The 143,724-nt window shown below is 49.6% G+C and overlaps 1 protein-coding gene across 1 annotated transcript; it reads left to right on the top strand.

The window, feature by feature from the left end:
* The first annotated feature begins 39,908 nt into the window (after positions 1-39,908).
* Positions 39,909-112,295, top strand: SYNDIG1 (synapse differentiation inducing 1). The gene is made up of 3 exons (XM_040981225.1): positions 39,909-40,388; positions 64,042-64,179; positions 112,137-112,295. The coding sequence occupies exons 1-3, from the start codon at positions 39,909-39,911 to the stop codon at positions 112,293-112,295; spliced, it is 777 nt and encodes a 258-aa protein (XP_040837159.1).
* Positions 112,296-143,724: the final 31,429 nt, after the last annotated feature.

Here is a 143,724-nt window from a genome sequence, read left to right as displayed (position 1 = left end):
GCTTAAGGACTTGGCCCTTAATTCTCATGCTTAAGCAGAGAATGGCTCGAGGACTTGGGCCCCTCTTTCAGTGTGGGAACATTGAATACCTGGAGAAAGCTCCTGGCTCCTGGCTTTGGATTGGTTCAGCTCCAGCTGTTGCGGCCATTTAGGGAGTAGATCAGCTGATGGAAGATCTCTCTCTCTCTGTCTCTCCTTCTCTCTGACTTTGCCCTTAAAATAGAAATAAATAAATCTTTAAAAACAATAGTGGATGGCTCTGGCATCAGGTCACATAACACCACCCTACAACAGCAAACGGATGAATAGAAAATACACAAGTAGGAAGCATTGAATACACACAGCCTATGGCTTAATACTTCCTTGATATTTACCAAAAATAAGCAGATTGCACAAGACAAACTAAACGTGCTTTTACCCATCCTGTGTTACTAACTCAGCCAAGTTCAAAGTATGTTCCGGAGAGTCAAACCCCCGCCCCTAACACCCCCCACAAGTTCATGGCTTTTCTTCTATGTTTATGCCACCCACAGTTGACCATGGTTTGAAAATATTACGGGGAAGATTTCAGAAGGAAGCGATGCATGCATTTCTTCTTGGACTCTGAGATGTAGCGTGCAAACTCCAAACTCCAGCCGCATGCTGGCTGAATCATGCATTCATCCAACATGTCCATGCCGTCTGCATTGCCTTCCCATTAGTCGCTCAGCAGCCAGATGTGGTATCTGGTCTACCATTGTCTGTGTTCAACATGCTTGTTTCACTCACTGCTGATCACGGAGAGCTGGTGTGGTGATGCCGGCAGCTCAGCTGTGCCACAGAGGAGCTGCACGGAGCTTCCTATAACTGGGATGCTGAATTCCAGACTCCACAAGAAGGAAGCACAGCCAGCTCTTTTGAGACAGAACATTCACCTGTGTTCTATTGCAATTACTTACTGTCATTTTAGTAATACTTATTGTTATTCTCACTCTATTTGACTTACACTTTCTTTCTTTTTTTTTTTTTAAAGATTTATTTATTTTTATTACAAAGTCAGATATACAGAGAGGAGGAGAGGCAGAGAGGAAGATCTTCTGTCTGATGATTCACTCCCCAAGTGAGTGCAACAGCCAGTGCTGTGCCGATCCGAAGCCAGGAGCCAGGAACTTCTTCCAGGTCTCCCACACAGGTGCAGGGTCCCAAAGCTTTGGGCCGTCCTCGACTGCTTTCCCAGGCCACAAGCAGGGAGCTGGATGGGAAGTGGAGCTTCTGGGATTAGAACTGGCGCCCATATGGGATCCTGGTGCGTTCAAGGTGAGGACTTTAGCCACTAGGCCACGCCTCCGGGCCCTTGACTTACACTTTCAACTTGAACTTGCAGGGTAAACATGTAGGGTATATGTGGTTTGATTCAGCCTAGGTTCTCCAACATCTCAAGGACATTGCAGGATACACTCCAACAGAGGAAGGGAAATTGCTGTCCTAAGTCAGAAGCAAACATTGAGAGGAATAAACCAGTGCTGAAGGAGCCCCACAGGGCAAACAGTAGCCAAGATGCAAAGGACCCTGTTAAATGCTGAGCCTATATTGTGAAGAAGAGTGTGGAGGAGAAGTTAAATGGACAGACAGATAGATGCATGAGAAAGTGTGTGTGTGAGAGAGAGAGAGAGAGAGAGAGAGAGAGAAAGAGAGAGAAAACGCACGCTAAAGGCAGGAGGACCCACATCCCCAGTCTGAGTTATTGCTGTTGGAATTGGGACAGTGCTGGGAGGGTTTGCTCACCTTGTCTTGAAAGTTCCAGTGGAATCTCCACCTATATCCTCCTTGACCTCATTACTGAATCACCAAAATGTGACTCTAATTAATTAATTTGAAAGCCAGGGTTACAGAAAGAGAGACAGAGAAAGAGAGCTGTAAGAGATCTGCTGATTCCCTTCCCACAATGACTAGGGTAGGCCCAGGTGGAAGCCACAAGCCGGCATCTTCTAGGACTCTCACATGGGTGTAGGGACCCAAACACTTGGGGTGTCCTATGCTGCTGCCCCAGGCATATAAGCAGGGAGCTGGATCAGAAGTAGAGCAGCCAGGACTTGAGCTAGTGCTCATGTGGGATGCTGGTGTCGCAGGCTGGGTCTTAACACCCTATGCTGCAGTGCAAGACCCGCCAAGAAGCAATTGTAACATGAATACAAGGAGTGTGCGTCTTGCCTTAAAGGGATGAAATTTCAGAACAGAATGAGATGCTTCCTTGAGGGAATGGTGAAATATGATCAACTCCTAATGGAGTTTGTAAAATAATGGCTAGAGTGACCCTCTGGTCCATTGGCCAAGGCCAGGTTGAAGCCAGAAGCCTGGAACTCCATCTGGGTCTCCCATGTGGCCATCCTCTGCTGCTTTCCTGATTACATTGGCAGGGAGCTGGACTGAAAGTGGAGCATGCAAGGCATGAGCCAGCACCCATAGGGTAGACTTTAACCTGCTGCACCACAACGGGGACCCTGGGACTGAAGCTTTGGGTGCTGGGCTGTGGCCCACACTTTGAGTAGCTCAGGTCCAAAGTGGCTCCTCACCATGCCACCTGAGATACACTGGTGGGTAGTGAATACTTGGTTTGTGCACAAGTAATGTGAAGAATATAAATTGACGTGCGCCTCTCACAGTCAGAAGCATCTGAGGCAGTTCTGCTTATAGCAACATCTGGAAAAGCAGCATCCTCAAGCTCCTGGGCACACACCCAGTGCCTGGCGCTGGCAGACACAGGCTCTGGCTCCAGTCCTGGGAGTCTATTCTGAGCAGGTGCCAGGTGGTGATGGTGCTGCTGGCCCACAGGTTGGGAAGCCAGGGGTTAAAAGACAGCGGTAGAGGGAGGGATAGGTTGCCTTTAGTTGAGTCAGGCTGGGTAGGAACTTAAAGCCAGAGATGCTGACAGCCTGCAAGCTGTCACATGTCGTCTCACTTGCTTTAAGTCAACTCACACAACCTGCGTTGAAGCAAAGAAATAGATCATGTTTTAAGTTTATGTTCTGCAGCAATTTAGTGAAAACGAAATCTTCCCATCCACTTCTACACTCAGAAGTAGGAAGTAAAGCCAGGACTGGCAAGTTTTTGGGGGGTTAAGTGTGGCACACTGGGGCTCCGATGGGGCTCTGTCCCTCCGCAGGCCCGAGCACACACTACTTACTCTGACTTGGGCTTATTTCCGAAGCGGGGGAGGGGAGCACAGGGACCCCGGGTCCTCCACATGGAACTGATTCCTGTATAGACAGCAGGCATTGCCTGTGGACCTTCAAGGATACAATTTGCTTATGCCTGGGAAGAGGGAAGTTAAGTTAAAGCATGGAGCGGATCCCTGAGCTGGAAGAGAGTGTGGTGCGGGAGGAGAGGTGTTAGAGGCAGAACCTCCCCAGCAGGTTCAAATCCAAGGTCCATCCTCGTCCTCTGGTGATGATCCTACCTCCTCATGCCTGCGTTTCTACTCTGATGTTGTCATGGCGATTATGAGGCATGATGGTGGCTAAGAGGTATGAAGGATGCAGGCAGCCCTTGCCTGATGGATGGGCCCCAGGCAGGGTTCTAGAGTCTGTCTTCAGGGCTGGTTTCCAGACGGGGTTTGGGACTTGGCTTAGCCGACTCCTGTCTAAGGCAGATGAAAATTGCCTGGGAACCCCAGTAGCAGCTGGTTCTAGGTGGGTTCAGAGCTGGGGACACGGGTGCTGAGTCAGCAAGCCAAGATCCTTGTTCTAGAGCTGGGACTCGTCTGAGACAGGGTCCAGGGAGAATTCAGCCATTGGGTAGCTGAATGACTGGTAGATAGGGTGATGAGGTGCGAGGGGCCTGTTGGTGGGCCTGAGTGATGTGGTGGGTCAAGGCTGCCATAGTGACCCAGTGCCAGCAGAGCCCAACCCACACAGGGATCCAGGCCTCGACCTTCCACCTGTCACGCCAGCCTCAGCAGTGCAGGACAGGATGGGCCAGGGCTCACACAACTCCCATCATGAAGTTCTCAGGCCCACAAACACATGTAAGCGTGTGCACACACACGCTCCACGTACAGTCTAGTGCAACGGAGTGGTTACTGGGGGCTGAGATGACCGCACCCACAGCACAGTACGTTGTAGCAAGCTGAATGCACACTATCCAAGCAGGCCCGCTGACCCCCTGGCACCAGGGAGTGTGAGAGAAGCAGCCATATGTCTGGAACTTTCTGGGAGGCACAGGTGGTTCCTGGTGGAGTATTAATCAGAGCAGAGCATGGGACAGCCCAGGGCAGCTGAAGTCTTCAAGCCTGAAGAAGCCAGGGTGAACGTGTTGTCTCTATACAGAGTGAAGCACGTCACAGCCAGGCGGTCTCTCTCTCAAGCGCTGGGCAGGTGCAATGGATTCAAGATGCTCTTAGCTCCTGATTCCAATGGAGGTGCAGACTAGCATTCCAGGGGCTGCTCTGTGGGCAGAGCCAGATGCAGGGCTGGTGTGGCTGTCGTAGGTGGGGGGTGCTTGATTATCACTTGTTCACTGTCCAGCAGTGACAGGCTTGGTGTATGAAGCTGATAATCATGCAGGTGGACTGCTGACTGATGGCCGATAGCTAAAGTTTATTAATAGCATCATAGTTTTAAAGATTGAAGGTCATTGAGGCACAAGGGAGGAGGGTTTGAGAAATTTACATATCCACAGTTGATTTGAGGCTGTGGGAGTTTCAGCACCTCTGCCTTGTTCTTGTATCTAAACCTGAGGATTGAGGAGTTCCTGGCCTGAGTATTTCCATATCAGCCACTCTTGGAACATTCTGATAGGATTGTCATGGGCCATGGCTTCACCCTAGCAAGACTTACCAATATCCTCTCTTACTCAGTTATCTTCCTACAGATCTAATGCATTGTCCTCCTGCAATCGTGCCCATGGCAGACCCAGCAGAAGCCACCTGCACATGTCTAGGTGGCTTCTGGGAGCCCAGCTGACAGTAGCTTTGATCTCAGGAGCTAAATGATGGAACAGAGAACCCCATCCCAATATGGCAGAGGATATCATCTGGGCAGGACTTGAGCAACGAAAGAAAGTGTGAAGGATGGTGACCGAGTCAAGGCTGCTGGCCTGCTGTGCACTGTATGCACTGTGCTTTCGGGAATCACAAACAGGACTGAGAGCTTGCTTCACCGTGGGGACTCCTGGGAGCAACAGCCAAAGCATCAAAACAGCGGATCAGGAAATGCAGAGACAGGGAGACAAACAGGGCACACGAAACGGCTCCAGGATCCCTCTAGACCAAGGGTGGAATGGAGAAGGGCCTGCTACTGGGCTCAGCAGGGAAACCGAGGGAGCAGCCCCGTCCTCGGGGCTGACGTTCTTGTCTGTGCTCCCACCTGTAAGCCTGGAGCTCTAGGAAAAGGCGGGAATGCGAGGTGCTGCTATGGATGACCCTGGGGTGTGGCTTTCTGTGGGGTTGAAGTGAGCATCCTGTTCCTGAAGTGCATGGGCAGGTAGGAGTGAGGAGAGCGAGGCGGTGCACAGGGTGGGCTGGCTTGGATGAGAAACGGAGGCAATATTGTGGCCAAGGATGGTGGCTTTCGGAGCTAAGACCTTAGGACGGGGAGGACCCCACCTTGCCAAGGTCTGCAGAGGGTCCAGGTGAGGGACACAAAGGCAGCTTGGGTCTCAGGAGCAGAGTAAAAGAGAGAAGCAGAGAGTGGCCACTGGGCATGCACTTGGAGAGCTGCATGTCAACAGTGAGCTCAAGGTGGCTGAGGCTGCTGATGCCCTGGGACCCAGCCAGGCTGATTGCCTGGGACTTTTTTTTTTAAAAAGATTTATTTATTTATTGGAAAGTCAGATATACAGAGAGGAAGATCTTCCGTCCAATGATTCACTCCCCAAGTGAGCACAACGGCCAATGCTATGCCGATCCGAAGCCAGGAGCCAGAACTTCTTCCAGGTCTCCCACACGGGTGCAGGTCTCCCAAAGCTTTGGGCCATCCTTGACTGCCCTCCCAGGCCACAAGCAGAGAGCTGGTTGGGAAGTGGAGCTTCTGGGATTAGAACTGGTGCCCATATGGGATCCTGGGAGTATTCAAGGCAAGGACGTTAGCCACTAGGCCATGCCGCTGGGCCGCCTGCCTGGGACTTTTTATCTGTGCAGGAAGACAACCCTGGCAGGCTGTCAGGAAGTGGACTGTGTAAACTCCTCGCATGGCCTTGTATTGTGGGAGTGTTCTGCATGGGAGGCATGAACGAAGAGGAAGGGCGAGAGAGGTGAATGAGAGGGAGGTGAGAAGTGGCTACTAGCCCAGGCAAGTCAGAAGTGGGGTTGCTGAGGAGGTGGACAGGAGGTGTCAGGCTGCTGAGATCCACAGCAGAGGGAGGTGCCTGCGGGGGCGGGGATGGTGGTGCATGGATGGAGAGGTTGAGTTGTACATTTTTCTGATTTGCTCACTCCTCAAGCCTGGGTCTGAACCTGGAAGGGGCCTGAATGCCCAAGTGGTGTTGGGTGGATGATAACGGATGGGTGGTGGAAGGAGGCTGAGTTCCCACTGACAGGTGCTCTGAGGCAAACAGCCAATCCAACGCCAGGAATCCCAGCTCCAGTTATTGTCCAACAGCAGAGGATCCTGTGCTGAGAGAAGTAAAGCAGGACTTCTTTTTTTTTTTTTAAAGATTTATTTTTATTATTTGTTTTTTATTGGAAAGGCGGATATACAGAGAAGAGAGACAGAGAGGAAGATCTTCCATCCGATGATTCACTCCCCAAGTGAGCGCAACGGCTGATGCTATGCCGATCCGATCCGAAGCCAGGAGCCTCTTCCGGGTCTCCCACGCGGGTGCAGGGTCCCAAAGCCCTGGGCCGTCCTCGTCTGGTTTCCTGGGCCACAGGCAGGCAGCTGGATGGGAAGCGGGGCTGCCGGGATTAGAACCGGCGCCCATATGGGATCCCGGGCGTGCAAGGCGAGGACCTTAACCACTTGCGCCACCGCGCCGGGCCTGAAGCTGGACTTTTAGGAACTGTGAAGGGGGCTTCAGAATCCGCTTGCTGGGGTTGGCAAATGCTCATCTCTGCCTGGGCGTGTTGGTATGACACACACGCACTCAACACGATGCTCAGAAATATTGGGTGTAATTCCCTTCTTTCTCAGGTCAACCCTAAAGTCCTTATTTGCCCATATGACTTTAAGATTTGTTTTATTTTTTATTGAAGATGCAGATATACAGAGAGGAGATAGAGAGAAAAAAAAAATCTTCTATTTGCTGGTTCACCTCCATGTGGCCGGAGCAGAACCAATCTGAAGCCAGGAGCTTCCTCCAGGTTTCCCACACAGGTGCAGGGTTCCAAAGATTTGGGCCATCCTCGACTGCTTTCCCAGGGAGCTGAATGGGAAGTGAAGCAGCTAGGACCAGAATCGGTGCCTATATTGGATCCCGGCGGGTGCAAGGCAAGGACTTTTAGCCACTAGGCTACGGCAGTGGGCCCTCTAATTCTTGATGTCTGTACTCTGCCCGTATCACAAGAAACAAAGCTCCTAGTATCCTGAAGCTTTGCAACAAAGCAACATGCTTCCTTCATTCACACAAGTCTTGGCCTGTTTTATAAGGATGTTTGTGACGCATCCGAGATGATGAGTGTCACCAAGCATGTTGGCGCCTTTTCAGAAAAGAAGTGTTTCCGTCATGATTTTGATTCTTGGGTTGCAGAGGGTGGATGGGGTCTGGCTTCCTGGCCAGGAAGAGGCAGGTCACATGTGTCCCATGTTGTGTGCCCTATACCGCACACACACACACACACACACACCCCAAGATCACAGTCTGACTGGGTTTGAGTTCTGTGATCCTGGACGTTTCCGAGGTGGACCATCTGGGGAGCTTTCTCTCTCTCTCTCTCTTTTCTCTCTCTCTCTTTTTTTGCCACTCAATCAGTTTTCAAAAAATCAGGAATGGAAATGAGGACTCGGAGTTAGTGAAGCTTAACAGTGGAGGCTGTTGTTTTTTCTGTAGAACCCGATGTGGGCCCTTCGGCCAACATCTGCCTGCTGTCCCCTCCCCCAGTGACTTGCAAGCCTCCCACTGCCCGCTTCCTCTGTGTTCTTGCTGTCTGTGGATTGTGCTACCGTGGCTATGGGATGGCAGGTGTTTCTTCCACATCCTGATGGAGTTTCCTATGAAGAAACGCCTGCACGCGACAGTCCCAGGATTCATGCTTTGATAATTCCTCAAGGCACCCCGTGCTCTCTGCCCCATGGCTGCGCTGCCTGTAGAGGGGATGTCCAGCCGGTGTGAGTGTAAGTTGAGAAGAAGAATGGGGAAAAGAGGCTTCCATTTTCTCCTTATGATCCGTGGGTGTTGACGAGTAATTGGTTTGTGTTTACCACCACCCAACTCTACTGCAGTCAGGGCATTGGCTGCATATGGGTGAGGTAGAGGGCGGGGGTGGGGTTGGGGGAGGATTTGCATGGTGGGGTCTCCCAAGGGTTAACTCCACAGCTCAGCTCGTTTCTCAAAGGTGTAACAGGAAGGGCAATCTTGGCCTGATACATTTAGCCCCTGGCTTGACTCCAAGTTCCCTCCTTCCTGCTTCCCCTTTTTTGCATGCCCTCGGGGGGAGCTTAGGTGTTGCTTAAGCATGGGGAAAATGCTGGGAGGGGCCAAGCAGACTATATAAGAACAGTTCGACTTTGAATAAAGGGCCTTCTCTTCACAAGAATCAGCCATGGTGTGTTGTGTTGTCTGTTTTGTCTGTCTCATAACCTTAGTTTCTCTGCTCGGCTCAGGGTATACCGTGACGCAGGCGTTGCCAACAGGGATTGTCCTTAAGGCCCGGAGAAGGGGAAGGAAGGGAAACCATGAGCAGCCAGCCAGCTAGGCACTGGTCGTAGATTTTTCTGCCAAAGACTCAGGAATTGGACCCTGCGCATGTGGGCAGAGGGAAGCAGCGGGCGTGACAACATCCCCGGTCCTTTAAGTTTTGACTGATTTGCTCATTTGCAGCCCACACTTGGCATTTAAAGTGATGCCAGATGGGGGCTCAGGTTTCTTTAAAAGTGAAGAAATATGTTTGGGAAACTCCACGATGGAAGATGAATTGTCTGCTGTACTGGAGGGGGAACAAGGAGCCCCTTCGTCCCGTGAATCTTATCCAGGCGTCTACCGAGTGTTGCTCATGCTGCTTAGATATTTCTGTATCAATGTTCATCATGTTTCGGCCTTTGCCTTACCTTCATTCAAGTGATGCCTGCCACTGTGGCTACATCAAGTGAAGTCCAAACACGCAGCCTGTGTTGAGCAACACCCATCACACGTCACTCACTCCCATGTCTGACCCAAAGTGTGCTTCAGCGTGCAGCTCAGCTTTTAGCTGCTGCTCAGTCAGTCTGTGGGAGTGGCCCCCCACCAGCTCATCCCCACCTGGCTGAGGACAGTGACAGAATGCCGATTTCATCCTGGGAAACTTGTGTTGGGCATGTTGCATTTCCCACTAAGTGATAACAGCTGGAGCCATGGTGGTGTGGTAGTGGGGTACACCCCCCTCCAGGGTACCCCTCCTCCCAGGGAGCGTTTGACAATCAGTGGAGAAAAGGGGAAACTGTGTGGGAGGTGGTTTATCAACGCAGTCACATAAAGATGAGACGATGGTGAGATTTCCTGGAGTTGGCTAGCATGGCTAAAGAAAGCCAAACTTTCAGGAGAGGGAACCTGTCCATCTTGCTCTCATCGGACGCGGTATCCGTGCATGTTGCGTGGATCTCTGTAGCGAGAGCAAAAGCGTATTTTATACTGCGTGTCAGGAGCATGAGCTCTGCTTGCGACATTTCCTCCTCTGTAAGATGCATTAACAATCCACAATAGCAAAGACACGGAAACAATCCAGATGTGCGTCCAAAGAAGAGTGCTTAAAGAAACTGTGGTACTTCTACTCCATGGAATATTATTCAGCTATTAAGAAGAATGAAATGATGCTATTATGCTCAGTGAAATGAGTCAATCACAAAAGAGCAAATATATGTTCTCTTTTATATAAGGAAACCAGCATGGAAAGTGTAACTTCAATAATCTAATCCATACTGTTTTTGTTTTATTTTATTTTGTTTTGTTTTGGCTGCATCGCATGTGTTTTGATGTTTTTACTTCAGTTTTACTTATTCCAAATACTCTCTTTTCTCTGGTCGAATTCATGGATTATGCCGTGGCATCATTTTTCCCAAGAGACCTTTCTGTCTCTTTTTTTTGTCACTCATGCATTGGTTACTCAGTGGCGTGTTTTTTCATGGAGCTGTAATTTGTTGTTGTTGCTGTTGTCGTTGTTGTTGAGGCTGTTGTTCTTGGTTCATGGTTTCTCAATTTATGGAAATGTATAGTGATGGAGTACTGGGGTCTACCATATCCAGATGTGGGGTATAATGCAACATGCATCCCTGCTTCCTGATGAAGGATGGATTCCCAATAAAACTGTTGGACACGTGTAGATAATGGGATGCTGGACTGTCTGACACTGTCTGTACCAGTAATGTCGGGGTACACTTAAATAAGAGACTGATGGAATTATGATTCCTTATGAAGGATTATACCACTGTAATAAGATGGGGAAAATCTGACGGGGGTGGGAGTTTGGGGGTAAGTCCCAATCTGTAGGAAATTGTAGCACATAATTCAAAAATTCAAAATAAAAGTGTAATATATATAAACCCTGCGAACAACATCTATTTCCTTGGGGCCTGGAGAGACCAAGTCTGCAGTTTCACAGCATCACCCACGGTGGGTACTGCCTGGAGAATGGCCACAAGATTTTATGTTGCTTCTGGGTCAATGAAGACTCTTTCCCCAGGGATGAATTCCACTTATTATCCTGCCGTTTTACCCCAGGCCCAGGGCTCTGCAGTGCACGGGTCTCGTGTGTGGCCAGTTACACTGCTACTGAGAGGCAGCGTGGAGCCAGGAGTGGGGCCGGCGATGGGAAGTCTGACTGGCTGGGTTGGCATAGCTATTTGGCCATTAGCAGCCTGCTCTCTCCATACGGTAACAACGATCCCAGTGGCTGCTTTGCAGGCTGGCTGCAATGAGCTGGTTGGGGTGCTGCATCCACATGCTTCTGATACTGTCCTGTCACTCAGCCACTGCATCTCATGGAGCTAAAGAAGAATCCACATGCTCTGTCTCATTCAGGAGAGTTTGAGGCTCTGGGTGTACCTGTACAGGCCATGAGACCTGCGACGCTCCACCTGGGGGAACTGCTCAGGTCCCACCAGCAGCCCTGGCCTGCAATGAACAGGGGGGTAGTGCATAAACCATGCCTGGGGGCGAGCTCACCCTGAGTGCTGCTCTGCACAGTTTCCCAGGCTCCCCTGAAGGACTGAACCCCATCTGCCTGTAGTGGAAAGAAGCTTTCCAGGGCACACATTCTTAGCCTCTGTCTCTGCCCCCTGGCTGGCCACGCTGCCTGCCCTGTGCCATCTGAAATCGCCTCCGTGAGTTCTGCGGCTGCGCATTGAACCAACCACAGCTGGATGGAGAATACTCAGGAAGCAAATTGCCATGCAGCTGAACACATAGGGCCTTGTTTCCTTAAACAGTGCTGCCTAATAACTATTTACACGGCGTTCACATCACGTTAGGCATAATGTAAAGATGATGTAAAATGAAGAGAGGATGTGCTTAGGGTTTATGCAAATCCTATGGCATTCTACATGAAGGACTTCAGTGTCTGTCCAGGGCTGGGTGGGTGGAGGTGTCCATTGTCTGTGGATTCTGAGGAGCAGTCATATGTATCCTTAAGTCCCCTCTCAGAGCTTCTGGGAAGTCTTGGGCACTGCTGTGGACTTGGGGTGCATCATTCGTTGGCATGCAGAGCTGCTCTGGTCACTTGCTGCCCTCCCAGCTCACCAAGTGAGTCCTGTGCCAGGACTGTGCAGAGGAGGGGTGCAGGATCCCGCCAGGGTGCAGAGTCACTTAGGAAGTGGCTGCATGCCTGCATGACACTGTTGTGACTCTGAGTCAATGAGCAGATTGTCCTCAGCAGGATAAATCATGTCCTGGCTGCTCCCTGGGTGCTCCCCGGGAACTCTGCTGCACTCTTTCGGGGAGAGCATGCCTCTCATTCCCATCCAGCAGCTCCTTCAGTGACATGGATGGGGAGGTGTCATTGCACGAGGTCTCGCCCGACTCCCACTTCATGCATCTTGCCAATTTGGTTTCCCAGGGCAGGTGCGTATCCACCAGCACATGACCCCTTGCTGTGAAGGTTCAGTAAGAGAAATAAGATATAGCTGTGTTACAGAATCCATCAGCTGTTATCTGGAGGGAGTTTTGCTTACATTCAAATTTACTCGATGAAATAAATATTTCATTACATTTTATTTTTTTTGTATTTATGTATAACTCTGACTAGCTAAGACCTTCGACAGCATCATATTTGTCTCAGGTGTCAATAGCACTAAACCTGCCATACTTGTTCTCCAAGTGCCAGGTGCCCTGCATTCTCCGTGGAGGCTGGAGAGCAGACACGACCCTCCTCCTAAGTCCTCAGCTACTATTGCTGTGGAGGGCCATGGAGGAAACTGGCTTCTCTGGCTGAGGGCTTGCTGGGACGAGGGGAAGGAGTCTGGCTGCCTGCTTGTGCCTGGCATCCATCATCCAGACAGTGGCTGTGCCATAGGGTGGGTGGATCAAATGATGAACCACATGGGCAGTGTTTATGGAGGAGAGAGGGGAGGTTGGGTATGAGACATCACAAACATGGATTTTGGTGCCCTGAGTTGGCTGCCAGCCTGGCGGAGAGAGACTAAGCCAGATCATGACTCAGAGCACCCACTAAAAACAGGCCAGGGTTCTGGAGAAGCTCATCGGCTCTGCTCCCAGAGGTGCAAGGTTTTGCTACAGAAGCAATGCGCATCATTCCAGTCCCACTAGCCCTCGTGTCTCCCTCTCCCAGTGCTCTGCTTGGCACAGCTGCCAGTGCCCTTACAAAAGTCCCCAGGCTAATCCCCAGCACTGAGAATGGTGCCCAGCACAAGGGGACAGCTCGGTGTTTCCGGGTGACCTTTCCATCTCTGTGATAGCACCACAGGATCTTGTGCTCCAGGGCTTTTCTAGACAACTCAGAAAGGTTTGCTGCACAGTCCCCATGTCCGTGACAGTCACACCAAGGCGCACATCAAAGACAGAGGGATTGCATCAATAAGAGAAATGGAAGGCACAGAGAATGGATACTGATGCAAGCCAGACTGCGCCACCTGCAGCAACCCATGGGTTGGCTCTCCAAACCTTGGTTCCAGGTCTCTGTCTACACCTGGGAGACTACCAGGAGGGCTGTGTTCCTCAGCTTTTTGCTACCACGGCTGAAATACTGTGTGAAGGAAGAAGTTGAATTTTGGCTTGTGGTTGAGAAGGTTCACGGTCCAAGATAGGATGAGGCCCGTGAGGGTAACAGATGGTGGGCCACATGCTGAGCTGAAAAGCAGAGCAAACATCTGGACCCGAATCCCCTCCCAGGAAAGCTGCCAGTGACCAAAGGACTCCCGGCAGGCACCATACCTGGATGAGGTCTTGTCCTGTTAGAGCCATCGCCCGGGACTTTGGGACTAAACTGTGTGTGTGAGCGGGAAGTATGTTCATAGCAGATGCTCCATCTTATAGCTGTACATCTCTTTTGCAAAAGACTTTATTTTATTTGTTTGAAAGGCAGTTCAAGAAGGAGAGAGAGAGAAAGAATGAGAGGGAGAGAAAGAGAGAGAGAGAGAGAATCTTCTTTCTATTGATTCACTCACCAAGTGACTGCAGTGAACAGGGTTTATCAGACCAAAGCCAGGAGCTTCGTCCACATCTCCAATGTGAGTGCAGGGGCCCAGGCACTTGGGCTGCATTCCAGCTGCTTTCCCAGGTGCATTAGCAGAGAAGCACCCGCGTGTTGTTTTTGTTTGTTTTTTTTAATGACCTGAGCCTAGTTTAACTAACATGCAAAGTGCATGTGATTCTGGGTGACTGCACCCACGTGAGCTGTTTCTAAGTTGACGTCACTGACTTGAGGTTTGGGCAGGGGGTGAGGGGGTTGTTTTTACTGACTCGGTGCTTGCGGTCTTTTTCCTGGGGAGACCACGTTTCTGGCTGCAAGGTTCATTAGAGTGGAGCTTATGTGGAGACAAGAGAAATCCAAAGATAGGAAGTGGGCAGCTAGACTGCCCTCAGACCACTGAATGCAAAGCTTCTGCCATCTCTGCAGATAGGGGCACATCTCATCTTCCCATCTGCCCAGGGCCTGTGGTCTACTGGAGATCAGAGGCAGTCTATACAGTGTGCTTAACGGAAATGTGTATTGCCCCTCATCCGTGATACATAGTCCCCAGGTCAGCAGAAAATCAAACAGGAGCTCTGAGGTCCTCCTTCAAACCTCAGCTCTCATACCGTCAAGCCCCCCAAGTGTTCCACCAGAATCCCCTCCTGGAGAGACCTTCCTTTTAGGTAGAGGTAGCCATCACTAAGAGCCAATCTTCCCCAGGTCAGGGTCTACCTGCCCAGAAGTCCATGGCCTCAGCCAAGTAGAAAACAAAGAACCAGTGGAACCACACAATGTTAAGCCTCTGCATGTAACACAAAGTATGTCCAGGCAGCAAACTGCCCCATGACAGAAGGGGAGAGGTATCATCGCCACAGCTCACCCAAGACCACGGTCAGGAAACCCAGCCAAGGTAGGAGGGACATGCCCAGCCCCAGGAGTTGGTGGGTGTGAGTTTTGCGTGGCTCCTGTTCTGCTATGTTGGTCTTGTTTTCTTTTTTTTTTTAAATCCTCATGGATGTTGGCAAAATAAGATGTTAAATCGTAAAACCTAGAACTCGAGACTCTTGAAGTCATGTTGAGAAGGACCCAGGATGGCTCTTTCTGAACACCTCAGCCTGACACGTGCTGGCAAGGAAGTCACAGCCCCCTGCAGGTGCAATCTGGAAGCTTCCACTCCTGACCCACAAGTGCCTGTTGATTTCATGTTAATTTGTTTAAAGTCAACCAGTGCTGCTGACTTCCAGGACAGGGAGTCCATCCAGCACCTGTCGAGCCAGGTTAGCATGATCTGAAACAGACCACACCAGTCCTCAGAATCGGTAGGGCTGAGATCCTGAGGACTCTGCTGGCGATGGGAGCAGGTTCAAGTTCAGCCAGATAAAGGGGAGGTGTTGGCAGTGGACAAGATGGTGGGCAGCTGGCTGCTCCAACAGGTAGGGGGGAATATCAGTGTCAAGGGGGCGTATGCTCAGAGCAGCAGGAATATCCCCTGATCTCCAGGGGCTCCTGAGATAAGGATCTGGGCGCATGTGGCCATGGTGGTGGATGGGAAGGGTGGGACCCAGGACAGGACTCATCGTGACTTTAGGCACGTACCGTAGGCAACCAAGGCTCAGTTCTGCTGGATGGCAGTGGTGGGGGTGTTACAGCAGTTAAAGCAAACGTCTCCTGAACCACCTTAATCGCCAGAGCCCCCAGGTTGCTGGCAGGCCCTTCCCTAGCACTACCCTATACAGGACTGTGCTCTGAGCTCTCCGTAGGTGTCTGTTCCAGAGACCTCAGAGCTGGGACACACAGCCCAGGGACCTAGGAAAGCCTGGACTTTCTCTGATCCATCTTTGTTACTCCAAGCGGGGAAGCACATGTCAGTTGAGGTTTGGCAGCTGAGAGCACATGGGTGTCCCTCCTTGCTCCCAGCCCCATTGCTTTGCACCATAGTCAGGTCTCTAGGAGGATAGAGCCAGGAGTGTGGCCTGTTGCCGGCAGGTCAAGGCAGGAGGCTGGCAGAGGGAAGAGCTCTTTCCCATCCCTATGTTGCACGTGAGGATGGAAACTGCTGGTTACCAGCAGTCCTGCTCCTTATTGGAGAAAAAGGTGAATGAATGAGCAAAAAAAAAAAAAAAAAAAAAAAACAACAACAAAAAAAACCCAACTGATTTATGAGGGGACTTACAACGTTCTTGGAAAATTTGAGTTGTCTTTTAATTCCATTTTTCCTACAGGATAGGCCCTTCAGGGCTATGGGTTGTACAGCTTCAACCAAGCTCACGTTGGAAAAAGTTGGGGGAATAATTGCGTCTGTTTTGGACATAGGGAGGTTTGCCTTGTTTATCACTAAGTGATACTGTGTGGTGATTGCTTGAATAGGGTTTTGGTTGTGTTCTGGTGAGTCTGCAGCGTATGGGACGCTGCGAGTAGGTTATGCACAAAGAGTGTGTTATCTGTTGGAAGAATTTGAGCCTTTGTAGATTTCAGTATTGTGGGCAAAAGGGCAGGAACAGATCCTGGTACCAATGCCCTGTGCATGCCAAGCAAGGGACAGTGATTGTAGGATAGGCAATATTTTCCAGCCATCAAAAACAGAAATCCTGCCATTTGCCACCACATAGATGAGCCTGGAGGACATTAGGCTAAGCAGAGTAAGGAAGACCCAGGAAGACAAACGCTGTTGGTCTCAAAAACTTGCTGTGGAATCCACACTAAAGGAAGAGGATCCAGTGTGGATTCCCAGGATTGGCAGGGACAGGGAGGGAATCGGGAGCTGTAGGTGAAAGGATACGAAGTCCAGATGTGCCGATGAACACGTGGGAAGCTGTAACACATGATTTACTCATCGTGCATCATATTCAGAAGTCTCGCCGAGTGAATGGGTTGTAACTGCACTCACTTTAGGGAGTGGCAACTGGGTCACTGTGAGGTGGTATTGAGTTGTAGCTGTGGTAGCCCCCTTACCGTGTGCGTGTGTTACAGCATCATGTGGTGTACCTTGAAGCCATACAATGAAATCCATGTTAAGGAGAGGAGGTATGCAGCAGGGAGCAAGATCCCCAAGATCCCACTTGGGAGAGGCGGCCCAGCATAGGCTGCTTGCTGCCCTCCTGTCCAGGTCACGATGTGGCCACCGCCTGCCTAGATCCATGTGTGCCACTCAAGGGGCTCCTCCATGAGAAGGGCTGTTGTCCAAACCCAGGCACACCGATATTATGGGAACAGAGAGACTGCTCCACCAACAGGTACAGCCATGGTCTGTTCAAAGTACCTAGGACATGCCTGCTTCTTTCCATGTCTGCAGACAGAACCACAGAGAAGCATATACCTTCCATGGTACATGTTGTGGTCATAAAGAGAAAACCAGTAAAAATGAACAAACAGCCCACAGACAGAGGTAGGAAAGGTCGGAAGGTTGAGAAACAAACATAGCAAAGCGAAGGGTGGAGACAACTTGAGGGCAGGGGTAATATTTAAATGTCACATGGTGTGAATGCTGCAGTGCCATGGAAAGCAGTTGAAATAAAAAATGATTTAGAACAAACATTCAGCTGAACAGAACACCCAGAACCAACACAGTGAAGGGGAAAGCCTAGAAGTTCGAGATTGTCTTTTGAAGTAAAAATAAAAAGCAAATGAGCATGCAAAAGTTAAAAACAGGACGAGAAACCGCGAGCAAAATAAATATAGTTCCTCCAAATGATAAAAAAGATGAGATGGCTGCAGCTCCCACCCCCGCCTCGCCAGGGCACATGTTGCCGTCATCATGAGAACCGGAGGCAGAAGCACAGCGTCTACAGGCAGAACGGTGACTTACAACCAGGTCCGTGAGAGGCAAGCCAGAGACAGAACGCATTCACACCGAATAAAGATGCAACAGGGAGGAAAATGGCCAGAAATAAACAGTCAGCACTGCTCGGGCTGATGCGTCAACCTCGGCGAGGTGAGCCTCAGTTTACTCTGCGATGACCTTGAGCCCGGGGCTTTTTTGCAGCTACCTCACTCTTGGAGTCTACAAGCTGAAAAGCTGGGAGTTGAGTTTGTTTAGTTCCCAGAGACTCAGGACACACACACACGCACGCACACACACACACACGCATGCACGCATGCAGGTGCGAGCTCGCTCTCTGGATTGCTTTCTGAAATGACAAAGTAAAATGTAAAATGAACGTTGAGGCCAATATGTAAAAATCTACTCATTTCTGTTTCAAAAATAACATCCTATGACCTTGTTGATGATCCCTCCATAGCCAAGGATTTTCAGACTTTTTGTAGGGATAGAAATTTGTCCCTGCTTGCAACAACTGAGCGTCATGTGAGAGTGCGTGGGTTCATGTCCCCCTTGCTCTTCCTTTCCTGGCTTCCCCTGATGGGCGCTCAGAGAGGCAGCGGTCATGGTTCAAGGAGCTGGATCCCTGCCACGCGCAGAAAGACCATGATTGAATTCGAAGCTTCTGGCTCTGTTCTGACCCAGCCCTTGGCGCTCTGAGTGCTTAGGGAATGAGCAGGCAGACGGCTCTCTTTCTCTCTCTGTCTTCATGGTCTTTCTCTGCCATTCAAATAAATAACTAAATATTTTTTAAAAAAACTGCATCACAATTAGCTCATCTGCTTATTGTACTTCCCATGGATTCTTGAGGTAACCTCTCTGTGTATGAAATACGTATACATATATATGTATCAATTGTTTATATTATAAAACAATTTTAGAGCCCCAATTTCTCTTGCACTGTTTTTTTTCTCCCTCTACTTAATTAGAAGTTACTAAGTTTTTTTTTTTTTATTTCAAAGGCAGAGTTACGAGGAAGAAAGAGAGAGAAAGAGAGAGAGAGAGATCTTCCATCCAGTGGTCCACTCCCCAAATGGCTGCAACAGCTGGAGCTGGACCAATATAAAGCCAGGAACCAGGAACTTCTTCCAGTTCTCCCACATGAGTGCAGAGGCCCAAGGGCTTGAGTTATCTTTTGCAGGAAGCTAGACTGGAAGTGGAGCATATTGAATTGGTATCCATAAGGGATGCCAGCGCTGCATGTGGAGGTTTAAGCTGTGGCACCAGCCCTTCTCTTTAACTTTGTGTGTGCATGCTTTAACGTGCGAATTCTGGGGTTCACACCATCTTCATCCTTCTGCTTACACAAATCCCAGAATTCCTTCTTTTCCTACATCACTGTCAGTATTGCAGTTCTCGCAGCCGCAGACCTCGTCATGATCACCGCCTTGGTTGTAGTTTTCTTTCCTGAGGGCTGGTGAGCAATTAATCATGAATTCCATCTGCTTTCCGTCACACATCGCATCTTTGCGTTCTCTAATCAACTCCTTTTGTCTGGAGAGCATCCTTGAGTAGCCCTTGTAATGAATGTCTCTCCTGGACCATTCCCTCGATTTTCAGACAAAGGCTGTTGTTGGTGAAGGATTGCTTAACTGGCTATAGAATTCTAAGTTGAAAGTACCTTTCTTTGAAAAAAAAAATCTTATTTGTGTCTGTTACTGTAGTCCCTTCCTGATTTCCTACAGAAAAGCTGGGGTTTCCTCTCTGGATTTTGCACAGCGGCTAGGCAGAGTAGTTCCTTTGTCTGTGTCATGTGTACCTGAATCAGCAAAGCCTTGTCTTGGATTAAGTCTCAAGCCTCTTCAGATGTTCCTCACGCTCACTGCTCTCCCTTGTGGAATTGGTCGTTTCCAGGATTTCTGTTCATCAATGGATTGGCATTCTCCTTTTCATCTCCCTGTCATTCAATATGTCTCTGATACAGTGTTGGATGTTGGGTGATGTCCTTGGCTTTGTACTTCAGAACATTCATTTCTTTAAAAAAATATTTTTATTGTAAAATCAGATATACAGAGAGGAGAGACAGAGAGGAAGATCTTCCGTCTGCTGATTCACTCCGCAAATGAACGCAATGGCCGGTGCTGTGCTGATCTGAAACCAGGAGCCAGGAACTTTCTCCAGGTCTCCCACACAGGTGCAGGGTCACAAGGCTTTGGCTCTCCTCGACTGCTTTCCCAGGCCACAAAGGGAAGCTGGATGGGAAGTGGAGCCACTGGGACCAGAACCGATGCCCATATGAGATCCCGGCACATTCAAGGCGAGGACCCTAGCCGCTAGGCCATCGCACAAGGCCCAAGTATTCATTTTTGTACCTTTTGTCTCCAGTTTGCTATGTAACGTGTCACCACCCTGCATGCGCAAGGTTTGTCCTTGATCCAGGAGCCTGTACCATGTGCCTGGACGAGGCACTTTCCCCTCTGAAGATCTGGTCCTTCCCCACGTGCTTCAAGTCCCTAGAGTCCCGCTGAGCTTGTCCTCTTGCGGAAGTTCTCGGAAGGCTGTCCCGTTGCTAGCTCAGGCTCAGGGCAGTTTCTCTTGGTGAGCTCTAACGGTGGCGTGCCTTTGAGGAGTTCTTAGATGAGGGGTTATCGGAGAGATGCCCTGGGAATCCCTGACTGGAGGCTTCTTGACCACTTTCTCCACTCTGTGAGAGCGCCGAGATCTTGAACTCCAGAGCCATAGGATGTGGGGTTTCTGGAACGCTCTATAGTGTCAGGCCAAAGTGGACAGAGCCCAGGCAGCATTTTTAGGGCATTCATTATTCCTTGAGGTTCCCATATTCATGAGGGGCTTCCTGTTTCCTCCTTGGGAAGCTCAAGGCCCTGTCTTCCCTTTCCCATGTGGTCACCGCAGCCGCATCCTTGTTCTCCCTGAGTGTTCAGGTCCATCAGCTTGATTTCCTGCTCCGTGCCTCCCTCCTGTCCTGCGTTTCAGCTCTCAAAGAGTCCCCTCACTTTCTCATGGCTCCTTTGAAGAAATCTCAGCTATATCGTACAACACATTTCCAGACATCTTTGCAAGTGAGAGATCTTGGAACTGCTGGTCCACTGCCCAGATGGCTGCAAAGGGTAGGCCATGTTGAAACCAGGAGCTTCATCCAGGCCTCCCACATGGTGGGTACAGGGACCCAAGCACTTGGGCCATTCTGTGCTGCTTTCCCAACTGCATTGGGAGGGAACTGGATTGGAGGTGGAGCAACCAGAGCGCCAATACGGGATGGCAGCATCGCAAAGCAGTGGCTTAACCTGTTTGCTCCTGCAGGAGGCTTTCAAATATTACAGCCTGGTGTGGTGATAGTCTCCTGAAATCAGGCGCATGTTCAGCAATGAGGAAATAGGCAGGAAGCTTGAGGGGAGAGGGATCATGCTCCATCCAGCCCACTGCATCGCCTGTGACACATTCTCACCTGTGGCCCAGCATCATGCAGTGCCTGTATCCACAGACCTTGAGGTTCATTTCAGCTGCCCAAGACTGAGGGGAGCACACCTAAGGGAAGGGGCAACAGCAGCCACATTGCAGCCAGAACATGAACTGCGTGCAGGAAGCAGAGCAGACCAGTGGCTCAGAAGCAGGGCAGGGGGCAGACACTGCAGATGCAGAATCATGGCGCGCGTGTCATTCGTGTCCACTGCATCAAGCCTCATCACCCGTGTTGTCAGTGGGCTTCACCTCTGAGCTTGCAGGGAGTGGTGAAGCTCAGCATAGAAGGTGATTTCTGAACCCTGCCTCCTCCCAGCTCTGGCCGCCAGCCCAGCTCTGAGTCACAGAGCCTCAAGCCGGCCCGGATGACTCATCCGTGTCTCTGCTGGGGCCACCTCTCCCTCTCAGTGAGCACCATCCACAGAGGAAGACACCCCTTCCTGTCTGCTCTGTGCCATACAGCCTTTCCCTTTTGCACAGCCCTCCTCGGGGGAACAAGGACAGAGGATAGCCCTTCAGGCTGCCTGTGTGTGGGCTTTAATGCAGTTTGTGTTCCACGCCCTTTGGCAGATGTGGGAAGCTCACAGAAGGCTGGCCGTGGGGGTAGCTGCTAAGCCTGTGGCTGCAGGAGTTCACCTCACTTCTGGCACGGGTGGTTGGATTGGAATGGGATTCATTTGTGTACACCAGCCATACTCGGGTGGACTAATGTCAGCAACCAATACTCTTAGATTCCACCAGTGGTTCTCGCCGGACGGTCAGGAAGCAACCTGGGGATGGATCAAGTTTAGTGAGCAGGAGGTGGCTGAGCTCATCTTTGTAATAAAATATGTTCGCCTGGGAGATGCGTTGAATGATGGGAGGAAAGTTGAAGCAATTACATGTACCGTCTGGTGCTTTGGGTTTCTTGGGGGCAAGTGCGAGCTTCGTGGAAATGCGCGGTGCGGAGACAAACATATCTACTTGCTTTTTTTTTTCTGCCATGGTTGTTTGCGATCTCATGCTGCACACTGAGTATCTTACGCTGCTAGGTTTACCATGGGAACTCTGAGCTGGCCTGGGCCTCACCTCAGGATCCATTTCTGAGCCTGGGGAGCTAAGAAGCACATGCTGCTGGCAGCTTTGCTCATCCCACTCTTCCCTGGAGGGGCTCCTAGCAACAGCCAATCCACATTCCAGGTTCTGGCTGTCTTTCACTCTGATGCAGGGAGAGCAGCTCTGCGGGCCCCCTTTGATCCCTGGGTCATTTGAATTCCTCTTGCCACCGTGGGGCTGTGGAAACCTTTGCTGCTGTGGATTCTTTTTTGTCGCTGCACTCCACTGCCAGCACTAACACGGAGGGGTGCTCACGGCAGAGGCACCCTGTTTGTCGCTGATCCAAGGAGTGTTACAGCCCAGTGCCCTTTGCTTTCTCTGTAAATGAGACGGCGTCTCTCTGGTACTAACATGTTCACATGCCAGAGCTTGTAGGATTGGGGTACATCTTACAGTCAGTGGATTGAACCGTGAGCAGGTGCTTATGTATGTGGGCAAGTCTGGGTGACCACTGCTTACAGAAAATGATTGGACCAAAGTATGGTTGGGTTTAAACATGTTGAGTATAGAGCTTCATATGCTTTTCTACCTTAAGTAGTACTTTATATTTACAAGAGAACGTAGATGTTTAGAGAAATATCTATTATGAAAATACTGTGCTTGGATTTCAGATTTAAAACAATTTTTAAATTCAATTTTTGTGAACTTTTGGAAGTACCCTCGTGATATTTGTAATATTGGAGAAACACTAAGTTGGGGAATTTTAACAATATGTGTAAAATTCTTGCATTTTTCCAGAAAGCAGTAAGAAAACGAAATGATACTAAATTCCTACAGGTTCAGAAATACTGTATTTATCAGGCTGATCTGCAAATCCCGTTACCTTTCAGGATGGGGCAGGTGCTAATTCATGAGGCACAGGTGACCTGGTTGACTGTTTCTGCCGTGTTCTCATGCCCTGTTCAGTGGCAGCAAGGATGGTTTGCAGCCACCAGCATTCTGCATCTCACCTCCACAGTTGCCGTCATCCTGCACTGGAACTTTGGGCACATGAGGCAGTATCTCCTCGTTGCCCCACCCCTGGCAGCCTCTGTTCTACTTTCTGTCCCCATGATTCGGACTGTGCTAGGCAGAAGAACATCTTTGCTGCGTGACGTCTCTCTTCCTCTCCAGCCCTCTGCCCTGTAAATGCCACCTTTCGTGTTGTTGCTTCTCTGCCAGTGGGTATGTGGCTGTCTCCTCCTCTGGCCTGATATGAACCAAGCACTGTGCACTTGACCCTGTGTCTGTAGGAACCCCTGCTCTCCTTCCCCCCATGCACACGTTCATGTGGCACTGCTAAGCATTAGGGATAGTCCGTGCAACATTTTCACGAAGAGTGGCTGTTCCCCTATGCTTGCTGCTCCGTGGAACAACCTCAGCAGCTGTGCACAAGAGCCCAAGCTTCTCTACAACAAAGCAAATTTTGTATTTTTATTAGGAAAATAGAGGCAGATTAGGAATGCAACTCATAGAGAATCAAGATGGCAGAATAGGGTAAGGATAAAAAGTCTCTGTATATCTGATCTGACTTTTATTTTTTACTAAATCTTGATAAATGGCTACTTGATAAATCTTGATGTTGGCTTATTAGTTCTTAAATAAACATATAAATGTAGCGGACATTTGCTCGCCAGCGTTCCCTATCATAGGGTACAGGCTCAAGTCCTACCTTATTCCAGTTCTGATCCAGTGACCTGCTAATGCGCATTTCTAAGTGCTAGAAGTGACCCAAGTAATAGGGCTTCTTCCGTTAACATGGAAGCAGATGGAACCCCTGGCTGCTGCCTTCTGCCTGGACCAACTCTGACCATTGTGGCTATTTGGGGAATGAAGCAGTTGCTAGACTTTTCTCTCTCTCTCTCTCTCTCATTCTGTTATTCTGCTCACAGATAAATGCATCTTTTAAAATAGTTTTAAAATAAATGCATACGTCCCTCCCTCTGAAAGTGGCATCGCATATCCCACTGGGTTTTGATATGTATTTTTTCAGAGTGCTAATCTGTGTGCCTTTGCATTTGTTTCTCTTTGATCCACGAGTTATGAAAGAACCATTCTTCTTCATTTGTGAGTGTCATTTTTACTAAGCGTATTAACTTCTATATTAATTGTGTTGCAGTTAGAGAAATCAGTTTCTGAGATGACAAGCATCTGAAATATCTTGATATTTACTTCAAAGCCCAGTTACCTGAGTCCATGTTAGGGAGAAGTGAGGGAGCAAGGCAGGAGGGTAGACACTTGTGCCTAGGAGAATCTTTCCCGTAATAGTGGCACGTCAAGTTTTGTACATGTTTATTTGATTGACCCTGTTTGTTTCACAGCACAACGGAGTGCTTTGAGTCTCCTGTCCCTGGGAGCCTGCAACGTATTCTTTGGCATGCGATACGAATTACGTATGTAGAAACGAGGACTGTCTTGCCCACCTGGAGAACTGGACCTCTCGTGTGCTTACAGGGTTACGAAGCAATGACACTTTCTACTTGTCTGTGTCCTTTACATTTGTTAGACTGGGCCAGATTCCTCATCATCTGTTTAGGATTTACTGTCCTTGTACTTTCAGGGCCCCTTTGTCTCAAAACTTCGTGTGTGACTGTTATAAATGACATCTGCCTGGATGTTATTTCAAATCCCAACTAATAATTATGTTGTCAGTGCTAATCTGTTTTCAATATTGATCTATTTGGACTTGCTACTCTTTTAATTCAAAATTATTATTTTGTTCTGTTCTTTGTTTTTCAATTGATTTTGTGTGTGTGTGTGTGTGTGTGTGTGTGTGTGTGTGTGTGCTGATTTTTTTCCCCCTCTGCTGAACTGGAGTTTGTATAACTATTTCTATTCGTTTGGCAGTTATCTTTGAAATGTACTTATGCATGCTTAACTAAATCTAAAGCTAAATATTTGAGCACACTTGTGAAACATTAAAAGGACCATAGAATCACTCACATCCTTAGTAATGTACTCCTGCTTTTCAATATTTGGTTATAAAACATGGAGCTCACCGTTCAGATGTCTTTTCTGGAGGTTGTGTATTTTTGGATTTGCACCTGCTCAGAATCCCTGCATCTTTAGAACATCACCTGTGATGACTGTTCTCCTTGCTGAGCTGTGTTCTGTGCCATTCCATTCTCCATTCTCACATCTCTTTGTATCTTTCTGTTGATCATTAAATGACTTGCTTACTCTGTACATTTTAATTAAATGCAGTTCACTTCTCTCGATGAATTGAGATATGAGTTCATTGCTCGTTGCCTTCCATCATGGCCCGCGATGTCTGCTGTCACTGTAGTCTGTGTTCTGTGTTTTCCTCTGTGATTTTCAGCTTTCGTCTCCAGCAGTTTTGCTGTGACTCGTCAATGTGGTACTTCCTAGGTCAATGGATTTTTGTTTCTCATCAGTTAACGGCAATGTCATAGGTGAAATCCCACCAGGGGCCAGTTCTCTGCTCCCCAATCTCTTGCGTCTCTTTTTCTGGAACTCTGATTAGAAGGAGGTTGACTTTGTGGATCTCTCCTGTCCCACTTCACCACCCTTCTATTTTGTGTATTTCTCTATTATGCAGCATTCTGAAAATTCTCAGATTTATTTTTCAGTTAACATTGCTTTCCTACGTCTGTTTATTCTGCTGCCTAAGTTTTCCTCTCATGTTTGTTATTTCTGCAGATTTCGTTATGTTTGGAATTGGCACTATTTTTGTTTTCTGCTTATTTCTGGTCGCCTCTTGTTGCCTTCTAATTTTTTGTTGTATTTTGTATAAATATGTTATAAATAATTGTTCTCTGTCTGTTCTTACTCCAGCATGTCTAAAATCCTTGAAAGTCCAAAGGTAGGGTTTTCTGTCCTGCCACCTGTATTTCTTTGTACACCGTGATCGCTGATTGCTGCCCCTTGCTTAACCCCTCCTGTGGCTGCATTTGGAAGGCTTTTCATTTAGAGAAGTTTGATTCTGTCCCTGCTGATGGCCAGGGGTTGTGATGTACTTGACACTGTGCTAGCCTCTGCAGGGCAGGTCAGAGAACTTCCTGGGTCCTTCTTCACACAGAGAACTCTAGAACTTACCAATCTTCTTTAATAAGACCTCCTGGTGATGAGAATGCATGCTTAAACGTGGGAGGCAACCCTCCCATAATGACGGGAAGTTGAGTTTAGTTCTGTCTCAGCATCCCCCTCTCACCATGGCTGAGGAATAGTGGCTGTTCCTGCCAGTCTTCCAAGTCAGTGAAGCTTTGGTGGGACATGGCTGATTGTTGACTATCTTCCCTCAAAGCGATAAGTGCACTTGAACCCAATTAAGTCTACTTTTGCAGAAGACAATCACTCAGCATTTAGAAAACTTGAGTGCTAGGAGTGAACTGTCGAGTTCTGAATTTCACCAGTGTCATTTCTGAAAGTTCTAAGTCTTTCATTTTTTTTTTTTACATGTCAAGTATGGGAATTATGTTCTTGACCTGATGATATGATATCAAACTCCTGGGCCTGCCTTGCGGTGTTTCTGTGCACCCTTGCTGGTTACGACTTGGTTTTCTCATACGTGTGTCCTTGGTGATCTCACAAAACACCACAAACTGGGAAGTTTATACACAGAGATTTGGGAAGCAGAGAAGTTCATGACGAGGCCCCAGCCACTTGGCTGTCAGGGCTCATTTGCTTCTGAGATAGAACCTTGCTGCCGCCGTGGCTTCGGGAGGGTCTGATACTGCATTCACCAACTAGCAGAAGGGACACGAGGGGCTTGGACGCTCCCTGTATATATATCCTAGGGACAAGGATCCCACCCTTTGCACTGTCACTGAGGGGTTCAATTCCCACACATGAGACATGGAGGGAGTTTCATGCAAAACATGAACAATAGCAGGACTTGTGTCCCCACCTTCCACGGAGAACACGGCTTCCTTTGCATGTTTTCTCTGTGTATTTTCTGAGGTCTTTCACTTGTACTCTTCTCAAGGATGCTGATATTCATTTCTTCCAAGAGGTCGGGAGAGTGGAGATCTCAGGTGCCAATTGCTCTCAAGCATGGGCTCAGCTGAGCTGTCTAGGGAAACACCAGGAGGTGGGAGTGTGGGTTAGGATTAGAAATTCTCAGAGCTGATGCTCACATGAGTATCCTTCAGAAACAGACACAGAACAACAAGCACAGCAGAGTGCGTCTGAGGCGTTCTGTCTCTTTCCCTCAGTGGGTGTCTGTGCCTTCATGGACACGCCAGGGTAAGCCATGCATCAGATCACTGTGGGATGTCACCGTTGTGTGGTGCTGAGGGGGGAATGGTGGCATTGCTTGTACTGCCAGCTTTGTGTCACATGCCACAACTGGTGGCGTTTGTGACACAGTGGTGCATGTGGAGATGTCGGTGGTGGCAGTAGTGGTGGTGTTGTAAGTGTGGTCATCAGAATCTTTATAGTTGTTCCTAAAGACCTGATAAGAACCATTAGTGGCTGACCTCTGCCCTTGGAGTGAAAAAGTAGCCACTGACACATGAAAGCAAAAGGCTGCAGGCAAAGTCTGCTAGTGCTGTCCTTGCCGACACCGGTATGTGAATTTCATATTGTTTTCATGTGGCAGGAAATAAGTCTCCTCTCCTTCACCACCCGATATACAGAGTTATTTATAGCTTGTGGGCTGAACAAAGGTAGGTATTGGGCATGATTGTTTGGTGGCTTACCACATCTTGGTGGTGGCTTACCACATCTTGGTGGTGGCTATAGGGGTAGAGGCCCTGGCAGTGAGGTTAGGTGGTAAAGATGCTGGTGGTGCTACTGATGAGAGCTGTGACATTGCTGCTGGCTGTAATGGTGACACTTGTTGTGGTACGGTTGACATCCTGAAGGTGAAGGTCATGGTGGTGATGGTGAGAAAGGTGCCAACATTGGTGATTCTGAGAGTGGTGATGGTCGTGACGGGGCTGCTGTGCTGCAGGTCAAGGCAGTCACTGTGGAAGTGCTGATGCTTGATATCCTGAAGGTGATGGGATGGTGATGGGATGGTGATGGTGGTGGTGATGGTGGTGGTGATGGTGATGGTGATGGTGATGGTGATGGTGATGGGATGGTGATGGTGATGGTGATGGGATGGTGATGGTGATGGTGATGGGATGGTGATGGGATGGTGATGGGATGGTGATGGTGATGGTGATGGTGATGGGATGGTGATGGGATGGTGATGGTGATGGGATGGTGATGGGATGTGATGGTGATGGTGATGGTGATGGGATGGGGATGGTGATGGTGATGGTGATGGTGATGGGATGGTGATGGTGATGGGATGGTGATGGGATGGTGATGGTGATGGTGATGGTGATGGGATGGTGATGGTGATGGTGATGGGATGGTGATGGGATGGTGATGGTGATGGTGATGGGATGGTGATGGTGATGGTGATGGTGATGGTGATGGGATGGTGATGGTGATGGTGATGGGATGGTGATGGTGATGGTGATGGGATGGTGATGGTGATGGTGATGGTGATGGGATGGTGATGGTGATGGTGATGGGATGGTGATGGGATGGTGATGGTGATGGTGATGGGATGGTGATGGTGATGGTGATGGGATGGTGATGGTGATGGTGATGGGATGGTGATGGTGATGGTGATGGGATGGTGATGGTGATGGGATGGTGATGGTGATGGTGATGGGATGGTGATGGTGATGGTGATGGGATGGTGATGGTGATGGGATGGTGATGGGATGGTGATGGTGATGGGATGGTGATGGTGATGGGATGGTGATGGGATGGTGATGGTGATGGGATGGTGATGGTGATGGTGATGGTGATGGGATGGTGATGGTGATGGGATGGTGATGGGATGGTGATGGTGATGGGAAACCTGGGAGAAGGTCCTGATTCCTTGTTTCTGTCTGGCCTACTCCTGGCTGTTGCAGCCATCTGGGTACTGAACCAGCAGATGGAAGATCTCTGTGTGTTTCCTCCTTTGTGATTCTCACTCTCTCTCTCTCTTAAGATTTGCTTATTTTTATTAGAAAGGCAGGTGTACAGAGAGGAGGAGAGACAGAAAGGAAGATCTTGCATCTGATGATTCACTCTCCAAGCGGCTGCAACAGCTAGAGCTGAGCCAATCTGAAGCCAGGAGCCCGGAGCCTCTTCTGGGAGCAAGGAGCTGGATGAGAAGCAGAGCTGCCAGGATTAGAACCCATTTGGGATCCCAGCAAGTGCAAGGCAAGGACTTTAGCCTCTAGACCATCGCACCAGGCTCAACTTTCCAGTAAAAACATACATACGTAAATCTTTAAAATAAAGTGTATTGGTGATTCACTGAACTGAGGGGGAACTGGCACAGCCTTGAGACACAGCAGTGATCTACCTGGCAAATGTTTGCAGATTCACATCCCCTCTGGTGTACTTCTCTTATCACTAGCCAATCTGTTTCAGTGGGGCTAACATCCAGTTTGATGCACCAGCCAGTGGCAGGAGCCACTCTCAGAGCAGGAAGTCCCAGGCCACCAAAAGGGGATACAAGTGATGAGGTGGCATTTTTGCACTCACAGTATTCCATCTAAGTGCTAAATAATAATAATAACTGATCTGGTTCTGAATGCTTCGTTAAGTTTTTCCATTGCCAAATCACAGGCTTTTGTATGTGTTTGTACTGAAGACAAATCTTAATTCATTTAATGAGGATTTGCAAGCAGCTCCTTTCAACATTTGGGCATTGGCAATTCTACACATCTCATTTGCTTAGCAGGAGGGAATGTCTGCTATTTACACAAAAGACTTCTCACAGGCTCAGGGTTTGGGGGAAGACACAGCCTCTGGTGCCCTCCTAATGTTTTGCTTGATTAAGCTGTGTCAGAGGGAATTAAAAGTGTCAGCAGTATCCCCAGGTCTCCCTCACATCCTCGAGCGCCCTGGTTCCACAAATGTGCAATTGGTTGAGTCTTCCTCTACAGCTGCGTCATCTGCTGCATCCAGTTTCTAATTGGAGAGGCTTGTGCGTGTGTTATCTGCGATGGTCACTGCACCAAATCTGGCTCAGAGGGCTCCCAGTCCGAGCAGATTGTGTGAGCCTCACACTCTTCCTTTGCACCACGCTTTCCACCCCATTCGGGGCAGAAGACCAGATTGTTCTGCCAAAGGCCTTTGGGGCTGGGGACCCTTGTTCTTCCTAAAGCTATACAGAATTTTCATCTGCAGTTGCCTTGGCAGGAACAGACTAAACAATCTCGTGGGCTTCGTATAAGCCGTGAACCACATGTTCACCACCCCTGCTGTGTATAAGCACCCACAACCCCAGCCACGCAGATCTTTAAGTGAAAGAAATATGAGGGCTTGAGCACAGGGCGGCAGGCATGTTCGGAGAGCCAGATCATGGCTTGAATCTGGAATTAGGGAGCAATGCTGTGGTTCAATGAGTCAAGCCGCTGCTTGAGATGCTGACATTCTGTGTGAACACTTGATCTGAGTCTTGGTTGCTCCGTTTGCAATCCAGCTTCCAGGCCCAGGTGTTTGGGCCCTTGCCACCCACAGAGGAGACCCGAATGGAGTTGCACTCAGCCTTCCTTCCTGGCTTTGGCTTGGCCCGGTCTTGACCCTTGTGGACATCTGGGTGGGGGTGATCCAACACAAGGAAGGTCCTCTCTTCTCTCTCTTTCTGTTTTTCCCTCTCTGTCGGTAGCTTTGCCTTTAAAATAAATGAGTGAATCTTTAAAAAAAAAAAATAGAATTGTTTGCAAGCCCTTGAAAAAGAAACACCAACTTGAGAAAGTCTTAGTCTTTCAGTTTATCCTTCCTTCTTTCTCCACATATCTGTTTGAAGGCAATTGTTCTTTGCAACCCTGGCTCCCCAAACTCATTTACTCATTTATCTTTTTTTTTTTTTTTTAATTGGTGATTTCCTAAGAGTAGAAACAGCTAGTAAACATTAGAGAGAAGTTGGAAGTAAAGTACGGCCGGGGACATGTAATCTCAGCTTACACATGGATGTGCCTACATGTGATCCTGTCTTGGCCACCATCGGTGAATTCCTGCTGGACCAAGAGAGGGTTCCAGATAAAGCTGCATGCTGGGCTGGTTGCAAGGAGACATGGTAGAAAAATGCTGAGATCCAGGAACCGCCTTTGGCCTGATGTTCCGATCGTCTAGAACCGGTTTCCATTGGGTGCCTGAGGGTTTTTAGCCCCTGGCAGTGTTTTATCCCCTCCTGGAGGAGCAGAGGGTCAGAGGGTGGGGATTGACTGGGCCAGCATGCATAGATTTCCAGTCACTCCTTCTGCCTGCTGAAATCCCCTCTTCTGGTCTACCCCCAGAAATACTATCCACGGGTGCTCCGGAACTGCTTCATTTTGTTTACAAAGCAGTTTCAGCTGTGCTGTCTCCCAGCACTGTCCTTAGCCTAGCGTTCTTCAGGAGCCCAGTCACTGCCACCACTTCCTCCTGCAGATGACAGCAGCCAGCACAATGCAGCACAACTGTGTGGTGCAGTACTGTTCAGCCACGATCAGACCACAGACTCATGCCACAGCATGGAGGAAGCCTGAAGGCTAGGCAGTGAGCGCAGGAAGACACTCACGCAAGGCTAATGGTGGATCTCCTGTGCACAAAACATTCTAAATGGACAGATTCATAAGACAACAAAAACAAAGGCTGGTGGGGTGGAAGGAGGGAGGCTGCTGAGGATTCCAGGGTGACAGGGATATTCTGAGATTTAGCAGTGACGAGGACCTCACAGCCTCTGGAAAAACAGTGCAAACTAGTGACAGCAGGATGACCCTAAGGGCTGTGACTTGTCTCACAATAGCTTATCACCCTTTATATGCACCCAGCTCCCCAAGTCCTTGGCTGGTCAGGCTGCAAGTCAAGACAGTGTTCTCACTCCCAGGATGTTGGGAGCCAGGCATCAGGGCATGGCACCCGTATATCCTGCTTGCCTCTCCCTAAGCCATAAGCACAGGTGTCCCTTCTTCACATGCTGGAGAAGCGCAGCCTCGTGGTTACCCCCTCCATGGACCCCTCTGCCCTGCCTGTTCCACGCCCAGCGTCCTTGGCCTTGATGTGTATTTCTTAATTCCAGAACACGTCCCCCTTGGCCTTAACCTAGCTCCACCCTCTGGGTTTTAGCACAGATGGCTTCTCCGTGAGAGGCTTGTCCTATATCCCCACCCTAGATTTCTGTGCCTTGCTTGTACTCCCCTGAGTCCTACTTGTCCTTGTCATACTTCAGTGTATTTGTTCACCATCTTTCTGGGGCAGGCAGGTCCAGCCTAGCATCTGGGACACCAGTGTCTCATGTTGTACTCCCTGGGTTCAAGACCCAGGCTCTGGCTCCAGACTCCCAACTCCCTTGCCTGTGTGAGGCAACAGGGATGAGTAACAGGGTAACGTGAATAATGTGGGAGGTTTGTCCTACCCCTCTGAGCATCAATTGAGTGAGCCAGTTGATGGGAGAGCTCCTTCTCTTTGCCTCTCAAATAGACAGATAGCCCTGTCCAGTGGCTATCTTGGGCTGGTTGACTGTTGGTACCCATGAAATGTTTGTCAGGTGGATGCACCTGCTTTGCACTCATCACATCCTGGGTAATTGCTGTGCCCTAGCTCCTGCTGCACCTGCTGTTGAGGGAGTTGGGATCCCCTGCTTTGCAGCTGTCACAGGTGACCCTACTTGGAATGCAGAGGCCTCCTCTGCTCTGAGAATCAATTCTGGTCCACCGGAAGCCATTTGTCTCCAACCTGGTGGCACAGAACTGTGCTTTCTCCTTGGTGGGGGCGACCTAGAGCAGGGAGTTGCTGAAAGTGTCAGACTAAGACAACAGCTCACCTGTCACCTGTAAATCTCATTGTGTTTCTTCCATCAGGAGTTCCTGAGGACTCATAGCATTTCAGGTAGGATCTCTGGGGTTCAATAAACCCTTTGGGATCAGAGCAGATAAGGCAGCTTCTTTGTCAAAGGAATACTGTAGTTTGATCAGCATCTAACCATTTATTGCTAAAAGCACCATACTTCCTCCTAAACAGCATAGCATTTCCAGGGAGTGTCACTTTGTCTAAATCAAAGGCCTCCATACATCCTGTAGGGAACGCTACTGGCATGCCCCAGTGTTGTCTAAGACAGATGGGACTCTGAATCCCACATTTCCACAGCAGCAGCCGCGAGGAGAGGTTGTCCGCGTAAGTGGGAAGTTGTGTTTGGTTTGTCCTAGGAAGCTCCTAATGAATATCCTGGGGTCTGAAGCCTCCATCCTCCCACACTCCGACCCTCAGCACCTCCTGTTCAGGCCCCAGTCCCTGACTCGTGCTGTGCACCTGCTGCCTGAACCGTCTCTAACACATCTCCGCATGCCTCTGTGAAAGGACCTCTGGATTATAGAAAACTTGAGACCTCCATGAAAGCAGAGAATTATGGGGTGGGCCCCGTGTGGGCCCCTTGGTTGTCACGCAGAGCCACTCCTGTTTTCTCTGTATGCCGCCCGCTCCTCCTTCCCATACGCTGATAGTTAAGCAAGTCCCAGACCTCATGTCGCCCACTGCAGCAGCAAACATTTGAGTGGCACTTCCATATTCGTTTTTATTTTATGTTATGCTACTTTTTTTTTTTGTTTTTAGAAGATTTATTTATTTGAAGGGCAGAAAGAGGGACGGGGAGAGAGAGAGAGAATATTCCATCTGCTGTTTATTTGCCCACATGACATTCCACCAACTGGGGCTGAACCAGGCCAAAGCCAGAAGCTCGAAACTCCCTCTGGGTCTCACAAGGGCCCAAGCGCGAGGACGATTTTCTGCCATTTCCAAGGCATATTATCAGGGAGCTGCCGCTAAGATTTGAACCACACTCATGGGATGTTGACGCAGTAGGCAGCAGGTTAACCAGCTGTGCGCCAACACTGGCCACACCTTTTTCCTAATTTCTTATTAACATAAAAAGTATTGTTTTCACCAACGGAAGTGTCCACTTGGATAATCTTAAATTCATTATGTCCAACCACTGCCACCACCTACCTCTCCAGCTCTTATCATCCTATAAACTGAAACCCCATGCCCATGAAGCAGCAGAGTCCCAGGGCCTGTCAATCACCGTTCTATTGCCTGTCCACCTGCCTCCTCTGCGTTGCCTTGTACCGGTGGACCCAGACACTGAGTCCACGGGTGTTGTGCTCAGAGTCCATGGGTGCTGTGGCGTACGTCAGGAGTCCTTTTTCAGAGAAGCTTAGTAACTCATGGCGTGTGTGCTCACAGTTGGCTTACTCGCTCAGCTGCACACAGGCCCTGGGATGCCTCTGAATGCCGGCTACTGTGAGCATGAGCACCCAAGTATCTCTCCAAGACCTTGTCTTGCATTTCTCCGAGGATGTGCCCCCGAGGTGCAGTTGTTGTGATGTAATGTAAGGTCATTCAGCGTTCTACTGTGCCATGCCACCCCACAGCCCACACTTCCTTGTTCTTCTCCACTTCCGGGCGAGGGACTACCCCTGTCTGTGCATGACCCTAAGGACTGATGGCAGCTGGTTTCGTGCTTGTTGGCCATTTGCATATGTTTTTTAAAGACATGTCTATTCAAGTCCTGTGACCTTGGTTAATTTCAAAATTTATTTAAAACGAAGAGACTGACAGACACAAATCTCCTGCCTTGTCCACCATACAAATGCCCACAGCAGTCGAGGTTGAGACAGGCTGAATCCAGGAGTCCAGTGCTCAGTGTATGTATCCCACATGGATGGTAGGCACTCAGCTAGCAGAGCCATCACCACTGCCTTTCAGAGTGTACTTAACATGGAGCTGAATCAGGAGTGGACCCCGATCCCAAACCAGGCACCTCCCAGCTAGCTGAATCAGGAGTGGACCCCGATCCCAAACCAGGCGCGTCCCAGCTAGCTGAATCAGGAGTGGACCCCGATCCCAAACCAGGCCTGTCCCAGCTAGCATCCTAAGTGCTGCATTCAATGCTCACTCTGTCACATTCAAATCGAGTTCTTTGGGAGTTTGAGGGGTTGTAGTTGTTGGATTTTTGGAGTTCCCTGAATTCCAAACGTGAATACCTTACCAGATAGAGTCATTTCCCCCCTTGCAGGAATCATTGGCTTTTTCTGTTAATGTTGTCTTTTGAGGCACAGTATTTTTTTTTGCCCCTGTTCTTCTGTGCCTTTGGTGTCATACCCAAGAAAGCATTGCTAGTTCAGTGTCACAAAGCTTTTGTCTGGTGGTTTCTTCCATACTTTTGGGGTCCTCAGTCATCCTTTTCTTGGATACTTAGACCATTGTGCCTGTTTGCATGTTAGATAAGGGTCAAACTTCGTTCTCTTACATGTGGACTTCCAGCTTCCCCGACTCCATTTGTTGAAAAGGCTGTCCTTTCTCCTTTGAATGCTCTTGGAAATCAGTACTCACTGATTTGAGCACATAATCTGTGGCTGATTTCTGAGCCATTAGTTTTAGTGCATTGCGCTATGTATCATATGCCAGCTACCACACTGTTTTGATTACTGTAGCTTTATAGACATTTTGAAGGCAGAGGGTGTGTGTTCTTCTACTTTGTCCTTCTTATCTTTTCGGAGCTCCGAGAGATTCTGTGAAAGGATTAGAGTGACTTTTTAAAATTTCTGCGGAAAACACCATTGGGATTGTGCTGGCTGATACTGACATTGAGTCTTGCAATCCATGAGCCTGGCTGTCTTTCCGTTTATTTGTGCCTTTGATTTCTTTCAGCAATGTGTTATAACTTTCTTTGCAGTCTTCCTCATTCTCAGTAAATTGCTAAGTATTTTAGTTTTGTTGGTGCTATTATAAATGGAATTGCGTTTGAAATTTTTTTCAGATTGTTCATCGTTAGTATGTAGAAAGTCAACTGATTTTTGTGTGTCACTTTATATCCTGCTGTTTTGTTAGATGCATTTATTTTGTGTGTGTGTGTAAGATCTTTAGTGTTTGTACATCTGAGACTATCATCTGGGAACAAAAAATTGACTTCCACTTCTCTGATTTCGGTCATTTTATTTTGTTCTCTTAATTAACTGCCCTGGTTAAAACTTCTAGGACAGCATTGTTTAAAATAGCAAAAGGATAGCACACTCTGCTGTTTTTGATCTTAAAGGAGTTTGAAGCTGGTGTCACTGTGGACCCTTCACATGAATGCTCCTATCACGGAGGACTGCTGAGTTGGTTAGAGGCTTTGTCTGCACTGATTGAAATGAAGATCTTCTTCCTGTCCTCTATTCACATGCTGAATCAGGGTGGTCGGTTTCCATGCATTAAATCAAGCTTATTTTCCAGCAGTAAGTTCCATTTGGGCACCATGTGCAGTCTTGATGGGCTGCTGTGTTCTGTTGTTTGCATTTTGCGGAGGACTTTCTCTGCTTCCGTGTTTCTAATACAGGTCTGTAGTTCTCACACAGGATCTTCACTGGGCTTCACTGGGCAGGATCTTCCGGGCATTGCTAACTTCATAGCAGAATTTGGGAAGGGTTTGGCACTGGCATCTGGCAGAATTCACAGTAAAGCCATTTTGTGGAAAAGTCGCATATACTGTGTCAAACTCCAAGACTCTTGAGTCAAAACATGCAAGTCATGGAATTACAGGAACTTAGATCTTCTCTTGCTTTCAAATAAAACTAAATAAATCTTTTAAAAGAAAAAAAAAAACAATATAAGCTTAGCTCTGTAGGTTGAGTATCCCTTAGCTGATGTGCTGGGACCAAAAGTATTTCAAATTTCAGATTTGTGAGTTTTTTGTTTTGTTATTAAAATTTGCTTATAGATCATGAGATTCCTGAGAATTAGAACACAAGTCTAGCCACGAAATTAGTTCACGTTTTCCATTTACTCGATAAACATATGGTATGAAGTAACTTTTATTCAGCACTTCTAATGCAGCTGAATTTTTAATAGGTTTTTTTTTTTTTTTTTTTTTGAAACACACAGAGAGAGAGGGAAAGAGAAAAGGACAGGCAGAGGTTTTCCATCTGCTGGTTCACATCCCAGATGGCGCTGGCCAGTGCTGGCCCAGGCCGGTCCATCTGATCTCCCAAGTCCTTGGACCCTCCTCTGTTACTTTCCCAGGCACATCAGCAGGGAGCCAAATTGGAAGTTAGAGCAGCCAGCTGGATCCCCGATAATAAGATGCTGGCCTCAGTTCTTGCCTCACAAGGATAGACTTGTACCTGCCCCCTGCAGGCGTGACATCACATTAATGTTAAAAAATTTTGAGATTTTGGAGTTTCAGATGATGGATACGTGACTGGCACATACTAACATACTTCTAGGAACTGGTAATCAGAGGCTGGTGCCGTGGCTTATAAGGCTAAGCCTCTATCTACAGCACTAGCATATGGCACTAGCATCCTGGCTGCTCTACTCCTGATCCAGCTCCCTGCTTGTCACCTGGGAAAGCAGTAGAAGATGATGGCCCAAAGCTGTGGGATCCTGCAGCCATACGGGAGACGCGGAAGAGGCTCCTGGCTTCAGATGGGCCCAGCTCCTGCCATTGCGGTCATCTGGAGAGTGAAGCAGCAGATAGAAAATCTCTCTCTCTATTTGTGTGTATGTCTCCTCTCTGTATCTTTGCCTATCAAATAAGAATAAAATTATTTTTTAAAAAAGAAAGGAAACATGGTGATCAGATATGAGCTCAAGGGACTCTCCACACATACTAGTGTCCTCGAGCTTGGGTATGCAGATGAATGGGCCAGTTCTGATCCTGGAGATGCAGCTGATGAGTCAAGACAGCAGATGCAGCACGCTCCAGCTGGTGCTGATGTTGCTGGTTCCAGCTACACATTGATGCCTCACAGACCGGGCTGTGCCCACCTCATAATGCCCTAACATCTGATACACATTGAGAACACCAGAAGATCTTAATAAAGCAGGGGTCGTTCCAATCACATAGGATGGAGACTGCTCATTTCCACAAGTGTTCACCAACACTGCTGCACACAAGGTGTAAGGAAGGAGCAAGGTAACCCAGAGATCCTCTCAGGGCTTAGGGACACAAAGGAGATGTGCCCCGCACGAGCTGGTGTGCTGGCTGGGAAGGCACCAGGAAAAGATGACGAGGACACACTGGGCCAGGGCATGCAACTTCACGAAGGCAGGATGTAAGAACAAGCCTTCAGCTCTCTTCTGAAGCTATCCATGGCTGATCTACATGGATCTATCCATGGCTACATCTGGGAAGCTGAATGGAACATCAAGGTTATCTGGTCTTGCCTGTCCCTCCAATAAGAGCAAAAGTTGCCAGAGTTGTCTGATGTTGAGAACACGCAAGGGCGTTCTCTGGGGAAGGAAGAAGGTCGGGGAGGAGCCGAGAACCTGGGTCAGACCATCTCGTCAAGCACATTGGGATGTTTTGAAAGCTTGTCCTTGGGGTGTGGCAGGTGCCCCAGAAATCTTGATTCAAGCAGTGCAATGAACAACTTCTGTTCTGAGTGTGATCAACACTTGCTCAAGCCACTTGGGTGAAGGTGACCGCGTTCTATTTCGACCACTCTCAAGTTTGCATGCAGGATCACATGAAGCATGCACATTGTTCCTGGTGCACATTCTGTCGTTTGAAAACATGCTTCCAGACTTTTCCATTCATCTGAAGGAGGTGCTCTCTTTCTTCCTCCGGCGAGGCTGCTGTATTATCACTGTCGCTACCAGCAAATAGAGCAGGTTCGGTGAGAGAAAATGTTTATATCTCTTAGAAAGCCACAACACTTAAGAGCCCTGGAGATGAAACGCTGCTAGCCCCAACAGTTCCGAACTCGCCAGGGGAATTTAAGAAAGCTCCTGCCCTGTGTCTCCCCAAATCTCAGTCTCCAGTATTTTTTTTTCTTCTTCTTCCTCTTTTTTGCTTCTCCTCCCATCTCTTTTTCTTCCCTAAAAATTTATTTATTTATTTATTTAAAAGAGAGATATAGAGAGAATCTTGTATTGGTTCACTCATTACATGCCCCGGTGGTCAGGGCTGGGCCAGGCTGAAGCCCGAACCCTGGCTCTCCCTCAAGTTCTCCCACACAAAAATAGAAACCTGAGCACTTGGAACATCTTTAGCTGCTTTCCCAGGATCAGAAGTGGAACAGCTGGGATTTGAACCAGTGCCCATATGAGATGTCAGCACTGAAGGCTACAGCTTAACTCACTGCCACAATGTCAGTCCTCCTTTTTGTTGTTGTTGTTTAGCATTTGCAGCCTAGAAAAACTCAACCTAGGAAAACCCACATGAGGTTACTCTTGATCCTATCCCACAGGTGTATTCTATTGAACCAAGCATGAAAGTTGGCTGGTGCCTGGGGAGCTCCCTGGGACCCAGTCGCAGAAGCGCAGGCAGATGAGTCCCAAGCCAGGTGTGTGGCATGCACAGGACAGTGTGTGTGTTTCCTTGGCTGTGGAATTGTGGCTCTTCCTGGAACTGATCCGCGTCTGGTGGGACATCATGATAGGCCCCTTCTGCCTTGGCTGCACATCGCCCTTCTTGGATGAGGAGCCATGGCCAAGTCAGGTCTGAGCACAGATTTGCCACTACGGCTCCTTTGGGAACAAGGCAGATCCTGTTAGGCCTGGATGATTCAGGCGTGGGTTGCATGCAACATGTCTGCCAGCAATCGAGGCTTTCTCTAGGGCTGCAGCAGATCCAGTTCCTGTAGAGAGCTAAGAGAGACGGGGGAATCAGTTTCTGACTGGCTCTGGCTGGTTGCCCTGATGGAACCTTTTTAAAATTCACAGACTAGGTAGGGACTGCGTATTATCTGCCTCTCACAGCCACTCTACATATTAGCTGAACGCATATCCTGGAACCATACGGGTCTGGGTGATGAGCTGTCTCCTCAGAACACTTTTCATTCCATCTCTGTTTCCTCCTCTTCCAGGGAGAAATGGGTCCCCTGAGACACGTGTGACCTGCCAGGCCAGCCCAGCAGCCTGTCACCCAGCCGGGGGAGTACCATGGACAGCGTCCTGAACCAGAAGGGCGTGTTGGTGCATGGAAAGCTCACTGACACTGGCAAGAGGAACGGATTGATCAACACCAGAAACTTCATGGCCGAGGGCAGAGATGGCCTTGTGTCTGTCTACCCAGCACCCCAGTATCAGAGCCGCCAGGGGGTGGCCGGTGTGGCATCGGCCAGCCTGGATGGCAACAGGAATGAGCCATCTCAGCAGCTGCTGAACCCCAACACCTTACAGCAGTCAGTGGAGTCCCACTACCACCCCAATATCATCCTCTACTCTGAGGGAGTGCTGCGCTCCTGGGGAGACGGTGTGGCCGCTGACTGCTGTGAGACCACCTTCATTGAGGACCGGTCACCCACCAAAGACAGCCTGGATTACCCTGACACCAAGTTCATCAACCTTTCGGCTGATGACATCAAGATCCACACCTTGTCCTATGAAGTGGAGGAGGAGGAGGAGTTCCAGGAGCTGGAGGTCAGACGGTGCCCTTATCACAGGCCTTTTGGAATGGTTGTGTAGGGAGGAGAGAGGTAATGGGGCTTGGGGGGACTTGGAGTGTCCAGCAGAAGTTAGAGGATGAAATTAGTGTGGTGAAATGCCCAGGAACTCAGGGGCATGTTCTGGTGCCACTTCACTGCTGGCACTCTGTGCATGATGTAGGGAGTGGAGCGATATAGGCAGAGAGCCATGGTGGCTTCAGCAAGGCTTCTGGCCAGAGGTCATCCAGGATAATGACCATCACATTGTGACGGGGAAACCACCAACAGAGAGTGAGAACGATAGAGAAAGAGAGAAGAAGAGAGAGAAAAATGCTCATTGACAAAAGTGAACAAGAAGGGGAAGAGGGATGCGTGGTCCCAGGGCCACATGGGGCTGTGACAATTGTGGCAGTGTTTTGGGGGTCACATGTGGGTATTTTTACTTGTCACGTCAAGGTTTCTATTAAGAATTTCAACCTGCTGGAAGAATAAGTAGATGATTTAAATCGTAGGACAAACGGTCTCTTTGCTGGCCTTACAGAGCTTGGTGGGCTTTGCACAGCCACATGGAATGTGCCTTCCCCATGTGGTGCAATGGATACAGTACATGCCACCTTAGAGCCCCTAAGTCTCCTCCTCTTGGTACTGCTGGGGCCAGAAGTGCCTGTGGACTTGGTCATCTAGGATGTTGTGTTGCAGACTTAGGAGGGTATCAGCCGTGGATCAGAAGGTAGAGGGTATTCTCCCAGGACTTGAGTGACAAAGAGATATGGACCCGTTCCATCCATTCAGTGTTGGGGAAGCAAATGGTGAGTGGGTCAGACTTGCAGGAGGCAGTCTGTGGTCAAGTAGAGACTCAGGAGGAAAGAAGCCTTGTGTGGGAGCTGAGGGGGAATGGGGATGGAGCAGGGGCTTCAGGACCAGTTGGCTGCAAGGCTGTGGTGCATGGCATATGAGGACCGCTGTTGGCAGAGATCAGCAAGGTGCTTGACTGGGGCAGAGATCTGCTGCTGCGTAGAGGAAGGTTGTGGAGGAAGGAAGGAGGGGTCTTCACTGGCCATGGAGTTAGAGAATTCCTTGACATCTTGGCAGGGCTCATGGGAGCATCCATGTCTGTAAGCAGCAGCTCTGGCTGCAGAGCTGAGCAGGGATGTGGGGACTGCAGGGGAGAAGGTAGTGTGTGGGAGAGGTGCCAAACCCTACAGAGAGAGAGAGAGAGAACAGAACTGGACAAAGGAAGCAGAAGGACCTAGAGCTGAATTTTCACAGTGAAAACAGAAGTGAGAGGAGAAAGGTGAGAGGGACATGTTCTCAAGTTCCCTGCCGGCCAATTTAGCTGGTAGTGGAGTCTCAGCTTTTTAAGAGGTTGTGGCAACTCAGTTGCAATATGTAATTCACCCTGGCAGGAAGGACTTCGGATTGTCACTGGGGTGAAAACATGAAACCCTTGAGCTTCTTTCTCACTCCTGCGGGTTTTGCTCCTTCCCTTCTATCCATTCGCTTTCCTTGCCATTGGGGTCAGCACAGGTGGCCGGCATGTCTTGGTAGTCTGCTCATTTCCCCAGGTGTTCACACAGAGATCTCAGCCCGTGGGTGTGCATTTTGGGTCTCTACCAAGATCTGACATCTTCTCAGGGATGTTCTCTTACATCCAAAATTAGGAGGGAAGTGAAGAAAACTCACTTATCCTGCAGATGGGGTACAGACTCCCAGGGAGCAAGCTCTCCTCCTCTCCCAAGATGAGTCCTGTTGTAGGGACAGCAAGGGCAGTCTGCAGAAGCAATTGTGCTATTAACACAGTAGCAAGACTCTTGTGAGAATGACGGCTGTTTCAGGATTTTAGGGCAGCCTTTGATCTCAGTAGTGAGATGCAGTGCAATGGCCTTTATACCTTTACACCTGGGCCTGAAAAGGAGCATGGGGGCAGCAGTGCACCTGCCTCTTAACACTCGAAGGACTTACACACTGACATCCAAGAAGCCAAGAAGTGGCTCCTCTCCCAGAGCCTGGGGGCAAAGGATCCAAGACATATGGAGGGTGCTGTGGCTCCTTCACTGGGTAGCCCAGAGTAGTGGAACTTGGGCAATCTATGAAACAAACACATCCTGCCAAAAAATGATCCATCAGCATCACTGTGGGGCTGTTTAGCCCTTTTTTTCTGTTCATAAAGCAAGACCAATGGCTGACAGACATTTCATCTTAGGTACAGTAACTGTTCTTCAGTTCTCTCTTCCAAACTGTGTACAACCAACGGGCATCATCAGTTAGCGCTGGCTGCACAGCAAGTCATCTGACTCTTAGTGGCTTGAAACCACAGCTGTCTACTGGGATCGTGACACATACTGGCCAGGTGGCACCCTCAGCAGCAGAAGCGACAGCTTCAGCTGTACCTGGAGGCATTGCACGGCAGCCACGGGTGGGATCCCAAAGCGACAAGAGAGTGTAAGCCTCAGTGCCCAGTGGCTCATCAAGTGCCTGGGTCTAACTGGCCAAAGTGGCCAGGATCAGTTAGTGGTCACAGTACACTCCACCTCAGTACCTGCAGGGGACTTGGTCAGGGATTTGGCGAGGAAACCAAAGTCTCACAACTCTTCAGGCCTCTGTACAAACCTCTGTTGTAGGACCTGCACATCACCCCATATAGTTGCCACCATCTGCAGTTGACTTACAAAGCCTAATGCAATATAAATTCTGAATAAATCGTTATATTACTTATGGCGTTTTGATATTTAAGACAGGACATTCACAGTCCAGGTGCATTTTAGCTCTTGGGGTGGGTTTGATCTGCAGGTGGTAGAACGCATGAAAGTGTCATGCACATACACAGTGTGGCAGAATGCATGGATGTTCATGCACAGTTGTGGTGGAATGCACTAATGCGTCTTGCACATGCGCAGAGGGTGGACGCCTCTATATGAAAGTGGAATAAGTCACTGCCAACACTACAACTTCATAGCAAACATGTGTCCACCATTTGGCGTAGGTTTTTTGGAAAGCATCTAATTGCAGACTGACGACAGTCCTTTTTCAACTGAAACACGCCAAAACCTACGGTAAATATTGACCCAGACTCTTAACCTGTGGCTTTTAAACCCTTTTGGGAATTCTGTGCCTTCACTTGGTATATGAGAAATCAATAGTGCTTTTTCCAAAAACAGTTCTGTGAAGGCTATGGCCTTGCTTACAAGCCCGTCCCTGCTGTGTGCCCATGTGCTTCCAGGAGCGCCCATCCCAGGCTTTCTTCACTGGTGGCCCTTTGTCCAGAGAGGGGTCACTAGATGGGCACACATCACCTCCCGAGCATGCGGCATGTCCCCTTTGTGTGGGGCAACTGTGTTAGGAACACGGGGCGTTCTGTGGCTCATTTTGTGAATGTTCACACAAGATTCTCTGTGATTGAGCAGGTGTTCCTGGTCCAGCTTTCCTTCTGTTCAGACAGGAGAGTGAAGTAGAATAAACAGTGACTTCCGGTTAGACAGGAGGCTCCAGGGGCCTTCGGAGGTGTGTGGACAGGCGTTGCCCTGGGGCACCGTCGGCACTTTCCAAGTGCTGATCCCTGGTTCCTGTCCACTGCCTAATGCAATCCCAGCCAGAAGCTAAACACTGCAGTCTCCAGGAGCATCAGCTGCGGGCCAGCCCTTCTCCCACTAACAGAAGCAAGCCATCAAGAGGGACATGGGAAGCAAGCAACAGAGCATTTCTGCCAGCTCCATGCTTTGCAGTGTTATGGTAGGACAGGGGCCCAGTGGGATCACAGCTGTGGAGCTTCACTAGCAGGGCACCAGCTGGCTGCATCCTCCGGTGCCAGAGGGAGGGAACCCATGCACAGAACTTGGGGGCCAGGCTCAATCCACTCTCAAGAATCAGAGCTAAGCACTTCACCTCTCCCACCTCTTAAAGGTGCCACTACAACCACCCCCAACACCACCACTGCCACACTGGCACCAAGCCCACAACCTACAGGAAGATGCACTAACTTCATGCCTTCTCTCACCTGAAGGGAGCCAAGGGAGGGGCCATCAGCACTGGGAACAGATAATGCAGAAGCCAACCTGGGGTGCTCCTGGGATCTCACAGCTTTGCTGGCAGCCCTTGGACCTAAAACTACCCTGCTGCCATCAGACACGTGATCCTAGATGACAAAACAGCTGCTCTACATTGGGGGAAAGCCACGTGTTGCATTGAGCTGCGCTTTAGGACAGGATTCAGACACTCCAGGAGAGGGAAACAGGTCTTCATAGCCCCAGAGATACTTGCAGTGGGGGCTGATTTGGGTTGGAAGGAATTTGTTTTGTTCTGGTTGGGTGTGCTGAGCTTGCTTCACTGGCTAGAACCTCAAATGCAGCACTGGATACACAGGTAAGTCCATGAGCATCCACGCTGAGCACCTGACCTCACAGGGGGAGTATTGAACCTTCATGACAAAGGATGCTGTCCACTGTAGTTTCTGGTAGATGCTGTTAATATGGAGCAGAAAATTCTCTTTGGTCACAGCTTTGTTAAGCAGTCTGTTCGTAGTTGAACAAGGTGCTTTTTTGAGATTAATTGATGCCTATCAGTTGGGTGTTTTTTGTTTGTTTTTGATCCTTAGTCAGTTGTCATTGCATCAACTGGTTTGAAGAGATTCCTGCTCTTGGGGACACATTCCACTGAATCATGGTGTTCTGTCCTCTTTAAATGCTGCTGGGTGTCATTGTTCACCAAGTTTTTTTTTTTAAGGTTTATTTGTTTTTATTGGGAAGGCAGATCAGATTTGAGAAAAGAAGGAAAAACAGAGAGAAAGATCTTTCATCCATTGGTTCACTTCCCAAGTGGTCATAATGGCCAGAGCTGCTGAGCCAATCTGAAGCCAGGAGCCAGGAGCTTCTTCTGGATCTCCAATACAGGTGGAGGGTAACTGTTCAAGTTTTTAAGAAGTCTTATGCACAAAATGCGCTACTCTGGACTGGAATTGTGCAGTAAGGTTTTAAAGGTTAGGGTTGTCTGCGTTAGAGGGATGTTGGTCTGCGGTGTTCTTGGCTGATACGTCTTCCAGTGTGGGTGAAATTAGCTCTACAGATTGAGTTGGGAACTGTCACTTCCTCTACTTCCTGGAAGGTTTTCTGTAATGTTGCTGTGCTTTGTTTTAAAGCATTTTTCAGAAGTCATCCAAGAAGCTCCCTTGAGATGCTTTGCTTTTTTGTTCATTACTTATCTGAGTCTACTTCATTATTGTAAAGAAAATGGAGACTCCTTTCTGAATCAGTTTTAGTCCATCCTATTGAATCTGAATCTGTGTCCATTGTATTGCAAATCATCTGACTCAACAGGAAACCGCTGGTGTTTCATTTAATCGTCTCACTTTCTGCAGGACTGGTACTAATGCCTGATTTTTGGTAATCTGAGCTTCTCTGTTTCTTACTGGGTCAGCCCAGCTACAAGTTTATCAGCTCTGAACATTTTCTCAAGCAGCGGACTTCTCGCCCTATCCACCCAGTCTCCCTTGGGTTTTGTTCCCGTGTCACTACTTTTCTCTTGGTTATTTTTGGATAGCCTTTCCTCTGCTTCTGCGGGTTTCAGCTTCATTGTTAATATAGTTTGTTAGGTAGGAGCTGGGATTACTCAAGGTTTATTTCTTTTAGAATATCTCTGCTCAGGACGACGTAAATTTCTCCCAAACATTGTTTATCTGTGCTCTATCCATTTCCACGTGTTTTCATTCTCGTGCAGTTCAAATATTTTCTAGATCATTGCAATTTTTTTTCACCAGTTATTGACAACTGTTTATTGATAAATATTTCCACACTTTCTATTGTTTATTCCTAATTGGATTTCACAATGGTGAAAGGTCATAAGTGAACCATTTCCCTTTAGAGTTGATTGAAAGCTCATGCTGTGAATTCTAGGGGATGTTCACTTTCATTTGGATTTAAGGTTTGTCTCTTCTCGAAAGCAAGGGTTGGACCTCATTTTTTCAACCCAGTTTTACAGTCTGTGCCTTTTGTGGGCGTACTTAATCCATTTGAGTTCAGTGTTATTTCTGATATGGTTGGAATTATGTCTGCTGTTTTGGTTTTTGCTTTCTATCTGTATCTTGACTGTGTGGCTATTTTTTTCTCTGTGCCTTCTCAGTCTCTTGTATGCTAAGCACATTTATTTAGGGGACCATTTTGACTTCTCCACTGGCATTTCAACTACCTATTTTAATTACATCCTTAGGACTCTCTGGAAATGACAGCAAATAACTTAGCCAGTTTACTTCAAATGAGCATTAACTTTATGCCAGGAAAATATGGAAAGCATGCTCCAATATAGCTCCATTTTCTCACATTGTCATGTAAATACTGCAGACCTGCTGTATAGCCGACAACGGTATCACAGTGACTGATTTGTACAATTGTGTCTTTTGAGGGTGATGGGAAAGGAAGAGGAGCGTGTCTGTCTACCGTAACACAGTGGCCTGCAACTTGTTTGGCCTTCCTTTGCAGGCTTCCCTAGCCGTCCTTGTAAATTCTGGTTTCCATCTCGTGGTCATTTACCGAAGGCCAGGGTCAAATTGTCCCAGGCCTGCCTGAGAAGGTATGATTGCCCTTGTTCCTGATGGCTGGCTTAATTGGAAATGGAACACTCTGTTGCCTTCTCACCCATGAAAAGCTGTACGTTGCTGGTGCAGACATTTCTGCTCTGTCCTTTTATTCTCTTATTCCTTCCAAGGCTTTCTCTTGGTTTGGCCTCTTCTGTGTTCTTTCTATTTTGGATTCAATGAGATTCCTGAATCTGGGTTAATTTTGTTCGTCATGTTTGAGAAGACCCATTTCAATACTTTGTTATTTCAATACTTCACTCTCTTTGTTTCAAACCCCTATGGAAAATCGATTGATGTGCTTGACTTTGTCCCATGGACATTTGAGGTTCTGTTCATTTTCCTTTAACTTTTTTTTTTCCCTCTGTGTCCTTCCAAATTGGTTTGATCTTTTAAGTGTGTAGATTCGCTTGTCTTAGCAAATCCATTATTCAAATTATACTTCTTAACACCATAATTGTCATTTAGTTAATTTTTATGGCTTTTAATCCCTCATTGATATTATGGTGAATCATTGTCATTGCATTTCCCCTTCATTTTTGATATTTTTTTTTAACTTATTTAAGGCAGTGTGATGGGGCAGGGAAACACACAGAGAAAGAGAAAGGTCTTCCATCTGCTGGTTTTCCAAATGCCTGCAGCAGGCAGGGCTAGACTAGGCCCGAGTCAGGGGCCAGGAACTCCAGGACTGCCACGCATGTGCCAGGTGGCAGGGACCCAGGTGTTTGAGCCATCATCTGCTGTCTCCAGGGTGCATAGGCAGGAGGGTGGATGACAAGACCAGAGTCAGGGGTTGATCCCAGATCTCCCGTTCCAGAATCTATGCTTCCCAAGTGACAGCGTCACTCCTGCTTTTATTCTCAGAATTTCCTTGGCTCTGTAAGCGTATTTGTAACCACCAGGTTGATATCTGTGGTCACTCAGAGATAACTTTTGTTGGTAACTTGTGTATATGCATTTATGTGTGCCTCTGTACATCTTTTCCTGTGTGTATGTGTGTGTGTGTGCATCTTTTCCTGTGTGTGTGTGTGTGCATCTTTTCCTGTGTGTGCATCTTTTCCTGTGTGTGCGTGTGCATGTGTGTGTGTGCATGTATACAGGCCATCTTTTCCTGTTTTTGTTTTTTGTTTCTGTTTTTCACTCAGCTTGTGTTTTATTTGTTTGTTTGTTTGCTTTTGTTATCCTTGTGTTTGGAGATCAGACTAGATGTTTTGAAGAACACATTGTAGTAACTGAGAATTCTGATTCCCCCCCCCCCCTTGTGCTGCTCTTTGTTGCCAGTTGGGGTGGTTTGATTCTTTTTCTGCACTGTCTTACCTGGACATTCCCTGCCTTGTCTTGCTCATGGTCACGCTCTTGGTGTCATGCTCTTGGTGGCAATCAGCCGTTCTGCCCCTTAGTCTGTTCTTTTGTTTTATAGCATCTCATCTCCTGGGTCTGCATAGCTTGGAGGTGGAGTCTTAAGTTCCTCAAGCACAGGCAGTCTCCAGGCTCTGCCTACCAACCTGTATGTGCTGAAGCGCAGGCCGTATCTGTGCCAGCTCCATGCCTCCCACAGCATTTTCCTGGCACCCCAGGTCTGTTCAGGGCTTCACTAAGAGGATCCCCTGAGGGCCTCTCATTTCTGGGAGCCCCTATAGTTCCTGGTTCATCCTCTGGCTTTGCCATTTGACCCGTCCATGACTGGAATCGTAGGCTGGGCGAGCTGACCTGTCCATGACTGAAGCCTTAGGCTGGGTGAACTGAATGCTGGATTTGGGTTTTTCCTGTGCTGCCCCTCAGTTCAGCCCCTTCCAGAAGTGTAGATCCAAGTGTCCGTGGCCAGGCCCTTTCTAGCGGCAGCCCTTCGTGGGCTAGGCTGCTTGTGGGCTGGGAACAGCTCAGGGCGAGAACACCATGAGCTCCCCTTACGTGTGCTGCAGGGAGTCATAGTAACTTTCATGCCAGATTGTTGACCCTGGCTGGGATGGGGACAGGGACAGGGAGCCTTGCGATGGCCACTCCTGGCGATTTGTGACTCCAGCACATAAGAAGGCTTACCATGGCATTGGCTGAAGCCACGGACATGCATTTCCTAATGTGCAGTGGACGTGGACAAAGACAGTTGTCCCACAGATGGCTGAGGTTAGGTTAGGAATTTTAATCAAACTGATTTGTTGATAACATTAGAAAATTGAATTACTCATTTTCCTTCCTCGGAACAGTCTATAAATAGGAAACTATATTTAGCTATTCCAACGTCTCTCGGATCTACTGTGGCTCATTCACGCAAAGGCGTCACTTCTGTGTGGTGGAAGCTGGGTGTCATCTCAGCAGCGGCCACTGTAGCATTCCATAAAGAGGCACCCAGTGGATAGATTTGGTGCTTCAGAAATAAATAGAAATAAAATTGTCTTTCACAGAATAAATAGTTGCCAGCATCAAGGGCACGCTAGATACTTCTAACAAGCAAAACTCCAGAAATAGTTTCTGAAATGTAGGCATGATTGAACTAGTCTGGCATCTACTGTCTTCATTTTCCATATCAAAGATAACTTTCACTTAAACACGGGTGCTCAAGATGTTTGTCACAAAACAAAAATCACTGCCTTTACATTGTCATCGTACATGTTCTCATCCCGTGTCTCAGTGGAAGGCCCTAGAATGTGCAGTGTAGCCACTTGGTGAGGACAGGATCCCAGATAATGAATCCAATCTGTCATCATAATATGGATCGTTTTTTGTATTTCTCTGGAACATTTTAATAAGCTTTTTACTTTGGCTTCTTTGAGAGGAAGAGACAGAGAGACTGATAAGTATGAGAGCACTCCCACTGATGGATTCACTACCCGTGGCACCCACATTGGGACCCTGACTGGGGTAGGTGTGAGGAACCTGGAACACAATCAAGGTTTTCAACCTGAGCAGCAGGGACTCAACTCCTAAGCTGTCACTGCCACCCTCAGGGCTGGAGTCAGGAGTGACTTCCACTGACTGATTTACTACCCAGGACACCCCATTGGCTCCCCGGTTGGCACAGGTGCCAGGAGCCTGGAATGCAGCAGGGACTCAATTCCTAAGTTGTCACTGCCACCCCTAAGGGCTGGAGTCAAGTGCGCAGCTGGGAATCAAATCAAGGTGCTCCAATGTGCAGCTCCCAAAGCTCTTTTATTCTTAAAGATTTATTTTTCTTGGGAAGTCAAATATACAGAAAGGAGGAGAGACAGACAGCAAGATCTTCCATCCACTGATTCACTCCCCAGGCGGCAGCTATGACCAGAGCTGCGCCAATCCAAAGCCAGGAGCCTGAAGCCTCTTCCAAGTTTCCCAAGTGAGCACAGGGTCCCAAGCTTTGGGCCGTTTTCAGCTGCTTTCCCAGGCCGCAAGTAGGAAGCTGGATGGGAAGCGTGTCCGCTGGGACACGAATCAGAGCCCTTACATGAGCCCTTGCATCCTGGCTTATGCAAGGTGAGGACTTTAGCCATTAGGCTACTGCACCAGGCCCCAAAGCTCTTCTTGATAAGTAAGAAGGATGAGAGTCACCAGACTGAACATGCCTGCTGGAAAAATTAACCTCTTTTCTCAAACGTGTGTCCATCAAGTTTCTTGGCTGGGGCTTCTGTATTGCTCTTCAGGATTCTGGGTGAGCTGAGATCTGCTAATCCTGCAGATACCTCGGCTGAGGGAGCCCTGCCAGTGAGCAAGACCAATGCCCATCCTTGTTAGATGACACCTGTTACCAGGAAACGCGACTGTTGAGTTACAGGTCGCCATGAGCCAGTGCTTTGCATCAGACCCAAGTGTGCCCACTGCAGGCTGAATCACAAGGGAGAGAAAACCTGTAACTGTTGACTAACCTGGATTCCCCATTCTGAACCAACGCCCATCACACCTGACTGAACAAAGCTGTGGTTCAAAATGAGCTTCCCCACACTTGAATGATGCCCCTTCATTTCTTTTCCGTTGCACTCATTTAAGCAGAGTCCGGTAGAGGCAGGCAGCACTCTCTGGAGCTGCAGTATCACAGGTTTGTTCCATGGCTTATTACATCAGCTCACTTCCTGGCCTCACACTCAGCTTGGTTCCCTAATAACCCTCCCATCGGCAAAGGAAACTTCTTTCTGAGGAATGAGCCATGAGCCCTTGCAAATATTCAGCTTGACCAGTGTTGGTAAAACAGCAACTCCTGCATCAAGTCTTCTGAAAATGAGCAACTCTAGATGTTAAACCGAAATAGGAGAGAAGCACTCTGAATGTGAAGTATTGGTGATGAGCAGTGTTGTTTTAAAGGCGTGATGGGCCACCTGGTCTCCCTATGACAACACGGATCAGCCGTCTATGAATCCTGCACTCTGAGCACAAGCGGAAAATGTATCATGCAGTCCTAAAGACGAGCACACTTTTGATTTTAACCAGGGAGCTTCCTTTAAAAAAAAATCTCTGGCAAGTCATTCTGAAGAGTTTTCTAAAAATCTACGAAACGTGGATTGTTGGGGTGCCTCATGAACTCTAGTTGCAAAGCAACAACTATAGATGATGCATGGTTTGCCAGACATGGTGGCCATAGCTGTACCAGTATTTTAAAAGTCAGATTTTCCTGAATCGTAGAAAGAGGCATTATTGCTGGAGTAGCTTGGCTTGTTAAGATCATTGGAAGGGCGAGGGAGATTGTCAGATTATTCTTGAAGAGTAAACGCATGAATCTTCAGTGGAGTCTGCTATCTTAGCACTGCGGCTGGTGCTTTTATTCATTTTGGAAGAAATAGAAAGAGGAGAGAAGAGAGAGAGAGAGGACAGTGGATGGTCCTGAATGGTCCTGGCCTGGGCTCAACCCTAAAGAGGGATACGGCGTGGGGAATTATTTTTACTTCAGCTCTCCTGGAATTTGGAGCTGGTTAAAGATCCTGGAGAAAGACTTGTACTTCTCCTGGATAATGAAGTGGGCACCAGGTCCTATGTGCCAGTCACCCAAAGAGAGCCAGACTGTGTTAGGATCAACAGCGGATGGTCAAATTGCAAGCTAAGCTTGCAAAACAAGAGGTCGCTGCTGTGGGGCAGGCTTGTGAACCAAAAGCATCCCTGGAGTCGTCCCATCACACCTGCTGTGCACCTGTAAGGGAAGTGTGAGCCAGCAAGCAGCACAGGTGTTAGAGGATGGTGACAACTTCCAGGGGAGAGAGAAGCAGTCTGTACAACTGTGGGACCAGGGGACTGTGAGAAGCACAAGAACGCCCACCAGCACTGCAGGAAGCTTGATTGGAAACAGCCCATTGTGAGTGTGTCACATTATATGTGACATTTCCATGACATGGGTGCAAGAATGGTTTTCACTTTGGACATTCCCATCTTACATTGAACTGCCTTGGTTGAGCCTCGGCTCCTCCATGTCCTTTCCAACTTGCTGGAATGATTCTTGGGCTCCTGCTGCCCATATTGGATACCCAGGTGAAGTCCTGGGGCCTAGCTTCAGTCTGGTACAACCCTGATCATTGCAGTCACTTGGGGAATGGATCAATGGATGCAAGACCTCTTTCTCTTTCTCTCTTCTCTCAGCATCTTAGCCTTTCAAATAAATAAATCTTTTTTAAAATGCAAAGGAAGGAGGATCTGAAGAATGTAACAGATTCCACTCACGCCAGCAAGACAGATGTTGCTCTGGGAACTGGACAGTAGAAAGAAGCAGAGAAACACATGTGCAAGTGAGGGGCACAGGGTGGCCAGGGTCAGCCGCCACTCACACCCCACACTCTCTGCCTGGCATCTGTGCTTTTCCTGGTTCAACTTTTTTTTTTTTTTTTACAAAAATTGTCATTTATTTATTTGAGGGTGAGGATGAGGCAGGCAGACAGATGGAAACAGCGCTCTTTCATGTGCTGGTTCACTCTCTCAGCCCACAGCAGCCTGGAACCAGGCTAAAGCCAGGATGGAGGATCACAGCCCAGTTTTCCCATGTGAGCCACCACTGCCCCTTCCTGGACTGTGTCATTAGGATGCTAGAGTCAGGAGCTGGAGCTGGGTATTGGCCTTGAGTCCTTGTGGTAGGTGAGCCAAGTGTTTCAACTGTGAGGCCAAACTCCTTCCTTGAATTGTTTTAACAAGTTTGCGCAGTGGAAATACCACAGACTGATCCGTTCAGGATCTCTGGAGTTCAGGCAGTGATTCTTTTTTTAAGATTTATTTATTTTTATTGGAAAGGAAGATTTACAAGAAAGAGGGAGATAGAAAGATCTTGTATCTATTGGTTCATTTCCCAGATGATCACAATGGCCAGAGCTGATCTGTAACCAGGAGCCTCTTCCAGGTCTCCCAAGCAGGTACATGGTCCCAAGTGCTTGGGCCACCCACCACTGCTTTCCCAGACCATAAGCAGACAGCCAGATCAGAAGTGGGATGCCAGCATTTGCAAGTAGATGATTAGCCTGTTCAGCTACCACGCTGGCCTTCAGTCAGTGATTCTAAGATGACAACCAGTAGTGTCAGATGTCCATGTCATGACTGATGGGTTGATTTTAGGGGTAAACACCCTAGCAGTGTCTAAAAAAGAGAAATAATAGAAAACCCACATGCACACACACTCCTTGGCAGACCAGGTGGGCATCTCAGTAAAGACCTGAGGGTGCACAGTCTGCATTCAGACTGGAGCTTTCCTGGGTGAGGGGCATGGGGCTTCCTCCCACTATACCCGTTCTGGAACACTGTTGAGTGGGAAGCTGTGGGAGGTGGCAGGCCAGAACCCACCCACCAGGTTTCTGAACAATGCCGATTTGCTTCCAAGACTTACTTCCTTGGCCCGGCACACAGAAATTTTCATTTTACTTCTGTTTGTTGCACACACATGGGTTTGTGTCTACTGAGCTGCCTTAGCATCTCCCCGGCCCCTCAAGAGGAATACTCCGTAATCTCCTGGGAGGAACTGAAGGACAATCCATCTCCTGAATTTAGTCAAGAATGCCTCTTCTGAAACAGTCATCTGTGACAGGATGCCCTGGGCCTGTTTGGAGCAAACCCATTTGCAATTAGCATGCACAGCTTCCCTGGGCTCCACAGAGCATGCCCCCATGTGACTATAGAGCCACAGTCACGTTGGTCCCACAAAGCAAAGCAAGCTTTCCTGGTGGACTTTAATTCGGGAGCCTGAACATTTTTGTTCTCAAAATTTTCCTTAAGGAAATAGGGTACAGCATGTACTCCTCTCCCCACAACACTGCTCCCACCATTGTGCGAGGTGGTAGGCTGGGTGCTGAGCAAGGCTAGAGACAGAGCTGCACAAGAGGCACAGTGTGAAGTCACATGGAGCACTGGGACAGGTGATGACCCCATCCAGTCTGGACCAAGAAGCAAGACCACCGATAATGGCACAGTTTGTCATTCTTGTGTTTCTGAGGTGTAACAGACAGGTCAAAGGGCCATTCCTGACTTCATCACCCCTGCCCCACCCACACCTGCCACATGTCAAGGTGCACAGGTGTCACCTACAGTCTTGTCCAAGTGTGAGTCCAGGTGCAGGTCAAAGGCAGGTGCTAGATGTCTGCAGGTCTGAGGATACAGACCTTATAACTAAGGATGCAGATGCCTCTTCCCCACACCTTCAGGGATAGAGGTGGATGAGACTGCCTCCCGTAAGCCCCTGGTCCTTCTCTGGCCACACAGCACCCTGGAAAGCCCCCGGACTGTGCTAGTCCTCTTCCAAGGATGCCACTGCGGGATCTGACGACTCGCACACCTGTTGCCAGGCACCATCTCCTGCAGCAGGAGCTTCCCACACTTCTTGCTGCCCATACGACAGCCTCCCGCTCCCCTCCCCTTCCGGGTCACCATGGATCCCTCTGGAAATGAGTGGAGCCATGGAGAGCCCCCAAGTGCTCTGAGCCAGGGGATGTGGCTTTAAATGCCCCCTCTGATTTCCACAAGTCTCAGAAGATTTTGAGGTTCACTTGGCTCAGTTCTTGGGAAGGCTTGCTGCTGTGTAACATCAGGACAGATAGAAATAACAAGAACAGAGGTTGGTGTTGTGACGCAGTTGGGCCACAGCCTGCAGTGCTAGCAGCCCTTTTGGGCATTGCTTCATGCCCCTGCTGCCCTGCTTCTGATCTGATGCACCTAGGAAAGAAGCAGAGAATGGCCCGATTGCTCAAGCCCTGTACCCTTATAAAAGATCTGGCAGAGGCTCCCAGCTCCTGGCTTTGGACTGGCTTCTTGCTGACCATGTAGATACTCAAGGAGTGAACAGACAGATGGAAGAGCTCCATCTCTCCCTCTGTGACTCTAACTTTATGTACTTTTAAAATTTTTATTTGTCATGACACTGTCCCACAGGCTCGGGGACACTCACCCTTTGGCCCCTCCAGCCACTGTTTTCCCCTATGTTATTACAATAGTATAGTCCTTCAACAACCGTGATTCTAACTTGAATTAAGTAAGTCGATCTTTGAACAAATAGGAAGAAATGGTGTGAACACAAGCAAGCGGTTGCATCTCAGGCCAGTCGGACACTGCAAACAGTCACTGTGAGAGCTACTGAGAGGCTGCCTCTGCGAGCCACCTGTCAAGGACGTTGCTCTAGTAACGTAAGCACCTCCCACCAGGCAAGCCCCACCTCCTCGTTGATCCACCACCTCCCAACAGCTCCACCTGGGGGACCAAGCCTTTCATCACAGGAGTCCCTGGGGGATGATGAGGCCACGTATAAAGCCGCAGCAGGGAGTTGCACACTTGATCCAGCCATAAAACTTGAAAGGAATAGGTTGGCACCCTTGCCTTGCAGTCACAGAAGCTTCATTGGTTCACCTGGACAGGAGGCGCACACCCTGGACAGACCTGCTGCATACCCTTCATCCTCTCACCCAACTCTCAGGGGCACACTGGAACCCCCAAGGTGAGAAGGCCTCTAACAGAGTGTGAGAGACTTAGAGGGCTCAAGCGGGGAGCAGAGCGGATCATGGCTGACAGCTCACCTGCAGACTCATCCCAAACTCACGTGTAGGAATGGTCTCCCTGCTGTGTAAACGTCCCATGAGAGCTGATTCACTGGAACTGATACAGGCATGCATGGAAGCCTCATCCAGAGTGTGCTGGGATTTCTCAAAATGGAAACGACCCCTCTCTCCTTACTCCTTATCCAGGATTCCGCCATGGGAGGAGAGCTCCCGCATGAGGTCAAAAGGCAAGGAGGACACCTTCCTGTGTGTGACACAAAGACACAGCATGTCACTAGAGACTAGTGCAGCCATGTTTACTTAACCCAGTCCCAAGGTGCTGGCTCAACTGTTGACAAGTGAAAGTTCAGGCCACTCTCTCCACCTGGCTGGAGTTACAACCACATCCAGACCCGAAATCAGCGATGGATTTCCAGGTGCCCAGCCAGAGGGTCAGAAGCCCCGATTCCCTTGAGTGGGTCTCCAGCACATTGACCGAGAGTTGTCTTGCTAGAAGATACACTCAAACCCTTGCTGTTTTTATTCTACAGTTTTGACTAAGCACATCTTAAGCCGTTATGTATTTGTATGTGTATGTGTGCATGCGTGCGTGAGGATGTGTGAATTTGTATTCATACGTGTTTGTGTATACACACATATATTCTAGAATATGTGTTTATATGTATTCATGTATGTAGTGATATGGTAGTATTTGGGGGATAGCAACTGCAGCAAAAACAGCCTTTCTGTGCATTCGTAGGCTTACAACTTTCCTTTTGACAGTTTTGATCCAAGGTCTGTTGAGTTTGCAGGTGCAAGGCCCACGAACACAGAGGGTCAACCGCACTCATGTCTGAAACCCAACAGAGCGACAACAGGGCATGCTCTAGGGTCTGAGTGATTACCCCTGGAGATCAAAGGGCTGGTTGGGACCCAAGCTCCCTGCGGCTGCCTCACCTCTTGAGGGAGGATCGGACAGCATATGGCCAGCCTGGAAAAAGATCCCCAGTTCACAAAAGATTCCTCCTGGAGGCGTGCTGTGTTGACACCATTATGTAGTCAAAGAATCAAAAATTCCAAGTCAAGCCGTCTCAAGTCAGGGACCATCTGCACTGTTTTCTGCAGCTCCCTTTGCAATGCCTCCCAAACAAGACGAAGGGGTGAGTGGGGAGAAGGCCGAGCAGAAGGAACACACCCGAGATGGAACCAGCGCAGTAGAGACAAACAGCAGAATCTGAGTGGTGGGAGCAGACGGTCCCCCGTGCCTCACGTTCATGGCTGCCTGTGTTGGAGCTGTTGGAAATGCGTGTGCGTGCAGACATTCACTTACTGAACAATCCCTTTTCACCTGCTGTCTTCCAGTTAGCAGATGCCATGCTTGATGTTATGTTGCTTATTATCCAGGAAGGGTAAGCGTATTGTTCAGCGCAGGGACACTGCTCTGGAGAAGTGGGCCATCACATGGAGAGGTGAAGTGGATGACCAAAAACACCTTTGGAAGGAAACAAGAAGGCTGAGGGTTCCCGGGAAGCTTTGAAAGATGACACCAGAGACGCACTCGGCAACAGCAGGCAGAGATAAATTCGATTGCAGCAAAATTAGGAATGATTTCTTTACAGAAGACCGGCTCCAGAGTAGAAGGAAAATATTTGCAGATCACATATCAGACAGAGGATTGGTATCCAGAACCACAGATGTTTCTCTAAATCAAATAGGAGAAATCAAACAATCCGATTTAAAAATGTGGACACTTGCTTGAAAAGTCTGTAGAAATGACACAGCCCCAGAAGAGGTCTGATACCTTTTAGCCAATGGGGAAACACAGACTAAATCCGCCGTTGCAATATCACTCCAGTTAGACGTGAAAATCTGATAGTGCCAATGGTGATACTGGTCAGTACACTCACATATGGCCAGGGGGAAGCTGCAAATCATGGGGGCACTTTGAGAAACATTTAGTCAATTTCTCATGAAGTTAAACAAACACCATATGATCCTGTAGACTCACTCTAGGGAATTCGAGGAACTAGAACAATATGTTCACACCAAAACTCCTATAAATGATCGTAGTGTTTATTTTTGAATGATTCAAAGCTGGAACCAAATATGTGCAATGGGAAAACGGATCATGAGCCGGCTGCACTACTTCCTTCCCACGGAATACATCTCAGCAAAAGGAAGGAGTGAGCTATGGAGCACCCAGCAGCCTGGAGGAATCCCAAGATGGTTATCTCAAGGTTGCATTTGGCTGATTTCATTCGGGTGACATTCTTTTCTGATTCTTATTTGTTTATTTTTAGTCAAGAGAGGAGAAAGCAAACTTCTGTCTGTTGGTTCACCCGCTGCATGCCTATAACTGCTCCTACCTGGAATATCAAGAACTTGGTCTGGGTCTCCCAAGTGGGTGGCAAGCACACTGGTACATGAGCTAGAGTGTGCCTTCATACCAAGAAGCTCTTGAATGCTTGAAAAGATGAAACTGTAGCAACAGACAAATACAGCAGAAGGAGCCAGGAAGTGGGCAGAAGGAAGGTGTGCCACTGGAGAGGTGGGTGAGGGAGTGGACAGGAGGAAGGTGTGCCCCTTGAGAAGTGGATGTGGGAGTTTCCTGCACGTGCCAGCATCCTCCATATCCTCTCCTGAGTTGGGATTCATGATTGGAGCCCCATCTTTGCTTTCATTCACACACTTCCCATCCCCGGACCCACCCACCCACACACACACATACCCAGGTGAGCTGTAAACAGGCTGTGATTTAACATTGAGCCAATGTCACTTTCCTGGTTCTAATCATTGTTCTGAGGTTATATAAGAGGCAAGGCAAGGAAGCAGGGGAGCCTGTTCTATCTTTGCAGTTTCTACAGGAACTGTGTTCTATTTCTGAGATTCCTATGGGAGTCTAAAATTATTTCCAAGTATATATATATCCACATGTTATTTCAGTGTGTGTATATATATACACACCTTTATTTAAAACTGTATGCACATGTTATTTCAAAATGTATATATATATACACACACATACACATGAATATATGACTTCTTAGGATGTGTATACACATATGCACAACCATATATTTGTTGTATAGATCATCTTTAATGAGTTTTTTAAAAAGATTTATTTATTTTTATTGGAAATGCAGATTTACAGGGAAGAAATTGAGAAAAACCTTCCGTCTGCTGGTTCACTCGCAAGTGACCACAATGGCCGGAGCTGGGCCAATCCGAAGCCAGGAGCCTATTCTGGGTATCCGGGTACAGGGGCTCAAGGCTTTGGGCTGTCCTCAATTGCTTTCCCAGACCATAGGCAGGGAGCTGAACTGAATGGTGGAGCAGCCAGGACACAAACTGGTGCTCATACAGGATCCCAGTGCTGACAACGCAAGGATTTCTCCACTAAGCTATCATGCTGACCCTTTAATGAGTTGTACTGTTCCTCCTCTGCTCTTTAGTCTGGAGCTAAGTGTACAGCATCAACATGTGCTGTACAGTGGCAGGGGGTAGACAGCTGTATGTGGTGATGGACATTGCTGTGTGGTGGCCTCCTGCACCTCATGTCTGGGCTGACTTGATTCCCACATGCTCCCTTCTGATCCACTCCCCAATGGCTCGTCTGGGAGATGGTGACCCACCGCCCCAATACTTGGGTGCCTGCCATGTGCATGACAGAACCCTAATGGAGCTCCTGGCTCTTGGCTTCAGCCCCAATGAGCCCCATCTGTTGTAGCCATTTGAGGAGTAAACCAAAAGATGGAAGGGCCATTTCCTCTCTCTCTCTCTGCCTTTCAAATAAACCTTTTGTGAAAGGCTGATAACGACCTTGAAGTCCTCAGCCTGTGTCTTGATAAGGAAGCAAGGATTTTCTGTATAATTGGATTTTGTACCAAGGCAAGCGTGAAAAATGGTTTAGTTCTTACAAGCTGGGGAGCCGGTCCAGGACCATCACCCAGGGCTCACCAGAAAGGGCAGGAAGAGTCTGGACAGGTGGTTACTGGAGCCCTCGGAGCACTTGGGGGCAGTATCTTTTTTTCCCTTTTGGCCAGTATCTTTTTTTCCCTTGTGGCAGATGGGAAAACTTATGCCATTAAGCTCTACAGGGCTGACAACTGGGCAAAGCCTGCAAAACATGGAGAGGGCAAAGGAGACAGACCATCAGGTGGCACCCACACTCTGCATGCTGTGGAGCAAGGCAGCTGTGAGCCTCACTCAGACCTTGGGCTCTCGGGTTCTCGAGGGCAGAGGACAGGGTCAGGCAGGACACAGATGGCAGCGATTGCTACTGGTTCCTTCAAGGAGGAGACCATGCGGTGTTGACCTACCTGCTTCCCGCAGCATTTGACAACAGGACAGTGTGGGTGGTCTGACCATATTGCTCAGCTCCTGGGAAGGTCTGCATCCCACCTGGTTCTCTCGCCTCCTGGTGCGTCCCTCTTCTCCCTGTAGATTGCAGCTTTGCCGTTGCTGTTCAGCACACACAGCTCCTATGCTCCCGTGTCTTAGAGGTGGTGCCAGTCACCAGGTCACAAGCCAGCCATCCGCTGCCACATTCCCCCAAGAGTCTTTTCTTGGGGAGCCTGGTAATAGCACTGGCTTCACCCTTTGGGAAGCCCCCTCTGACCTCATGCTGGTCCCTGGTCCAGTCCCCTCTTTGATTTGATTTGGCACACCTGTCCTACCATGTCCCCACACACAGGTGTGTGAAACAAAGCACCACCAGTGGCTTCTCAAAGCAGCATGAAAAGGACAAACTTGATGAAATAGCAAATTGCAATGCTAAATGAATTATTCATGTGCCATGGATTTCCATTTCTTTCCAGTAGGGTTCACAGTATTTCCATTAAACCACAATGGAAAGAAATCAAGAAAAAAAATATGCAGTGCTGAATCTCCGAAGGGGAGAAAATTCAATTTAAAGTGTATTTTTCTGCCAAAATGGCTAGCTTGTGAGGGGTTTTTTTTTGATTTTTTGAAATGATTCCAGACTTACAGAAAAGTTGCAAGAATAGATTTCGGTATACTGCTCCCTAGCCTCCTTCAGTCTGGGAAGTACATCACAGCTATTTCACCATTTGACTGGTGTACATATTTTCTCCCCTTGCTATCAGCAGGTGGTTATGGATAGGATGTCCCATTACTCTCTGAATTAGCCATTACTGGTGATGGAAGTCAAGACTGAAAACAGCAGTCAGGAAATTGGGACTGGGGTGGTGGCATAGCAAACTATTCCTCCACCTGCAATGCCAGCATTCCACTTGGCACCAGTTTGAGACCTAGGTGCTCCACTTCTGGTCCAGCTCCCTGATGCTGTCCTGAGAAAGCAGCGGTGGAGAATGGTTCAGGGCCTTGGACCCTTGCATTTTCATGGGAGACTTGGGAGAAACTCCTGGCTCCTGGCTTTGAACCAGCTCAGCTCAGGCCATTGTGGCCATCTGGGGGCTGAACCCCCGGATGCGAGATCTTTCTCTGTCTCTCCCTCCCTTTCTCTGACTTTCAAGAAAAACATATAAAACTTTGTCAAAAAGCCAAGAAATGAGCCTTGCCACAATGCTTGCCTCTAGCCTGTGGATCTGACTTTAAGATCTGTTGTGGCAAAAGGAGGGGGAACTCGGATCCCATCTCCGGTTCAGGGTCTCACCTGGCATTTCCTTTGCTTGTCTCTTTAAGTCGCCTTCATCTGGAACAGCCCCTGCATTTTTTTTCTCTGGTCCTGTGTAACCTTGATGGTTCTGCAGAGGACAGGTCAGCGATGAGAGAAATGGGGGTACCTTTCGGGACACTCCATCAGGAACCCATGGTATCTGTTCTCTCTGTTGTGCCTGCAGGAGACTTTTGGTCACACGCTTCCTGGAACTACACAACAATGCTGCTCTGTAGGGAGGCCGTGTAGGATTGTGGGAAATTCTTTTTGTGGCCCTATACCTGCTGACTCTAGCATCCTGCAATAAGTGTCTAATGTGCAGTTCTTTCTGCATTGCAGTTCATCTGTGAAAAAAAAAGTGGGATTAAAAGAAAAGTTTACATTGGTACTGAAGAACTTTGCAAGCCATGCTTTTGTCCAAATGAGAACCAGTTCTCCTTCTCTTATTCTTGGGTTTTTTCTTTTGTTTTGTTTTTTCTCCCTCTTATTGCTTTGTTTCTATCCCAGGGGTTACTACATGGATTTATTTTCTATTTCTTATGATACTCACTGTGTCCTGTTGTCACAGCAGGAGCTCCTTCTTGGTGGCCTCTGGCATCCTTTAGCTGTAGTGTATCACTTTGTGACCATCAGTTCCTGTGGCATGGTTGACTAGGGTGCTCACTGCTACTCCAGTGCCTTGGATACTGGGTTCCCACCGCCTCTGAGCAATGCATGTGCACGGAGGCACATGGATGTATCTGAGTGACAACGTGCAAGAATACAGATGCACGTACTCGGGGAAAAGAGAAGAGAAAGGAGAAGGCATCCGTAATGTTGTTACAGCCAGCTCCATCCCCATCAGCTGGTGCCTGTGGTCGCATGACACGTGTGCTCCACTGTGCTTTTGATGCCGCACAGCTCAGCAGACTTAAGTGGTATCTTCGTGTAGTGTTCATTGTTCTTTCTCTGTGGTCAGTGACAGGACGCTGGACAAAAGGAGGTAGTCTGGAGCCACTTTTATGTTTTCAGGAGGTGGACAATCTTTTTTTTCTGCCAGGAACAATTTCTGGATATTCATGACATTAATTGCAGACCACGCAGAACGATCAAGCTACAAAATAACTTGCTGTCATCAATGATTGAATTTCTAGTCCCAACTGTGGTTGTCTTGGCAGGGCCAGACCTCATAATGTATACACTATTTATTTATGTGTTTGCTTTACTTATTTATGTGAAAGGAACAGATTTTGCGTATTATACATAGTGCGTTTTTTTTTCTTTTGTTTTTGCTTTTGGAAACAGCCCAGATGCATGTCAAAAGAGAAGGAATAAAGAAACTGTGGTAATCCTCTTCATGGAATACTACTCAGCCATTGAAAAAGACTGAAATTCTACCATTTGCAACCAAATGGTCCCAGCTAGAGACCATTATACTCAGTGAAATAAGTCAATCCCAATAGGACAAATATCGTATAGCTTTTTTTTTAAGATTTATGTATTTATTTCTTTTGAAGGGCAAAGTTATATACACACAGCTATCTGCTAGTTCACTGCCCAAATGGCCACAAGAGCTGGAGTTGTGCCAGACAGCAACCAGGAGCTGTGGCTCCTAGCTTCAAATTGGCTCAGACTTGGCCATTGAAACCATCTGGAAAGTGAACCCACAGATGAAAAATCTCTCTCTCTCTCTTTCTCTGTAGCTCTGATTTTCACATTAGTAACTCAAACATGTATAACAAATGGTTACCCAGCCTCAGGCATTTAGTTCTAACAGAAAACAGAGTAAGGTGGTTGTAAAGTCAGATGCCAATGCCCTCTGCATGCCTGTCCAATAGAAGAGACTGCCAACAACCACTGTGGCCGTCTCAGGAGCGTGGTTCTCAGAGCCCCCGCCCAGAGGGTGGAGCCACATGGAGAAGCCATGGAGGTGGGGCATGTGCAACCTGGACACATTGTTAGGCGCAGGGACCTTGAGACAGAGAACTCCAGGCTAACGTGGGCACTGCTACACATCCCTAGGTAGGTGTTAACTTCTCGGAGTCTCAGCTTTGCGCCCAATGTCCAGGCCTGCTAAGTGCACAAAATGAACTTAGAACAGCGTGACTGTGTTGTCTGTCCATGCTGCCTACCACGTGGCTGCCAGGGCAGAACCACCATGCTGGCACTATTATGTGGTCATGGTCGTTCTGTTGCATTGTGAGTGGTATTCATTGCTTACTGTACTCATGCGTGAAACACACCGAGCGAGGGCTGTGTCTAGGGTTTGGTGCTCTGTGAGGTCTTGGGCATACACTCTGCATGGTGGCTTAAAACGTGTCCCCACCGATAAGAGGGAGTTGTAGGTGGTTTTGTCTTCCTGTTTTCTATGAGAGATGCCCTGCCCAGAGCATGCTGTTCGAGTGCTGCCTGATGACTCTGGTGTCAACTTGCTGGCTGCGACAATGGCACCAGGCACATTGCCCAGAGGATGGGCTGCAGCCAGGAGCAGAACCCATCCCCTCCGCTGCACTGTGCTGCGGAGGTGCGGAGGGGCGGGGAAGGGTTCCTCACAGATCTCTCCTCTTTGTTGCAGAGCGACTACTCGAGTGACACCGAGAGCGAGGACAACTTCCTCATGATGCCCCCTCGGGACCACCTGGGGCTCAGCGTCTTCTCCATGCTCTGCTGCTTTTGGCCCTTGGGCATCGCTGCCTTCTACCTGTCGCATGAGGTAAGTCCTCCGTCAGCCAGCCGTGCTTGGCTGGCAAGGGTGTGGAGCTGGGGAAACCAGGCACCCTGGGGGATCAGGGAAGGTCTCGGCTCTGCCCTTGTAGGATAAGGAAGCAGGCATGCACTGAATGGTGGAGGACACGTGTGTACAGCATCCCCTCTATGTCTCGGGTGGTGGGACCGTGTGATGCCAGCAGGGCCTCTAGAGGGTTTCGTTTTCTCTGGGTTTGGAAGTCGGTTCCCTAGCTGAGCTCAGCAGGTGTTTTCTGCCGACTCCCACACTGATGGGAAACATGCATCCAGGGCAAACCCTAGTCTTACCCTTGGGTGTTTTATTTTGTGTTTTTGCTTTCCTACCTGTACACTCTGGCCACTGGCAGTTATTTCTGGTACTCCACATTCTATGCTTCCTGCAAATGCCAGGGGCAGCAGAGAGAGCCAAGGTGACGTGGGGCCTTCTTTGTTTCCCTGCCCACCCTCACTAGAGCCGTTTGGATACTTATAGCATCATTCATTCACCTGCTATGGAGTTATTGAATTTTGAGTCCCACCTGTGATTTCCTTGGGAGGGCCAGACCAAAGGATGACATAGGGCCGGATGTCTTCCATGCTTGTGTTGGAGAACAGAGAAGGGCCCTTGTGCCAGCTTCGTAGTGCTGGTTCTGGGCTGTACTGCCAGGGTATGCCTAGGCACCTGCCCCAGCTCTGACTTTGCAAATCTGGGCCTTTGTGTGCATTTGGCCTGCAAATGTCACCAGCCACCGACTCCAGTGGCCCGAGCACTCCTGGGCTGGGTGACCCTAGACTCCAAGCGTGTTGGGCTCCACCAAGTTTGGAAGTACCAGTCTGTGAAGACAGACGAATGACTGATTACAGACAACTGCGTGTGGGGGTTGAGCCAGGCTCCTGCAGCAGCAGCTACAGAACGAGAGATTGGGACAGCAGAAGGCAGAGTCAGCCCCAGCACAGCATGGTAATCTCCGACTTCTCCACAAACTACCACTGGCAGCATATGTTGTATCCCCAACCCCCTGTTCTCACCATGGCCCTGCATTATGGGTCACCGCCCCCTCCCTGGGCAGTTGTTGGCACAAGCCCTTGCACACTTGCCGGGGGCTACACCATCGACATCAATCATAGTTTGGTTGACAGAGCACAAGATTGAGTCAGGATTCTACTGAGAGAGGTATCACTCGCTCACAGAAAGGAGCTGAGAACAATTCCCTAATCAACCTCATGTGGCACTCAGTGTCTGCTGTCCCTGGGCAGAACCTCTGTACAGCAGATTGCAGTGCTGTGGGTAACCCCAGATCCTCGTGGCGTATCTGGGTGTTCAACCCCCGTGCTCAGAAAGTAATCTCAATCCTGACAATATAGGAGCCTCTGAGCCTGGGCTGGGATGATTCATGGCATTCCATAACTGACAGGCAGAGCCGGGTTTTATTATTGGTTCAGCTATGGAGGTGGAAAGTGGCTTCCAGAGAAGCACGGGGTGTGGTCCTTGCAGAGGACAGAGGTCACCATTGCTGTCCCATGGGTCAGGGTCCTCAACTTTCCTTTTCACTGGACTTTGAGGACAGATGTGACTTCAATGCAATCAGGAGGCAGAGGAGGTGCTTTTCTTAAAAAAAGACTTATTTATTCTCTTAAAGGCAAAGTTAAAGAAAGACAGAGAAAGAGAGATAGAAAGACATCTTCCATCACCAGTTCACTCCCACAATGGCTGCAACAGCCATGGTCGGGCAGCCCAAAACCAGGGGCCAGGAGCTCCATCTGGGTGTCCCACATGGGGGGCACAGGGGCCCGGGCACTTCTTCCAGGTCTCGCACATGGGTGCAAGGTCCCCAAGCTTTGGGCCAACCGGCATTACAATGGCCTTGTAGGTGGCAGCTTTCCATGCAATACCATAATGCAAGCCCCGAGATGCTGTTTTGGTAAAGAAATTTCCGGAGGCAAGACCTCTTGGCAGAGTCTGTGACCCAGTTCCACCCTCAGACCCTAAACAGGAGCTGCCATGCTCAGCCTCCTCCCAGGCAGCCTCCCTTTCACAATCTAAGGCTGTGGACTCAGGGGAATGGGACTTTGCTGTGGACCCAGGGCGAGACTTGGCCCTGACTGCAGCATCTCAGTGTGTCCTGTTGTGTGTGTACCCTGCATGTGCAACTACACACACACACATACACGTACACACACTGTCAAGGACAGGGCAAATGGCACCAAATCAAGTATTATTGCCTTGAATGGCATCGGTGCTGACCGAGGTAGGACCAGCTAGGCCTTCCAAGTACAGACACAGAGGGAAGAAAGCCTGGGGTCCTCTCTGGGTTGCTGTCAGTACTTATGCAAGACAGAGTTGTTTGGGTCCAGAAAGCCACAGCACTGCCTCCTGAAGCTTCTTGGTCTCAAAAAAGTCTGTGACATCACAGGGGACTGGCTCCTCTCTCGGTTTGCCCACCAGCCGACAGTGAGGCCGTGCCTTACTCCCTGTTCCCTGGCAAGTGTGCAAGGACTTGTGCCAGCAGCTGTCCAGGTCATACGACTCTTCCAGTACAGCTTAACAACCTAGACCACAATGGTGAGCAGGAGCAGAAGTGCCATCCATGCATGGGAAAGCCTGCCCTTTGATTGGTTGGTTGGTTCTTTCCTCCTCCAGCCAAGGCTACTTAGCAGGTACCTCCTTGGTGTGCCTCAGCTTCCCTGCACATGCACTGGCATCGCAGTAACTGCCACAGCCAGAAACCACCCATAGGTGACAACACCACAAGCCTTGTGGATGCTCAGGCTGGAGGCTCCTGGGAGGAGGCCGAATGCCACAAAGGCGTTGCTGAAGTCTTGCTGTGGGCATCACAGTTGTAGGGTGGCTTGTGTGCACTTGTTGAATGCTTTTGGTGCACCGGTTCAGTGCTCAGAACTGCATGCCGTTGCATCTTAGGCTGTGGCTGAGTACTTGCAGCATCAGCATGTCCTGGGCATTTACGAGAAGTGCACTGCCAGAGGCCAGCTCCAGAAGACCGTGAGACACAGACACTGCCTCTTGGTGCCCTCTGTTAACAGCTCAAGAAGCTGTCCTTGTTATTTACTCAGACACATCACAATCCTCTGCACAAACATTTGATTGTTCTATTTTTAACTTCAGGACTCAGCCGGCATGCACAGATGTTTGATTATTTTATTTTTTACTTCATGGTTAACCAGGTGCTCTTAGAGATAATTCTGGAAGTTACTATAATCATTTTCTTCAAAGCCAGCCATTATTCATTGTTCAGTAGTGGCCATTAGGCGACAGCCAGAACTCCAAGGCCAAGGCACATGCGGTTACCTGCTAATTAGCAACACATTCCCACCACATTTCTACTTCTACAACGGACCTATCGCTTAATGGGAGAAATACATCAAAAGAGAAAAAACATAAATGTCCAAGGCAAAAGTTTCAAATATTAAGCCCTCCTACAACTACAGGCTCTACAACCCCGTAAACAGTCCAACAATAATTACAAGCATATCTCTATGATATTAATAAAAGCATCCTTTAATTCCTCTAGCTAAAAGATTATAAGAGTTGCGAAAGCAGATGCATTTCCTATGCTCCAAAGAAATTACAAAGACAGGCTAGCCTTTAAGGTCACAGTAACTGTATTTATCACCATAGCAGTTTCAGCTCATACTCCTGTCACTTTGATTTTTAGGATACTTATCAAGCCTTTCCCAGAAGGCGTGCTACATGTCTGGGCCAGATTCCGAGGCAATGGGTAGGCACACAATAAGGTGTCCAGAAATAGCATTGGCTTAATTTTACTCCTGTGTGTAAATTGCAGTCCCACTCACCAACATTATCGGCAACATTAACTCCTAAGCTCACATTAGTTGCAAAACCCATCTCACAGGAGCAAACAACAATGCCTCAATAGATTACAGAATTCTTAGCGAGGTGGTTGAGTGTCCAGGCAAAGGGGGTGAGACTGCGTCGAGGTGGTTAGAAAAACATCTACCGGGCCTTGTCATATACTGGAAGCTCTTTGCAACCTTGCCAATAGGGGAGCTGTTCTCTTCACACCTTCATGTCATGTACCCCAGCAACGCACTGTAGCACTGTAACAGCATCAAGCGAGCAGATGCAATACAGGCTCCAGTTTGAATCCCAGCTGCTCATCTCCGTGCTAATGCACCTAGGAAAGCAGAAGAAAATGGCCCATGTCCTTGGCCCCTGCGCTCACATGGGAGATCTGGAAGAAGCTCCTGGCTCCTGGCTTTCACCTGGCCCAGCCCTGGCTGTTGTAGCCACCTGAGGAGTGAACCAATAGATGGAAGATTCTGTCTATCTTTTTCTCTCTGTTAACTCTGACTTTCGAATAAATAATAAACCTTTACAAGAAAGGCACATTATCTGGACTAGCCACAGAGCTGCTTTATCAGTTACTGGGGTGGGGTGAGCCCAGGAATTTGCATTTGTAACAGACCTTCCAGTTGATTTTGCAGGTGCTCCAGTTTGAACTGGGCCATTGGGCTTCATGCTCTCCTAGGAGTCCAGCCACACAAGTACTTTATTCACTTCATGGGACTGGGCTTCCTGGAGACTTGAGGTTGCGTGACATGCCAGAGTCCAGAGCTGGCTAACAAAGGCGTAGGGCTCCCTGGCAGTTGCAGCTGGGGGTTGCCTCCTCAGGAAAGGTGGCTGGTTCAGCCCTGAGCCAAGATGAAGGACTCCATGTGGACAGAGGTAAGGGTAGAGGAGTGTTACTTGCTGCATTTTGCATCATGAATGGCCTGATCCAGCTTTAGACAGAAGAGCTGCTGACATGGTATGGTGCATAGACCTGTCTCAAAAGGGGCACTCCCAAGTGCTGGAAATGCCCACCTTCATTCATCTCCTCAGTAAACCCAAAGGCAGAGGCTGTTCGTTAGCTTCATGTGCAGACTGAGCATTGAGGTTCAAACAGCAGACGGCAAAGGCAGTAACTCTAGGCATATGAGGCAGGTGTCTATATGTAGGATTCCCAAGGCCGAGCAATTTGATTTTTTAAAAGTACTTATTATTTGAGAGAGAGAGAGAGAAATTAATGCTTCATACCCCCCTCCAAAGCCCACAACAGCCAGAGCTGGGCCAGGACCAAAGGCAGGAGCCAGGAACTCCATCGGGGTCTCCCAAATGGCCGAGAGGAACCACAGCTACCTGAGCCATCACCTGACGCCTCCCCAGGTCTGCAGCTAGGAGCCAGGAGCTCGAGCTGAGCATCGAACCCAGTTACTCCCATGTGGGACACAGGTGTGTTAAGCACCTGCTCCCTGGAATATAGCCCAGACTTTTTATCTTTTGTAAACTAAACAAAAACACGGTGTTTTCTGTATGCCATTGTCCACCCACTGCACTTGGAGTGTGAACAGTCCATGATGTAGAGCTTGCCCTCATTGGCCCTCACTCATGCATGGGTGGTGTGAGGGAGCAGCAACTTGAGTTGTCCAGATGGTGCCTCTGGTCTGGAGAAGTGCCCACAGGCCTGGGTTCCGTGTGCTGAGACTGCTGGCTGAGATTTCCATAGCCAAGCATGTACAATGTCTTGATTTAATTTCATTTCATAAAATCTCCTTTCCTTTACTAACTGCAACATTATAGCAATAATTAAATGAGAACGCAGTATTAGGAGCCCGATGATGAGTTGTATGAATGGCACAGCAAAGAGAACCAGCAAGTCGGGGAAAGAGGGCATCCCATGAGGGTCTTGAGCAAGCTGGCACCCAGCTGGAAGCCCATCCGACCACCCATGCAGTAGTCGCTTCTCCTGCTCCTTGTCTGGCCTAGCGGGCATCAGTGAACACAACAGTCAGACCCCTCCCCTTCCCACGAGGCGACATGAAGCCCAGGATGCTCCGTGGTTCTGAGTCCAAAGGAGATGTTGGAAATGGATCTGGGGTGCTCATGAGGGGGCCTGATGAGACAATGACATCATTGGAGAGTAAAAAACTACAGGCCCCAGCTATGGACTGCATGGGTAGGGGGCAGACGTGGTGCCAAGGCCATGGGATACAACAGATGCCAAGGGGCTTGAAGTCAGGTGTCCTCTTGGCATGGCAGGGGGTATAGGACAGCAGAGGAGGCAGGATGGTGGCCAGCGAGGGCAGACGTGCTGGAATGCGGAGCTGCCTCTGTGGGATGAGCAGCTGTGGGGGGCCCTGAGTGGAGGAGAAGCATCACTGTGCTGCTTTTGGTCCGGGAGGTCCTCACAGGCCCAGAGCAAGGCCATGGCCACCTTAGAAATCTGTTTTTGTAAAGACTGATTTGTTTATTTGAAAGCAGAGTGACACAGACAGAGAAAGGCAGACAAAGAGATTTTCCATCCACGCCTACTCTGCATAAGTGTGAAATAGCCAGGAACTCCATCTGGGTCTCCAATGTGGATGCAGGGCCATCTTACGCTGCCTTCCCAGGCTGCGCATTAGCTGGATTGGAAGTGGAGCAGCCAGAACTGCCACTGGTGCTGTGTCATAGGATGCCGGTGGTGCAAGCAGAGGCTTAATCCACTGTGCCACAACACTGGCCTTAGTGGCAGGGAACCGATTGAGAAGAGGGGAAGGATGCACCGTTAAGAAGAGGGGAAGGATGTAACAGTTACATCCCACATTGGAGGACCGATTTTGAGTTCCACCTTCTGCTACTGCAGACTCTGGGAGCTGGTGGTGAGGTTCTGCTGCTCAGTTCCAATTTGCATTCTCAGCTCCTGGCTTTAGCCAGGTCCAGCTTTTACAAGGACTGAGAACTGAAACATTGGATGACAGCACTGTCTTCCTCCTTCCTCTCAAATTAAAAAAAAGAAAAATTGCAAAGATAGGAGCATGCGAGATGTCTGGAAGAATGACCTAGAGGCTATGGTTGTGCTGTGAGGGAGGTGAGGATCCATTGGTTTGCACAATGGGCAGCTGGTGTGTCCAGGAGGAGCCCTGTGGAGCTGGGAATAGACCCTGCGGTGTCCATTGGTGGACCTCCAATGGTGGTGTCAGAGACGACTTCTGGACTGAGGGTACGAATCAAAGAGAAGAACCGCAGTGATGTGCAAGAAGCACCAGCCCCTCGGAGGGGATTCCAGAGGGTGAGGAAGAGAAGGATCCGGTGATCAATGGTTCCACTGGGAACTCGGTAGCAAGCTCCAAGGAGGGAAACCTGTAACCCAGGAAGTGTGAGGAGCTCCTGGGGTGAGGAGCAGCTCTCTGTGGCTGGCTATGTTTCTGGTATTGCTTTAGGAGGCGGTGCCAAGAGCCGTGTGGGTGTGTTTGTTTTGAAGTAGCAAGAAGTCTAGCATCTTTGCATATGATAAAAAGACTCCAACAGAGAGTGAAATGTAGACATTGGGGCACTGGGGAGACTCCTGTGGCTCAGGAGGTGGGAGGAGTAGAGTGTGGAACAGGCACACCTGGAGCTCTTGGGTGTGCAAGAAGACCTCAGATGCCCCCAAGAAGGGTGTGAGGCAGGAGCTAAGGTGCAGAAGGATCGGGGTGAGAGGCATTCGAGGAACGCTGCCCACAGGCTGCGAGGGCTCCTCCAGCCACATTCCCAGGTGCAGGTACCACAAAAGTAAGAGGCAGTGGACTCGGGTTAGCGACTTGGAGGAAACAGCAGAGAGCGAGTGGTGCAGGGATTCCCTGGTGGAGCCAAAAACAGGTGCAGAAGGCAGAGCAAAACGTGAAGGGAGGAGCTGGGGGACAGCACCAAGCGGGAAGGCCGTGGCTTTGTGCACACTTGACAAGCCTGCCTTGCGTCTGGTGGCACCTCTGGGTGGTGCTTAGTAATGGTGCTTGGTGACTCTATGCACGAGAGCTTCCATATCAAACAGCAGCCACAGATCCTTGCATAGGGAGCCGCTCTCTAAACTAGAGCTTCTGAGCTCTAGTTTAATCCAGTGAAATGACAGCCCAGGAATGGATGTGGGTGTGTATCACCATCTGACTCCATTAAGACTGGATCATAGTCAGTCAGGGGGAACCAAGTAGTTCTGGGGACGATTCGCACCAGAGGTGCTTATTATCTCTCCTGATGTGACTTTTCTCCTATGGGGCAGAACTAGAAGGTCAAGTGCCTGCTGGCTCTGCAGAGTCTACACAGGTCCAGGCAATGAGCACGGACCAGGCTATTTGCAAGGCTGAGTGAGCAGGGCATTACCACCAAGGGGGTGGGAGAAACACAGGGCCACCAGGCATGGAGCCTGGCCCAGTGTCGGTACCTGCTTACTGCCAGTTGCCTTTGTGGCTGATGCGTAGGTGTGGCCTCTTGTGGCTTGCAAAGATGAACCAAATGGCTTCTAACTACAGGACCACAGATGACTGTTGGCTGCAGCCAGTATAGCGTCAGGCTGCTGATGACAGTGAGCTCATGGCTTGTCCAGAGCCACAGGCCACCAGCTCCAACCCTCAGAATCCTCAGTGAGGCAAAGCCAGAGGGAAGGAGGCGATTGCCGGCAGAGGCTACTCTGGAAACGTGTGGGTCACCTGACATTTCTGACTCACTCTTGCCTCCTGGGTGGAGACAGCAGAGACTAGGCAACTGTAGTGAGGGTAGGTCCTGCAATAAATCCTGCTGGTTTAGACTCTGAGAGGCCCACACAGCACTTCAGCACTGGGCGGGCTGGACAGAGCTATAAGACCACAGGAAGAAGAACAATCAACAAGCAGCCAGTCAGGACCATGGCTGGGGGGGAAAGATGGATGGAAGACCCCGGGAGGAAGCCCCTGATGTCTCCACTTTGCCCTGTGACTGCATGGTACTGGCTTTGGACTTGTGTCTGAAGTAACGTCTTCTAGGCCTTCCCATCGGTGTGTCTTCTTCTCCCTGCCCGGCCTTTTTCTCAACCAAGGATGGACTCTTCCAGTGTAACCCCCAGAGTTCCATATTGAGAATATTACATGTCACACAAATAAGGAATGGAAATGCCTTCATCTCCCAAAGCCTGTGGCTCTAAGTGAAGGTTATGACTCAGTGGAGGAAAGGGACAACAAGAGCCTGCAGGAGTCCTGGCACCTGTAGGGTGGTGCTGGCTTGGAATACGCAGCCGGAGGGGCGGACCCAAAAGAGGGCAGCTGGGCTGTTTCCACCCAAGTCCTGAGAATTCCAGTGCAGAGGTCAACAGGTGCTGGCTCTCCCACCTCCTGTCCTTTCCCTTCTCCCTGCCTGCCTCTCTGGTGTCTATCTGCATATGCATGTTGAATGTGCTGAACAGGGCTTCTGGATGTTTTGCAATTCTGCATTTGAACAATTCCTTATAAATATTAATGACCTGCGCCCACAGCCCAGACAAATCAAATTTCTGATCCGTTAAGTTTCTCCAGAGTAGTGCTGCCATGAAGTGCCTGGTTTTACCTTGTTCTGGTGCACAAAAGAACAAAGCCACCTTGTTTGCTCCCTGCTGTTGCAGCTAACTTATCAACAGACTTAGTTCAGTCATGGATAATGCTCTGATTTTATGGTTATTTGTCTCTGGCAGGTGAACACAACACACGTGTTGACTGCCCTGGGGCACAATCCAGGCACTGGAATTGAAGGTTGAAATCCAGTGTGTTTAGCTGGATGTTCTCCCCTCTAACCCCCAGCTCACATCTAAGGATATTGCCAGCTCTGGTCCTTTCTCTTTAAGTGACACAACCCAGACTTTCAGGAGTAAGTGTGCCCCCACAAGCAAAGAGGTGCAGGTGCTTCTGACCATTCTCTGCTGAGATGCAGGCCCTCCATACAGGCCCTGTTAGCTCCTGGTCACCATCTGCAGCCACTTCTGTGATTGTAGAGCCCAACCCAACCTGGCCAGAGGCTGGACCGACCACCAAGCCAGGAATGCCCTGGTTGACCACGGAGGCATCAAGCAGTCTGGCAGGGACTCACAAGACAGCGCCTGAAGTCCTCAAGTGGTCTTGAACCACAGATTCAGTGTCATGCTGGGGTCAGTGAGGACTTCTTGCCTTCTGATTTGGAGGTGACCCCAAGGCCTGACTCTTCTTGCCTTGACGGAATAAACAGTTGTCTCTGGGAAACTTATCACTGAGGTCTGATAGATGCCTTAGCATGGCAGGTAGATCAGAAGTTATATGTCCTAAAATTACGATCTTTGCTTCTGTCGGTCCTGTGTTGGTTTATAATGCTGCAAGCACACATTTCCTTTCAAGGTAAACCTTTCTGCCAATGCATTATTGATTGTTATTTAGTCTTAAAGGCAGATTAGTGGACACCAATGTGACTATGATGTGATAAATGGTTTGCCAATGAAAAGAGCACATCTGTAAAGCATTACAAGTCTGTTGTCTCTGGATGATAATGCAGATGGATTTGGGTTTCTAATAGATTTGTAGCAGAAGGCGTTGTTGTTGTTGCAAAACCTCAAACATGAATTCTGCTCACTTACTGATGTTCTCTCAACCGTTGAAACCGCTAACGCAGAAGCCCCGGTGGTGGCACTCAGTCTTAAGAAAACTCTGAATCTCCCACTAGCTGATGAACTTCAAGTGGATGTACCCCCGGAGGGTTCCTCCCACCGGATCTTTGGGTTCAGGAAATTACGATCCAGACAGTGACAAGGTAATTAGAACAAGACCCAGGAGATTTCCTGTGCTGACCTCAGAACAAATGAACCAGTTACTAAAAAACAGAAAAATTTCCACTTGCGTGAAAGTATATGGAATTAATGGATCCTTTTCATGCAAAAGATTTTTGGAATCCACATGTAGTTGTTTTTGTTTTGTTTTGTTTTTTTTTTCAGATAGTCCTGGGACTTTCTTTTTTTTTTTTTTAAAGATTTACTTATATATTGGAAAGTCAGATATACAGAGAGGAGGAGAGACAGAGAGGAAGATCTTCCATCTGATGAGTCACTCCCCAAGTGAGCGCAGCGGCCGATGCTATGCCGATCCGAAGCCAGGATCCAGGAACTTCTTCCTGGTATTCCACACGGATGCAGGATCCCAAGGCTTTGGCCATCCTGGACTGCTTTCCCAGGCCACAAGCAGGGAGCTGGATGGGAAGTGGAGCTGCCGGGATTAGAACCGGCGCCCATATGGGACTGCTAGGCCACGCCACCGGGCCCATTCCTGGGACTTTCTGAAGTCTTCCAGGGCAGGGTTCCGTGGGCAAGGTTGAAATGCAGTGTGGCTTGGCAGGTACACAGCGTAAACAACAGGTGGTGCTAGCCCCGTTCTCTCCACCAACCCCTGAGTGCTTGGCCTAGGAAACAACAGAACGACAGTGCACACAAGGCTCATGGCTCAGGCCACATGCACACGCTTCCTGGAGTGGCGATGAGCAAGTCCTGGGTTCGTGAGTCCATTGTGATGTCTCAGGGAGTCTCTGAGAGTCTGATTTTCATCAGTGGAAGGTAGCCATGTCTCTCTCGCAGTCACTGCTGTCCCTGGGCCCCTGAATCACAAGGCCAAGCACGTGTGGACATCCGTCATGGACCGTCTACACCTCTGCCACAGACACCAGCTCTGCTTGGGATAGGAATCATGCTGCACGACCCTCCTTGCTTCACCTTGCCGTTGCCACTGCATGTGACCCCAGGCAGGGAGCGTGGCACGCTCCAGACTGAGAGCTGAAGGATGACCACGAATGCGAGTACATCCTCATCCCCTCACCTCCCCATGTCCGACAGAGCACTCTGTCCTTGTCCGTAAGCTGTCTGTGTCCAGCAGAGCCTCAGGAGCTCCTGTGCAAGGTGTCTGTGCAGTGGCAAGTCCCTGTGTCCGACAGGGCCTTGGGAACTCCCGTGCAGGACATGTGTGCAGTGACCAGGCCCTGTGTCTGGGTGACACTGCTCAGGTGTAACTGGGGCAGAGAGGACCAAGAGAGTCCCTAGAGGCACTGGGTTCTTTTTCTTTTCTTTTCTTTTCTTTCTTTTTTTTTTTTTAATTGGCAAGTCAGATATACAGAGAGGAGGAGAGACAGAAAGGAAGATCTTCCATCCAATGAATCACTCCCCAAGTGAGCGCAACGGCCGATGCTATGCCGATCCGAAGCCAGGATCCAGGAACCTCTTCCATGTATCCCACACGGGTGGGTATAGAGTCCCAAAGCTTTGGGCCGTCCTCTACTGCTTTCCCAGGCTAAAAGCAGGGAGCTAGATGGGAAGTGGACTGCTGGGATTAGAATCGGTGCCCATATGGGATCCCGGGCATTCAAGATAAGGACTTTAGCTGCTAGGCCACGCCGCCAGGCCCAAGGTACTCAGTTCTTGAGCTTGCTGGTTGGGGCTGGGAGGGGGAGTGAACACTTCCAAATTAATTAGACATAAATACCAAAGCACCTTGATTTTGAGGTTCTCCGGGCAGTCACTCTAGGATGACTTTTAGAACTAGCTTTGCACTGGGACCTAGTCAACATGGAAAGGGGACAAAAGTCAAGTGCTCCTGAGCCCAGGCCTGGTGTCTTGGCCATCCCTGGTCTGACTGTGGCCCTGAGAGAGCTCCAATGCTCGGTTTGCATCCACTCTTCAGCCCTCCTCGGTGGGTTCATCCTGTAAGACCTAACCTCTCTGTGGGTAAGATCAGCACTTGGGGGCTCCCGGGCACTGCCCACTCCACCCACACTCATTTTACATTTCACAGGTGATCCAGAGCCTGGGGCTTACTCCTCGCCTGTGGCTTACTCCTCGCCTGCAACCTCCTGCGTCCTTGTTCCTACCTCTTGGTCCTTTGGTCATCCTGTGCTCTCTCTTTTTTAAGATTCATTTATTTTACTTGAAAGTCAGAGTTACAGAGTGAGGGAGGGACAGAGAGAAGGATCTTCCTTCCACTGGTTCACCTGTCAAACGGCCACCATAGCCAGAGTTGGAGCTAGTCTGAAGCTGGAAGCCAGAAGCTTCTTCCAGTCTCCCATGCAGGTGCAGGGCCCAAGGAATAGAACCAACCCCTGCTGCTTTCCCAGGCTATTAGCAGGGAGCTGGCCTGAAAGTGCAGCAGCTGGGACCAGAATTGGCAGCCTTGGATGGTGCCATCACAGAGGGAGGATTAGCCCGATGTGCCACGGAGCCAGCCCACTGGTGGCACTGATGGTCGCAACACCAGCACCATGTTAGGGTCTCCCCAGGACTCCAGTACACGAGTAAGGATGCAAGGATCACTCGCTTTACTCTGTTCATCTCCCAGGGACCCTGGTGGGTGGGAGGAATGGGCTCTTCAGAGACTCCATCCTCAAGCTCAGCTGTAAGATACTTCCCTGTACCGGGGATTACTTCGAGAACTTGCCGTGTTGCATTTGCAAACTGAGGTGGGTCTTGTCAGTGGCACATTCTAACTTCAGAGCCACCTGAGACCGTGGTTCAGGACACCTGGCCGTAGGTGCCGGGTGCAGATTAGTGCCTGAGGGTTTTGTCACGGTACCTCCTTGCCGACCGCACAGCTGATCCCTGGAGTGTCGCACACCCCCCATCAGCAGTGGCTCTCATTTATGCATTACCTCATTGCGCTTGCCCTGAGAGCAGGTGTAGGATGATCGGGAAGATGCAGGCCAGGAACGCTCACAGCAGGGCACCATCCATTATGCATGGGCATCCAATCACCAGAAGGGAATTTTCCCAGCTCACCTGTTGAGTCTGACAGAGGCAACACCTTCATGCCCCCAGCCCTTCTTGTCTCCCTGGGCCGGGCACTGCTGTTTGGGCCAGGTGCACATAAGTGCTTGGGCTTCCCAGGAGTGGATGTGTGGGCCCCTAATCCCTTTTCCTACCCCACACCCGCCATCACAGGAAGTGGGTGGCACTCACACCTGCTCTCTGTAGGACCCAGGCTATTTTCTGATGATCTGCCCTGCGTGGGCTCTCCTGGAGGATTCTCCTGGAGGATTCTCCTGGAGAATCCTCTGAGATCCACTTTGCTCCCAAATCTGGAATTCTGGGTGCTCAGGGCATGCTGGGTGCTACCTGAGGGAGCTTTCTTCATTTCCCTTGTGGGAAGGGACATTGACCCCCAGGGCTCCGGCCTCCCTCACCCTCTGCCCACCACAGACTCCAGCCTGTGATGCCATGCTCTCACCAGCTCCCTGCCCGGTCCTGTGGCTCTTATCCAGGACCTCGTGCCCCACTCGTTCCAAGTTGGGGTCCCAGCTCACGCCTCCGTGCCAGCATCTCTCCTTCTTGCTGTGTGTCTGCAGGTCCGGTCCTGGACTCCCTCTGTTCTCCCCAACCTGCCCCAGCTGCAGGAAGGACTCTAAGCCTCTTTCCCTGGACACCAGTTGGCCCACAATGGCCTCCAGGTAGCCCCACTCCCCCCATCAGTCTGCTTCCTTGCCCTTTCGTCCCCCATCAGATTGACCTAGGGCATCCCCTACCTGCTGTTAGCTCTCTGCCCTGGTCTGGTCCCCAGGTGCTGCTCTCAGAGTCCCACCAGCACAGGTGCAGGAGGCCTCCTCTCCTGCAAGTTCCCACTGCCTCAGTGGGAAATGTACTGTCATCTCCGGTCAACGCGCCTGTCTTTGCGTCATCTCCTCTCGCTGTGTGACAGCCACAGTAAACACACAGAAGGGAGTGTTACCCAGCGCTATGGGGCTCTGTAGGCGCAGGCTTGGGGCAGGGCAGATAAAGGGACCTGCCTCTGCTCTCCTCCTAAGCAGCTTCCATGAGAAGGACTCGGTCTAAGTCTCTGACCACTGTGGGGACCTGGACACCACAGGGCCTCTGGGTGGAGCCCAGCAGCAGTGCTGCTCTTCCTTTACACCTGCCCAGAAAGGAACCCTCTGACCCTAACGAGAGGCAGCCAAAGGCAAGGGTTTTAATTTCTAGACAGAATTTAACCCTCTGGTGCCAGAAAAGCAGTTCCATCTCATTGCAACCATGATGCTGGCCCCTCTGACACGTAGCCTGGCCTCCTTCTGCTGAGCGTTACACATCACCCACTGCCTCATGGGCCAGTGGGAGCTAAGGGTGTCCACAGCCCAGCCTCCCATCACCTCCACAGAAGTCATCATCTTTCCACGTATTTCCTAGCTACAGGGAACAGCTTAAAAGCAGCATCAACCTTAACAGTTCTGTTTCTAAATATATCTTAGCTCAGACATTCCCCCTTTAGCTCGCAGCATCCATGATCATCCCACAAGCCTTGAACTGATTCTGGCCCTAAGGGTCCAGAACTTGGGGGTCTGGATGGCTCCTCCCTGCGGACACGTCGGGAGCCCCAGTTCCTCGGCACATGTGCCTAAGTGCCCACCTTGAACATTTTCTGTCTAGTGTTTTCAGACCATAGATAAATGAGAGTGTAGAAAATGGGCAGGTGGAAGGACTACCATCTTCAACACTGGCATTCCATAGGGGCACCATTTCAAAGTCCCAGCTGCTCCACTTCCACTCCAGCTCCCTGTTTGTGGCCTGGGAAAGCGGCAGAGGGTGGCGTAAGTCCTTGGACCTCTGCACCCACATGGGAAGACCTGAAAAACATACTCCTGGTTCCTGGCTTAAGCCTGGCTCAGGCCCAACCACTGAGGACATTTGGGGAGTGAATTAACAAGTGGAAGATCTCTGTTTATCCGCGCCCCCCCCCCCTTTCTGTGACCCTGCCATTCAACTACACATATAAAGCTTAAAGGAAAAAATGAGATGGGACAGTGTCCTCGGGGACAGTTGAGCCATCCCCCTCATCCTTCTGGGCCGTCGTCAGGCGTGTGTCTGACACAAACAGGATCCAAGCGTGACTCATTCGCTAGCGGTCATCAAGCTCGCCTCTTTGAAATGCTCAGAATGGACTCGGACTCAGAAAATTGGTTTTGCGTAAGTGAGCGCACCTTGTGGGTGGAGTGGGGGAGAGTGGAAGCGAGGCAGAGCTCTGCAGTTCCTTACGGTTTGTACCCTGTGTGGGCAGAAGTTCTAACAAATTAAGTTGTCAACCATCATTAAGGCAGCCTGGCTGCTTTCAAGTACCGCTATTACCTGGCCATTAACTGGTTTACATCTCAGAGGCAGCCTTTCTCCTAAATGAGGACTAATGGCTGTGCGGAGGGCAGATTTGGACCTGTTTTACCAGCACTCTGCGAGGCCCTGCTGCTTCTGTGGGTGAGGCAGCTCCCCAACAGGCGTCGCTGCCCCACTTGAGGGCTCACCTCCTGAGGGATGTCCCTTCTCCATCCTGTGCTAAGCCCAAGCTTCCAGGGGCCTGCGGGCTGGGAATGCCACATCCCTGGCCCAGGCCTTCTCCAGGAGCCTGATACCTCTTGTCTCTGCTTTTGAGGGTGTTCACCTGGGACATACTGAGATCCTAGTCTTTTTTCTCCCTCCCTAAACCGGCAGCCTTGCTCCCCGCATGCTTGGTTTATCAGATTTTGGGGGTTCAGCAGATTCAGAGCTGACTTGTAGACACCAGCAACAGCCCCCATCATTTCCCCAGCAGGGGAGAAGGTTCCAGAAAGCCTCATTGTAAAGCAGAGCTGGGAGAGGCCCCGTGCAGGGTACAGGGTACAGGGTAGCCAGGAAGTGCATCCCACAGTCCCCAGACCCAAGAGCAGGTGTCACCGTCTGGGGGACAGGGTGTGGCTCTTGGTTTGGCTCCTCCTCGCTCTTGCCATACCCTGCCTTTCTGGGCGGCAGGTGCACTTCAAAACCCTTAGCAGAGCACCTACTGTGTGCCTGCCCCATGCCAAGTGCTGGAGGCACAGGCAACAGCAGGCCAGAGGGGCCACACGTGCCAGAATGTCCATGGTACTCCAGCGAGCTAGGGTGTCGCTGTCTCCAAAACTGAAGTTGTGGACCTGGAAGGTGTTTTCTGGACACAGCTGCCTGCCACCACACCCGCATCCCTCCAAGCCCCTCTCCTCCTGCACTGCCTCCCTCCCCGGGGCTCTGCCCCCTCTCCCTGGTCAGGTTGAGTGGATAGCGACCCCCTGGTCCAGTTCCAGACCCTGCACTTAAGGTTTGCAGAAGCTGCTCAGGAAGGACACCCAGTGCTGCCGGGACAGCAAGAAGGTTTCACCACGTGGTGGCGCCAGCCACACCCCAGGGTGTTCCTGCTGGCTTTCCCCAGGAGGACCCTGGCTCCTCCTTGCCCTGGTCCTCCTCCCTGTTTCTCAGCTCCCAGCCTTACTCACGAGTGTTTCCATCATCCAGAACCCTGCCTGCCCTAGGCTGCGCATTGCTCACCTTCTCTGAGCTGCATGGACTTTCTCATCATGTACATCACTGAGAGATGACTCTTGCACCTGCTGTCCAAGCAGCGGCCTGCCTTTCAGGGGAGGCTGGCCCCCTGTTCCCCTTCCCCCCTCAGCTGACAGGGACAGAGGGGGGTGAGTGGCAAACTCATCTTCACAAACTCTTGCTGTGACCCACACAGTCCTGCTTGCGCTCACTGGGAGCCCAACAGTGTCTTCAAGGTAGGACCCTAGGTGAGCTTAAAGACTATGCTTGGTGCTCATTCCTGCCTCCCCCTACCAAGAGGCCCAACTCTAGGCTGGAGGGAGGAGGGATGTCCCAGCAGGGGCCATTCCTTGGCCTCTCTACAAGTCAGAGTCCCAGGCCTCGCTCAGGAACACGGTGTGGCCCTGCCTTCCCCTCCTGCCCGTGCCAGGTTCATTTCTGACCCAACAGATGCCATCTACCATTCCCTTGCCTGCCCCCGCCCCCGTGCCAGCCTGTTACTCTGTCAGCCCAAGAAGCCCCCAGGGAGATGAAGACGCAGCCTCAGCAGCAGTTTCATAATCTTTTTATTCCACTGGCATCTCTTGGAGCTGGAAAAAGATGCTCAGCGTTAACACCGGCCTTCCCGCCGTGCATCAGGCTAATGCCCTGCGTGTCATAAAGCTAATGGAATATTTTACATGCTGGAGATTGTCACGCTGACCTTTTGTTCTTTTCCAGAAGAGTAGCTCCTCCCTAAACCTGTGCCCTCGACCCTTGTTCTTCGTTGCTTTGTCTTTTGTTTTTTTTAAGATTGATTTATTTTTATTAGAAAGTCAGATTTGCAGAGAGAAGGAGAGACAGAAAGATCTTCCATCCACTGCTCCACTGGTTCATTGGTTCATCTGGCCGCAAGACCCAAACTGAGCCAATCCGAAGCCAGGAACAGGCGCTTCCTCCTGGTCTCCCATGTGGGTGCAGAGACCCAAGGCTTTGGGCCATCCTCGACTGCTTTCTTAGGCCACAAGCAGGGAGCTGGATGGGAAGTGCAGCAGCCAGGACATGAACTAGCACCCGCGGGGGATCCTGACACACGCAGGGCAAGGACTTTAGCCACTAGGCTACCGCACCAGGACTTGTTTTTGTTTTTGCATTGCTTATGAGCACGTGGCCAGGGCATCTTCGAGAATAAACCTAGAGAACCATGTCCAGTGGTTTCACCCCAATCATGCATCTGCCAACACCGAGACACAACTTGAGCTCTAGGGGCAGACCTTTGGGAGTTCCATGCACCTTGAGTCGGGGGGGCTCCGGCTCAAAGCTGCACAAGATTGAGCCTGACCAGAAAAGCGCCTAGGAAGTGGTGGTCTCAGTGTTGGGCCTGGAAGTTTCCCTCAGCTGCACTGAACCCCGAGGTCCTGATCTGGCCTGGGCAGGGCCCACGTCCAAGCACCTCAGCCCTTCCCCGACGCCCTCACAGGCAGGTGACTCAGCATCACTTAGCCATGGCATGGTGTGTCACATCGCAGCAGTGATGTGAGCTGGGTGGCAGGCAGCACCCCGCCCTGTAGGCTGCTCACTGATCCCTTTCTTCCTCAGGATGGAGTGGGTGACAGAGAAACATGACCCAGGTCATCCAAACGAGGGGCAGGTCAGAGGTCATGGGGTGTTCTCATGACCCTTTTCCCTGGCCTAAAAATGCAATTTTCTGTTAAACTGTTTCTATCTAACATTTTGAAAAGATTTCATTTATGAAAATCAGAGCTGCAGAATGAGGGGGAGAGAGATCTTTCCTCTTCCGGTTTATTTCCCAAATGGCTGCAATGGCCAGAGTTTGGTCAGTCTTAATCCAGGAACCAGGAACTTCTGAGTCTTCCATGAGTGTACCAGGAGCCCAAGCACTTGGATCATCCGCTTCTTTCCCTTGCACATAAACAGGGAGCTGAACAAGAAATGGAGCAGTTGGGATTCAAACCAGCACCCGCATTGGATGCTGGTGCCACAGGCTGAGATGTAACCTACTCAGCCACAGTGCCATCTCCCCACTGTGTTTGCTTTTAATGTGTAAAATTTAGATGAAGACCATTTTGGCCCTGTATCCTCTCAGTTTTACTGTGCTTTGAACTTTTCTCAGTCTTGTGCACTGGCAATCAGATTTCCAAAGTGATATCCGTGGTATTTAAAGGTCTTTGGAAAGCAGTGAGGACCACATGAGCTCATGAGGCTCAGGCCCCTGGGATGCCATTGTATAACTTTATCGGAACAGGAAGAGAGAGCTGAGCCACCAGCACTCTGGCTGTGTCTCACCAGCACTGCCCTCGGTGATGTTAGGACGCAGTAGGAAGTCATCCCCAGATGGTCCACAGCTATAAACTAATAGGTACCAAGTGTTTGGCTGTAACAACAGAAGGCCAAGACAACAGTGCGGATGCTACTGACTACAGTGCATCCACACAAGCTTATTAGGTGACAAAGCTCCTATGACGAAAAGGCAGGTGTCAGCTTAGACACTTTCCCAGGACACAAATCACAGAGCACGGCCCCAGATTAGGACTCAGTGCCGTCCAGTTGAGCAGTACTGAAGGGCGTGGGGGAAGAGTCACCAAGCTCCGGGTTCAGTTCCCTCAGATGCAAACATTGTCAAGTTTAGCACAGGAGGAGACTGGAGCTCTGAGAGTGATTCTGGACCCCAAGTTACAGGAAGCAAAAAGATATTCAAAGCCCTGGTCTCCTTCAGCAATGTCCCCCGCCATTTCCTGCAGATTTCACAGTCTGGGGATTCTCTCATTGGTTTTATGAGGAAAGTGTTTTACATGCAAAACTTGTTCCTCTTTTTTCCTTTTCTTTCTTTTTTTTTTTAAGGGACATTAGAGCTTTATTAGGGACTCTGATCCAGTCAGTGTTGCAACACAAAGCATGCCCCACCCACTGGTCTTAAACGTGCGGTGTGTGCACGGCACCTGTGAGCTGAACTAGAAAGATGACACAAAAGACCAAGATCTGGAGATGCCTGACTGCCCTGTCGGACCATCAGTGCTGGCTGCTGTCCAGGTCTTTTAAGAGGAACTCATATGGGGGGGGTCCCTTCTGCTACCTGCATATATGACTGCCCCACACGGGGTAATCTGAGATTCCAGTCTCCAAACCAGGGACCACCAGTGTTGCCCGACTCTGCCAGTTGAGTCCTTTGTGCATGGGACCACAGGGCTCGGGAAAGTGGCAGCAGGATGGAAAATTCTACTGTAACCACCCCCTTGGCATTGGGTCTAACCTGCCACAGCTGCTCATGCAAGGCTGAAAAAAAACACATGCTTGTTAGGTTATGCTTGTACGTAGATGAGCAAGCACAAAGCATCCTTCTCTTGGATGGCTCAGTACTTTATTGGGGGGAAAGGGGGAGAAGACAGCTCTCAAATTGACAACAGCCTCTGAGACCTGCATCACCATGATGTTCGAGCTTATAACTTTATTGGAACAAGTAGTGGGGAGGTATTTTTATGGTAAAGCTGTTATTAAGTGCACCCCGGCAAGCAGACCAATGGTCGTATGCATGCTGATGAGGAAAGAAACGTTGAGAGTCCTGTAAATCTTCAATCAGCAAAGCAAACAGCATGCTGTTGAGAGGGCTACATGAGAGCAGTATGTATTTTAAGTGATCTCAAAAATAAGCTAGGTTAGCATATTCTTTGGAATAACTATAGTCAATGCTGTCTGTGTGTATAGACAGCAGAAACAGAAACTGCCTCTACACAAGGAGCCACTCTGAAGCCATTGCTAACGGTCAACAGGCATCCCATTAGTTACTTTGAAATAAGAGTGCCGGAAACACTTGTCATCCCGCGTCATGTAAGTGACTGGCACATTGCATGGGGAGTGCATCGCTCTCAGAGGTTGGAGTTGGCTGGTTAGCACCTGGTTAACAGCAGCGTGGCTTGTGGTCTCTTGATAAGAGGCTATTTACAAACTGCACTTGATGAAATGATGGATCTCTACATTTGCACCTTGCTTGTCCTCAGCCCTTTGTAGATGGGACTCCTGGTAATTCACTGCTTCTTCTTTCTATCTGAAGCACAATGATCTTCAACATACTTTTATTTTGATCAAAGTATCTATTTGAAAGGCACAGAGAGAGACAGAGAAAGAGAGAAGAGATCTTCCATCCACTGGTTCAGTTTCCCAGTGCAGGAGTCCTGAACTCCATCCAGGTTTCCCACATGGGTGACAGGGACCCGAGCATTTATGCCATCTTCTGCTGCTTTCCTGGGCTCATCATCAGGGAGCCAGATTGAAACCAGAGCAGCTGGAGCTCAAACCTGTGCTTTGATATGGGATACCAGCATTGCCAGCATTAGCTTAAGCCACTGCGTGACACCAGCTCTATTGGGATAAAAGTTCTACTCTGGAGAAGAGACAGAAACTTTTCAAATCCTGGCTCTTCCCAGAGCGTGCCTCAAGGTCAACTGGTATACCCCAATGGCCACCTGTCAAGTCCCCCAAACTGAGACTTGCCCAGCAGATCCAACATTTTCCTACCCTGTGCTCTGCCACAAGGGAACGAGCCTCTGGTGTAATAACCATAAGTTTCAACTGCAGAATTGCAAACCCTAGAATTCAAACTGAGGAGCAGTATGTGAGGAAGCCTCAGAGCCAAGAGCAAAGGCAAAAATAAGAATGTTGCAATAAAGATATGCTTCTGGGCCCAATTAACATAAATTCTCAAACTGAAGGCTTGTAACTTATGTCTGTCTTTCAACAAAATGTCCTGGAACATGGCAAAAGTCGCTGAAGGCAAAGCAATCATGAGAATCAAGTGAAATATGCCCAAGGTGTTGGAATGATCATAGAAGAAATTCATTGACTATGCTCAATATATGGGAGGCCCTAGTGGAAAAGGCAGACAATGTCATCAGAGAGGGAAAGTGTTAAGAGAAGTGCTACCAAGGAAGACAGATGTGGCATGCCTCGGCTGGGGAGTGAACCAGTGAACTTGAGGATTAGCCAGAAGAAATCACCCAGACCGAAGTACGGGACAGATATTCCAAGAACAATGAGACAACACAGACTGTCCTCGTCCATGTGTCCTTGGAATACCAAGAGGAAGCCTGACTGGAAGTTTCCCAGTATTGGTGATGGACATGAAATTCATCTTCTGAGAAGATCAGAGAACACTGAGTCAAACTAGCAAGAAAAATAAACGCAGAAAATGAGGGCCAGCAGGTGTACAGCAGGTTGAACGGCTGTGACGCCCTGATCTTGTAGTGGTGCAGCCGGTGGCCCAGATGCTCCACATCTCTGCTGATGCATCCAGGAAAGCTGTGGAGAATGGCTTGAGTTCTTGGACCCCTGCCTCTCACATTGGAGATCTTGCTTGAGCTCCAGGCTCCCAGCACACACCTGACCTAACCCTGGGTATTGTGGCCATTTTGGAGAGTAAACCAGCAAACAGAAAACCTTCCCCTCCACCATGATCAGTTTGCCTGAAATTTAAAACAAGAAGAGGATAGGGCAGAGCAACCTCCAAGATATAGCATATGTAAGTTATAGAAAATCGAAGGCAAGCACCAAGTCATGAAGACAGGCATCCCCAAGGGACCACCTCACCTGCAGAGGAATGAGGGTCAGTGACAGCCAACGTCGCATGGGGAACCAGGCAAATAATACAGTGGAGCAGGTTTGGAAAACTGCAGGGAACAAGCCAGCAGATGCTGTCAGCCAAAAGTTACGTGAGCACCCCAGGCAAGAATAGCCTTCGAAGTTACAGCTAAAAATACAAACTGCCCAGACAAGCAACTGAAAGAAGCCATCACCAGAAGTGCACATCTATGAGAAATATTAAAGGCATTTTTCAAATGGAAAATGAACTGGATAAAAATGTTGCCTGTGTAGAGAAAAGAACAGCAAAAGGCTAATAGAAAGGAACTGTCATCTCTCATCCTTGTTTAGGGGCAGCTGTTTGGCTCAGTCATTAAGATGCTGCTTTGGGATACTCACATCTCGTATCACAGTTGCTAGTTCTGGTCTAACACCTGCTTCTAGGCCAGCTTCTTGCTCGGGCGCATTAGGATGCAGAAGAGATGGCTCAAGAGCTTGGGTCCCTGCCACACATGAGAGAGACTTGAACTGGTCTCTGGGATCCTGACTTTGGACTGGGACAACACCACCACCCCCTTGCCCCAATGCAACCCGCCACCACCACCACCACCATTGCATGCATTTGAAACAGCAGATGGAAGATAACATTATTTCCATTTCTCTGTCTCCCTCTTTCTGCTTCTAAGCCTTTCAATAAAAACAAAAATAAGTCGACCAAAAACATTTAGTGATAATGGCTTAAAGTTAAGATAGTAACAGTGCCCTGGGCAACTGTAGAAAATGTGAGTGGAGAATGACAACATTCCAAGGGCTTAGAGGATGACCTGGGAATAATTTGGACCCATATAACAGCTTGCATAGAAACAGTATGCTTTACTTTTTAAAAGCAATGCTATTCTGAGTAAATCTGGAGCACCTATATTAACTTCTAGTGAGGCAGGCCTCAGAGCAAGGAAGATTGTCCCAGGTAAATGCACCGCATGATGGCCGAGAGAAGATTCTCCAAGAAGATACAGCAATACTGTGCATGCATGCATCTAACCACAGAGTCACAACTCTTGCATGATGCAAAGCTGCATGGACTGAGGAGACACAGATGTGATAATAACTGTAGGTTTCCACACTGATAAATGAAAAGGACAGAAAATTGGCGATGCTACAGGTGGTATGAACAACACAACCAACCTGTTCCCGTTAGCATTAAAACAGCGTTCCATTCAGCACCAGCAGAACACACAAACTTCTCAAGTTAATGTGAAAAGCTCTCCCAGATAGACCAAATTCTGAGTCACAGAACCATCCCCAACAGATTTTAAAAATAGAAGAAATTCAGAGAATGTGCTAGACCACAAAGAGGAACTAAGAAGTCAAAAAGAAAAAGAGACAGGAAATTTTCCAAATATTTGGAACTGAAAAAAAGTAATTCTGAACGACTCATGGGTCAAAGAATAAATCATGGAAAAATGTTAAATATTGTTGACCAAAATGAAACTAACTAAATGAAATTGAAACTTAAAATTGGAGGTTGTTCATGAAGGAATACTTAGGTGAAAGCTTATGCCCTTAAGTGTATATTTTAGAAAAGAAAACTTTTCAATCCGTCACCTAAACTCTGCTTTAGGAAGCTGGAGAGAAATAAGAACAAATTAAGCAAAACAAAGGAAATAGCCTAAAATTAGAGAAGAAATCAATAACATTGACAGCAGGAAAGTTGTAATGAAATCAACAGAGCAAATGCCAGTTCTTTGAAAGATTTGAAGAGAAAAAAAATCGATGAAATTTGAAAGGATCAATTAACCTTTAGACCTGACCAGGGAACAGAGAGATCACATTAGTTGCCCATCAGCAGCTGGAGAACACGAGGTGCTGTGAACCACACAGTGCAATAAATAATGTCTTTCAAAGCACAAAGTTCCTAAACTGACTCAGTGGGTTACCAGCCATGGTTTTCTTTTCATCTGCACTGTTGATGCTCTGGGTCCCGCTTGTAGGTGGTTAGTTTGGGGGCAACTCCATGCCCGGGTGTTCTGAGTTAGTGTGTTGCAGCCTGCACTGTCTGTGTCCTTGGCAGGAAGCAGCATCTCCCCCACACCTGAGAATTTTTCCTTCCAGGACCCATTTCAACAGGTGAAATGCGAGGCTCGTGGCACTGGCTCATCTCTAGCTAGTAGATGTGGCCATCCCATCAGTTCTCAGGAGCTCTCCTGGCTGTGGCAATCTCCCTGGATCTTCTATTCATGTTGCACAACCCAGAATTTTTCTGATCTTGTGTGATGCTTGGGTGGAAGCGGAGCCCAGACGGTTACCAGCTGAGGAATTGTCAGCACAGCTGTCTCGGGCACCAATAGCCTGCTCAGACTAACCTGCAGAGGAAGCATCACACGTGGAACTGGGAGAGAGAGGGAGTCTGTCGCAACCCCTTCACTTCAGGAACTCAAGAGGACACAACCCCAGTGATCTCCGGTTCCCCACTTGGCTCACCTCCCCGAGGTCCCATCATCTGTGACTTGAGCCTCCTGTGAAGCCAGGAGTCTGATCACAACACAGCCAGGTCCTGGGCCCCACGATGGCAAGGGTGACCTAGAGCCCAGTTCCCAGTGGAATCTCCCTGGACATCTGCCCATCAGTCGGCCTGGCCTGGCCTTCCCACATCTCCATTTCGTTCAAGTCACCTGCACCCTTACAGGTTGGCTCCACCCTAACAGTCTGCTCCAGTCTCATCACTTTCCCAAATCCCATCTCCCAGATCTAATCTCATTCCAGTTCCAGTCTTTTCCTACTGCCAATAATAGGCTTTGCGGACTGAGCTCCGGAGTTCAGAGAACAGATAGTGAAACCATCGCTAAGCTGTTGGCCAGGGGTGGGAAAGAAGACCACGAAGAGCTTGAACAGGTGTTTCTGGGGGCCTGTGTTGTGCAGTAGGTTAGCCCTGCTGGGGTGCCAGTCCAAACCCCACCTACTCAGCATGTTGCTAACCCTGCTAACCTGGGAAAGCAGCAGAAGATGGCCCAGGTGCTTGGGCCCCTGCACCCATGTGCGAGACACAGGCTGGAGTTTCCTGCTCCTGACTTGGGCTGGGCCCAGCTCTCACTGTTGCATGCAACCTTTTAGGGAGTGAGCCAGTGAATGGAAGATCTCTATCCCTCTCTATTGCTCTGCCTCTCAAAAACTAAATCCTTAAAAACAACAAAAAAAGTAAAACCTGAAACCCTTCCGGTATGTAGGATCCTTTGCTGCTTAAACATGGCATCATTTCCATGAGTTAGTACCCTAACTGTCCCACGTCTACACCGGCCACCTCATCCTGTTCTTGGTAAGGAGTCCGCATGCAGGACGATGATTTGGCTCCAGGTGAGGTGAGCAGAGGAAAGCAGCCTGGACACTGAATTCCAGTTGGCAGCTTAGGGTGAGCTTGAAGGGAAGAGGGGAGGTGATGATGGTGACCCCACAAGGACCCAGATGTGCCCGTGCTGAGGAGCTGAGTTAGAACCACATGCCCCACCCCCACTCCCCGTCACTCTGTTCAACTCCCTTCTGGGACACATCTAAACAAGCTGAAACAGAATGCAAAGAGGCGGGGGGGGGGGGGGGCTGCCTCGTGGCATAGTGTGTTAGACCTCCATCTGCAACACCAGTAGCCCATATGGGTGCAGGTTCCAGTCCCGACTATTCCACTTTTGATTCAGCTCTCTACTGATGCACCTGGGAAGGCAGCAGTTTGGCCCAAATGCTCGGACCCCTGCACTCATGGGGGAGATCTGGAAGGATCTCCTGGCTCCTGTTTTAGTGACCAGTAGAAAGAAGATCTCTTTGCCCCATCCCTTCAAGCAAATAAACCTGTAAAACAAAAGCTATATATTTTATGAATGTCCTAGGACTCTGATGAAATTATCTCAAGCATTTTCTCTTCTTCTTGGGCCCATAAAGCTACCATTAGCTGTGTTCTGGTCCAGTCCTCATTGCCACTTTCTGTCTAAGAAGATTGAATGCTATATGGGCTGTATTCACTGTGGCCTTGGCCTGGCATGGCTGCTGCACCAAGCTCACTACCTTTAAGGACATGCTGTGAGGAGCAAAGAGGAGGCATCTCCGGGGGCTGATGCCCCAGGGTGCCCTTGCCCCACTCAGCTGGGCATAAGCTAGTTCTCTGTGCAACATGGAGTGGCATCCCCTACCTTCGGGAAGGACCTACCGAAGCTTGCCAGCCCTAGTTCTGTCGCCTTCCTGGGGCCTGCCTTCTCAGCACTGCTCAGTCTTGGATCCCATGCCCAAGAACATGACTTTTTAGCACCTGGCAGAGTCCCCAGCACTCCTGGTGGGAGTGGGCACAGGGGGAAGGCACTTTGGGTGCAGCATCTACCACGCTGCTTGGGATGCCTGTGTCCGGTGCCACCGAGTTTAGCTCCTCTGCTTATGATCTAACTCCCCATCACTGTCCACACTGCAGGACAACAGATGAGTGGCCCAAGCACCTGTGCCCATGCTGTCCCCATGGGACACCCAGGTTAAGTTAATGGCTCTGGCTTGTCCTAGACCTGGTTGTCTCAGCGATTTGGGGAAGTGAACCCACAAATGACAAATGGACAAGCTTTCTCTCTCTTTGTCATTCTCTCTCTCTACTTTCAAATATAGTGAAAATAACGAATTTTTTAGTAAAAAAATAAGTTGATGTGACCCAACAGAGAACAATTACCAGGAAGTTATTGACAGAGAGGTGAATTTTCCAAATATCTTGGTTGAGCCCCTTCAAGCTGATGCCCATTTAATTCTGAGGAAGTTAGCGGTGATCCGGGATAGAATTACAGCCTTCAGCAAGTTGCTCCATGTTACAGCCCTCGGTGGTGCTCCTCCAAGCGTGGGTGTCTGGGACAGCAACGGTAGCCAGCATTGCCACGCATGGGTTCCAGCCCAGACCTGCTGAGTCAGACGCTCTGGGCATGTGGCCCAGCCATCTGTGGGCTCACAGGTCCACCAGAGGATGCTGGTGCAGCCCATGTTTGAGGTCCACTATCCTTAGAGGACACTGCAAACCTGTCTTACCTGAGGAACCATTGCCCAGGGGAGAACATATCTCAGGGCTTGTCGGGGACTGGGCGTGTGGGAGCACCATGCGGGACCCCCTGTTCTGGGTCACCCCCTGTTCTTTACTGACAAATGGTACACAGAGCAGTGGCTCTCTGCTGGTAGAAGGAGGGGGAGGCGAGTGGAGGGAGGATGCGCAGTGAGCCTCCCTTCCTGTCCCTTCCACAAAGCTGTCCTGCCAGGGAACCTACCTCTTTTCCCTGGCTTTGAAAACATGCACATGCGCGTGGTGCTGACTTAACCATAAAAGAAGGGCAAAAATCTTCACAACTTACTTTTTCCTGCAGCGTCCAGTTTGCACATGACACGTATAACACTCAGGATCAGTACAAGACATCAGTATCAACATTTGGCACAACTGGAGCGTCTGACAGAAATGTGCAACAGGCCAGTCGATCTGCTCCCTAACAGTGAATACGCTTGCTTTCAGCTTCTCCTTTGGCCAGCATATTCACAAGTGTGATTCCACTGAACCCATCATTACTCACAAGTACATTTACTTAAATGCTGCAAGTTGTGCTCCAGGTGTCTGTTGATTTTTTTTTTATTCCCATGAACAGCGTATCTATCCTAACAGGGCTCAGGAATCCATTTTCAACCCTCCGGTAGATAAAAATGAGATCTTGTCACTTTTGGATTTACCTTTGATTGATGGATGTCAAATGTTAGATATCTTTGCATATATTAATTTCTTACTCCTTTTTCGTTTCCTCTATAAATTGCTGGTAGTTCTTTGCCCATCTTTGTATTTCAGCGATTTGTCGATGCTGTTTGTATATGATGAGGATCTGTCTTTTGTCTGTGAGCTTTAGCACCAATGTTTTTCCTCCCAGTGGACTGGTCTGGCAGTGACGCCTTCTGCCGTGCCATGGGGTCCTCAAGTCTTCTGTGGTTGTCGGAAGGAGCCTTAGAGAGACCCGGGTCCACCCACTTCCGTACAGCCAATGGGAGCGCATCAGCCATTGACTCAGCAGAGAGCAGGACCTGTGCCGATGTCTCCCAGACACTGTCTGAATACGAGGTAGCCTGACTCGGTAGCTTTCAGTACTTCCCTGCTCCCAGTGGTCTCCAATGGCAAGGAAGCTTTAGCTTCTGACAGCCATCTCCCTGCTGATGTGGAGCCCCCCGCCCAGCATAGGAGACACTCCCACCCTCACTCAACACTGGGCCCCGGGTGCAGGCCTCACAGCTCAGGAGCACTCAGGAAGAGGGCTGAGAGTGAGAAGCCTGGAAACCACAGGAGCCTTTTGCCCACTTTTGTTACCGTCAGTCAACCTTGTCAGGACACATTAAATGGAAGATTCCAGGTACAAAGCAACTTGTGAGTTTTTCCATTGCATCCTGTTGTGAGCAGAGCTGTGAAGACTTGCACTGTGCCGCTCCATCCCGCCTGGGACAGGAAGCTTCCCTTTGGCAAGTCAGCGCATCCACGCTGTCTACGAGCCCCCAGCCAGGCTCTCAGCAGCTGTCTGAGTTATCAGATCATAGCATCATAGTGCTGGAGCCCTGGCGACTCTAAAGCAACTCGATAATGGCCCCAAGGCAACTCAGATGCACCAGAGAGAAACTGTAAACTCCTTGTTCTCCGTGAAAAAAGGTCAACATTCTCATCTCAACCAAGAATTGCTATGTTTTTTTTTCCCTAAGATCTGTGGGAAGATTGAAGCTGTCACACATGGAATTGTAGAGAAAGAAGTGAGTGTTGCTTTCGCTGTTCCGTCTCCAGCTGCCCAAGTCCCGACCTCAGGGTGTGAGACGGCAGTGGTGCACAGGAAGATCTGAGCATAGAAAGATGAGCATGGACTGCGCCTCACAGAGGACTTACCTGAGGACCACTTAGGGAGCCCCTTATTGTAGCGCCTGATTGTAACTGTGAGAAACGACTTCATCTGCCCACTCAGTGGAAGGATTTGGGCTCAGGAGGCACAGTGAAAAAGCAAGACTTTACTGATGGCTTTGCAAGGCCAAGTGCCTGCTGGACCGGCACAGGTGGTTTATAGCAAACTATGTCTTAGCAGGTCCCTTCCTCTCTCCCCTATGTCCCCATTGGCTGAGTACTGTGGGGTTACAAGCTTCACACTGCTTGCTTCACAGCTGTTTTGACCCTCCTCACATCTTGTTTGCCTAAGAACCTTGCTAAATTAGCTTGGGCTGGCTAATACACTGTCCACACCTCTGTAAGCTGCGAGTCATCTTTTCACAGCCCAATGCTTGCTATTGCGAATCAGCCAAATGTCTACTTTTCACAGTGCCTAACACTAGTTAATGCTACTACTCTCCTACTGTACCTCCTTTATAAGTCAAACTTGTGTCCTGAGGCATCCTCAGCGCTTGTTAGCCACCCAGAAGGCATCCCCCGCAGACCACGGGGTGGACACGGAAGATGTCCGCTGCGGATAAGGGCCGCTGCAGTGAAGTGGACTGACATGAACCGCTGCTCTGTTTCATTTCTGCAACTTATCTGCCAGGCTTTGCGCAGCCTCCCACGAAGACAGGTCTGGTCTGCCACTCCCTAGATGTCATACTGCTCTGTCTTTCCAGTGCCTTCTTCCTGCACTGAGATGCCAAGGAGCAGCAGTCTCCAGGAAGAGGCCAGCTGCAGATATAGGGGACACCACCCCTCACCTCCAGCTGGGCTGTGTCTCTCCCAGAGCTCGTTTTTCCTGTTAGCATACACAAGTTTCTGAATTGGAAGTGCTTTGGGGTAGGAGGACAGCCAAAGGTGTGACCTTCTGTCGTTTTTATTTGCTACATTCATATGATACGACATCATTTTACACAACTGCACAAATGCAGTGAGTTACATGTGCCCAATTTTTTTTATTTTAAAGATTTATTTTTTATTATTTTTTTATTGGAAAGGCGGATATACACAGAGAAGAGACAGAGAGGAAGATCTTCCGTCTGATGATTCACTCCCCAAGTGAGCGCAACAGATCGATACTATGCCGATCCAAAGCCAGGAGCCTCTTCCGGGTCTCCCACGCGGGTGCAGGTTCCCAAAGCTGTGGGCCGTCCTCGACTGCTTTCCCAGGCCACAGGCAGGGAGCTGGAAGGGAAGCGGGGCTGCCGGGATTAGAACCGGCGCCCATATGGGATCCCAGGCGTGCAAGGCGAGGACCTTAACCACTTGCGCCACCGCGCCGGGCCCTATGTGCCCATTTATTTTGCAGACAGAAGTTCTCTCTATGATCCATCTGAGCTGCGTAATTTACCTTGACTCCAGTGTGACCATCCCCAAGGCAGGAGAATATGGGAGTTCCCCTTAATTTATTTGTCTATACTGGAAGATGGTGCCAGGTACTCAGAATGCCAGGATAGATGTCAGGGGGGAGAGGACTGCACAGGAAACCCAGACTGTAGGCGGCATAACTCCCCATGGGCTGGCAAAGGCTTGGATCACCAATGACAATGCAGTATTGTTGAGATGCACCCCCTCTTTTTGCCCCTTGGGAACAGCACGGTATACAAGAGGCGAAATAGATGCTTAAGAGTCAGAGGAAGAGGAGGTTCACTGGGCCACTGTGCAAGGAATGTTGGGAGGCTCCAGTGCAGGGCCTAGTGCCACCCATATCCACTGTAGCTGTAAAACTGGACTTGGAAGAGAAGGGATGGCGACTGACAAGAGTACAAGTATGTCAAGAACAGATTAGAGTGGAGGAAGTCTAGAACGTGGGTGCTTAGGGTGGAGGAAGCCTAGAACTGGGTGCTTAGGGTAAGGGAACCTAGGACGTGGGTGCTTTTGAAGTGTAGCACTGGTTGAGCAACATGTCAACTTGCTGTAGAAAGTGGGTAATTGTGGAGAGAAACAGCAAGGTCAACATGAGGCCAGAGGCGACAGCTCGGATGAAAACATTTGTGTGTCCTTCGATGCAGCTTTGGGTGGTTTCTGCCTCCACCTCCAACCTGAATGCATGGTGTCATTTAGAGGCAGAAGGTCAAGGGTCAGAAGCCATGGCTGTAAGGGCTTGTACTGAAAGGCTATGACCTGGGTACAACCTTCGGAGAAAGTAAACCTGGGGTCCAGCTTGTGGAAGTCTACCGTCTGCATTTTCACCAAGAACCACAAAGGCCACACGCAGCTGTAACACAGCAGAGAACGTGGCTCAGCAGCCATCCTGGGCTCAGGAGAACGCAATTAAGTGGACAGTGAGGCACAACCATCCCAACAGAAACTTGAACCTGACACCTGCAGTCCCCATTTGAAATGCGACTGGGAGCAAGGCACATGTTCTCTCTGTTCAAACATCCCAGGAACAGAGCCCCAACAGTGGAGACTTACTTTGGGGGTTCCTAGACTGTGCTCCCTCCTCTGAGCAATGGGAGACCCTCCCTCTCCATGGTACCCCTCCCTGCTCCCATCTCCTGGCCTGGCCAAAGTCGCTTGCACTTAGGAAAGTTAATTGAGTTGTCCACCTGACAATGACAAGGAAAACAGCACCCCATGATGTCACTGTGCAATTTTTCTGTTTGCCACTGTGTGAAAAAATGCAGAGAAGAAAAGAAGCAGGCCGTAACTCCACAGTTCTTTAGGTGACACTCATATGTTCAAAATTAGATGTGGCTGGAGGACGTTGTCTGCAGCAAACATCCAAGGATGGAGTTCCCACGTGTCCCTCACCCAGCAGACCCTTCAGCTGACATCTCATGCTGTGGCTCACTGGTTGAGACGAGTGAAACGAAGCAGCTTCTGTCTGCTTCAGCCCAGCTTCCTCTGTTTTCACTAAAAGGCCATTCTCTGGCCCAAAGATCCCTTGACAAAGGGTGGCTGTATCTCCTTGAGCTTGGCTCGTGGTCTGATGGCTCTTACCATGATTAGACTTGAGCGGGTAAAATACTGTTATCACTTCCGACCTGGGCTGCATTTGATCCCTTCTGTACTACTGATGCTGAAGCTGGTGTCCCGGCTGAAGTCACGTCTGTCAGTCTTCTGCACCTGAAATTCACTCTTCTTGGCTCCTTTCCTAGTGTTCTCTGTCACAGAAACTCACTACAGAGCCCACGCTGAAGGATGGGCACTGTGTCTCCTCTTCTTGAGATTATTTGGGATAGATCTGTAGGGGAGATTTGTCTATAGACACCCATGAATTGACTCAGAATTTATTTGTGTTAACACAGACTTTGGCTGAAGACCCAGAACCGCACCATTGGCTTTGTTGTTTGGCCCCCCTGTGCCCTTGACAGTCTAGAGTTCTGGAAGTACTTTCTTACTGGTTTTTGTGCTACAGGCTCATCTTGAGTGTTTCTCAGCAGAATCCCAGGAGCAACTACATACTCATGAGCCCTGGTTCCTTCTCTTGGAGAATGATCTTAGAGACCCAGCCCTGGATTCTGGATGTGTGTGTGTGGTCACTGGGATGCCATTGACTCCAAGGTCTTTCAGGGATGGAGCTGGGAAGTAGGTGTGTCTCCAGTCACCTTTGTTGAGAGGTGTACACTGATGAGTGTGTTTCAAGGACTTCACGGGAAACACAATGAAAGGTTGGGTTTATTTTGATGTTGAGCGTTGCAGTCCATGTTTAGCCGTTTCAGCCTGTGCACCTTTCATGAGGATATCTTGTATCTGCCTATCTCTCTCTGTGTCAGGATGAGCATGAACCCAGCACAGTGCTTCTGCCCCTGTACTCCTTCATCTAACACAGACTTGTGCTCCAGCCATCACACTGCCCATTTACTTACTACGAATTTGTAGTGATTTCAGAATTCTCACCCATGCATTCGTGGGAATCAGCTTTGTCAGCTGGATGGCGTGTTGAGGGCATGCCTTCTGCCTTTAGCTCTGCTGTCTCTGTGGCTTCTTGGAGTGACTCCCTGTTTACTCTCTCCAAGGGAGAAGATCACACAGCTCTGTCACACAGTTCAAATTGTCTTTCTGCAGTTCATCCTAGCCACTTTTTATTTCTGTAGTTCAGGGCTCACTCTGTTCACTGAAAAGTTCATGGGATTTGGACAAATGATAGGGCTGGGTACCCTCCCTAATAGTACCACGCAGACTAGTCGCACACACCCTCGGATTTTGAACAACACAAAAACAGTAATGTTTTGAGAAAAGATCCCAGACATCAAGTTAGGTGCCACTGTATTAAGCCTCCCACCCATGACGTCATGGGAAAGAGAGGTCAACCAAGCTCGAGAATCGAATCCTAGTGGTGATTAGCAAAGAAGAAGGAGGCTCTCACAGCCCAGCTCCAATCAGACACCCAGGTCCTCAGGATGTTTGTCAGTGGGCAGTTACGGCTCCAGTGTATTGGGTTCCGATCACAGGCTGGTCCAGGTGCATGGTTCTGGGGGATGGGCTCTACTGCCTGATCCTCCCTGAGTCCCCCCACATAGCAAGGACATTGGTAAATTTCAGTCATTGGTTGCTCACACAGATGACAAGGCTGAAACAATAGTTGAAATGTTCTGTGGGCAGTGGTTCGTATCCCGGGTGCTCCAATTCCCATCCAGCTCCCTGCTTGTGGACTGGGAAAGCAGTGGAGGATGGCCCAGAGCCTTGGGACCCTGCACCTGTGTAAGAGACCTGGAAGAAGCTCCTGGCTTCTGGCTTCGGATCAGCTGAGCTCTGGATGTTGCAGCTACTTGGGAAGTGAATCAGCGAATGGAAGATCTTCCTCTATGTCTCTCCTCCTCTCTGCATATCTGACCTTTCAATAAAAATAAATGCGTTTTTTTTTAAGAAAGAAATGTTCTGTTCCTTATAGAGACTCTGTTTCCCGAAAATGGCCACAACAAAATGTTCTCCCTCGTGCTTGCCTCTGCCAGTGGCCTTGCTCTCGCTCCCTCAGAATGGGATTTTCTGCACTTGATGTGGTGGGCAATGCTGGGTGCTTAGCCTGTCACCAGAGTGCAGCCCTAAACTTCCATTCACCCTCAGAGGCTGGGCTCCCTCCACATCCTGTGATACCCACCCCTGGAGTCTTTTTTCTTTTTTTTAAGATTTACTTATTTTTATTGGAAAGGCAGATATACAGAGAGGAGGAGAGACAGAGAGGAAGATGTTCTGTCTGATGATACACTCCCCAAGCAGCTGCAACGGCTGGAGCTGAGCCAATCTGAAATCAGGAGCAAGGAGCCTCTTTCCAGGTCTCCCACGTGGTTGCAGGGTCCCAAGGCTTTGGGCCATCCTCTACTGCTTTCCCAGGCCACAAGCAGGGAGCTGGATGGGAAGTGGGGCTGCTGAGATCAGAACTGGTGACCATATGGGATCCCAGGGCGTGCAAGGCAAGGACCTTAACCACTAGGCTATTGTGCCGGGTCCCCACCCCTGGAGTCTTATACAGGGGTGTGAGAAATTTCAGGTCCTGAGGTATCCGTGCTTGTGGGAAATCTCAGGCCACCCACAGCTTCAGTCCCTGAGCCACCTGGGCCTAGGCATTCCATATCTGAGAGAAGCCAAGCCGGGCCTCCAAACCAATCCATGCTCTGGCTGCATGCCACTGAAGAGGAGCAGTACCTGTCTGCCAGGCCCTGCCTTTAGCTGTTAGTGTAATCCTCTGGGGGCACTTACCTGAGTCCTGGGTACTGTTTCAAATTCTTACATGCACCAGTACTTTTGTTCTCTGAAGTCCCCTGGCACAGTAACTGTATTAACTACAGAGAAGGAACACCAAGGCAAGGAAATGGAATGCAGCTTGCTGCTTGCCCCAAAACTCATAAGGAAAGGCTTTGAAACCTGTCATGTTTCAAAACTGTGGACTAAGCGGTGTGTGAAGCCACTGTTCTCAAAATCACTCTTCCCTCTGGGAGCAGCAGATTTGATCTCTCTGCTTTTGCTCCAGCTCGCTGCTGACACATCTGAGAAGACAGTAGAACGTGGCCTGTCCCTGACAGAGGAGGCCAGGATGGAGTTCCAGCATCCCGATCTCAGCCTGGTCCAGCTCCAACCACTGCAGTCAGTGCAGCCATTTGTAGAATGAACCAGCAGGTGAAAGATGAATTCGTTTATTCATTCTCTCTGTCGCTTCCTCGCGCTTTGTCTCTCACTCTGAAATAAACACATCCTTTTCTAAAAGAAAGAGAGAAATGGAGAAACTAGGAAGCAAAAGACAAGGATGGACAGATGAACTAGGCCACATGCCTCTGGGAAATACGTGGGAAACATTTGGGAAGGAAATGCTGGATAAATCAGTTAGAACCATGTCTGCTGGGACCTGGCTGCAGCTGAATGGCTGGACTTGACTCACCATTGCTCTCTCCTGACAAGTGTGCTGAGCTGCCCATTGGAAGGGGAAGCCATGCACATGGACTTCCAGGATCTTGTCACATTCCCAGGCAAAATACCCATGTCAGTGACTTACAAAGCTTCTGTACTTGGTGGATGTAGATTATGATAGCAGGAATGGAGTAGTCCCAAAGGCCGGCTTTCCGACCACTGACCTGGCAGCCTGCACTGCAGGTTGGCGCCATCTCTTCCCACGCCTGCAGCTCCCACTGAAACAGCTCAGCATGCACCGCTCGCTTAAGGCAATAGAAAGGCAGGTGGAGCGGGAAGAGGGGGTGAACATGGCCTTGAGCTGTGGTCCAGCTGCCCCTTTCAGTTCATGGCAACACCTGGGCTGAGAAAGGCCAAGGTCGGGCTGGGGAGACTCTGGCCTCACCAGTATTGACAGATTCCGTTAGATTGGTTTGATGTGTCAAGGACTGAAAAACGCACAAGGATGTGCATCCTCAGGCCATTCCGGGAAGGAAAATATTTACACGTGACTGGCTGTCCCCTTCCTGACCTATGGGGGCTCCTGCTGCTGGCCAGCTCCTGCTACTGGCCACCTCCAGCAGTGGCATGGAGGATGAGGGCTCCGGCAATGTCTTGTAGGAATCGAGGTGCCCTCTGCCCCTGGCAGAGGCCAAGCTGGTAGTCCACCTGCAGAACCTGGTATGTAACCCGATCTCACTCCCCTGGAGTGACTTCCACCCACCTGTAAAGCCAGGAGCAGCAACTCCTGGCCTAGGAAGCTGGCAGACACACATCTGAGCCTCCCTTCATCAGTAGGACTGTCCAGGTAGACGTCTGCTCTTTGGAGCCTGCATCTCATTTGGAAGTCCGGGAGGCGCATTCTGATGCAATTCTGAGTCACTGCTGCCCTCCCATCCCATGCCAAGTGCACCTGCTGACAGACCACAGATCAAGCACTGCTCCAGCAGGTGCCAAGCAATGATGCTGTGTGCATTGTTCCCCCAAGTAAAAGCTCTAGGTGGCTAGAGATCCCAACCTGCTCTTCTCAATGTTTTGACTGCAGTGAGAGATAATTTCCTGACTTTGATTCCAGTCATTCTGGCAAGCAGCTTCTCAGTGAAGCAGTTGGTGGAGGCACACTTGTGCTAGCCTGTGCATGTGTGGGTGAAACAGCCAGTGGTGCTTTGACTGGTGGCTCGAATGCCATCTGCCTGTGTCACATGCCGGCACACAGCAGCATGGCTGAGAGACAGGAGCCACAAGACTTCAAAATACAAGATTTAAGATGGATAGCAAGGACCAGGGGACTTATCACACGCTCAGGCGAGCAAGTGAGGGAGTCACTCCCAGACTCCGTTTTATTAGGTTTCTTCCAATATGTCATTACAAAGATCCAAGGATCTTGGGCCCGGCGGCGTGGCCTAGCAGCTGAAGTCCTCGCTTTGAATGCCCCGGGATCCCATATGGGCACCGGTTCTAATCCCGGCAGCCCTGCTTCCCATCCAGCTCCCTGCTTGTGACCTGGGAAGGCAGTCAAGGATGGCCCAAAGCTTTGGGACCCTGCACCCACGTGGGAGACCTGGAAGAGGTTCCTGGTTCCCGGCTTCGGATAGGTGCAGTACCGGCCGTTGTGGTCACTTGGAAAGTGAATCATTGGACGGAAGATCTTCCTCTCTGTCTCTCCTCCTTTCTGTATATCTGACTTTCCAATAAAAATAAATAAATCTTTAAAAAAACAAAAGGATGTTGAGATCAGGGGAGAATAAAAATCACAGAAACCTAGTAACATAAATTACAGGATCTTATTGTTTGTCCAAATGGTTCCAAGCAGTTGGTTTGCAGGTGGACCACCATCCCCTTATCTTCAGATTAATAATCAACTACAGGCCGGCCAAAACGCAGGTCTTCCACCACCCTTCTCAGGCAGTTGGACACTCAAAGCTTTGGGAGTTCCCATGCATTCGATGAAGCTGCCGAGGGTAGCCCTGTGAGGAAAGGGTACCCAGCCTTGAAAAGACAAGAATAGGCCTCACACCTGCTCCCTGCTTGCCACAGCCTACACGATTCCTAGGCCTAAGCGTGCTAACCTACAAAGAACTCCCAACATACCTGGGCTAAAATGATGCAATGCATGTGGCAGAGTCCAGGGGAGTCCGTCCAGGTTGCATGCATGCAGCCTTGACTCGCACTTTGAAGGCAAGCTTCTTCCTTCCAGAAACGGAAGAGCAGTCCTGGAGGAAAGTCGTCTTGGGGCCCATCACACCCTCTGGGAGGGCTGCTTGGGAAGGAAGAGGGAGAAGTTGAGTTCAGAGGTGAGCTTCAGGTAAGATCAGCACTGAGCACCCATTCCTACAGCTGTGAAGCTAGAGGTCCAAGAACAGGTGCCAGCGTGGTCAGGGTCTGGTAGGGGATCTTCCGAGGTGCAGCGAGAAACCTTCTTTCTCCTTTGTCCCCAGGCTAATGCGGAGAGCACCCACATATTCTTTTTCTGGGTGCTCCCTGCTCATAGCTGTACCCAAACCCAATCATCTGCCTAAGGTCCCTACTACTAATGCCATCCCATTAGGAGCAGACTTTCCATCCACTGGAGTTTAGTCACCCATGTGCCATTGAGAACTGAGAATCAGCTGGAATAAAGCCCCCTCTTCAGGAAGACCTTTCCCCCTGTGAGGCTTGTGCAGTGGTGTGGTTTCTAGGCGTATGCCAGCATCACCAGGCATCATGGCACCTGCCCATGCTGCTGACTATGGAATCTTCCTGTTAGTTTCTCTTGAATACAATAAATGCTGAGTCCCAACCTGTTCCTTTCTACATTGTCGTTGTGCTTTTCAAGTTAGTTAAAATCAGAAACTAACCAAATGGCAGGCTCTTGAGGGATCAGCAGCCGATCTTAAGACAGGCTCCCAAGAAACCCTCTGTGAAGCCAATCACATGCAGTTAGCAAGTCCAGATCCAAGTCTTAGAGTGTGTCATCACAGGAGCTGAGTGTTAGAAACAAACACCCAAGCCAGAAGCAGTGAGGTCCAGGGCCTTGGAGTCAGACAGTATCCACAGGTGCTACTGGCTGGAAGAGGCCAGTGTCTGGAATACGCCATGGCTGATGTCGCCCCACTGGCATGTCATTTGGCTCACATTGCAAAAGGCACAGATCCACTCAAGTGTGTTGGATGTGACCCCGAGACTTTTTAGTAGGTGGTGTGAATTAGGCAGGCATCATTTTGAGACGGCAGTAGACGGGGAATCTTCCCCTGAGACTTGACACCTGCACAGGTGTCAGGAGACCTCCTGCTGAAGCAGGGGCTCTTCGGACTCAGAGTGCAGCATGAGGAAGTGCCCAGCAAGACAGGAGGAAAGAGAGGCAGATGAGAACAGGCTGTGCATGTGTTCGAGGACTCCATCCAGGACAGGAAGCTCCGGAGGAGAAATTAATGTGGGTAGTTGGCTGTGTGATGGGTCTTTTTTTTTTTAAGTCAGTTTCTGCCATTGTCCATGCCCACAATAATGGACATATATCTGTGTGTGAAGAACTATACTTTAGTAATGATATAAGAGAACTCTGGGGGTGGGAGGGGGGAGAATTGGGGAGGGGATAAAGGAAATCCCAGGGCCTATGGAACTGTATCATGTAATGATAATAATAAAAACAAGTGAAAAGGAGAGTCTCCCACATCAGTACAGGGACTCAAGACTTGGCCCACCTTCTGCTGCTTTCCCAGGAGCCATGAGCAGGGAATTACACGAGAGCTAGAGCAACCTAGACTTGAACCAGAGCCCATATTGGATGCTGGTTTTGCAAGCAACAGCTTCATCTACTGCACCACCATGCCAGCCCCACCCTTTTCTTTTTTGACATCCATCTTGCTGTACTAATCAGGTTGATTCCCATGTGTTATCTTCTAGGAAGCATTCCATTCAGTCTCGCTGAGCCAATCTGCATTGTAATCCTCAAATCGGATGTTCTATGACACAGACACTGCATCTCCCAATTGTAAAAGTCCTGACTGCTAGTGCCAAGTGTGGATGATTTTTCATTGTTCCAAATCGCCACTGTTGACTGTAGATTCACCATGAGCTCGTCTCCCTTGTCAAGCATGTAAATTGTTTTAATCTCTGAAGCTTTCCTGCCAGCATTTGTGAAAGCTTGACAGTCTTTGGCAGGGCTCTTCACCAATCACAAAGAGAGTCAGTGGAATTATTTGGACATCGTTGAGTCCTTGCAACTACTTTTTTGCCTTAGGTGGTATATCAACTGACCTCTTGCGTGTTTTTCAGCTCTCCAGGCAAGTTCTAATTATTGAGTGTCTTTCCACGGAGATCTTAGATTCTTTTTTTTTCCTGCCCCCACTTTCTCATTGCATGCCAAACTCTCAAGGTTACTGGGACAGTGGTCTCACAGGAAGTAAATGCATCCAGCGCTTACCTGCCTCCCAGTGGCTAGCATGTTTGGGAACAGAAAGACGCCAATGTGTCCAGTGTACAAGAAGTCACTGGTTTACCTAACTGGTGCAGGGTCCTTCTGTCCTGTGCATCCATGCTCCACCAGGGGTGCTTCTACCAAAGTGCTCCCGTGCAGTCTCTTGCACCCAGTGGGTATGGCACCCTCCACAATTTCGTTGAGCCACTCTGTGGAGCCAAGTGAAGCAGGTTTTCTTGGTTTGCGTGGATGGAGATCAGGCTCTGTTTGTTGCACATGTTCTCTAGGGGGAAGTTAGGGCTCTGCCCTTCACCCTGAGCATTCAGTGTCAGAATCTGAAAAGCTCACGTCACCCAGCCAGCCAGTGTCGATGTTGCCGGATGTCATCACCTGGCAGTGTATATTTAAACCAACTGCTTTGCAAAAGGAAAATAATATGTTTTCCCTGAGACTGCAGTACATGCTGTTTTTCTCCTTCTCACTCCTGGTCCCCAAGGCCATGGGGCTCTGTGTGCTTGTTCTTGCACTGTGCAATGATGCTTTCGAGTCCTTTTTGTTCACACTTACAGTTGCTTCTATCAGTATGTCTATATTGCTGTAGACTCTGCATTTGATTGTATTTCCTCAAAAGGGCGACACTTGAATTTGCCTGTTTGGATTCTCTGCAGAGCAACCGACTTTAAGCATCACTGCCTGCAAGGACTGTGGCCCAGATAACCTCCTTGGAACCACAACCACAGGCTACACTGACTTGTGGATAAAGACCATGAGTAACACACAGGTTTCTCCCGGTCAGAATGATAACTGGGGTTGGAAGACTGTGGCTTAATCAGCAGATGCTGGCCCACCAAGAGCTTATCTAAATCTCCTAAGAGCTGCAAGCAGGCAGTCTGGCTACAGCAGTGATAGAGGGGATGAAAAATCAGCACATCTAGGCCAACTTCATGGTGAAATCAGCAAGAGCACATGCTGGGGTTATTCGGATATGTATCTAAAGTGAAGGAAATTAAGTCATGCACATATCTCAACCTTAACCAGCAATAAGCTAGGGATGCTTTCTGGGCATAGCCTCGCTGGCCAGACCCTGCAGGCAGGTCCCCGCAGGAAGCTGAAGGTGGCCCCAGATCCCTTGGCCTGTCTATTCTGTGTCCTTGCCTCTTACACCTGGCCTGGCTCCCATGACTCATTTGCAACCATGCGGCATGGCAGAAGGGATGTCTGAGTGAGTGGGGACATGGGAGAAGCCTGCATCTTCTGTCTCGGTGTCTTGGGACCCTTATACACACCCTGAGCTGCTGGCGGTAGACAGGACTTCAGCAGGATCCTCTAGAGTGGACAGGAAAGAGCAGCATGAGCTGTTGCCACTAAGAGGTTGGGTGCAAGTGCACCTAGCTGCCGGCTGGTTTCAGATGACCCAGTACCTACCTACCATGGAGAGTAGAAGAAACCCAGCAGCCGTGCCTCGAACCCTCATCCACTACTCCCAATCCCTGGAGTAGCTTTCCTGGCAGCAACCACTTACCTTGGATTCCTCACCATTGAGGGAGGATGCATGGGCAGGTGCAGGCAGGTGACTGGCGGGGCAGCCAGCAGGGCCGTGGACTGCTGCCCTCTGCCAAGCTGAGACACCTGACCCCTCTCCTGCACTCGGGACTGGAGCCCCCTAAACACATACACATACACACCCCACCCCGGAACCTGCCACCTTCAGTTGCCAGCCCCTCCTCCTCAACTACCTTCACTGAGGCACAGCTCACCAAGCTAGCCAAGCTCCCTAATGCTGCCATCTCCCCTAGGACCCTTCAGCTCCCACCCTTCCTGCCACCTAAGGGACACCAGCATCCGAGGATGCCCTGCCCAGGGCCTGGCCCAGTCCTAGGCCAGCTCATGGTGAATTCTATCTCCCATCAGGTCAGCAGGTTTCCTTGGCGATCCCAAGAGACCTCAAGCAAGTTGTCAACCAATCAGGAAATGACTCCCAGAGGATGTACAGCATTTGTGCCAGTGCTACACCCATGCCCCTGGCTCTTGCAGTTCTGGTTGCACACAGACCTGCAACTCCCAACAGGCATCTACCACAGACTAAGTTGAAACGACTTAAGAACCTGGGCCTGGACGGCTAGAACACGTCCCTCACCACAGTCCTTCCTGAAGACCTTGCTATGACAGTCACAGAATAAACAGAGGATGGCTTTGAGCTTAGCAGTTAGGGTGCCAACGGGGACACCTGCCTCCCATATCGCAGTCCTGGCTCTGGCTCCTGACCCCAGCTTCCTGCTGAGGGACACCTGGGAGGAGTCTCACAAATAAGCTGTTTTCTTCAAAAACATAAAATCATGGACACACAGTCAGGGAGGACTGAAGCTGCCCTAGAGAGACAGAAGACAAAAGCATCAGCAGATTGGGAAAGATGTAGGACGGTGAGCCGGGCCCCACCGTCCAGGTCCCCAGCGGACTTACTCTCTCTTCCCTGCCCACCCTGCTTCAGGAGGTAGCCAGAAGAAGCAGAGAAGCCCACCGTTAAGCTCCCGTGACAGGTCACTGTCAAATACAATCACACGCAAACATACTGTAGGAAGTACTTCCAGGTGAGGGGCATAAGGAACAGCTGAGACAGAAATGAATCTCACAGTGAGAATTGGGTCCCGTTCCCAAGGCAGCTCATTATATATCCATGGATGCAAGGGTTCCCAAGTCTGAGACACTTCTGCTCCCAAGCATCTTGAGTCAGAGAGGCCCTACCTGCAGCAGCTCACCTGTTCTAGAATAGCCTGGCCCAGTGGCTTTATTTCTTGCTGATGTTTGTCTCAGTCAACCTCTCGGTAAGCTGCAATCCTGGCTTCTCCCTACGGTGCTCCCACAAGTGCGCTTATTCAGGCCAGCAGGAGACACGGCTGACTCAGCACCAAACCAAGCAGGAGTCATCTAGTGTTGTATTGGATTTGAACCAGACACCTGCCATTTAGACCTCATCAGGAGTTTTGGTACTTCTTTAGATTTTTTTTCTTTATTTGGGACATAGGGACAGATACACAGAAATCTCCTATCTGCTGGGCCAGGTTTCACTGCATTGAAGCCAGGAGCCAGGACCTCCATCCAGGTTTCCTGCACTGACAAAAGGGACCCGGGCTTGCACAGAGCTCTGCCTCCCGAGGTGAGCAGCGGAATCAGGAGTTGGGACCACGCAGTAAGCTAAGGGTACTCCGACGTTGGACGAGAACATCTAAGCTATTAGGCCGAACACCTGCCCCTCTAAGATATTTCTGGAGAGATTTGTTTTTGGTACTAAAAGGCAGAGTGACATATAGAGAGGAAAAGATAGAACCTTCTGCTGGTTTACTCCCCCAGTGCCTGGGCCATCTTCCGCTGTATTCCCAGACGTGTTCGCTGGAATTGGAGCTGGACTGGAAGCAGAGCAACCAGGATTGGAACTGGAGCGTAGACATTACAAGTGTCATAATGCTGACCCCAGTGGCTTAAAATGAGAGTTGCTATAAGTCAGAGTGAGGAACAGCCTAGAGATTGCACCTGGCATTGAACAGCGGCAGGAAAGAAACTTGCGTGCTTAGAATTATGAGTCCACTGTTGCCGTCAAGTGGCTGTTTGTCCTGAAGTTGAATTGCCCTCCCTGTCTACACCCAGAAACTTGGGTGGAGGATCAGCTCTCAGTACCTCGTAAGCACCTGCCACGTTCACCGTTCTGGACGGTGATCAGTAATGGGAAGCGCCTGGTGGTGTGTCATCCAGCCTGGCAGATATTAGTCCTAGAGGAAAAATAAGTCATGAAGTGCCTAGAGTGCTGCTAATTTCCAGAGAAGCAGTTCTGGGCCTGTCACACTCCACACTAGAACACCCAGGTCATGAGTCTCAGGGAGAGGATGGGTTCAGGGGCCTGGTAAGGGAGGGTCATAGCTGTGGTTATCCCGCATGCTGCCCAACTCCAACAGCATACCCCCTGGGTGGTATGGGACCCCCTTACCTGTTATCACCTGTAGAACATTTGGGAAAAGCAAAGCATGAGGCGGCTCCAAAGGAGCCAAAGGAAGCCTAGGTTTTGGCAGCAACTCAACCTAAAGTCAAGGGAAGCGTTAGCTCGTGGCTGGAGGAGGTGGGATCAGAGTCAACAAGTTTGGTATAACCCTAGACAGCCGGCTGCACCTCGATGTGCAGTGTGATGGTCTGACATCACCAAGAACCAGGTCCCTGGCAGCTTGTAAGAGTGAGACACGGTAGGCTCGGGCCACGCCCTGTGAGGGACGCATTGTCTGTGGATTTTGATGGGCTGCCCTTCGCTAAGTCACCCCAGAACTCTTCCCTGTGCAGCTGCTTCTTCATCTGCAGCAGGCAGGGCTTCTTCTGACTCAGTGAGTGTGTGTTTATGTGCAGCCCACTGCCCGGGGGTGCAGGGATGCCACCTCCACAGTGCACAGCCTGACAGACCCTGGAACTTCTCTTTTAGGTATTTTTGCTTTCTTCTGGTTCATCCTAGCACTTGCCTCCTCCCAGGTGCTCTGATCACTGCGCTTCCTCCCAGATCATCTATCTTCTCTGGTAGCTGCCAGCCACTGTGACTACTTATATCTGAATTCACTGAAACTTAAGGGGCCTGGCATAGCTGGTAAAGCCAATACCCATGATGTTGGCATCTTAACAGCAGAAGAAAGCCCAAGTGCCTGGGCTCCTCCACCCATGTGGGAGACCTGGATGAAGCACGTGGTCCCCGACCTTGGCCAACCCTGGTCACTGCAGCCATTTGGAGAATGAGCCAACAGCTAGACATCTCCCTCTTTCTATTCTCATCTCTTCCTTCTACTCCGCTCATGTTCTCTCTCTTACTCTCCCCCCTGTCCTGTCTCCACCAGCAGAGAGAACTGTTGGTGAGCAAATGAAGTTGAAACTTTACAATGAATGTGTGTTCAACTTTGTACCTGAGCGTTGCTCATCATGAAAAACAAACCAGAGCAAGATCCTTATGAGCCTGTTAGAAAGCATCAGTCCCTGGGCAGTCCACTCTTGGCTGGCTGGTGGTGACCCCTCTGGTCTAGGGAGGGTCCAGGCATGGCAATGCAGGCTCTGGATGCGGCCAGCCGTGGAGATCGCAGTCTCACCTAAGTGCGTGTGTCCAGGCCATGCATCCTGTTGCTTTGTTTCTCAGGAACTTGAGCTGGTCTGACATGACTGAAAACACTCAGTGTTTTCTCTCCTCCTTCAGTCCTCAAGCTGTGGTTCCTCTCAGCAGAACCGGAATCACAGTTCAATGTGTAGCGCTTCAGGGCACAGACTCGGCACCTCGCACACTGCGGTGCTCAGCTGTGCCTGACCCAGTCCTGTGCTCCACGGCTGAGCCCTGATGCCCTGGTGTCTTCAGGCTCTGTGCCCCCCCCCCAGGTCCGTCACCTGTAAGCTGCAGCCATGTGCATGAGGAGCTTCCCAGGTGCAGAAGCCACCGCCCCATCCCCACAGGGCACCTGCTGTCGGCCCTGTGCTGAAACACCAAGGCACAGACCTCAGTGGCTGCTCAGGACCCATACGCTCTGTTTCCTGAGTAGAAACCTCCAGAAAAACATCAACAGCAGCTTTCATGACTTCTTGTGTGAGAGGCCAGGAGAGACAGTCCCCAGCGGCTCTCACCTGGGGACTGGGACAGATGCTGACACGACTTCTGGGAGTCTATCAATGCCAGTGTCTGCATTTGCAACACGCCGCATGCTGTCACCTCCCCCTGTGCAGAGGGAGGGGCCCTTACAGGTGTGCCAAGGACGGCTACTGGCTGAGCCGGGATGCACTGTTGCAAGGGAAAGCTGTGGATCCAGGCTTCATCTCTCCCCTAGGCTGGCTCTGAATGCAACTGCTCCGACAAGACGAGCCTGGACGGGACGCCCCCTCCCCTGTAGATGCCAGCCCTCAGGTTCTCAGGTGGGCTTTGCCTGAGGGTCACCGCTGTACATTTCACGAGTGTAGGTTTCCCCAAAGCGGATCCAGAGATGCCATGAGGATAGAGGGGGGTCTATCCAGGAGGTGTCGTGGCTTCTCTGCAGGCGAGCAGTGGTGTGTGGAAGGGACCAGCGATGTGGCACTGCAGGTAAACATCATCTGTGTGCCTTGGAGCCACCTCTCACCTGGAGGGGGAACACAGAAGCCAGAGAACCCTCAGCCTCCAGCTTAAACAGAAAAGGCAACCACGGAAGAAACAGCAGTGCCGCTGCTTGGGGTGAAGCTGAGCTAATTTACGTGGTGGTAATTAATAACTGGTTCTTGGGGACTTCCTGTCTGCACTCCCTCAGCTCTGCTTCATACATAGAGCATCTGCGTGAGCCCACAAGCTCAGGAAAAAGAAAATCAACAACCCTAGCCTCACGGACCCAAAAGGAGAGAGGAGGAGGCGTGGGGCACATTAGAATGTCTTCCCAACAGAACTCAGGTTTCTAATGCCACGAGGCATGTTTGTTTCTCGAGTCATCTCTGAGCTGTACCCTCTTCTACCCCTTAGCTAGGTGTGTCTGTTGTTTGCTTTGAGGGAGCAACGCAGCAGCTCTCACACCTGCCATAAAGTCTAGCAGCATCCCATAGCATGGGGAGGGGGCTGGGAGAGTGTGTCCCGCACGTGGGGAGAGGGGGTGTGCTCCACCCCCTCACACACTGAACTTCCCAGCACCGAAGCTCCTGGCATCCATGCGCCTCGGTGGTCTTCACCATCTGCCAGGGGGTACCCGCACAGTGGAAATGACCATCTCTTCTGGAGGTAGGGAGCCAAGGTTGAGCCTACAGGAGCTGTCTACCCCATCAGCAGAGGCCATGCAGTTGAAGCATTCGTTTTTCTCCACACTGAAAATCCCTGAAGCCAATTCGCAGGTTCCTTCTCTCTCTTGGTTTCGTCTGGCCCCTAGAATGCCCACAGCAGTTCCAGGCACCACACCTGAGGGCAGGGGGGAGGCCTGAGCCATCCTTGCAAGGCCCGGATCAGATCAGAAATGCACACTCCTTCCCAGACACACTCCACCCCCAGCAGCCAAAGCTGTGGCCAGGTATGGGTCAGCGTGTCCGACACGAAAGGGCAAATCAGATCATGTTCCCATCCACCTCATGACCCCCAAGGCATACGAGTCCCACTTGGCAATTGAGTGCTCACACACACAGGCCTGTTCTGTGGAAAGTTGTTGGACCCCTAGTATAAGTTCTGCTGATTCCAGCAATGGCCACGGGGAGGATCATCAGGAAGTGACCACATGGTGTCCAACAAGCTGAGTGAGTCCCGAGGACCCTGTCAGTGAGTTAGTGACCTTGAAATTGCAGCCCCTTTCTTGTTAACAGGCGGTTCGGATTCAACAAGGTAAGTACGTACATGTGCTAGGAAATTCAGCAGAATTCCAACGAAAAGCAGAGGGCTTCTCAGGCTGACAAGGGACACTGGAAATGGGACCACCCCGTCTCTAACGCGGGTGGCCAGCTGGCCCTTGGCTGTTCCTGAGAACCAGAAAGGGACTGTAAACTTGCCCCACAACCACCTGTTCTTAGCAGTGACACCATTCCAGGCCTTCTCTCCTGGGGTGGTTCTTGTCTCCCTGGAATCTGTTTAAAGTTGCACAGGAGGCACTTGCTCTTGCTCACCTTGGCTTCCTTGTTCTCCAACCCTGCAGACCAACAAAGCCATGGCCAAGGGCGACTTCCACCAGGCCAGCACCAGTTCTCGGCGAGCCCTGTTCCTAGCTGTGCTGTCCATCACCATCGGCACGGGCATCTACGTGGGCGTGGCCGTCGCCCTCATTGCCTACCTCTCCAAGAGCAACCACCTGTGAGCTCCTTGCAGGCACCAAGGGGTCAGGGGGGTAAAGGGGAGGGGAGGGACCTGGGTCAGGACCCCTCCCTGGCTGTGCTGGACAGAGGACTGCCCATGACCCTGTGGAGCCCTGAAATTCCTGTCGTTTCTACCTTCTGATGTCATTGTCACAGCACTGTGTAGAGCACTGGGTAGATGGGCACCGCTCATCCTCCCCCACGGGAAGCTCCAAAGAGTCCCCAACCCATGCGGCTGTCCCCAAATAGATCCTGGTGGCCCAGCAACCACACAGCTCTCTGAGGCCTTGCAGTGCCTGGAATGCCACCGCATCAGCAATATACAAACAGTTTAACAAAAACAAAGCATTTATTTTTTATGGAACATGGTGCAAGAGGCAGAGGTCAGGGGAGCTGTCACTGTGCTCTGGGTAGCCTGCTTACCTCCCCTGTGTGCCCCACCCATACACACCACCACCACCCTCCCATAGACCGTGTCTGCTGGAAGAAACTGGGGCAAGAAGGAAGAAGACAAGCAATCACCTCCGTTCAAACCCAGAAGAGCATGCGACCTGCCCCAGCCAAGGAATGTGGCCTCCAGAGGAAGATGTCTCAACTAGCAGCTACCTGCAGCAATATGCAACCATAGGACCTGCCCGATCCAGGCCAGAAAGAGGTCACAGCCCAACTGGAGACTCCTGGGCATGCCAAGGGTTTCCTGTCAAACAGGACCCTTTGGGGACAGTCACCCAACGGCCATCAGCAGCGCCACTACCAATCCTACAGATGAGATGGGCCTTACTTCGTGGACTGAATGAATAGCTATTTTCTTGTCATTTTTTTAAGTGTGACTCTGCTTCACGCTGCTTATGTTATCCAATGAATGCCGAGAAAGAAGTCATCACAGGCATTTTAATACCATTTCACTGCTGTTTTACGAGTGTTCATTCTTTAACAAAAACGATCTTTTAGCTTGTTGGCTTCAAACTTTTCTTTCTGAATTACAATTCTTGGGTTGCATTCAGACCTGCCATTCTCTGTAAAGGAACCCCAGAATTCCCCCACCCCACCCCATCCCAGGACATGCCTGCTGTGACAGGTAGCAGGGTCCTCTTACAACAAGACCACAGCACCCCCAGATGCTGCCTGCTATTCGTACCTGCCATCGGCCCCTGAGTTCTCAGAGGATGCCTAGACCCCCTCTTAGTTTGACCTTGGTTCCACCCACAGCTCTTAACAAAATACTGATCCCTGAGTGCCAACCCAGAAACCCTGACTTTACTTATCCAGGATTGCAGACTGTGTGACAGAGGTTGACAGGGGCTGTCCTGGGGCCAAGGGTATAGATTTGATTCCACCCTTGACCTTGAGCATTTCAGTTAGTTCTGAAAATGGTGAGCATAGTCCAGTGGATCAAACCCCTACATCCAACTCACATTTGTCCTTCATGGATGATCCAAAATCTTACTCTAGGAAAAATACATGGAAGGAGCCGGTGACCGGCAGCAGAGAGCCATGGTTTGGGAATTTGAATCCAGTTGAGCTATTCTCTAGCTGTGTGATTAGACTAATGTCTACACCGCTCTGAACCTTGACCCTGGAAAATGCCCTGGGTGACAGGGCACAGCACTTGGCATGTGTCCACTGGATGGGGTGGCCATGGTTGCTGAGTCCATGGTTATTTTGTGTCTTCGCCTCTTTCCACCCCATGTCTTGGGGTTGGCTCATTCGCCATGTGGAATGGGCTATTTCAAATCTGTCCTGAAATGACCCATCGCGAGCCCTTGGTGAGGACATAACACCCATCTCAACATGCTCACCTCCACTTCCTGCAGCTGCCCTCACTCAGCCCCACGTGCTAGGCATTCTGCCTCCTGCTAGAACAGCAGTCTGTCTTCCAACCTCAGTCTTTCTCAACGCTACAGCTTCCATTTGCAAAAGGTCAGTCCTCACTTCAACTCGAAGCCAGGCGCCAGACAAGACCATGTGGGCACCATATTGGTGTGCACAGTGAGTACAAGCATCAAGACCCAATAGCTCATATTGGAGGTAGTCAGGCGGCAGGCATGGCTGCCCTGTGATACCCTTGGCCCAGGCGGGAGGAGAGGGCCCATTCACCCTGAGTGATCCTGTTATTGGCCTCAGCCTCTCTGTATGCTCAGGGTGCCCGTGAGTTTCCAGATCAGCACCACAGTGGGTGTACCCACCACTGGCTGGGCTGTGCCCTGGGGACTGGACACATGCTGGTTCATGTAATCTTTCTGAGAATAGAGGGGACAGAGAAGGCAGCATCCCAGTACCATGTGAGTGGCCACATGTGCACTGGGCCTGCCCTGGGCACTGGACACACGCTGGCTCATGTAATCCTTCTGAGAACAGAGAGGGCAGAGACGGGAGCAGGCCAGCTACATGTGAATGGCCACATGTGCACACTGGGATCCACTGATGACACTAGCCAGAGCCAAGCCTTGCATTCCACACCAACTCACAGAAGCCTGAAATCTTTCCCCCCCAGTTCATGCTGGAAACACCCAGTGCACAAGTGACCCTGCCCATGTCCTGAACCCAGGAAACAGCAAGATGAATATATAGCCCCAGTCCCAACTACTATTGCATTTCTGTCCCACCTTGGAGTTCTGCAGGATTTGTCACCTTTGGTTCAGATCAGCTTGTCGGTGGATCTCTTGAAGGCATGGAAGAAATTCTAGTTTTCATTTCATACCCCGTCTCGGTCAACAGAAAGTGGAACAAGATGAGGAGCCCGGGCTGACTACTTCATTGAAAATGACATCTGGACAAAAGCTTGTACAAGTGACCCCCTCCCATACCCCAAAGTTACGCATGGTGCCCCAGCCTTCACCAGCCTCACCCCCTCTCTGCTTTCCCTACTTCACTCAGTAACCCTGAGTTTACCAGGTGTATCCGGCCCCTCAGGTGTCCCCAGTGAACCCATGCTACCAGATGTGTCCATCCCTGCAGGCACCACAAACACACCAGATCTTTCCATGAAGTCCCTGGATGCAACTTACTTGGCCAAGTGTCATAATGTACCCAGAAACCCCCAACCATCCCCCAGACATACAGCCCCCAAGAGGTCACACAGAAGCCCCATGGCTCGCGAGGATCAGGCCCGCTGACAACAGAAGCTGCCTCTCCCAAGCCTGCTGGGAGCATCCCTCCTGTCCTGTCCTGCTGGCCCTGCCAGGTGGGGGCCTCCCTCCTGTTCTGTACCAGTGGGCCCTGAAGCTAGAGGCCTTAGTGTGAAAGCGCTCAGTGGGACAGTCTCTCCCTGCCCCTCTGGGTCCAAATGCCAAGTGGTCAGGACTCCGCATTCACAGCCCATCTTTGAGACTGCGTAGTGGCTAAATTCCAGCCCTTGGGAGGGCATTTGTGAGTCCTGTGTTTTTCTTCAAAGGTTGTCTACCTCCATCGCCCTTGGTGGGTTGAATGTGTGCTGATCTGATGGGCGCACAACCTAGTGGGTGTCAACTCAGACCGAGGCTGAGGTTGTCTTCTGTCCCACCTCCTGTCCTAAGGTCCCTCTGCCACCAGCACATTGGAAAAGTCAGCAGGAGCCAGCAGCTCTGAGAGGTTTTGGCTGGGATGACCCTTTTCCCAGGAGCCCTCAATTCTGATCTGTCCCCTCCCCAGCCAAGTTGCCTTTTGCAGGACTCTGCTTGGCAAGCAGTGGAGGAAGCCCAACCCAGTAGAGGAAGAGAAACCCCCGGGACCTGCAGAGGGCTGGCTGCCAGCCAAACAAGCTTGTAAATCAGTAGGCCATGTGTCAGCCAGCTGAGTTCTCAGCAGGAAGCAGCTCTCCAGGCAGGACTAGGGTGGAAGGACAGAAAGACTGAACTGCATTTAGGACATAGCTGGACTTAGGGTTATGCCTGAGGGTTTATCAGAATTTGTCGCTGCTGCTGTGGCTACCCTGGGTTTTGTTTCCAAAAGCCTACAGACAAGGATAAATTTAAATATATTTTTTCATTTCATTTGCGGGGCAGAAGGACAAGAGGGAATCTTTCAGGGGGTTTGTTCCCCAAATGGTTTCAACAGCTGGATCTGGGAAAAGCAGAAGCCAGAGACCTGGAGCTCCATCCTAATCTTTCGTGTGGGTGACGGGACCCAGGCACTTGAGCTGTCTTCTCCTGCATTCCCAGGGGCATTAGCAGGACACTGAGCCAGGAGTGGAGAAGCCAGGACTTGAACTGGCAGCTCTATGGGATGCTGGTGTCATAGCAGCGGCTTTACCCACTGCACTGCAGCACCAGCCCCCAGGACAGATTTCTTGAAGAAATCCTCAAACACCAGGTTGCACCTGAGTGCAGGTAGGCTGGAACCTCAGCGTTCCTCCTTACATGCTGTGAAGGAGGCCATTTCCCACACTAACAGGACTGTGCCCGGTGGAGTCCCCACACCCACTGTGAGTGCTAATGGGTGAAAGTCACCAAGAGCTGGCCCACCCCAGGGCCTGCCTCGCACTGCAGGTGAGCCCATGCTTGTTCATGCCCTGGCAACTTGTCCATCCACATCCAGGCCTTCAACACCTCCACACTGCAGAGTCCAATCAGATGCAACCAAAACCCTCCCTGGGCATGTGCACTCTAAGCACATAGGGTCCCAAGAGCACAGCTGGGACATGCACCCTGAGGTCACAGCTAATGCTCTTTGGCTCCCATGGCTGCCATCCCTGCAACGCTGACTGTCACTTAGACCTCTTTACTGAGGAGCCACTGGCTCCAACGCAATGAGTTCATAATGAGCTTGAGTTAACCTAACCTGGGCCAGAGAGGGTGGTTCATGTGTATGGCTTTAGCCCCTGGACATGCACCCAACCACGCAGACATTGTCTGAGTACAGGGTGCCCTGCACATCTCCGGGCAAGTCCTGAGGAGTGTGTCCCTGCCCCCCAACTCTCTAGGATGCTGTGCCCTGCTTTTCACTGGAATCAGATCATCTGAGACCAATCTGAAGGCATACAGGGCAAGTAGATCTGGATAGACAGACACATGGAGATGGATGAATAGATGATAGACACGCTGAGAGAGAGAGAGAGAGAAATGATTGATACATGATTAGCGTAGAGATAGACACATTGAGACAGATAGAGGTATACCGTCAGGGTGCACATATAGAAACATGACATAGATGCTGTGTTATATATAGGAACATGAGATAGAGATGAGCAACAAATGTATGGATACAGAGACAGGATAGAGACAGAAGACAAAAACAGCTAGCAAGAGCTGAGAGGTATGTCGTAATAGATAACAGATACATTGCAATAGATAAATGGAGATGTTAGATGATGCATTCAGATAGACCAAAATTAATGAAAGGTTCGGGTGGATAAAGATAGATACTAGGGATAAACAGAGATGAGAAAGGAATAAGAAAGGAGAAAAAAGATAACTTAGAGAAACAGAGCATCACCACATTCAAGAGCACCTCACGAAGTTCATAAAAAACATGCTTAAAAGAAAGAGATCAGACATGGATTGAAAAACATTCTTGCACCAAAACAAACTTATCTGAAATTCAACTTCCTGATAAGTCTGAAGTGCCCCCACACAACTTGAGGCCACCTGTAGGCCACACCACAGCATCCAACGCCCTGGTGAGACAGATCAAGACTTGCAGGGGGCACCATGGCCAGGTTCCTCTCTGCCACCAGGACTGCAGAAGGAGCCAGCACATTTCCAGCAACATCCATTTTTTTCAGTTGACCTGGCTCATGAGGAATCCCCAGGAGAGCAAAGAACCTGTTAGGGTGGGCAGTGCCCTGGCTAAAGGCCAAGTTCATGACAGGTTCACCAAGAGCCTTAAAATCCTCCTGGGTGGCACAGCCAGGAAAGTCCTCTGCCCACTCTCCCAAGAGGCTCCAGTGTCATCAGAGGCAAGAGCTGGCTGGTGCCCAAGGACCCTACTTCATCTAAAAGATCAGGCTTCCCACGGCATTGCCATCCTTCCTGCCAGTGCACAGTGGGAAGGTGGAGAAAAATGAAAATGGACACTTCCCACAAGAGACCTCCTGACTCATTATTATCCCCCCATCACAACATCCCCCCCCCCAAAAAAAACAACAGGCAGCTACAAGAGATGTCCCAACAAATACCCATGAGCCAGCTAGCAATTCAAACAAACCTGTATTTTCAGATGTTTTCTTGTGTTTGAAAGGCACAGTTAAGAGAGGAAGAAGCAGAGAAATCGCATCTGTGAATTCATTCCCCACATGATCACAATATTTAGGCTGAAAACAGAGGACCAGAACTTCATTCAGATCTCCCATGTGGATGCAGGGGCCCAAACACTAGGACCAGGAAGCTGGACCAGAAGTGGAGTAGCCAGGACTCACACCAGCACTCATGGGATGCTGGCCATGCAGACAGAGGCTTAGCTTACTATACCACAACACCAACCTCTATAACAGCAAGACTTTTTCTTTAGGACAATGTGCACCATACATTTGAAAAGTGTTCTGCACATTATCCCAACTCCATATCCATGGCAGGCCATGCACACCTGTCATCATCCTCTTTTTTACACAAGGAAGTCGAGCAGATAAGGAAGGACCAGGGGATGGTTAGGGGCTCAGCTAACCTGGAGTTGGCACACTCCCAATCATGCCTGGGAGATTGCCCCGTACCCCTGCTTGAGTCTCATTGAAACCTAGGCACCTGGCTGCATCCGCCTTGACATGCAGCAAGCATCTCCTGGGGAGGAGAAGCCAGGAAGCTGGGCTCCCTCCATATGTCCCGGATCCTGACAAGTGAGTTTTCTCCTGGAGTAAGTGCTGCTTCCAGAAGGGAAAGGAACCATTCTGAACCTGAATCCCAGGAAGTGGTGATTGAGGCCAAAAATGTAAGGCCTGGGGTTTGAATGATCCATCCTGTCCAAGGTTGGGCAAGGTGGAAGAGCAGAGCCAATGCACAAGCAACGGGCAGTTTGTAAACCCGTAGGAGGGACACAGGTCCACACGTACAATGCCCAGGCCAGTTCATATTGGGGAGAGTGCCCACCGCAGAGGTCAGTCAGGCTGGGAAGTTCTGCACCCCGACACCACACAGCAAGCTCCAGGTGAGAGTTCCTCGTGGCCAGCATGGTGACACAGTGGATTCAATCACCTCCTGCAACACCAGCGTCTCATGGAGGAGTGCTGGTTTGAGTTCCGGCCACTTCCAACCAGCTCTGTGCCGCGGAGGACAGTCTTTCCTCCACATGGGAGACCAGGATAGAGTTCATGGCTCATGGCTCCTGTGCTCTGCTTGGCCTGGCTCCAATCTTCTGGGAAGTGAACCAGTGGGTGGAAGGTTTCTCTCTGTCCCTCTGCCTCTCTCCTTTTCTCCCTCTCTCTCTATTTCTCTCTCTCTGCCCTCCTCTCTTTATCTTTCAAATATATATATATTAAATATATATAATGTATTTATATATTTACAAGATATATATATATATATATATGTTTAAAAGATGGTCAATTTAGAATACACAAGACCTGAAAGACTGACTTGCTCCAGGCTCTGGCCTCCCACTGGTCTCCTGCCTCTGAGACCTTCCTTCTCTTGCCTTCCTTCCTTCCCAGTACAGGACACCTGCTGTAGACAATATCTGCAGAGACACCCACAAATGGTAAGGCCTTACAGTCTGTCTCCAGCCTGGATTGGCTCCTTTGGACCCACAGCAGCTCAGGGCTGTATGTATTCAGTCACAAACCCAGGGATAGAAAAGAATTGCTAAGGTGCAACTTGGAAAGCTCCTATGATTTCTCAGTTATGCATCAAAGAAAAATGAACATCACGAAAGTCAATTTGGCTCCTTGGAAAACGAAGCGAGGTCAGTTGGGAAGGTGGGGGAGTAGGGTTGGGAGAGAGGGAAGGGACTCAAAGAAGCCTTGAGCAGGTGGACCTGGGGATAGCATCTCTCCAGCGGTTCAGGAGAAGCACAGAGTGGTGGCGTCACTGCCCACAGGTGACACTGGGGTGGCAGCAGGAGGCAGCAGGGCTGGCAGCGGCACAGCCAGGAGCAGAACGGGCTGTGGCTTGACTCTCCAATTTCCAGGGCAGCTCAGGAGACTCACACCTGGACATGGGCTCCCGCTCAATCTCTGATTGGTCTGCAGTGCTCCAGCCTTTACTCTGATGGCTCAGCACTGACACAGCCAGCAGTCCCCAAGATGACAGAGCAGGCACCCATGTGCAAATGTTTCCAATCCCCTTTGGATCCGAGCTGTGGTTTAACAAGAGGCTGATCCATCACAACAGGCATTAAGGAGAGACGCTGAGGCTCAGAAGGGGTGACTTCAAAGGCACCTCTTAGGAGCTCAGTTCCCCAGTTCCATTCCCAGATGTAACCTTACCATGGCCCACCCCTCATGCACTTCCAAAGGCTTCCAAGGTCATCCAAAGCCATCCTTTGGCCTCTGATCCAGCCCATAAGATCCCTGCCTAATCCAAGTTCCAGAGGGATTCATTTTTTTATTGGAAAGACAAATTTACAGAAAGATCTTCCATCTGTGGTTCATTCCTTAAATGGCTGCAATAGCCAGAGCTGAGCAGATGTGAAGCCAGGAGCAAACAGCTTCTTCTGGGTCTCTCATGAGGGTGTAGGATCTCAAGGCTTTGGGTCATCCTCCACTGATTTTCCTGGCCACAAGCAGGGAGATAGATGGGAATGGGACAGCCGGAACATAAATCAGCACCCATATGGAATCCTGGCCCTTGCAGGGATAGGATTAGCCAGTTGAGTCATTACATTGGGCCCCTCAAATCTAGAGCTTTTAAGACCAGGCCCACCAGACACTCATCCACCGAATGGAGAAGCACACAAGGTCCTCACTCTCCCAGGATATTCTATTGCATACCTACTCGGTTATTGAGTACTGCTCTTTGCTCCAAAGGTATGGGGATTCATTGGAAAAAGTCCAGCTCTGTGGGTGTTAGTGGTGGCCAGAGGAACCAATGAAGTCACTGTAGGGAGTAAGAAGGCAGGTGGAAGCCAGGGCCATGTGGAAATGGGCTTAGGGAGGAAGTAGAGGGAGGGTCCATTGAGTGGCCTTCTAGTCAACTCAGGAGCCATGGACACCTGAGCCATGGACGGCTTAGACCCCAGGATCTCACCTGCACAACTCCCATCCATCATCTATGTGGAAATGCCACACACATGTGACTCAGGCCAGCACGCATTGGCTGGCCCTCAGCTGGTGCCCATCTTAGCTGCTCTGTCAAGATGCTGATGCGACTAACTGCCACAAACATCAGCAGAGGAGATGGGAAGACAGGGTGGCAGGGGAGGTGGGAGAGTGCGGGCTGTCCCACACCAAGTGGTGACAGGAATCATGTCGCAAGAGCACAGTGGTGCTTTGGAGAAGCTTCTGGAGCAAGAAACCGCTCTGCAGCTGTGTCGATGAACTCCGCACATGGCCGAGATGTAGCTGGAACTGTGAATGGAAAAGCGTAAACCCCCATCAGCATAGGGATATGATGCGGAACAGTCATTCTTCCCACTGAATCCCCATGCACGCACTCAGCAATGGGCTCCAAAGTCACGTGCCAGCGGCTGCATGTGAAATTGTTGCCCGGAGGGTCCCTGCTGCACAAGGTGTTTTGCTCCAGATCACAAAGCAACAAGGTCAGGAAGACTCCTGACCTGACTTTTCCTGTCCAGCATCAGCACCTGCATCATTTGGACACAGCATTGGATGTGCAGTGTGCTCCATCCCCATCTCCCTGCGTGACCCACCAGTCACTTCTTCAGTTCTTGGAGTTGGGAGCTTTCAATCCCTCTTAGCCAGCTCCCGCCCCTCCCTGCTCATTGGTAGGAAAACATGACAATCTCATCAATCTTTCCATGGTTTTGCTTTAAATGCTACATTGATTTATTTCAGGCATGACTGCATTGCTGCTTGAGAAATGCTCATTGTCTGGGTCCCCTGACGAAGCAGTGTCCCCACCTACAGCTTCCTCTGCCTCCACTGTGCTAGTTTCTTTGCAGCAGGGGAGTTCAAGTCCATTAGACACCTTTATGCTAGAACTCCAGCATGATGCCCAGAATAACGAGAGAGGCTTTGATAAAGTGTTGGTTGAGCTTCATTAGGTTGAAAACTTGCAATTTCAAGCCCAGTCGGTGTTCTTCAAGAGAGTAATGCATTCATCAGTCCAAACTGAAATTACAGGGCAGGGGAGGGCACTGTGGCACAGTAGGCAGAGCCACCACCGATGGTGCCAGCACCCATATGGACTCCAGTTCAAGTCCTGGCTGCTCCACTTCTGAGCCATCTCCCTGTTGATGCACTTCAGAAAACAGCAAAAGATAGCTTAGGTTCTTGGGCCCCTGCACCCACAGGGGAGACTCAGAAAAACTCTAGGTGCCTGACCCAGTTCCAGCTGTGGCAATCATTTGAGGACTGAATCAGTAGATGGAAGATGTCTCTCTCTCTCTGTGTATGTAAGTGTCTGTCAAGGGAGGGAGGGAGGAAGGAAGGAAGGAAAGAAGGAAGAGAGAAAGAGAGAAAGAGAGAAAGAGAGAAAGAGAGAAAGAGAGAAAGAAAGAAAGAAAGAAAGAAAGAAAGAAAGAAAGAAAGAAAGAAAGAAAGAAAGAAAGAAAGAAAGAAAGAAAGAAAGAAAAAGGAAGAAAGGAGAAAGTAAGCCAAGGCACAAAGATTGTGAGTGAAGAGAGAAAGCAAGCAGAGATGGGGACAAAGACTGTGGGTCCTGGTAACAAAACTTGGGATCATTGTCACAAGCTGATCAGTGGTCGGTGCTGTGGTTTCCATGACCCTTGCTGCTGTCCTGAGGTGGTACGCAGCCTGGGCCAGTGTCCTTGCATTCAAGATGCTGGAGTCATTGGGCAGTACCACATGTCCTGGAGTCACTTGAGGTCCTCCTTCCAGCTCTGGGTTCTCAAAGGATTCAGTCTTTTCCAAGCTCCAGATCACAAGGGATTGCTCTGCTGAGGCTCCGTGCAGTCTATGTATCTCCCTGGCAGAGCTACTCACATGTAGACTCTGTGTGGCCTCTGAGTTATACAGGTGCACTGGAGACAGAACTGACCATGATGCCTGGCACCCGAGGTGGTCACACCCTGCATCCCAGCTGCATGCTTCTCTCCACGTGTTGGTACAGCATTGACAGCAGTGAGGTCGCGGGCCGGGATAGGGAATGGGAAAGACACTCTGGTGCTCTTCCTCCTGACTCCCAGCCACCCATGTACTCCGTAACAGCAGCCTGGGTTGTCAATCTTTTTGTGCCCAGGCAGCACACACTCAGCAACAAAATAACTCATAAGGTTAGCTCAACTCTGCTGTACAGAGGCACGCCCGGACCACCATGGCCTCTGCCTTCCTTACAACTTGCTTAGCCGCAGCAGTACCACACTGCCTCTCTTGGTTTCCCTGTAGGAAACCCACAAAGACTGAGGCTACATGCCCGATGGTCCTCACCTGCCAAGTTGACAAATGTTCCAGCTCAACCAGGCCCATCCCAGACCTTAATCAACTGGTATTTGGTGGACACAGGCCAAGGCAGATAGCAGGCTGAAAACTGCAGTGCCACTCTGAACTTGGTGGAATGCCATGCATGGGGTCCCACAACCAGAAATACTGGTGACTGACTCAGAGATGCAGAGTCTACCTAGGGAGGGGCCTTAGCAGGATGTACACAGAACAGCTTTTAGGTTAAGTGCCATGCATAGGGGCCCATAGCCAGAATTACCGGTGATTCTGAGATTCAGGGTCCACCCAGGAGGAGGGGTCTCCTCCCCTTCTTCTTCCCCTCCCATCCCCTTCCCCCTCCTCCTATTCCTTCTCCTCCACTTCTCTTCTCCAGTTCCAGGTGAGGCTGGCAGTGCCAGGCAGCTTCAGGAGGATGTACTCAGGTCTGCATTTGCTCCCCCTTCTGGGTGGAGGGTGGGGGGCGTGGGTCCGGAAACAGAATCGAAGCCCTGGTTGCTGCTCGCACGACACCCTTGCCCTCCCCATCCTTAGTCCTAGGAACACCTAGCACACCCAGCCTTGTCCTGCTTCACTGCCCAGCCACCCTCCCACATCCCCAAGCACCAAGGCAAGGCAGATGTCTCAAGCAGCCCCAGCCCAAGTTGCCCCCCAAACAGAGCCCCTCCTCCCCTTGCCCATGTCTGGGTCTGCACGTGGGGGCACCCACTCATTTGAGCAGTAGCGGTTCCTATTGCACCCCCACCCTTCACATCAGAACAGCCTGCAGGGACTTGAGGGTGCTGAGAACGAGGGGATGGCGATGGGATTGGAGTCTCAGAACCCACTGCAGAGCAAAGGGCACGAGTCCCCCAAGGTCACATGGCATGGGGGTCCGTGAAGGTCAGGTTCAAAGGGAGGGAACAGGAAGCCAGAAGAAAGCACACAGAAGTGCAAGGAGCTGGTGAGAGCAGCAGGATCTTCCCAGTTGACACAGCGGCCCTGAAAGGCCAAAGTAGAGTCACACCGAGAGGGGCCACCGCTTCCCACATGCTGAGGCTGGGTGTATGGGGCATGTCCATCTTTGTCACATGTTTATTATTTGTTTCTGTAAGAAGCAGGAAGACAGGAGATGGACAGAAACAGTTCGGTCTGCTGACCTGCAAATACCTGCCATAGCTGAGACCAGGCCAGGCCGAAAAACCTGGAGCCCAGAATTCAATCTGGCTCTCCTGTGTGGGTGACAGAAACCCACGTTTATAACCGGTTGCCTGCCACCTGCCAGGATGTGCCTGCACAGGGAGCTGGAGTCAGAAGCAGGGTGAGGACTTGAACCCTGGCCCTGATGTAGGAACAAAGGTGCCTCCACTGAGGCAGCAAATACCTACCCAGCTGCTTCCTGCTGTGCCACTGTGCACATGTGTTATTTGCATTGGCTGCATGCATGGCATAGCTCATGATTTAAAAACAGAAATACTTGGTGCCAGGCATTCTGCTGAGCGTGAGGAACGTGGTTCATGGTCCCTGGTCCATGCTGAAGGACTCACTGTCTACTGTTCATTTCAGTGTGGGGAGGTCGCCATCATTGCATTGCTTCTTAGTTCTCACTCTTGGGTTGCAAACACAGCTGCTCCACGCTCTGGCTTGGCCTTGGGTATCTCAAAGCCTGGCTTCCCTTTCTGTTAAGCCCAGCCCTGAGGCAGAGGGCAAACTCAGCCCAGGGTGGGACTGACCACGGAGCCCAGCTAGTGGCATAGCATCACCGTGCCAGGATGACCAATTCAGCCTCTGCTGTGACTGTGACCCCCTCTGTATTTTGAGGATTCTTTTGAGAATCAGAGTCTTAAGTACACATTTGCTTTTCTCAAAAAAGTTCATGGAAAATACATCACAAGAGAAAAATGCATGCATTTCAAAGCATTTGGCCACAAAATAAATATCATTTCATTCCTTTTCTACCAGTGTTTTGTATGCATTTGAAACTGAATTGGAGCCTCTCAAGCAATGCCCCAGTGCAATAGGCATGCAAGACACTTCCTTTTACTTTTCTAAATATTTACTTTTACTTGGAATTTTAAATGCAATTATGGAGAGGGAGAGAGAGACTTTCCATTTGCTGTTTCACTCCTCAGATGACCTCAAGGGCCAGAATGGAGCCAATCTGAAGCCAGGAGCCTCTCCCAGATCGCCCACACAGGTACAGGGGCCTCTGAGAGCCCCAAAGCACAGCTGGGGGGCCCCAGCTCTGCCTCCAGTGCAAGCTATGCTGGGTTTCTTCCTTTACAAGCCCACTCGTCAGGTCTGGGCAGTCTCTGTTTCCAGACGGAAGGACCACATGGGAGCAGATTGTGTATCTAGGCCATGAGGTAGAGGTTCAGGCCATTGGCTTAACGATTGCTGGTGACCAGCATGTAAAGCTGCCCCCTGCAACACCAGCATTCCATAAGGATGCTGGTTCGAGTCCCAGCTACTCCACTTCCCAACCAGCTCCCTGCTAATGCACCTGTGAAAGTAATGGAGATGGCCTCTGCACCACGTGAAAGACCTGGATGCAGTTCCTGGCTCCTGGCTGCAGCCTGGCCAGGACTGAGAATGAGCCAGCACATGGAAGATTTTTTCTGTGTCTCTCTGCCTTTTCAACACCCTGTTTCAGGTCCATTTTTGAGGGCTCTCAGCCAGAAGCAACTTTGACAGGCAGAAAAGGTGGCAGTCAGGTAAGCTGGGCACTCAGGGCTGGAGTTCAGGAGCAGAAGACCACAGAATGGACAAGCTCCTGAGGCACTTGTCACTGTGCTAGCAGCCCCAGCATTTTGCATGGAGCATTTTTATTCGTTTGTTTGATGATACAGTTCCAAAGGCTCTCCCCCTTTTCCCGCCAAAGAGCAATTTTAAACTTTTATTTATATATCTAATTGAAAGGAAAAGAGAGAAAAGGACAGACAGACATACCAAGAAAGATCTTCGATCTGCTGGTTCACTCCCCTGAAGTTCTGCAATTACCGTGAGTGAGCTAGGGTGAAGCCAGGTGCCAGAAACTCCATCCGGCCATCTCCCAAGTGAGTGCAGGGACCCAAGTGCTTGAGCCATCACCGGCTGCCTCCCAGGAAGCTGATGTGAGCAACCAGGGGCAGGCCTCAAACCCACACACTCAGATGCATGATACAGGACTCTTGCCTGCTGGGCCAAGAACCCCCAAGGTACTTTCCATGACTATTGTCACTGGCTGCTTCCCAAGAAAGGCATTTTCTTATATAAAAAAAAGAGAAATGAGAGTAGATTTTCATCTGCCAACCTGATTCAAAGAGATTCATTTCCCTGACCCTAACCCTAAGGAGGAAATTGCCAATTTTCTGGGAAAACTCATTTTCATAGATTGACCTTTTACAGCAAGTATGATGTTATGCTTTAGAACTGTCTCCATGGTCCACCTCCCATCATGCTCCAGGCAACCAGGCCCTGTGCCTCCCCAGGGATCCCTAACTAGTGCCCCAAGCCTTGGCTTGACTCTGGCCCTCCCCCCACCGCCACCTGCCTTGCATGCAGAGTCCCTGGGTGCCGAGCCAAGGTCCCTGTTCCTCTTCAGTGGCTCACGCTAGGAGGGGACTCCGTCTTCGGAGTAAGGGTTCCCCCACCAGTCTCCAAGACCAAGCCTGGAGCCCAGGGGACCTGATCCTCTCACTCCAGTCAACTGCCTCTCCCTGAAGACTCCTTGACCATGTATGGCTGCATGATTGCAGACACAGGTATATGCATGTGGAAGTCGGCTTTCTTTTTCTAAATATTTCTTTAAAAGGCAGAGCAACAGACAAAGGGGAAAGAAAGAAAAGGATCTTCCTGCAACAACCAGGGTTGGGCCAGGCCAAAGCACAGGAGCTAGCAACTTCTTCTGGGTCTCTCACATGGGTATAGGAGCCCAAACACTTGGACCATCCTGCTTTCCCAGGCATGTTAGCAGGGAGTTGCATTGGAAGTAGAGCAGCCAGGCCTCGAACCAGCACACACATGGGATTCAAACCCCAGAAATAGGGTGGGTTTTTTTTAGCTCAAAATTTTGGAGCAACAGATTAAACGTCAACTGGGCTCTGATAGGGTTCGTTGCCTGTGTCTCAAGTGGCAAAGGGAAGAGTCCAGGTACACAATAATTTCCATTAGGCCTCAGCTCTTCAAGGTCTCAGTGTCTCAACATGGCTGCAGTGAGGACCAAGCCTCCAGCACACAACAGGGACAAACCACACCCACACTGAAGCAGTGTCCCTGGGAGGATACCCAACACCTGTCGTCCTCCAGGGCTGCAGCCACCAAGGCATGTGACACCGAGCACTCGAAATGCAACTACTGCACCTGAGAAACCCAATGCATTATTTAAGCAGTCAGACACTGCTCTGGGAGAATCAAGATGTCAGGACAGGAGAGTGGGGAGAGCAGAAAGCCACTCACATGATGTGCGGAGTTCACTCATTGGCTTGAACAAGCCAGGATCAGGAAGAAAGTGCCCTCCACCTACGCACCCCAGTGCACGTCGCTCAAAGCCATTGCTTAGTGGGTCCTTGGAGTACAGGGAAGAAGTACAAGTTCGAGAGGTCCAGGTGTGAGTAACCGGGTGAGGACCTGAGTAGACAGGATCAGAGCTGACCCAAGTCAACGAGACGAGATCAGCAACCCCATCCAAGCTTTCTAAGCAAGTAGCCAAGTTACATAGTTGCACTGCAAAATAAGCAATCCATATGAATCAAGGCAAGTATAAATTCAAGGTCAACAAAGCAAGGAAGGAAGTAATGTCTCCCTTCTTCATGGCCGTAACTTCACAGTGGCCGCCTAGGTACATCATTGTGATGCCCCAGGCATAGCAGGGGAGCTTCCGGGTGAAGCTGCATGATCTTCTAGGCTGTCATGCATGGTCCAAAGCCAACAGGGAGAAGGAAGAGGGTTACATAGTGGGACCAGGGACAGTCAGTGTGATGGGCAGGAGACTCCAGTCTCCTCCTGTGGGGGGAACCGCATTCATATCTGGCTCTTTTGCAATGAGCCCATGAGGCCTTGAAGGCCAGTGAACCTGAGACTGGTCAGGGCAGCTGTTTCAAATGTAGGCCCTGCAGCTCTGCACTGGGCCCTGGTACAGAAGGCCAACACAGAAGAGCAAACAGGCCATCCCAGTGAAGTTAGAATGTGACCGCCTGCTCCACACCAAGGTGGGTTCCTGTCTGACAGATGCAAGGATGCAGCATCAGAGGATTAAACAGAATGAGGGGAAGATGGGACTACCTTTACTGCCTCTGCAGCGTTTCTAAAAATCTAAAATCAAACCAGGCACTTACAGAGTCAGAGAGCTGCCATTTGCTGGTTCACTCCCAAATGGCAGCAATGGCTGGGGCTGGGCCAGGCCAAAGCTGGGAACCAGGAGCTTCACTTGGGCCTCTTGGGTGGATGCAAGGCTTGGGCCAGGCTCTGCTGCTTTCTCAGGCCATCTGCAGGGAGCTGGATTGCAAGTGGAGCAGCCAGGACTTGAACTGGCACCCACATGGGTTGCTGGCACTGCAGGCTGAGGTTTAGTGTGCTACACCACAGTGCTGGCTCCAGAAAGAGAGATTTTCCATCTGCCAGTTCACTCCCCAGATGACTGTAAGTCTGGGGCTGGGCCAGGCCAAAGCCAGGAGCCAGGAGCGTCTTTTCAATCTCCCACATGGGCGCAGGGGCCCACGTACTTAGGTCATATTCAACTGCTTTCTCAGGCACATTAGCAGGGAGCTGAATCCTAAGTGGAGCAACAAGGACTCAAACTGGCATTCAGAAAAGATCCCAGCACTACAGGCGATGGCTTAGCCCTGTATGCAACAATACTAGCCCCAGACTGTTTATTTCTTTCAAAGCTCTGCTCTAGAAAGTCTCAGTAAGTTTATGGGTGGGTCTAGAATGCAGAGGATTTTAACAGACTCCACAGGGCCTCAGGGTCTGCATACTGACTCAGGAATGTCCCAAGCCTCTCTTATGACCCCTCTCACTGAGGCTCCTTCTAACACCTGAGCTCCCTGAAAGATTCCCTCCTCTCACAGTAGCAATTCAGCAAAGACAACATCCACTGGAGACTGAAGGTGTGAGTCAGGGAGGACTAGAGAGAGTCAAGATCACACCGGGGCCGATCCAGACCTTCGCTGAGCAGGACGAGGAGGTAAGGCACCTGCCAGGTCTATCTGCATAGACCGGAGGACACTCAGAGCTCCCCAGGAGCCTATAGACTTCCCTGCTGGGCAGACGCACCAGAGGCTTGAAGCCAGAACTGAAAATGGACGGACAGTTTAAATCTCACAGAGGCTGAGAAAGTTCTTGGCTGAATAGGGGAGCTGGCATCCTGGGAGACCTGCACGTCCTGCCCAGTCCCAGTGTACTCCCCAGGTGTCTTCTTGTCCGTCTTCCACCTGCTGAGGCTGCAGGCTGCTGGCCACAGCCCGAGGAGTTATTGCTGCCATAAATCCAAAGAAATGGAGCGTTTCGGAAGATCATTTTCTTCCTGGTCCCCAGCCAGCTTCCCATGGGGAAGAGGGCTGTAAATCCGCCTTCTACTGAGCTGCACCTCCTCTCTCTGCCAGCCCTGTAGCTGCCTCCCGGGCCCCTGATGGCTGCTCTGGGCCACTTGCTCATGCTCCCTCTGCAATGTCATAGTCAAGGGGATTTTGTTCATTGGGTCACTTGTTCAAGGACTTTCTATCTTTCTTGTCTCTTGTTTTTCAAAGGTTTATTATTTTTATTTGATAGGCAGGTTTACATTGAAAATAGGAGAAGAGGGGGAGGAAGAGGAGAAGGAGGAAGAGAGAGAGAAAGAAGGAAAGATTTTCCATTTGCCGGTTCACCCCCCAAATGGCATCAATGGCTTGGGCTGAACCAGGCAGAGGCCAAGAGCATGTTAATCTCATTTGAATCTTCCATGTAGGGTACAAGATAGGCCCAAGATTTCAGGACAACCTCTGGCACTTTCCTAGGGGCGTTAGCAGAGCTGGATCAGAAGTGGAGCAGCTGGGACTATAATCGGCATCTAACGGGGATGCAAGAGGCAGTGGCTTCACTCCTGTATCACAATGCCAGGCCCACCTGCCTTGTTTTCTTCCCTCTGTGCTTACTCTTCTTTACTTCTTACGAGAATTCCTCATGATAACAGCTCCATGAACCTTCACACTCAGCCTCAGGGTTACCATCAGCATCCTCACATCATCTCCATGCCCCTCCACATCCAAGGTCAGGGTTACCATTAGCGTCCTCACGACATCAGCTCCATGCACCTTCTCACTCAGCGCCAGGGTTACTGTCAGGATCCTGCACATTGCACAGCTGAGGGAGTGAACACCATCAGAGCAGTGCCCACTGCTCATGGTACAATTTAGCTCAGATGCCAGCTCACTGGCCAGTGCCACGTTTCCATCCAGAACCACCAGAGACAAAGACAGGAAAGCTTATAGCCCATACTGCCAACAACAGGTGAAAGATGTCTTAATCCACCTTTTCCACCCAGGCCCCAGACCCAGCGTGAGTGCTGCCTTTGCTCGCAAGCACATGCTGCTTCCTCTTTGATAGTAGGCCAACTGCTCACTGTTTCTGAACCTCTCTCCTCCTCCCCTCCTGCATGTCCCATTCTGGCACAGCCCGGTAACACCAGCACTCAGGCCAGGAAAGAGACTTGGGCAAGTCCCTGGTCTTTCAGAAACCTCTGTTTGTTTGCTCCTCTTTCTGGAGGCAGAAGCCTTGCACCCTGCCTGTGACTGGAGCTGATGGCTGAAGACGCACAGTGAAGCTGGCTACAAAAGCCCACTGGGACAGTCTGCCAGAACTTGGGGGGCTGGGTAGACATTCCTGATCAGAGCTCGGTGGAGGTGGGAAGGGCCCGGCTGCACTCATCAGGGCTCTGTGACCATGGCAGCCTCAGCAGGAGGATGACACAAGGACATCCACATCCATCGATAGCCCACATCAACTCTGTCCAGCCTCTTGGGGACCTGGTGCTCTGGCTTTGCCCCCTTCAGCACCCCACATCCCTCCACCCCTGCTTGCTTCCCACCAGCCACCAGCCCCCACCTGCCAGCCATCCGAAGCACACCCAGGATTGTCATCGGCTCAACACAGCCACCACCACCACCATCCCTCCTAGACTTCAACATCCATACTCACTGTTGTGCTGGGGACGCAACGATCAGTGCTGGGTCCTCAAAGTTCACACAAGGACACATGACATCCTGGAGGCTGGAGCAGATGCTATACCCAGAAGCAAATTTGGCCATGTGGAGAGCTGGGCCAGCCAAGGGTTGGGGGTTAGGGCAGGATGTCCTGTGGAGTAGGCATTCTGCCAAACCTCTTCCAACAACAGGGGTTTCACTTAAGAAGCCACCAGCCCAGCAGAGAAGTCTTGTGTGGAGGGATGAAAGCTGTAGAGCACAGAGCCCCAGCAGGGGAACCTACCAGCACCAGGTTGGCTTGACTCACATCACCTGATCTTTCACAGTCTCATTGCACTGCCTGGCCTAGTCTAGTCTGCGCCCTGTTCCAGCTCCTGCTGGTGGGTGCTGCAACCTATCTCACCCCAGACTGATTGCTCTCTTGGTCCTAATGTCAACTGGCTGATGTTGTGGCCTGATCTGGCTCCTCTTGCCCCTGCCCTGGTTCTCAGATCTGCCAGTGGGTGTTGTGTGCTGGTCCAGACTGGTCTGTCCCCAGACCTGACCCACATGTATGCTGGTGGGTACCGTAACCTGGCATGGTCTGGGCTGCTCCTTGCCTTGCTTCTTGCACTCTCCTGCAGGACCTGCATCCCAATGAAGGAGTTTCCCAAGCTCCTCCATCGAGTCTCCTCCCAGTGGCAGTTCTCACGCACACCAGTGGGTCATTGGTCCAGGTTGACTTTGTCCACGTCCTGTCTTGGCAAGAACAGTGATCTTACTTAGCCAGCTACACCCATTCTGATTCTTGTTGGTTCTTGCAGCCCAGTGTTACCTGGTCCACACTCAGACACAACTTTCACGCAGATCAGGAGTCAAGAACTAGTCTGGCCTGTTTTACACCCATACTGGCTCTCAGGCATATCAACGGGAGCAAGAGTTAAGCCCAGTCTGTGGTTTCATAGTTACAGTGCATACCGTGTTGGTATAATCTGTAGTCATGTACACCTAAGACTGCTGTTCTCAACCCTACTCTCATTCTCACCAGTGAGAATACCAACCATCTGGGGTGCCCACCACTCTCCGCAGCAAAGCCTGACTCCATCCTCAGTTTAGTAGGAGCCAGCAGAGATGGCAGTTCCAGACGGGTAAGTCCACAATGCCCCGACAGATGCTGATAATGCACCAAATTCTCATTTATTCTCCCCTCCAAACCACTTTGGTGTGGGAACCCTACACGCACACACACACACACACACACACACACACACACACACACACACACACCATGGACTAATTAATGGAAATCCCTCAGCTGTACAAAACCCAAAGGTTATCTCCCACTGCCACCTGTATGATCCCATTATCCCCCTGTAAAACACGACGTTCAAACCATGGGAGTGGGCCCCCAGGGTGGCCCGAGGGGCTTTGAACCACCATGGTTGGTGCCCGGTCAGCCCAGCTACAGGCACCCCTGCGAGCCAAAAACCCTGACCTCCAGGTTGGGGTGATTCTGAAGGCCCGCAGAGCCTCCCTTCCTCCAAGGAAGCCAGTGTGCTCGGCTGTTTGTACCTGCAGCAAGGTCAAAGCCTCCAGGCTGGGGCTCTTGAAGGTTTGCTGTATCAGCACCTCCCCTAGGGCAACATGTGGCCCTGTTTTTACCTTTTCAACAAGAATTAGGATTTCTATGTCAGTGAAATTCTAAAGTGAGGGCAACTAAGGATGTCTCAGTGGCAGAGTAAGGTAAGCTGCTGCTTGGGATGCCTCCATCCTGTGTCACTGTGCCTCTGCCTATGATCCAACTCACGTACCCCATACCCGAGTCCCTGCCACCCACTTTGGAAACTTCATCGAGTTCCTGGCTCCTGGCTACAGCCTGTCCCAGTCACAGCCATTGCATACATTGGGGTCCTTATTGTGCAGGTCTATGGTGGTACCCATCATGTACCCTGGTCATTGTGCCTTGGAGCTTTGCAACACACACACACACACACACACACCCCTGTCTGGAGCCTCACCTAGGGCCAGCACAAGGCAAAGGGCTGGTCGCCTGCAAGGAGGCTGAGGATAAAACCGTTGCACAAGGGCAGCATGAGGAAAAAAGCCCATCCAGTGATGTGAAAAACAAATAAACAAGGGACTGGTGCTGTGGCAGGGTATGGTAAGCCACTATTTATGTACTGGCATCCCATGCTGGAGTGCTGGGTTGAGTTCCAGCTACTCTTCTTCCTATCCACAACCTGCTGATGCTCCTGGGAAGGCAATGAATGACAGCCTAAGTTCTTGGGTCCCTGCCACTCACTCGAGAGACTCATATACTGCTTGGTGGATTTACCCTGGTCCAGCCCCAGCAGTCATAGCCAAAGCCTTCATTTTCCCCATCTTTCATTCCTGATTAGGGTTACTTGGGCTTTTACTCTTGTTTTCTTGATTAGTTTCACAAAGGACTGTCGACTCTAAAGAAACATTTTTTCAATTTTGTTCTATTTATTGAAAGTGTGTGTGTGTGTGTGTGTGAAAGAGAGGGAGAGAGAGAGAGAGAGAGAGAGAGAGAGAGAGAGAGAGAGACTATCTGCTGGTTCACTCCCTGAATGAGTGCAAAGTCCAGAGCTGGTCCAGGCCAAAGCCAAGAGCCTGCAACTTCACCCATGTCTCCTAAGTGGGTGCAGGGGCCCAAGCACTCAATTCATCTTCTGTCTCTTCCCAGGCATGGTAGCAAGGAGCTGGATCAAGTAAATTGAGCAGCTGGGCCATGAACCAATACCCATATGAAATACTGACAACACTGCAGGTGACAGCATTACTTACCACTCCATAGCACCAACCTTGAGACTGTCAAGTGTGTTTATTTCTATTTTCTACCTGAACTTGACTGTGGTCACAGATCTTAGCCTGAATGGTTTCAAATCCAGATCATTTTGATGCTCTGTGCACTTCAATAGCAGTGGATCCTACAGATATGAGTAACAACAATGGCAATTTGGTCAAGTGTCATGATGTTGTTCAGGTCTCCCATGTCCCTACTGACTTTTACCTTCTTACTCTCTCAACAACTGAGAGAAGCATATTAAAGTTTCTCAGTGACTCGTGACTCTTTGTAACATTCCTTCTAGTCCCATCAATTTTTTTCCTGTATTTTGAAACTTACAAAGGCTCCAAGAAAGGGTCCCTGTTGTCTGCACATGGGACTGTATGGATAAATCCAACCCCCGGAACAGAGAGGCGAGCACTGCAGCCAAGCGTTCTGTGGATGGAGACTCGTGGACTCTGCCTGGTCCTGTGACATCAGGAGCCCAAGGAACAGCCGCATGGAACTGCAACCCGAGCTGGGCAGCAGGGTCTGTCTGGCTGAGGATCTTTCGCATCTCCTAAGAGTGTGAGTGTGAGGACCCTAAGGTCATTAAGCTGTTGTTAGGGAAAGCATTTACCAGTGCCAGAGGGAAGAAGCATTGGAGAGGATACTGATGCCACTTAGGGTCCTCAGAAAAGAAGGAGCTCCTTGTCCTGCCCTTGGCCTTGTGGAAGCCCCTCTGGGCAGAGCCCCCACAGGGAGCCCTAGCAGAGATGACAAGGGGGACAGGCAGGTGTGTGGCCTCCCATTTAGGCTGCTGTTTTCATGCCCATGTTCTGTATCAGAGTCACAGCCTGCTCTGCCACCAACTTCCTGAAAACATAGGCACTGGGAGGCAGTGATGATGACAGCTTGATTAGTTAAATTCCTGCCACTCATGTGGGAGACCTGGATTGAATTTCTGGATCCCGACATTGGCTTTTGTGGCTATTTGGGGGAAGAATCCAATGGATGGAATCCTCACTCACTCTCCCCCAAATGGAAAGAACATGGGCTCCGGGTGGACATGCAGCTAGATTTCCAGAAGGGAGCCCTTCATCAGCCATACTGAGTGCATCAGTGATGGCTCCTCTCCAGGTTCCACCACACATGGAGGGAAGTGGAGATGGGGGCTGGGTGGGAGGCACGCTCACCTGCCGTGCTTGCTGGGTGCTGTGGTCACTTGGTCTATGCTCATCTGCTCACCATTCAATGTGCTCACACTTCATCCTCACTGCTCTGCCAGTGGCCTCTTACAAAGTCTGCCCTTTCCCTTCGGTGCCCCATGCCCTTGCCTGTTCTGTAACACAGCAAGCAAAGGTGGGGAAATTGTTCCCACCACCTTTCCATGCCCTTGAATGTGCAATAGCAAGAACCAAGCTACTGATGGGGCCTTCTTGTCTCTCTCTCCCTCATTTTCTCTCTCTCTCTCCCCTCCCCCTCTCTCTGAGGACTCTGTCACATATAGGAAATTTGAGAGGTCATCGTTGTCTTCTGCTTTTTTCCCCCAAATTTGGTCCAACTTCACCTTTATTTGCCACTATTTTTCATATATGTAACCTAAGGTAGTGGTCATTTTTTCTAGCTTAGTTAAATGAATATGTGTGTGTGTTTCCATTTCTTTGATCCTTTCCACTGCTTTGGTTGGTGGGTAAGAGACAATAAATAACTTTTTACACAGTTCTGTTCAACCAGAAGCCAGAAAACTGACCTCAAAACACTCATCTATCATCGTTTCTCCAAGTCCTCTTGGAGTTAGTACAAGAAAAGACCACGGTGTTGCTGTAATTCACATTTGCTTTCACCGCCTTGGCTCTTAGGAAACTCAAAAGAAAATATAAAGATCTAGGGTTTTTTTTTTACTTCTTTTTTATGATCTTTTTATGATACAGTTCCATAGATCGTGGGATTTCCCTTATCCCCTTCCCAGTGCCCTCCCCGTCACTGAGTTTGCCAATATCATTACTATAGTATAGTTCTTCATACACAATCATATGTCCATCATTGCAGGCATGGACAATGGCAAGTTTCTAGGTCAGCTTTCCGGTATGTTTCTTTTGCTCTTTTTTCCCCCACAATGTAGATGCCTACTTGGAGTCCCTCTGTGTACCAGCAGGCAAGGTATAAATGACCAGTGTTACAGTTCCGTGGATTTGATGGTTACTGAGAATGTGAATGTCATTCTGCAGCTTTTGATAAATGATCTGGACACTTCCCAGGAGGGATGCCCTTAAATAACTGGGAAGAACCAGGCCAGTTTCGGGGAATCAGCAGCCTCAGCATCAGGACCAGCCCAGCTCACCGAGACCCTCCCTACAGCTTGGCTGGACTTTGAAATCCGCACATCACCTCCAGTCCCTGCTCTCCCTTGTACAGAGTGGAGTGAAAATGACCGTTCCAATGTGGGATGTTGGGGAAAGGGGTGTGCTTGAATCCATTTCCTCTCCTTTGCCCAGGTGAGGACCCTACTCCTACCACAACCATCTAGGCACCACCATTGCCGGAGCACTGAGTTTAAACGGAGTCTCCCATGGCTGAGCAGAGCCGAGCCGCAGAGGTCTACAGAGTCCTCTTGATGCCCTCATTTTCCTAGTGGCTTGGGTGTCGTAAGAATTGGGCCCCGTTGCACTGTCTGCACATCTACTATGGTCTCTGTTCGCTCTAGTCTTGGTGTGGAAGGTCTTGGGTCTAGAGCATCTACCTGCCATGAGTGCGAGCCACTGTAGGACATGGGACATCAGCTTTCATCCTGCCCCCGGCTTATCCTTACAACTGAAATCTAACCAGGTACATGGATAAATCTTTGCTGCATTGAATTAAATAGCACTATTTGGCACACAATGCCTGTTCAAGATGCGAAACGTGGGAGGGGGAGAGGGAGGAGCAAATAAGTAAATGAGTAAATGCTGTGAAGACATCTGGTAACTTAAAACAATTAAGCACACGCTGAGCTCCAAGCGCACAGGTTGTGATAAAAGGAGAAAGAGAGGTGGCTGTGCGCTGTGTGCCTGCGCTGAGAAGCTGGTTCTCTGGTCTTGCACCACGAGCTTTGTCTTCAGGGGCCAGGGTACTGGCCCAGCACTGCGCTTAGGGTTCTCAGAGAAGAAAAGTCAGCCTTCTTACATTAAGCATCATGTTTGCAAGGCCAATACGGTAGTTACTACTCCATCTTTTTTAAACCTAGGTGAAGACTTCATTGTGTGAACAGTCCACATCTTGTTTATCCATTCATCAGCTAATGAACATGAGTTGTGTCCATATGTTTGACATTATGAATAATTTCATCTGAAACATCCACTTAGGAGATTTTTATTAGTGTGTAATTCTGCAAGTGTGTTTGCCACGGTAGAATCATTGTGTCAGCGTATAAATTTGGGGGAACTGTTTTTCATGATAGTTCACATTTCTATTGGCAACAAGTGAGGGTCCCAATTACCCACATCTTCACCAACACCTAATATTACCTATCCTTGTCATTAGATGATATCTGTGGGGATGAAGTGACATCGCATGAGGGTTTTGATTTGCATTCCCAGTGGCTGATGACTTAGAATGTCTTTTCATGTTCTTGTTGACAATTTTTGTATCATGGAAGACATGACTGCTCAAGGTAGTTGTCTGTTATAAAACTGAGGGTGTCTTTCACTGTTGAATTTATAAGCATTTAGTAATGAATTCTGAACCAGATCATTACTAGGTACACAACTAAAAAGCCATTTTCTCCCTTTTTAAAATTATCTTTTCACTTTCTCGATGCTATTTCTAGATATTCATAGATGTTCTTAATTTTGATGAAGTCCAACTTATTTTTTTTCTTTGCGTTGTTTGTTTGGGCGTCAGGTACAAGAAACGATTGCCTAATCCAAGGTCACCAAGGTTTGTATCTATATTTTCTTCTGCATATTTTATAGACTTAGCTGTTACATATAACTCTTTCATTCATCTTGAATTAACTTGTCTGTCTGCTTCTGATGGGGTCCTGCTTTATTTTTTTGCTCCCAACTATGTCAGCATCACTTGCTGGAAAGGTCACTATTGTCCCCATGCAATGACAGTCAGTGTTGTAAGCATCAGCTGCTGGGGATGTGTAACCTCTTTCTTCACTCCTCATTGGATCTGCTCCTGGGGACCACAATGTCTGGCTTACTAGGGTGCTGAGTTAGTCTTTAAATAATGAAGTGTGAGTCTTCCAAGATTTTTGTTCTTTTACAAGATTGCTTTGATTATTCTGGTTCCTATTTCCATAAACATGTTACAGCAGCCTTCTCATTTCTTAAAAAAAAAGTGAAAATTTTACTAAGGTGTGCACTGACCTGCAGATCAATTGGAAGACTACTGCCACCGCAACACCATTCACTCCTTTCATGAATGTAGAATGTCTTTCCACGTATGCACTATTTTATTTCTTCCAATGGTATTTTGTAGTTTTAGCGGATAAGTCTTTATTTTGCTGGGTAGATTGCTCTTTTTGATGCTATTAAAGGTGGAAATGCTGTCTTCATTTCATCTGTGGAAGCATTCTTGCTATTGTATGGGAATGTGCCTGGTTTTTATGTATTAATCTTGGATAGTTGCTAATAGCTCTAAGAGTTTACTTGTGCAATCATCAGTATTCCATATATATCACACATATGCACAGACATATGAATATAATCAGGTTATTTACACACCCTGCTGGTTTTGTCTCTTCCTCTCCAATCCACATGTTTGTTATTTCCTCTTTCTGGTCTCATTGGTCTGTCCAGAACTCTCAGAACAACATTCAACCAAAGTGACATGAGGAGCCATCCTTGTCTTCATCCTGATTTGGGGGAAAAATTTTGGCTCTTTTGCCACCAAGTTTGCTAACTGAGGTTTCCTCATAGAATTCCTTTACCAGGCTAAAGAGATTCCATTTCTTTCTAGTTTTCTGAACTGTTTTCATCGATAGAGAGTGCAGGATTTTGTCCAATTACTGCCTGTACCTACTGAGTTATTCGTACAAATTTTTAGCCTTTTTCCTTTTAAAACAGCCTATTCCACTTGGCTACTCTTTCAAATGTTGGACTAATCTGACATTCGTGGGATTGTCTCACATGGTAAGGATTCTTTTTAAATGTCACTACATTTTATGGTGCAGCTCTTTATTGAGTGTTTATTGAGACATGCTGCTCTGTGGGTTTCTTGCTGTGGTTTGCTAGCTCAGTGATACTGGCCTCAGATTTCCAAGCATGTTCCTTTTCTACACTTTGGAAGAGTTTCTGAAGTTTTTAAAGATGTAGTAGAATTCGTCAACTGACCAGGGAAACCACCTGATTCTGAATTTATCTGCTTTTTCCTTCCTTCTTTCCTATTTCCATCTTGTTTTGTGGGTTAATTCAATCTCTTGTCAAAGTCTCTCTTCTTGAGTCCATTTTGGAAGTTCCCTTTTTTTTGTAACCATGTGTCAATTTCATTTGAGTTATCAAATATGTTGGCATGCAATTTTTCACAGTACTCTCTCACAATTTTCTTTGTAGGACACTGTTGTGGTGTGCTAGCCATATCATGCCAAACAAATCTAGTATTTTTTTATATCATTTTATGACAGTTTCATAGGCTCTGGGATTCCCCCAGCCCTTCCCCAAACCCTCCCCCATATTGAATTCCTCCATATTTTTACAGTAGTGCAGTTCATAACCAGTCATGATTCCTTCATTGTGGGCATGGACCATGCGGAGAGTCCAGCATCTTATTGTCCAGATAAATTCAGGAGTCTTTGTTAACCAAGCTTGGTGATAACAGGACCCTCTGGAAATTAGCAAACAAAACAAAACAAAACAAAACAAAACAAAACAAAAAATCCATATGGCAATCCAGTGTGAATTGAAACCCTGAGAGGAGCAAATGGTCATTACCCTGAAGTCCATCCGTGAAACTGAAGACCTGTGTGCCAGCTTCCCCAGCAATGTAAGTTGTCCTAAGAGACATGCGGCAAATAACCGGGGCATACTTACAAAGCTGCAGACATTCACCTTTCCCTGGCTTCTCTGCCCACATTCCATCACTGCTAGGTCTCACCTCTCCTGAAACTCTTGAAAGTACACAGATTAGAAATACAAAGCATCTTAGCATTAATAGCTTTACTGTCCTGCCCAAGCAGTGAATAGAGAGCGAGGAATGCAGGCATATTGGGGCCATGTTCAGGGGATATTCATCCGCGGGCAGCCTGAGAGCAAGCAGGTACCAGGGAGGCCAAGAGTCAGAGTGTTAGAGCAACGGAAGCACACGACCAAGAGAGCAAGCCTCACCCCATCATGGGCAAGGGCTTGGGTGGTGAATGGTTCTACAATAACACAATACCGCCCCCTCTCAGGTTCCAGGTGATGATAGGTGAGCATCACAGGTGGGCAGGAGGGAACTCCTAGGTGGAAGGGGTTGGGGGATTGGCTTCCAAGCTCCTGACCCTGAACTAGCTGCCAATCCACAACGCCACACAGTACTTTCTCCCCTTGGTGCTTGCTCTTGCTTTCTCTGTTAGTCTGGTTACAGGGTTGTCTGTTATTCATCTTTTCAAAATAACCGACTTTTTTAGTTTTCTGCATTTTCTATGCTATTTTTCTATTTTTTTCTGTCACTGTGTATTTTCACATGTTATCCTGGGTATGATGTTTCTGCCTTTCTAGTTTCTTCCTGTGGGTTTTGGTTACTAACATCAAGTATTCCTTCTGTTTTCATGTAGGTATTTACAGCTGCAAACCCTCTTGAGGTTATCGTTGATGGGGAATGCCTTTTCCCAACTTTGATTTTCAATCGATTTGCTCCTTTGAATCTAGAACACTTCTCTTTTAGTCATCCATTCACTGGAACATGTTCCATGTCTGCCTTTCAGCTGGCAAGTTGAGTCCATTTGCAAGCCTGCCCACCCCTCTGGAGGTACTTTCCACCATTCAGTATAAACCACCACTCACTGTACTTCTCGCCCAGACATTTTAAAGAAAAGCGTGAGTTGTATAGCTCTGCCTGGCACATTCTCTGTCTGGGTTGCAGCTTCCTTGCTTGTGCAATAAGAAGTCAGGGCTGACTTTCAACACACTTTTGACAGCCAAGGTGGCAATGACACACGGGCTTGCCTGCAGGCGAGCAGCCTGATTCCAGGCTTCATCCACTGTTTCCATTGCCAAAGTACATTTGTTTTCATGCTGTGCAAAATAAAAATAACAATGACAGGGCTTCACTTTCCTCTAAGCAAAAAAAAACAAAAAAAAAAACAAAAAAAAAAAAAAAAAAGCTGTTTCCTGACACAGGCTTGTCCCTGTGTCCCCGTGTGGTTTCTGTGCCTGGAGGGTCTGCAGGAGACCCACACTGGAGCCCTGTTCTTTAACCCAGACCCATTCCCATGAGTCACCAGCACCTGTCAATTCTACTGCCAGAGACTTGTCCTCCCCTTTCGCTGTCTCTCTCACCTACAGGTCCTCCTTGCTCCTCGCCCCTCTGCCTTCTCCTCGTGCCAGGTGGTACACTGTCACAACTCCCAGCACAAACCCTCTTAGGTAGCCATCACCATTGCGATGCTCCCTGGGCACTCCAGAACACTCTTTGCCTCCTCACTCAAGACTTCGGGAACCTGCCCAGATCCTGGAGTGTCCAACAGATCAGAGATCCAGTTTGCCACAGTTTCTTGGAAACCAGAGTCCCTTCCAGACTCTGTCTGCACAAAATATTCCTCACCTGCAGGATACATTCAGGCAGCCAACAACCTCAAGAACCAGGCTGGCTACTTAGCCGAACTTGGACAAAAATCCAGGAACGATTCAGGTAGCATTTATCCTTCATACACCAATATATGGTTTTTCATGTATTACAACTACAGGCATTTTAAAGTGAAACTGCTACATTTCTCTTTAGTAAGCAGGTAGTAGAAAAGAAATGCCACAATTTTGAGCCCACGGTTGTAGAAATGTGATCCCTTTATTCTGCTACAGCTCAGCCTCCTGCTGCTTCTCCCGTAGGGCTCAGTCCCGATGTTATAGAATGCTGTGCTTGGAAGTGCTTTCTTGGCATCCTCTCATACAGGTTTGCAGAGAAACACAGATATGTTAAATTGCATTTCCTATGCTCAAAAGACTTGAAGGGTTGTTTTCTTCTGGCTGGAGTGATCATTTACAGTGATTACTGATACATAATAGAATAAATTCAGCATAACATAATGGCCAATGTGATTAATTTTCATACATAAAGAACGTGATGGTACTGGGAATGCATCTTTTCTTAAGATCTATTTTATTGTTTTATTCAAAAGGCAGAGTCACAGACAGAAGTAGAGACACAGATTCACTCCACTGATTCACTCCCCAAAAGGCTGCAGTGATTGGAACTGAGCTGATCCAAAGCCAGGAGCCTCTTCAGGGTTTCCCACATGGTTGCAGGGGCCTAAGCACTTGGGCCATCCTCCACTGTTTCCCCAAGCCATAAGCAATGAGCTGGATCGGAAGAAGGGTAGCAGGGATACGAGCCAGCACCCATATGGGATGCCAGCTTTGCAGTTAGAGACTTACACTAATATGCATGGGACCAGCCCCATGAGAATGTTCCTTTAATATGATGATTCTCCAGCTGTTGCTGTGCTTCCTGGGTCCTCATCTATCTGATCCCTGGATCAACAAGGGGGCAGCAATGCAAGTGATATGACCCATGAGGGTAAACCCATGCTTGGCAATTCCTCACTCCATTTTGTGGCACTGGTTTGAGTACCAGCTGCTCCACTTCCAATCCAACTCCCTGCTGGTGCTCCTGGCTCAAGTACTCCAAATTCCTGCCACCCCTGTGGGAGGCATGAATGGAGTTCCTAGCTATTGATCCAGCCCTGGAAATGAACCAAAGGACTCTTTCTCACTCCTTCCCTCCCTCCCTCCCTCGCTCGCTCCCTTCCTCCCTCCCTCTATCCCTTTCTCCCTTCTTCCTTCCCTCTCCCTTTCCTTCTCTCTCTTTATCTCTCCCTCCATCCCTCTCTCTTTCAAATAAATAAAAGTGGATCTTCTGAAAGGGAGGGGGCAGTACAGATTCAGGCGCCTGTGGTCCATAGCTGGTTCATTGTCCAGAGA

The sequence above is a fragment of the Ochotona curzoniae genome, unplaced genomic scaffold (assembly GCF_017591425.1).
Source record: "Ochotona curzoniae isolate NIBS_2020 unplaced genomic scaffold, NIBS_Ocur_1.0 contig_3520, whole genome shotgun sequence".
In the NCBI taxonomy this organism is placed as follows: Eukaryota; Metazoa; Chordata; class Mammalia; order Lagomorpha; family Ochotonidae; genus Ochotona; species Ochotona curzoniae.
This window is presented reverse-complemented; position numbering and strand designations above follow the sequence as displayed.

What these genes read in the sequence shown, in the direction of transcription:
- SYNDIG1 (XM_040981225.1), top strand. Translation starts at nt 39,909, where the DNA reads ATGGACAGCGTCCTGAACCAGAAGGGCGTGTTGGTGCATGGAAAGCTC. An exon ending in AGGAGTTCCAGGAGCTGGAG is followed by an intron (nt 40,389 to 64,041) that starts GTCAGACGGTGC and finishes TCTTTGTTGCAG; the next exon opens with AGCGACTACTCGAGTGACAC. An exon ending in CCTTCTACCTGTCGCATGAG is followed by an intron (nt 64,180 to 112,136) that starts GTAAGTCCTCCG and finishes CCAACCCTGCAG; the next exon opens with ACCAACAAAGCCATGGCCAA.